The sequence below is a fragment of the Caloenas nicobarica genome, chromosome 3, assembly GCF_036013445.1.
Source record: "Caloenas nicobarica isolate bCalNic1 chromosome 3, bCalNic1.hap1, whole genome shotgun sequence".
Lineage (NCBI taxonomy): Eukaryota > Metazoa > Chordata > Aves > Columbiformes > Columbidae > Caloenas > Caloenas nicobarica.
In genome coordinates, this window is record NC_088247.1 from 7028119 (window position 1) to 7172297 (window position 144179).

The window sequence follows — 144179 nt, forward strand, 5'->3', positions numbered from 1 at the left end:
AGAACAGGAGGCTGAGGGGAGACCTTATCGCTGTCTATAACCACAGAATCACAGAATGTTAGTAATTGGAAGGGACCTCGAAAGATCATCTAGTCCAATCCGCCTGCCAGGGCAGGAACACCCAGGTGAGGTTACACAGGAAGGCGTCCAGGTGGGTTTGAATGTCTCCAGAGAAAGAGACTCCACAACCTCCCTGGGTTCCAGTGTTCCGTCACCCTGACTGATAAGAAGTTTCTTCTCAAATTTAAGTGGAACCTCTTGTGTTCCAGCTTGAACCCATTACCCCTTGTCTTACTGTTGGTTGTCACCGAGAAGAGCCTGGCTCCATCCTCGTGACACTCACCCTTTATATATTTATAAACATTGACGAAAGGAGGTTGTAGCATGGAGGGGGTTGGTCTCTTCTCCCAAGTAGCAAGTGATAGGATGAGAAGAAATGGCCTCAAGTTGCACCAGGGGAGGTTTAGATTGGATACTAGGAAAAAACTTATTCCTGGAAAACATTGTCAGGCATTGGAACAGGGTGCCCAGGGAAGTGATGGAGTCACCAGCCCTGGAGGTATTTAAAAGGCGTTTAGATGAGGTTCTTAGGGACATGGTTTAATGCTAGAGTTAGGTTAGATTAGGTTATGATTGGACTTGATGATCCTGAAGGTCTCTTCCAACTGAAATGATTCTATGATTCTATGATCTCACACCACAGGAAACCTGTTAGCAGCCCTGTCCAGAGCACTTCTCCATGGAGCTCCTCCTGTCCCTCCCAGGCGGCTCAGCTCTTGGCCAGCTGGGACACAGAGGCTCTCTCTGCAACTCTAGCAGATTTCCCAAAGGCTTGGATGGGAAAGGACCTTATAACCCTTCTCTTCCCAGCTCTCTTGCGAAAACCATCTTTGATCTCTTGTGTATTACCACTACAGCTCCCTTGTGATGTGGTTCTGTGAGAGGGAAGGAAACGTCCTTTGGTCCCAGCGCCCAGGTGAAGGTATGGTTCTCATGCACTTATGCTAAAAGTACACTGTGCCTTGTGCTCCCAGGGAAATGAGGACACTTCCCACTCTCTCCCTGAGGAGCACAGCTGAGCAGCTCGCAGTGAAAGTACTGCCAAGCCTCCCGGATGAACCACATGTCACTTCCCACGTCTCTGGAGTAGCAGCTCGCACGTCAAGTTAACAAGCGCTGCCAGCATGCCAGCAGCATTCACCCTTTTGGTGTTTTTCCAAACCAAATCCTGGGTGTGAGCCCCTTTGAGCTGGTGACCCACCATTACTGTAGAGCAGTGAGGGAGAGAAAACTGTGTGAGACCCAGGACAATTATAGTAGAGACCGGGAGAACATTTGGAGCAAGTTCTTGGACCCATGTTTCACATCTGGGTGCCTAAAGCCATGGGGTCTGCAGAGATTGGTACTGTGGGATCCAGGTAGGCTTGAGCATGAGGTGCAGCAGGACAAAAAGTTTGTGCTGTAATCAGAATTTCTGCTCAAAAGCAGCTTTCCCAGTAACAGCACCAGGGGCAGCCTTACACAACCGCGGCTTTCCCAGCCAGCACACTCCTTATCAGAGGGCAGGGGAAGGAAGGGAAAGGGAATTAAAACTGTTTGATATTTCTTGTATAATGGAGAGAGATCCAGAGGATGGACATTGGCCATGGGGCTTCAAAGACGTGTCTTCAGTTTTCTTCTTTACGATAAACGTCCTGTGTGACCCTTGGCAAATCATAAACTTACATTCTGTTGGAACATCTAGTTTGATTTCTTGTATGACACTGAATTATAACATGTAACCAGCTCCTCCTGTTGAGTTCAACAGCTTGTGTTTGACTAACGCACAGATTTCCCATCTGTTCTTCAGGCTCCATCCTTTTTGCTGCAACATCGCACTGAGATCTGGTACAGATGATCCCCCTAAATCCCTCAAATCCTTTTCTAGATACACTGAGTCTCCATACTATAGGCACTGCCTGTGTCCCTTGTTCCCCAGTATATCCCACTGCACTGAGCGATATTCATTCTACACTGCTGGAAGGGATGAAGACCACATTCCAACTGCTCTGTCACTGCAGTTACTGGTCATCCCACCAATCTTTCTGCAATCCCGAGCTTTTACCAGCAATGATATTTATTTTGCCCTCAAACTAGTGGCAAAGTTGAATAGTGCTTGAATTAGCAGCTCTCTCTCCAGAGCCCTCCTGGGGACCCTCTGAAGTGGTGACCATCATCCGTTCACTGGTCACCTGGATTCATGTTTGCTGCTACAATACAGTGAACATTTTTCTGGTGCCATGGGAAGGTCTCAACGAAAGCCTGGCTTTTATTTTACAAAAGAAGGGAAGGAAGCTGTTGGGAGTAAAGCCATAGAAGTATATGGAAGGTCTTGTGCTTTGGCTTAGTGTAAGACCTGGCTGTCCTCTACTCCAACTTTGCTTCTTGCACTTCTGGAAAATGTGCAGAGTGTTTCCTAAAACTGTCACGGTGGTCCCTCCATGTCTCAGCAACCGGCAATACGACAGAGGAGAGGTAAGAGGGGTGACAGTGCCACAACAGACCACGAGGCCCAATTTCCTTGATATTACCCTGGGATTTGCAAAGTTATTTTCATGCTGCATTGGAAGGAAACCTCAAACAACATTAACAGAACCAAAATCCTGCAGAGTTTTGTTTTGAAAACACAGAAATTTTTGAGGATGAATGTGGCTTCCAAGATACCTGGCAGCATTTGGATAAAATAACTGGATCCTGGTGATTTCAGGGCTGCTCAGGGCGGGGAGAGCTGCCAGGACAGACCATGGCAGATGCCTCCATTCCATACAGTAGGTACACGGAGAGTTGTTACTGAGCGCTGTGTTTTGTTGTTTTATTATAGAGAGCCTCTGAATTTGATGTCAGATTTTGAAGAAGGTCAGTGATGGAGGTCATTGAGAGAGGAAGGAGGACTAGCAGGAAAGGAAATAACCAATTCCATACCCTTCAGGGGGACTTAGCCAGGCCCACCTCGAATTATCCTGTAGCTGGCAGAGCACATAGGTGCAGACAAGGCTGGGAATGAGACTTGAATGCATGACCAAACATTTCTTTCTGATGCAGCTTTTCCATTTCATTCCTGCACTCATGGGCAGTCAGCTTGCATGGCCGTGCAGCCAGAAATCCACCCCCCACATCGCTCCCCTCGTTCCTGAGGGTCCCTCCAAGACCTGTCTTGTTCCAGCCCTCCAACACCTGTGAGCACAGACCCCGAATCCAGCTCCACACCACACACAGCCACCCCATCTCCACCCCTCCACCCATGGGCCCTCGTTGGGCACGAGCTCAGGGTATCCTGATGCTAATTTGAGGCTGGGGGCTACCACCACCAGTAAATACCGCTGGTTAAATAGGGACAGGGGAAATTGGGACAGGGGAAATAGGGACACGGGTTTTACTGCTAGAGAAGCAGCTTCATAGACTCATAGAATAGTTTGGGTTGGAAGGGACCTTCAAAGCTCCTCCAGTGCCACCCCTGCCATGAGCAGGGACATCTGCACCAGCTCAGGTTGCTCAGAGCCCCGTCCAGCCTGGCCTGGGATGTCTCCAGGGATGGGGCATCCACCACCTCTCTGGCCAGCCTGGGCCAGGGTTTCACCACCCTTACTGTAAAAAATTTCTTCTTCATGTCCAGCCTGAATCTCTCCTCTTTTAGTTTAAAACCATCACCCCTTGTCCTATTGCAACGGGCCCTGCTAAAAAGTCTTTCTGATAGGGCCCTTTCAAAGGCCCTTTGCTTCTGCATATCAGAACTTAAAATCACAGCCGTGCGTAGCTACGGCAGGACTGCTCAGTGATGAAGGAGCTGCCGTATTCCCTGCTGCCGTGAACCAGCAGGCTGATGTGAAGATGATGCTCAGGGAGGGACATGTTTTAAGGAAAGTGGAAGCTCAGTTGAGCTTTTGATTACAGAAGATTTCAGCCCTTGAGCGATAACACAGTCAGGGTCCTGAGACAAATCACCATGTCAAGGTTTTTAGATAACAGGCTGTTATCCTTTCAGGCTGCCTTGAAACACCTCTTGGGGGCTAATAAAGGTCATAATTCTAAAATGCTGGAATCCATTGCATAGCATAGTAAAGCAGGCAGTAATACATTAAAGCCTAGTCATCAAACACACCTTCCATTCAAAGACGCCTGAGCAGCTTTATCTTTTACAAGTCAGCCCAGCCTAGGATACTTCTGAGATGCCTTTGTATGCCACCCTCAGGCCTCAATACTGAGAACAAGACTCCTTCTTGTTGCCAAGAGCCGTGAAGGCATCCTTAGGCAATAAATCCTCCCAGGATTTCAGTCTCCTCCCAGGCTAGCCCTTTACATGGCATCAAGCATCTTCTTGTGCAACCTCGTGCCATCCTGCCCAGGCTGGATGAGTAATGATAAAACCTGGCAGGGAGGCCAGTTCACGCTTGCTTTTATTTTCAATTAACAAGACTAAGCCTGGGGAGAAGGACTCCAGCACAGGTTTTGTCCAGTTTAGAGCCTGCAAACGCAAGGGCAGAGCAGCAGCTTGCAGCTCAGCGTAGGGAGAAGGAGACAGGGACCAGAGAAAGAGGAGAGGAGTGACTGGAGGACATGTGGAGGGACAGCTGAGATGGACGGGAAAGAAGAACTGCTGTTATTCCCTAAGGCTCGTGTCCATTCAAGCACTGCCCCAGCCCTATGCTGTCCTGGTTTGAAGTACAAGGTTGCCAAGCCCTGCCTTATTCCTCCCAAGCAGCAAGAGATAGGACAAGAGGAAATGGCCTCAAGTTGTGCCAGGGAAGTTTTAGGAAAAAATTATTCACAGGTTGTCAGGCATTGGAACAGGCTGCCCAGGGCAGTGGTGGAGTCACCATCCCTGGAGGGGTTTAAAAGGTGCATAGACGAGGTTCTTAGAGACATGGTTTAGTGCCAGAGTTAGGTTATGGTTGGACTTTATGATCTTGAGGGTCTCTTCCAACCAAAATGATTCTATGATTCTGTGATTCCTCTTACACAGCCATATCAAATTGTGCAAGGATGTCTTCTTCCCTGTGCTTATGGATGAAGAAGTGAGGCATGAAAAGGTGGAGGACTGCAGGATGCTGACAGCCCTGGGCAGCTCCTGCAGCAGCAGGTTGCACATGGCTTGGGCAGCCCTTTCAGAGCTATGGGGCTCCTCAATAGGGAAGTTAAAGATGTGGGGGCCTTTTGAAAATTGTGTGGTAAAACCTAGAGATCTGAGCAGCCATGAAATTCCCTGGGGCTTGCTGATATAGGTGACTTGCTGAAATGATGGACTGCACTGAGGGGTCGGACCTCCCGGGACTTCTCCTGCAATCTGGTCTTTTGTGACACACGAGCTGTGCCCAATCCAGCAGTGGTGCCTGATGCTGCTCTTGTGCCACCCCACTGTGACCATGTCTCCTGCAAAAGCAGAGCAGGTGGGACAGAACGGAAGGCACCTGGTGCTTTTCCTGCTCTAGGTCACAGCTTCACACATCCACCAACCTGGCCCGTGAAGGTGGGTTGGCACTAAGATGCCTGTACTGCAGTGCAGCCCAGCCAAGGTTTCAGGCCAGACATGAGGAAGAAATTTTTTACAGTGAAGGTGGTGAAACACTGGCCCAGGTTGCCCAGAGGTGGGTGGACGCCCCATCCCTGCAGACATCCCAGGCCAGGCTGGACGGGGCTCTGAGCAACCTGAGCTGGTGCAGATGTCCCTGCTCATGGCAGGGGGGACACTGGATGAGCTTTGAATGTCCCTTCCAACCCAAACTATTCTATGATTCTAAAAGGTGTGGATGTAGGTTCTGCATGGCCAGATCTGTTTCGGGAGCTGTAGCCTCCAGTTAGGACACAGGACTGAGACAAAAAGCAGGGCAAAGACTCTGTAGATTGATGCAGCTATTTTTTAAATGCATGTGAGCTAAAGCTCTTTCCATTTCCTTTCCAAATTATGCTATGCCAGGCCTGTGAGATCCCCACTTTGAGAAGGTGACCCTGACAAATGCTGGGCTGTGTTGGGCAGGTGGGAACAAGCAAATCGTGGTTTATTCTGTGCGCTGGGCAGGCTGTGCCCACTCCCCTGAAGGAATGGCTTTCAGCCAGGAAAGCACTGTCTGTCCAAATGAGCACACTCTTGCCTTGATTCACCTGGAATTTGTCAAGGGAGCCAAACCTCAGCTTTGCTGCAAGAGAACATTTTGATTTCCATTTCGAAACATGACTTTCATTTTTTTTTCTTATAAAACTCTTCTTTGCCTTTTCTCTGACCTTGAGGTTGCCTGGTGTGATAAGGCCACATCCATATTATTAAATTTTTATCCTTTCAAGAGGTGGGTGCACCCAATTTGTGGCTGGGGATGGTCCCTGTGTCAGGTTAAGTCCTGAAACCACCTCAGGAATTGCTTGGGCAGAGCTGGGGCCAAACGTGTGCCTGGACTGTTCCACCCAGATGAGCCTGCAGCCAGCTGAGCACCGGTGTCCAGGCACTGCACTCGTACAGATGTGGCCACTCGTACAGATGTGTTCCTCTTTGGTACCAGGCACATGCAAAATATTGATGACAGTCACGTAGTATCAGTTTAAGGTGAGGTCCCAGCTGTGAAAATGCCCCTCAGAGACAGAACAACATGTGTCCCTTGGGGAGGGAAGGGCTTTGAAGGAGCTCGGTGTGGGACATGCGGTCTTTTCAGCCCAGATCTGATGACATGACCATGTCCCCCATTCAGAGGTAACCTCCTTCAAGTCAGTTCTACGTGTTTCCAGCCCCTGAGAAAAAAAAAAGAACCCTCAGTGCCTCTTCAGTACATGACAGTGTAGAAGTGGTGCCATCCACTGCCTAAGCAAGTTCAGAGACCTTTTTTAATCATACCCTGTGTGGTAAGGGAGGGGACACAAAACACGGTTACAGATGCAGTACAAGAATTTTAGAGAACAAGCCCATCTTTTTAGATATCGGGTAAAGCTGCAGCCCCTTTTGCCCAGCCTGGATGTTACTGCCTACATAATGATCTGTTTACATGATTTAAACTCCCCAGGCTCCCCAGGCTTGCCACCCATGACAAATCTTGATATCTCCATAGCAATCTGCTGCAAAGGGCTCTAGCTGGAAAGGATGCACTTTTTCCCTGGCTGTTTCAAGCCTGTGCTGTTCAAATTTCCATAAGAGTGCATTTTAAATTGGCTCGCATCCCCAACCTGAACATATTATCTATAAAATGCAATTTGTGACTGTGCAGAGTCACAGGAGAGAAATGCCGGTAAAATCGAGTTGCCACATAGGAAAAAAAAAAAGTCAAGCAGATTGGACCTCTAGAGGCTTCCAGCATCAGGCGCAGAAAAGAGATGATAAAACGCTCTGTCCTGAGTTGTATTTTCTGCAGTATATTAGATGACAGCTGCTGACTTAACCTGTTCAGTGCCTGACAGTACAGCACAGCCAACAGCTGCATCTCCACGGCAGGCAGAGACGTGATGCAGCATGTGTCCATATATGTGAGGTGGTTCGGATGCTGCGGACAGGAGGGCAGGGCTGCAACTCTGGGGCTGCAGGAGATGCTGTCCTGATGTCCTCACCCAGCTAATGTCATTGGCATTCAGCTACAGACATGAAAGCGCAGCTGAAATGGGGTGTGATCAAACAACTGTGTGCTCATGGTGAGCTAGATCATAGAATCATAGAAAGGTTTGGGTTGGAAGGGACCTTCAAAGCTCCCCCAGTGCCCCCCCTGCCATGAGCAGGGACATCTGCATCAGCTCAGGTTGCTCAGAGCCCCGTCCAGCCTGGCCTGGGATGTCTGCAGGGATGGGGCATCCACCACCTCTCTGGGCAACCTGGGACAGGCTCTCACCACCCTCAGTGTAAAAAATTTCTTCTTCATGTCTAGCCTGAATCTCCCGTTCTTTACCGTAAATCCATTTCCCTTTGTCGTATTTTGACAGGCCCTGGTAAAAGTCTGTCCTCATCTTTCTTATCGGCCCCTTTAAAGCACTGAAAGGCTGCAATAAGGTCTCCCCCGAGCCTTCTCTTCTCCAGGCTGAACAACCCCAGCTCTCTCAGCCTGTCCTCCCAGCAGAGCTGTTCCAGCCTCGGATCATTCCTGTGGCTCCTCTGGCCCCTCTCCAGCAGGTCCATGTCTGTCCTGTGCTGAGGAACCAGAGCTGGACACAGAACTGCAGGGGGGTCTCACCAGAGAGGACAGGATGGGATGGATGTCCGTCAGAAAAGAACAATGTCAGGGTGGCAAAGATGTCGGAAAGAACAAGGGTTAGACAAAACCCGGGGTTTCGCCCCCACGTTTTGGGGCACCTCAAATTTCCCCAGGCAGAAAGCAAGAACCGCAGAAGGGCACACAGCCAGGCTCTCATCCATCTTCAGCCCCAGCTGTCTCCACAGCACAATGGTTAACCAGGCAACACTACGGCTTGCAGAGCCATCTACTGACAGAGGGATGCAGGACATGGAATTATTTTTTTCCTGCTAATGTGTAGGTTTTTTTCAACTTTGTCCATGCAGTTGAGAGGTTTCTTGAAGTACACCCCGTGGACAGTATGGCCATTATAGTCTGGCTGCTGCACACAACTCAACACAGGAATTATTTTACTCTGTCGGTCTGATATGTGCTCTTTTCATTAGGAAATGTCCTTTGTCCCTGCTCATTGCAGGGGGAGTTGGACTAAATGACCTTTTAAGGTCCCTTCCAACCCAGCTATTCTATGATTCTAAGAAATGTTGAACTGTTGCCTCATCTTCAGATATGGATCTGTGGTGCAAGACAAAGAACGGAGAAATGAAAGTTATTGTGACGTATCCTTGGAAATTAGGAGACAGACCTTCCCCTCCCCAAACAGGAGCTCTGCTTGAAAGTCACGATACTGAAAAATAATACATAATGTGGACACAGGCCCATAAATCGGTCAAGGACACAACAGCATGAGGACACAACAGGCTGAGAGAGTTGGGGTGTTCAGCCTGGAGAAGAGCAGGCTCCGGGGACACCTTACTGCGGCCTTTCAGTACTTAAAAGGGGCCCATTAAGAAAGATGGGGATAGACTTTTTAGAAAGCCATGTTATGACAGGACAAGGGGTGATGGTTTTAAACTAAAGGAGCAGAGATTCAGACAAGACATGAGGAAGAAATTTTTTACAATGCGGGTGGTGAGGCACTGTCCCAGGTTGCCCAGAGAGGCGGTGGATGCCCCATCCCTGGAGACATCCCAGGCCAGGCTGGACGGGGCTCTGAGCAACCTGAGCTGGTGCAGATGTCCCTGCTCATGGCAGGGGTGGGACTGGATGAGCTTTGAAGGTCCCTTCCAACCCAAACTATTCTATGATTCTATGATTCTAAGCATCAGGAGCAAGAGGGACGAAGTGAACAGGGATGTGCTGAGGCCACAGGGCTGTGGACTCTGAGTTACCAGGAAGGCAGGGGTGCATCTGCTCCAACCAAGTTTCTTTCCATGCAGATGCCCCTTCTCAGGGCAGCTTTTTATCTGTTTTAAATGTATATAAGCCCCAGTGCTTTTGTTTTACATTAGAGTTCGTAGGGATAGCGGGCTGGACCTCTGCTGCTCTGCCTGCTCTCTGATAGCTGTAGAAACAAACCTCTTCTGCCTGACCCAAGTCTAAAAAAACAGACTGAGTGTTTATTCCATGACAATACCAACTTACTTTATTTGTGTGTGGACAGCAGGCTTTAGAATGGGTTTGATTCCCATTTTCAAAGTGCTCCAAAGCCTTTGGGGTAAAAATGCACCTTTTCTTTAAAACTATAAACCGATGCTCTGATTCCTAGGTTTGCAGAGTTGATGTTTCACAGAAAGCTGACCTTAGAGCAGTCTAGAAATATACATTTCTACCACACTAAAATGCATGAACTAAGGGGGAACTTTAGTGTTATAAATACAACTCCTTTTATTTTTCACAGGTCTTATTCCAGGCAGCTTCTCCATCTAAAATCCTTTCTGAATGAGTGCTATGTCCAAGAAACCAAGGACAAATATGGGAGACTTTTTGCCAAATGCTCCCTTCCTCAGGGGAGTTCTTGTGAGATCTTAAGTTTGGACTGGTTCTCAATGTGTTTTTTGAAATAATGTTACACCATCTTGGACAGTGACCAGACTGGGCTTTGTGGGCCAACCCTCCTGCTCGGTGTGATGGATGTGCAAAAATGGGTAAGCGTCTTGGTAATAAGGGTTGCGATCACATGGAAAGAAATTTTGGCATAAGGATAACTCAGTGCATCCAGTTTTGCTTGGAGAGTTTTCCCAATATTTACACAGAGGAAAGGATGCACAGAGAGAAACATGTCTCTCTAGAGAGCCATGCTGGCAAGTGAATTATTCAGGTGTTTCCTTAATACAGGATCTTTCATATATTAGAGTAACATCAATATTCCTACTAGAAATTTCCCATGGAAAACATCAGGTTCTGTAAAAATGCTATGGTTAATTACGGGTTGTGCACATCAGCATTAGCTATTTTTTGTGAGACAATAGCTAAAAAGGCTTCATTTCACAAGTGATGTTCTTTGTGCACTTTAGTCTTTGGTACCAGTTTATTAAATCATTCTGAAAAGGAAAAATATTTTGATCATTAAAATGAAAAAAACATACAACAAACCCACACCACAGCCTTCCTGGTTTTCATGCTTTTTTGAGACTCAGTCTTCCAATTTTCTTGACTGACTTACACCAGAACATGTATATTAGAAAGAAGATTTCAAAATGACATGAACTTGTAAAATTGAATTTCTAGAAGTGCATGTGTATGTGCAAGCATTTACACTAAAAACATGTATAATGCAAACTTTACCATTAGCTGTCAGCACCACTGGCATATGTAGATGGTGCGAATGATAGAAGTTTATTTTTCATATCATTTAATCACTAAGCCAGAGATTTGACTAGTCTGTTATCCCTTGTGGCAGGAATATTGAATATATGGCTGTAGAACAATCTATGCAGACTTCTTCCAAAATATGACACCGATACTTTGTTAAAAATTTCAAATGAATAATGAAACTAATGAAATTTCACTTTGGCATTTAGTGGGGAAAAAACAGGGCCAAGGTTTGACAGAATGTATTTTTTGAAATTACTTTCTCTCCTTTTGCAACTATGCAATAAACTCGTGATTTCAATCATGCTGCTGAAATGAATCACAATACACACCTGCCAGCATCTCCTGCCAAAACAGAGGGGGCTGAAGTGAGCATGGCTCAAAACTGGTTTAATCTGAACACCGACTGGTTTTTTTCCCTGTGCACACATAGAGTCAATTCATCCTTTATTAGTTCTGCCCTCTGCAGCACATCGTTCGTTAATTGTATAATTCTCCATGAACTTTGCCCCAATACAGAGAGCGGCTTTCTGGGAATGTAGACTCTAGTATGGCTGTTCGCCCCTCCAAATTTTACCTTTCTGTATCTGCTACAATTAGATAAGTTTTGCTTTTCTCCTCTAGCATTCTTCCCTTATAGGCTATTCCTTTTGTTTGCTGACAAGTCATTTTACTGTGAAAGAAACACATTCATTCATGGCCTTTGCCTGAAGTGCTGAGGAACGTGTAAGAATACTGATGTAATTATTTCAGAGTAAGCTTGTATGCAGGCAAACCCCAAGATTTGCTGAAATGTATGCCCTGTGCTTCATGAACATATTATACATACATGGGGCATGTAAGAAAAGAAAGCACACCTACCTTGTATAATTTAGGAAATACCTACTTTACAGAGATGGTGACTGAGTAGTTAAGAATTTAAAGACTATCCAGGTTAGAGGTGTTTCCAAGGGACTTGGCATTAGTGAGCTGAAGCTCAACAATCCCGTAAACTCCAGCTGTTGCACATCCTGTATAAGCACCCTGCAGGGATACAGCTGAGAATCATAGAATTATTTTGGTTGGAAGAGACCCTCAAGATCACCAAGTCCAACCATAACCTAACACTGGCACTAAACCGTGTCCCTAAGAACCTCATCTCCACATCTTTTAAACCCCTCCAGGGATGGTGACTCCACCACTTCCCTGGGCAGCCTGTTCCAATGCCTGACAACCCTTGCTGTGAAGAACTTTTTCCTGATATCCAGTCTAAACCTCCCCTGGTGCAACTTGAGGCCATTTCCTCTTGTCCTGTCACTTGTTACTTGGGAGAAGAGACCAACACCCCCCATGCTACAACCTCCTTTCAGGCAGTTGCAGACAGCGATCAGGTCTCCCCTCAGCTCCTGTTCTCCAGGATTGCAGCCCCAGTTCCCTCAACTGCTCCCCATCAGATTTATGTTCCAGACCCTTCACCAGCTTCGTTGCCCTTCTCTGAACTCTCCTCAGTTCCTATCAGCTTCTAGCAGAAAGGAAGAACAGTTCCATATAACACCCTTAGTCTCTGTGTGCTTAAATACCTGTACATGTAAGACCAGTTGCTAGTGTGGCTGAATAGTCCTTTTTCCTCCATGAATATGACTGTTAACACCATCAACTAGCCATAAGACAGAAAAATAGCCACATCAGTGAGCATCCTACCTCTCTATCTGAGACTGGACTGCACCTGGCTGGAGACGTTGGCTTCGTCATCCTGATCCCCACTGAGCAGCTGTAGTTAGAAAGCAAAGCTCAGCTACTCTCATGTGCCATGCTGGGCAAAAAGGAGCTAGAGAACGAAGCAGGGAATGAAGTCCAAGACTTTCCTGCCCCTTCTGCACCAGTTCTCTGTCTCAGGAGGTTTTCAGTGTCAGCCAAGGCTGGCTTGGTCAGGATGAGGTAGCAGCTATTCTTCTATGTGGTGAGTGTGAGGATGGGCTGTGTGGTGGCAATGAATGGGGACTCATGAGGTAAGTAAGCTTTGTCTGTGATGAATAGCACTCAAGGCTTGAAAGTGCTAAAATTTGAATGTTCTGGGTCGTATTTTGATTCCAAAAGGCACAGAGATTTTATTTGCATCAAATGATGGAAATCTGGCAGTTAGAGAGTGGACCGCATCTGGAATATTGTGTCCAGTTCTGGGCCCCTCAGTTCAGGAAGGACAGGGAACTGCTGGAGAGAGTCCAGCGCAGGGCAACGAAGATGCTGAAGGGAGTGGAGCATCTCCCGTGTGAGGAAAGGCTGAGGGAGCTGGGGCTCTTTAGTTCGGAGAAGAGGAGACTGAGGGGTGACCTCATCAATGTTTATAAATATGTAAAGGGTGAGTGTCACAAGGATGGAGGCAAGCTCGTCTCAGTGACAACCGATGATAGGACAAGGGGCAATGGGTTCAAACTGGAACACAAGAGGTTCCACTTAAATTTGAGAAGAAACTTCTTTACAGTGAGGGTGACAGACACTGGACCAGGCTGCCCAGGGAGGTTGTGGAGTCTCCTTCTCTGCAGACATTCAAACCCGTCTGCACACATTCCTGTGTAACCTCATCTGGGTGTTCCTGCTCCAGCAGGGGGATTGGACTGGATGAGCTTTCAAGGTCCCTTCCAATCCCTGACATTCTGTGATCCTGTGATTCTGTGACACCTCGAAAATGTTTCATGCCAGAGCTGCCAAGCAGGTGGAAAACGATTCCTGGGTAGCTGTGAATCCTGTGATGAGAGGGGAGGAACCACTTGTCTTGGCTCAGCCCACGCGGAGGTGCTACAGACTTGGGATCAGACCAGCTCAGCCAGAGCCCATATATTCATATGCAAAGACCCAGCACCACAACTTATTACTAGTTATTTTTTAACAGAGGTGGGCTTTGTTTGTTTGTTTGTTTGTTTTAGTGAAACACTTTAGTTAGAACACTTACACTTTATCTTTCTCCATATTTATCTTGTAATGATGCATCCAAAAAGAAAAGGAAGTATCAGCTGGTGTTCTTTAGCTGAAACAATAAACTTCTTGTAAAACTTCACAGGCAGTTCATATCTGATTAAAGTTGGGCAACACACCATTTTCTCTAACTTCGGACCTGCCTTTCTATTATGCTTCTCATAAAGGAAAATGTTTGTTGTGAACAATAAAAGGAAAGTCCCACTTTCCTGTGAATAGCTGTAACATCAACCCTCAGCCTTTAATATAATGGGTTCCTATTCTCTCCTTGGACTAAAGGGCAGCCTAAAGTGAAACATTCCCAAGAAGAGATGGGGAAAAAAATCCCCTAGAAACAACAAAAAAAATTCCCAAACAGCCAAACACTCAGCCTCTGTCTTGTGCCAAAGCTCTCCGCTTTGCTTTCTACTGGATTGTCTGCCAAGAAATGAAGAGATTATCCAAAATCAAGACACAGGATCTTTTCCCCTGGGCCAGAGCTTTCACGGGGAAAGAAGAGACCAAGCAAATGGAAAAAAGAAAGAACTTGTTTTGTAAAAAAGCAAGGGGAGACAGATGAGTAATATAGATGAGAAAATGTCAAAGAGATGGATGAGACATTGAGTAAAAGGGAAGGTGCAGCCATTTTTACCATCATGTAACGATCAATTAAATCATGTTCTGAATGGGGGCACTGACAGTGACTCCCTCTGTGTTTCTTCAACTCACTATATCACTTTATCTTGGTTTATTTTCTGCAAGACAGGAAGAAAGAAATCTACCTGCTTTGCTGAACTGCGAGAAATCCGTTAATGATTGAAGAGGATTTTGAAGATGGGAAGTGTGCAGCACAAAAATTGGTCATGGGTAAATACCAGGTGGCTCAGACTTTGCCCTTGGTTCACGTTAGTAGCCAAGCATCTGGGTTTTTTATGCTTTTGCTCATTAGTAAAAATATTTTAGACCAGGCTCACTTTGTGTTTTGAATCATGCTTGGAGAAATGTTACAAAAATTGCGGTCAAAACTCTGAGCTCTGTTTAAACAAAAACATTTTAAACCATATGAATGAAAAATAACAGAGAAAAACAGTATTAAGGAAATCATTGAGAACCGTCAAAATGCTGTTTCCTGGTTAGTGTGGGAAACAGGCTAACATGCAGAAAATATTGGGGTTTGGGTTTATCCAACCTTAACCAGTACAGCTGTTTAATCATACTGTTAGGTTTCAGGTATTCAGATGGAGTAAAAAAATGCTTTAAATGGTCAAAATGTTCCTCTCTCATATGCTTATTAATAATCCTGGAGCAAAGTACTATTTTCAACATTGGCAATTAACCTTGAGTCTTACATTTTCTTTCAACAACAAAGATGCCCTCACGTCCCAGGAGATGCAATATTCCTTCTCCTTTTACTGCTCTTACTTGGCATCACCCTGCTGACTTTGCACACATTGAAAATAGTCAGTGATTTTACTGTGCGAGAGAGAAAAGCTCAAGTCTTATTTTATTTGAGGCTCAGGACAACATCTTCACCTCCCTGGATGTAAGGAGGAGTTTCATCAGGAGTTCAAAGGGAACAGGACTAGTTGCCCCCTAGAACAAGAATATAGAAGTGATATCATTGCAAAAATCTGTGGTATTTTGCTTAAATGGTATTTGCTTACTGTTATCTAACAGACAAAAGCTAAGCTGCTGCGCTATGTGACAAGTCCTGTATCAAATGGATTTTGGCACAATGGAGATAGTGGTTGAATTCCTATGACTAGTATAATCATAGGGACAAAAATGAAGAGCAAAATAAGATACAACAAGGAAATGGAATGAAGAATAACATTAGGACATTCCCTAAAGATATGGCATATGAAAGAGTTAGTCCAACACGTGATAGGAAGGGAGAAATAATAATGGGTGAGAGGTTTAATACCTTTTTTCCTTCAGCAGTCACTCAAGAAAAAGGAATTTTATTCAAAATGTTTAAGTAGCTGGTGTAAGCAGGATGAGATGTGATCATCCTTGAGAAGGTGGTGAGGACAGATGAGGTTCCAGGCCACCAGAGAAGACCAAACATGGTGAATATTTTTGAAGAAGAAGAAAGGGAGGTAAGTAGGAACTGGCACTAATCAGTCTGACTGCATTTTCTGAAAAAGTATCAAAATTAGTGTTTTTTAAGTGCAGAAAACCTCCGATTAATAACAGTCAAGGCAGATTTGTAAAGAATCAATTTGTTCAACCATTCTGTGTATGGCACGTAGGATGTTGAAATAGTCTTTCAAGTCTAGATAGCACTGCTCAGGCTGCAGATGGAAAAAAGTGGCCTTGGTTTGGGAAAAACACTTCTGTAAAGACGTAGACAATTCATCCATTTCTAGAAACAGGTAGACAATTTTAGAAAAGAGAATGGATGGAGAAGATTGTAACAACCTTTGTATACACAAAAAGACTTCTGAAAAGAGGAAAAGAACTGTTCTTCCCATGTACTGTGAAGGGACATAAAATAATCAGCTTAAATTACAGAAATTACACTTGCACTAATGTTTTGGAGTCCCAAGTGACTGAACAGTTCCAGCTGGTATCCAGTATAATAAATTCTGTCCTTTTTCTCACTGCAAACTAGTCAAAGACCTGCTCTACAATAACTGATTTGTTTACACTAAATTCTCTCTTTGGTTGGAAGTCGATCTGGCAAAAATCGTTATGTTATACCTCAAACAGTGAGTCACTGAGCTTCCTCTTTAGGAGGACAAATGAGATCAGGGCCACAATAAAGTACAAATAATCCCTGCAGATCATGAGTTCTGATTGCTGGAGTTCCTTGCAGACAATCATTTTAAAACTTCCTTCCTCTGCACAGAGGCTCCTTCTGAATAATAAAGAGTGGTACAGAACCAGGGTAACCATACTGTACTATTGCTCCCGGTAGAAGAATATCTTCCTACAAGTTCTCCATCATCTGTGGAAAAGATCTTTTCTTTGCACCTGTGCACAAGAAGGTAGATGGCAGAAATAAGCGTAAAGTAGCAGTTTGGTAATCTAAAGAACTTGGTTTGCTTTCCACAGTACATTCCTAAGAGAGATCTGGAGAGGCTGGTGGTGGCAACTGATGCTTTAGGAGCAGAACTCACAATGCTCAGATTGTCTGTGTGCGAAATTTGGGAAGTTTCCAGATCCGTTCCAGGATGGTAACCCCCATCAGGACTCTCACAATGAAGATAAGAGCTACCTGAAGGACTCTCTTTGCTATTTACCAAATGGTGGCTTTGTGGATTGACATAAAAAACCAGCAGGCAGTTCCCAATGACTCTCCAGCCCCAAATAAAGACCTTCCAGTCAGAAAAAGCCTTTTGGTTTCATGCCGTGTACGTTTATGGGCATGTAAGGTCCTTATATTAACAGAGGTGGTGGAGGAGTCTCTGTCAAGATGATCTAGTTAATTACCCAGTTTTCCTGAAAATAAGACCTGCCCCAAAAATAAGCCCTAGCATGATTTTTCAGGATTTTTGAGGATGCTGAAAATATAAGCCCTACTCCAAAAATAAGCCGTAGTTACAGTTCATAAAAAAGTCGATTTAAATTAGTGTCCAGGCAGCTATCCATGTAAAAAAAGGCATCTTTTGGAGCAAAAATTAAGGCATACAAAAGTCGGGCATTGTGTTTGGCTGCGTTTGGGTAATGCAACACTGGAGTGTATGTTATACAGCCAGAGAGAATCAACCCTGCCAAGGGTTGCCTAATTTCTAAATTCTAAGTAGCTCTTGGCCAAAAATTAGGTCCACAGAGGTTTAATCCAGACAAGTGTTTACTGTAAAACATGTGCATAATCCTGGGATTCACATGTACCAGGTTCCCACTGAAAACGCTAAAAGCTCAGAAGGAGGCTGTGTACTTCAGATGTCCTCCTCGGTGCTAGTGAGGCTCTTCGGTTTTTAAACATCATCATTTTAACTGAGGTCCTGGTAGTCAATTTTAGATTGTGCCGCTGAACAGAAATGTGCCATTCTGACGCGGCAAGCGTGCAGTGTAGATATGGGGCAATTTACTGCTATGGCCTGTTGCCATATCATAATATTATTATCCCTTGCGAGGGAAACAATGTAGATTTATGATCTGCTTGAGTTCTTTGTTTTCGTTATTTTTTCCTGCCGGGTTATTTATAGTGCAAAATTGTTCCAAATTATGTCGAGAACAGGAGAAGCTGAAGTAAAACCATGATCGGAAATGCTGCTGTGTATGAGGGATGTGTCTGTAGTCAACAAGAGCCAGTGGTATGTTATATTGCATAAACCTTAAGAAATCTCTAGAAAGCAATGTGCTACCTCTGTTATCTTCAGACAGTCCCCAGTCCAACCCCCTGCACCGTGAAAAAGCAGCTCCGCTGTTTGTCAGTGTTAGCAGCTGCAGGATCAGATGCTTTGAAGTGAAACAGCCACTTTCAAGAAAAAACATGTCTCTGTTTAAGGACATGAGCTTGTAGACACAGTCCCTCTTCCACTGCTTTTGAAGAATACACAATATTCAAACCCTTAAATCACTTGCAGGCTTGCGTCCTCTGTTCAAGACATTTTACGTCTCCCTGGGCTATTTGCTTTCGGAGACAGAACAATAGTGTTTCTCAGAAATTAATTAACAAATTCACAACCTCTTGTGGGTGGCTTGGGAAACAGCAGCATGGATGAATGCTCCGCTAATATGGTTTAATGTTGAGCTGTCAGAGGTACAGGTACCTGACAGTTCTTGAAACCTAATTACGGAGCACAACTTTTTCTGTTGCCTTTTGCCTGCTCCAGAGAGACAGCTGTGTTTCCTTCCCTTTAATGAAACAGTGCTGTAATAATAGCTTGCAAATATTTTATCTCTGGAAGCAATTATTAGTTTGTTTTAAAAGCTGAGCTAACGCCGGGGACGTTTATTCTCCAAGAAGACACTCTGTATTTGAGCTATCGAATTTCTCGTTACTATTTTTAAACCAGTGTTGTGCAGTTGTGAATGCAAGTTGCTTCATTTGCTAGCGAAAACACCCTAATTTGTTAATGAATTAACAAAAGGGGAGCTAAGGGAGAGGTTTCAAGAGCAAAAAAAAAAAAAAAGTGTTGGGAAATCACCTCGATTCCGAATTGAATTAGAAGTGTGTGATGTTGCCAGAAATTCCCCAAGACCTAATGAGCTGTGTAATGGTCACAGCCCCCTTGCTCCCCTCCCACTCGTCTCCATCCCTCGCTCCACAGCCAGGAGCTTTTGTCTCCTGTGGGACAACGATGGCAGGACCAGGCTGGGACACAGTGGCCTCCACTGGCACTTCCTAATCCTTGCCATAGCGCTGTAAATCTTAATCAAAACTGAGCTGTACAGACTAGGGCCGATCTCACTTAGTCTGCTTTCGTGAGTGGCCTCAGCAGGATTTTGTCCTCGTTGCCCCAGGCTCTTATGGCAGTGATTGCTCATTTGGTGGAGGTCACCATTGTAAGTGGCTGCTGGCAGGAGTCTGAGCCGCAGGCAGAGTCAAATTCAAGGGAAGTTGTTCTTTTCTGAATATGAGAGAGCTGAGAAACATGCAAGCTGGACAAGGTAAGTTATTTCCATTTTTTTTTCCAGGCTGCATTTATTTTTCCTTCCTTTCCTGGAGAAACATGGAGTCAAATTCCTTCTGTAGCACTTATGAAACGTGGGTAGTGTGTCACGCATCTTGCGTTCATGGCTATATGCACAAGAAGTAATACCACGCCTTTGAGAAGTGGCAGGATGCTGTCTTATATCCACAATGGGTGATATTGTTCGAATTTTGTGAAGTTGTATCTCCTTCCCCCTCAAAAATATTCTGCTGTTACTTTACACGGTGACACTGTTAAATCCGTGCACCAGCCCGTGTGGGGTTTCTCTCTCTTTCATTAACCCTCTGCAGGTGATCCAGTCCCCTGAGGGGGATGCAGGACCAGAGGAGGCTTCAGGCCAGCAGGGTGTGGGACATGTTAGAGCCACCTCCACTCTGCCACCAACATTGTACATTCAGAGTCAGGCTGGATGTGGCTTTGAGCACCCTGATCTAGTTGAAGGTGTCCCTGCTCAATGCAGGTGGGTTGGACTAGATGAGCTTTGAAGGCCCCTTCCAACCCAAACCATTCTATGGTTCTACATCAGCCCCGCACAGCCCTTTCTCTCCATCTTTCCTTTGCTCCTTCCCCTGCCTTGGACCCCCACTGATCCCTTCTTGCACCATTGTCTGATTTGGCATTTTGGTAAAGAGAGGAGAAAGGACAGCAGGTGGAAAATGGGAGTGCAGCTCCCCTCCAGCCCCTGGGCCTGCCTGGAGCAGAAAGCCAGCACAAAAAATACAGCCCTGGTTCTGTTTTCTTCCTCTGCTCTTGGGATCCCACCACACAACGAAAGTACAAGACTGCTTCGTTGCTCCAAAAAGCTCTGTAACAATATAAAGCCAGTTTTCGCACAGTCAAAGTCAATGAGAGGTCTTCCCGCTAAATTCAAAGGCAGCAGGACCCAGTCTGTGAGAATAAAATGGGAGCTGCAACATCAAAGGCAGGCAAAGAAGGAGCCCAGCATGAGTTCATGGGATTGTTTACTAAGTAACATGCTCTCCACATTTTTTATACCTTTTGCTTGGGTCTCATTTTCCTTTGAACTCCCAAACAACATGAACATTTAGGCCAAAACCCATTCCCACTAAAATAAGTGGACGTTTTCTTACTAACTACGACACAGATTAGATCCATTCTTTAATCTCATGTTTTCCTCTTGAACACTACAATCAACAGTTTTATGCTTGGTTGGATATAAAATCAACCCAGGCAGATTAGGCTTATTTCAGAATGTTGCGTGTTCTAAACTACCTAGTTTTGCTGGGAATACGCCAGGGCCTTCTCATCCATAAAGGTGAACATAGCCCAGATCTAAATGGGAAAACTGCACAGGTACTTTACTGTGAAAACATTGGGTGAGGTGGGAGCGTGCACCATTTTAATAGATACTGAAGAGAGGCTACGGTGAGAGGCACTTTTGCCCTGGGACAGAAGTGTCTGAGAGAGTTTGGGTTGTTCAGCCTGGAGAAGGCTCCAGGGAGACCTTATTGTGGCCTTTCAGTACTTAAAAGGGGCCGATAGGAAAGATGGGGACAGACCTGTGAGCAGGGCCTGTTGTGATAGGACAAGGGGTGATGGTTTTAAACTAGAAGAGGGGAGATTCAGGCCAGACGTGAGGAAGAAATGGTTGCTCCTGAGGGTGGTGAGACCCTGTCCCAGGTTGGCCAGAGAGGTGGTGGATGCCCCATCCCTGGAGACATCCCAGGCCAGGCTGGACGGGGCTCTGAGCAACCTGAGCTGGTGCAGATGTCCCTGCTCATGGCAGGAGTGGCACTGGGTGAGCTTTGGAGGTCCCTTCCAACCCAAACCTTCCTATGATTCTATGTTTCTATGAAAACAACGGCACGACATGCTGGTAAATCTGATGAAGCATCTTCACAAGAAAAATTTGCTCAAGAAAACATTTTAAAGATCTGGAAAAACAACAAAAACATCCTTGACAACGTGAATCACTCATAGTCACTATTCCAGTTACTCTCTGGCTGTTACTCTCTGCCTCAGTCCTCTCCTATCAGCAGTGTTTTCTTTGAGCACACGTATAGCGTATGGTAACAGCCAGAGCTCTTCTGTCTTGTAAAAGAAAGATCTCAAAAGGAATGGGAGCCTGGTGAATAGGTCCCCGTGACACTGGAAGGGAGACAGACGCATTATGTAATTTACAGGAAGTGCTTTTGGCAGCTTTGTGACTATGGTTTCTATAAATATCTGTTGTAGAAAAACACTGGGGCACAGAGGAAGCTTTGTCAGAATAACGATGATACACCCTGTGGTAGGGAAATAGTGTTACTAGACTTTGCAAGAACTACAATGAGGCTGTTGGTTTTATTTTGAAGGAGAAACCTACAGCCTCCAGACCTTACCTGGCTAAACTCCTCTGCTTTTCCAAAAACTGCCTGTGGCTGGATCCCTCGTTTCATTAAATCCTGTCGGTTCTCTACCGGGACTGAACTAGCACTGTTTTCTTGTACTTCTTGGAATAAAGTTTGGTACCAGGCAGACTTGTAGCCCCATGTAATTTCCTACAATTTGGACTCGAAGGTTTTTGGGGACAGGTGTTGCTTTCACAGTGCTTATTGCAGCTGCAGCCTTTTTCCAGCAGCCAAGTAAATAACAGAAGTTCTATCAGCCTTTCTGCAATACTTCTGGAAGGCCCTGGTTGGCAGACATAAGGCCTGGCTTTAATTATCTCTGAAGGTCTGTTGTGAAGGTTGGTTTGAGCCCCAGCCCAGACACCTGGGAGAATTTCCTTTCCCATCACAATAATGAATCACAGTGTTTAAAATTCTAGTAGTTTATTAAAGGTGGGGAAGAAAAGATAAGCAGAATAGCTTGTAATGAGTCAAACAATAAACAAAGTAAAACGATTCGAAGTCTTCCTCTACAATTTCATTGCAAGCGAACTGCAGGCTGGTTTGCATCTCCAGTACTAACACCCCACTGGCTGCCTGTGAGCTCCATCTGTCCTCCCAGGATACAAAAAGCTCATGCCTGAAGTCAGAACAAACCAGCAAACCTGAGCTGCTCCTCCCTTTGGATCCTCTAGAAAGCTGTCCGTCCCTTTTTGACCATTATTCTTCCTCTTCTTCAGTGACTTCTACCACAAGACCAACTTTCCCCAAAGGATCCTTTTAACTATAGGGGTTTTTTGTTTGGTTTTTTGGTTTTTTTTAGTTAGGTTTCGTTAGGTTAGTTTAGGTTTTTTTTAGTTAGTTTTAGGTTTTTTACTTCACTTTCATACCCTAAAGCTACAATCTGTGTGAAAGATCAGATAGACCAGTCACTCCAGGCCCCTTCTGGCTTGGCTGATTAGCTCAGGTTTTTTTTGTGATACAGTGACTGTGTAACTTCCTCCGCTTTCACATGCCCGTTTTGTGTGTTTGTTTTGTTTTTCTTTGTTGTTTGTTTGGTTTTTTAATCAGATATGCTGTAAATATGAAAAACTTACATGAAAATGCAGCATCTTTCAGATGCCTGCCTCAAACATGCCTGTTAATCCATTTCCACAGATCCCTTCCCTGCTACCAGACTCCAGCTGTTGGTTCCCTCCTTCCAGGTTCCATCCTTTCAGAGCTTTCTGGATGGGGTTATCCTTCTCCTTTAGACCTCAACCATCAGGCTTGAGACTGAGAGCCTTAGGTCAGGTCTATCTGCTACGAAGCCTATGTCTGAGGTAAGTTTCTTCTTGAATACTTTTTCTCATTCGCTGGAAAAGACATTTATTTGCCTGGCCTGTGTTTGCTGTATTAGCTACAACTCCTTATCAGCCTTCTCCTCCCTCTGACCTCAGGTTCTGGACTTTTCATTTTGTCTCATGTTTACCTCTGTGCCTGGAGCTCCTTTGCCTTCCCAGGCCATGGAGTTCCTATTCTTCTGCTCTGGTGTTGCCCTTCTGCTGCTTTGATCAAACTGGGCTCCGATATCCGGGCTATCTGAAATCAGCTATGGAAGTTAGTATATGAAAAACAGGTGATTTATAAAATAACCAGCCAAAAATAGAAGCAACTAAAATGTATTTGTGACTGTTATAACCTCTTTGGGAAATGAGTGAGTTTTTAAGGCAACAGGTATACAGTTAGTGCTCCAAAAACAAGTACTATTTAAAGCCTACCTACAAAGAAGATTATCAGCATCCCCTACAAATATGCAAGATACACAGAACAAAGCTGTGGATTAAATACCATCTCTTTTGCAAATGGTTTCACATAATTTAATAAAATGGATACACAGTTTAAACAAAAATAGCATATGTGGAGGTGAGGAGGAGGAGAAAAAGTGTTACGGGCCAAGGAAGAATATCTTCATTTAAAAAACCCCAAATACACATGAAAGGTGACAAATTAGAGGAACAGGAGATGGGGGGCTGCATAGGCAGTGCTGTTGTGCTTATTAAAATAAGTAAATTGAAGGAAGAAGGATCTTCTGTTCTAAATCAAGAAGTTACCATATAAAAATGACATCATGGCTTTTGGTTTTTTTCTACCTCACTTCCTGCACACACAGCCTGGGAGCACGGCAGAATGGGATTACCCCATCATACGCATCATCATTTCTAATGGAAGTTACAATGCTGTTATCACATAGAACTATGGCACTTATCCTACTACAGCCTTCTCCAAGGACCTTGTAGAGCAAAACTCCAGAGCTTCCTTCAATTAGACACACTCTGCGTCTGTTTGCTGTCTTTGGTAAAGGTGAAATTCAACCCTGTGCATATTTTATGTGCCTTGTAATAATACCCACTCTTTCACCGCAGAAGAGGCATTCTGTTGTCCTCCTATGACACTTCTTCGATTGCAGCTGGAAGATGTGTCGCTGGGACCTCCCTTTGTTTCCTCATTATGAACTAGACACTAGTGACAGATGCTGGATTGGTGGTCCCCACAGAAACAGATACTCCAGGCCCCCAGCTTGCACAAGTGGTGATAGTTCAAGCATCTGGCTTCTGTATGGCACCTGTCGCTTTGCTGTGAGACCACACAGGTCAATCAGCAGCTGTCAAATAGCACTGTTCAAACAACTCTTCTGGGCTGGGGTGGTAACTCACCTGGTTAATGCCATGGGAGCACAGCCAGAGCCGTGACAAGATTTCAGTTCTTTATTTCAGTCTTTTTGTTCTTTTAGGGAAGGAGAGAGATTTGTATTCCTTATTACCGCAGGCCTGTGTCTCTACCTGCCCCTTTAGGGTTGCCCTTCTCAGAGTCTGAGGACTGTCCTTCCTGAAAATGAGAGAAACAGGATGAAAGTGGGACCATGATAACTCATTGGAAACAGCAGAGCTGCTTATCATAAAATCATAGAAGAGTTCGGGTTGGAAGGGACCTTCAAAGCTCATCCAGTGCCCCCCCTGCCATGAGCAGGGACATCTTCACCCAGCTTAGGTTGCTCAGAGCCCCGTCCAGCCTGGCCTGGGATGTCTCCAGGGATGGGGCATCCACCACCTCTCTGGGCAACCTGTTCAACTCCACTTGCTGTGATCCTTATACTGACTACTGTCACCAGTACTCAGGTTTGGTGATGCTAAGCTTGCTCTGACATCTGTGTGCTATACTGCAACCACTCCTGAATATTCGGATGTCAAAGGCAAAATGGTAAATGTGAAGTCCATGCCATATAGATATTGTATCAGCCTATAAATGTACATAGGTGCCTATGCCCTTTTCTTCTCATGGAATAGTAAGAACTTGACCCTTGTGCACAGAACTTCTCAAAAATAAACATGTATGTATATACATACAGCACATGCATGCATACACACAAACGTATATTATATATATGTGTGTGTGTATACATGCACTTGGGAAGTAATGTAATCCAGTCCTTTTTCCTGCTAATAAAGCAAATCACATAATAATAATCCCTTACATAAAATGAGCAAGATTCATCCTGAGAAATGAGACTGAGAGAGCTGGGTCTGTTCAGCCTGGAGAAGAGAAGCTGAGAGGGGATCTCATCAATGTTTATAAATATCTCAAGGTGGGTGTCAAGAGGATGGACCAGACTCTGTTCAGTGGTGCCCAACAACAGGACGAGGGGCAACGGGCACAGACTGAAGCACAGGAGGTTCCATCTGAACATGAGGAAAAACTTCTTTCCTTTGAGGTGCCAGAGCCCTGGACCAGGCCACCCAGAGAGGCTGTGGAGTCTCCTTCTCTGGAGACATTCAAACCCGCCTGGACATATTCCTGTGTGATCTGCTCTGGTGAACCTGCTGTAGCAGGTGGGTTGGACTGGGTGATCTCCAGAGGTCCCTTCCAACTCCAACCGTTCTGTGATTCTGTGATTCTGTGATGTCACTTCTCTCCAAACTCCTGTGTGAATGTTGTTCCAGAATATCATGGCTGTGCTCTACAGTAATATTTCCTTTCTAATTTCTAGTCTAAGCACATCCACCACCATATTGTGTCCATTGATTCTGAGCAGTGCTGCTTGTAAACTTTAGCCAGTTCTTCTCCCTCAGATCTGCCCACGGATGTATTTACAGAGAGAATCCCTGCCTTCTTAGTCTTTCCTTTGTGAGACTAAACAACCTCTTTTAGACTGCTCACACCAGTATAGTTCAAAAGACCCTTTTCTGTACCTATTCCAAGCTGAATTTACTATTCTTGAATGTGGTCTTTGCATTCATTTCCATTCGTAGGTCTTACTAGTTAAATGATGGCATCAGCATTTCCCTATATAATGGAAACACCTCTCCTGATAAACTGAAGAACCATAGTAGTCATTTTTTGTGGCTGCAACGTGTTAGTGGGTACAGCCAATTACTACTCTGATTTTTCTTCTCAACTTTTAGCCTTTCATACAAGTAACTTCTCACCATTAGCTTAAATGCAGGACCAGCGCAGGACTTGCACTTTGAACTTCCGTCTTCCACACCAAGAGGCTTAAAAATAGCGGGAGCATTTAGTGGATTAGGCCAGTATTTTCTTACTTTCCACTTCAAGGCTTCCTCTTTAAGGAGCCTTGTCTAGGTCTTGTCGCCCTTTTGGGCATATGAAGCGATTTCCAGCAACACGAACTAAATCTAACTCTAGATTGTCCAAAATGCACTGTTGATTTTGTTTGCAAGGAATACATTTTAATAGCAGCATGTAAAGGCAAACATAATACAGAGATGCTGCAAGGGGAGTATGTATCCATCTTCTGTAATGATGGCGTTCGCTTTATCAAACTTCAGTCATCGAAGTCTAAGTTAGTTGTGTGGTTTCCCTCTACAACCACCAGAAAGATGCTGGCACCTCTCCAGGGTTCGTATCACCCATGTCTTAGGCACTTATTTTGGGATCTGATGAACTGTTTCCTATCAGTGCCTGCTTCTTCCTTTCCACAGATTGTCAAATGAATCCGCACCAGCAGAGCAGCTGAAGCGTGCAGTTAAAAACAGGTGAAATGACCCTCTCCTCATTGTTCATCTTAAAATTCAAAAGAATATTCCAGTCAGTGACTGAAATGGCTGGGTACCTAAGTACACCATGCTGCAGTTCCCTAAAAATTACAGGTGGACATAAGCACTTCTGAACATTACAACAAAGGTGGATTTCATACATGGGTGCTCCTGTGTCCCTTGTGACCACGAGCTCTAGAATAACTAAATGTTCCAGTATGACACAGGAGTGGGGCTCATCAGCAAGAATGGAAGATGCTGAGGTTTTGGCACTTTGATTTTTCATGCACTGAGAAGAAAATGGACCATGGAGCCATCAGCTGGGGTGTCAGAGAACTGCTCAAAAGGACTAAACTCCCTAAATCTGCTCATTACCAACATGTCATGAGACAAATACAAACACTGAAAGAAAAACATAGGATTTTTGAAACTTTTTTTTTTTTCAGAAACAAGTGCTTTCCAGAATGTTTATTGCAAGAATTGCTGTAATTTTAAATTGGAACAAGAATGAGCTTGGGAATTCTGATTTCCCACTAGAGAGCTCTGATTAATTGGTGTAGAAAATGGCTGAGATGGGAAATTACCTCCGACCAATCCTATTTTACCATCTGTCCTTATATCAAACCGATCCTGTTTTCTAAGAGCTCACTCTGAGAAAAATACGGTCATTTAGCAGACCGGTGTGTTTAAAAAAAACTATTGTTTTCGCTCTTGTTTGTGACAAAAGGTCATGAAGAGACACTGGGAGTTCCTGAGTCCAGCAGGAGCTCTGGAACAATTATAAACTGGAATTTCTATAAAGGAAGGAATTTGATGTGAAGGGCCAAGTCATAAGGATTAATTAGATTCAAGAAGGGATGCTGACTTTCAAGTAGTCTGGGCTGGAAGTAACACAGACGGAGAAGTGAAAAAGAATAGAAAACACTGTGTCTGCAAACTGGTCTCTCAGTGGGTGTTTTTGGGAGGGTGCCAGCTAAAGGATTCAACTTTTGGTAGCAAAAGTATGAATTATATATGCTCATATCTGTGGTTAACCAGCTCACATATTGGCTGATCAGTTAGATGTTGCTTCCTTAGAAAAGTACTCGGGTTTGTGAGTATATTTTGTTATACACTTTTGGTGCCGCAAATACCATTGCTGGAGCACATTCCCCTTTTCTGTCACACATCCCCCTCTGCACTTACGGTGGGCAAATGCAAGTCCAAATAATGCAACAAACTATTCCATATAATCCATTTCTTTGTGGTGTTTTTCTCTGCACACAAAAAGGCTACAATTCTTTGCGCCTTAATCGGGAAAAGCAGAAATTATCTCAGTTCACTGTCCCACCTAAAATGGGAAGCGAAAAAAACATTTTACTTGTCAAGATATAAATCCAACCTTCTGTTTGTCTCTTTAACTCCATTGTCTCTGAAAGCAGAACAGGAGCTGCTTTTCCTCCTTCAGGTTGAGACGTTACAGTGGAAATACAGAGTCAAAATTTCCACTTGTAGCCAGAGAGTGAAACAGAAAACTCATCTTCTGCTGTTTTTGTGGGCATACGAATAATCCCCAGCACTTTAACTTCTTAGGAGGGAAAATATAAAGCAATCAGGTGCTTCTGAAGAGCTCAGTCTGTTGTTAGGCTGAGCTTGTCTCTGGAAAACCTGATGTGCTTTGTTGGCTGGAGGCATCAATGCCCTGAGGGAGGGGATATACAAGCCTGCAGGAATGTAGATAAATATCTGAGTTCTTACTCTGCGTGACAACAACAAAAAAAATAATCAGTGAAAGTCTCCAAAGCTCTGCCAAGGGGCCCTTCTTCACCGTCACAAGTGCCTTAGTAAGAGGAGAGCTAACCCTTCTAATTGAAAATATTTATTAGATGCAACCACAATTCTGATTAACAAACAAAATTGATAGAGTTTGGTTTGTCTGGGGAGTGGGAAGGGAGAAATGTGTGTCCTGTCTTGATCTGGGCAACGTTTTCTCTGCAGTAATGCCTAATGGTTTTGTCAGTTGTAACTTACTTGACAACTTTCAGAACCGAAAAAGCAGGTAACCAACTTTTTTTGTAGAATTTAAGTAGCTTGCTGGAAATAGTTATACCCGTTACACAAGCATCTACTGATTATAGCAACACATCCTCCAGTTCAGTTAGTATAAGTGAAGGTGAAGGTGTCTAATTGTCAGGGGAAGAGTATTTTATTACAGAATTTTCTAAACAGTGGGTATTTGGTCAACCCTGGTGATTCCACAGATGTACAGACTGCCCCTTGGGAATGCTGTTTATAAACTGAGACGCAGCTGAACAGCACTCACAAAAAGGCTACCACTTTCAAGCAAATTAATGACAATGTTCCATTGTTTGAGAATGAAGAGAGAAGAGGCATTGTGTTAAGCTTAAAGCACGAAGCGATAGACACGTATGTTTGTACTCCTTTGTCTTGATCTCTCTACCAAAGACTGTGGTATTGATGAAAATCCACTACTTTTGCATTGTCAGCTTAGAAAAATCAGTATAGGAAAACGCAAACACACCGGTAACACCACATCCCTTTCTCCAAAAGGCTCCGGAGAGTCCCCTACAGCAGATCACTATACAAAATATTGTATCTTCATGGCCTGGAGCTTGCAGAGTGTGGCTTTGCTATACTACCATTAAAAAAACAAACATACACACACACACACAACAAAGCCACAAAAAATCCCCAAAACAATAAACCTCAAAATACTTCCCTCAGTGCAAGTTATATGTGCAGAGTTTCTGCACTGGAACAGTCTTTTTGGTGATAAACTGGTTGGATTTGGAATTTTCAAAATTACAGTTGAACATAGTTTAATTGCAAGTCCAAACTGCTCTGATGAGTTAGCAATTCCTTGCTTTGAAAGTTCCCTGCTGGCTTTGGAAGCTGAACTCACTGAGCAAAACCATCAGATGAGCAGTAGAAATAGCACAAGAGCGGAGAGACAGAAACAGCAGCTGGGTGTCAGAGTGACACTTTCCAATGACGGCTGCAGTGACTCAGCTGCTGTTGGCACCACACTGAGAGCACAAAGGGACAGTTCAGGTATCAATTACGGCCATTTGAACACAACAGCACTCCCAGTTGACACCATCGTCTTACCTGTGGCATAGAAATGCGTCCTAATGTATCAGAAAGGTTTGGGTTGGAAGGGACCTTCAAAGCTCATCCAGTGCCACTCCTGCCATGAGCAGGGACATCTGCACCAGCTCAGGTTGCTCAGAGCCCCGTCCAGCCTGGCCTGGGATGTCTCCAGGGATGGTTCATCCACCGCCTCTCTGGGCAACCTGGCCAGTGTTTCACCACCCTCAGTGTAAAAATGTCTTCCTCATGTCTGGCCTGAATCTTCTCTCTTTTAGTTTAAAAACATCACCCCTTGTTCTGTCATAACACATCCTTCTAAAAGGTCTGTCCCCATCTTTCCTATAGGCCCCTTTTAAGTACGGAAAGGCCGCAATAAGTTCTCCCAGGAGCCTTCTCTTCTCCAGGCTGAACACCCCCAGCTCTTTCAGCCTGTCCTCATAAAAGAAATGTGCATGTATTACAGTGTTAAATGTGTTCATGATGGGTAACAAATGTTTTAATAAAACTTGCTACTTTTTGAGCAAACTTTAGATCACTGCAATTAGGACTACACTGTGGTTATTGATGGAGCAAGGGAAAAATTACATTGCTAAAAATGTACATGTTCTGTGAAGCCGCCTCTGCAGAGAAAAGGCTTCTTATCCCCCCACTTGAAGCACGAGCAAGAACTGTTACAAAAACAAGCAGTTTTTCAGTTACTTTTATTTTGGTAAGACAAAAAAGGCTGAAAGCCACAGCTGTTGATTTATTCAGATGCCGAAGGAAACCATTAGCCCATTGGACCCTGAAGATGAGATTTTGTTGTGCTAGATGTTAAGATAAGGAAATCCCAGTCAGTGGCTGCCAAAGGGCCTTAACACAGATGCAAAATGCCAAACGTACCTAAAAGGGAATGAGGAAGGTGGTTGCTTATTAGAGAAAAAGTAAATTTGCCAGTGAAAAGCAGTTTGCTTTTTTTTTGCTTCTTTTTGTTACAAGTGCAGGGTGATGTACTACAACCAAACTGCCGAGATGAAAACTCTCCTGTATTTCAATCAGAGTATCTTTGAAACTACACGTATGGTTACACATATGGTTATACCGTTAATGACTACACGTCCACACAAAATGGATTTTATCAGCACCATGCAGACAGAGCTTCTCCACAAACTCCCTGCTGTTTGCAGCTTTGTTTTAATTAGTTGTAATAGCCCAGAATAAATGAATTGTATCCTCAGAAGTGATGTCAAACAAAAAACATAATAGCTGCCATCAGAATAACTACTCTTTCAGATTACTGTTATAATGGCCACACGGCAGAAACATGATTAATTGCTGGCTATACTTAGCCTGAATTTTAGATATCATACAACCCCCTCTCCTCCAATTATTTTATTTCAAGATTCAACACTTACAAGTCCTTTATTTCATACCTGTGCAGCAGAAGCGACATTTCCAAGACTTAATTCAGGATTAAAAAAAATATTTAGTACTGGGCAAGCTACAAGGACATCTACAAGAATGTTTTAATCAACACTGGATCTTATTTGAGCGAAATATTTTTATACAACAAAATAAGGCCACAAAACTGAAACTTATTCTGATTCCCTGTCTCGGACTCAGCCAAGGAAAATGGAGTAAAGCATAAGAGTTTTTGCCATGAAGCAAAGGAATGAGAGGAAAAAAAATGTACTTGCTAGTCATGGCTAGAACTGGTTATGGAGAAGAGAACGGGACTGACTGAAGAAGTTGATAATCATGGAGGAGAGAGGTCAAGAGTGGTTAAATTTGGAACAAAAGACAGAGGAATTTGTTTCCGCTGACTGATGTTCCTCAACCTTTTCAACTAAGAACTTAACCAATAAACAACAAACCTTTTGTGTGACGTCCACAGCAATTTCCAGTTAAACATAAATAAAATTAAGATAAACTTTCAGTGTCCATGTTATTTCATTCATTTTGGTTGCTTGCTTGTTCGAGGTGTAAGAATGCAAGTGTAGATGGTTTACAAAGCCATTTTCCATTATTTTGCAGACCAGCTCCTGAGTTCTTATAGATCATCACTGATCCATAGTCCATAGTTTGAAAAATACGGCACTAGCTTACGATTCTTTTGATAGCCTGAAAACCGGCACCCCAAATTTCTTAATATCACAGTATTTCATTCTCCTTTAGCAATAATCTGCAAGAAAGGCTACAACTAGTTGCTCCTTACCTGGGTGGATGGAGTTGTGCAGTAGTTGGAAAGGGTCCAGCCTTTCTAAGAGCTGTTAAGATGCCGTACACTGGAGTGTCTGTAAGGGGGTAGGAAGAAAAGAAAGAAAAAAATTGGTTTTGCTTCTTAAAATAATGCACCCCCTCAACAGCTAAAAGAAATAATAGGATTGAATGTTAGTGTGAAAGCTTAATTTGTCCCCTCCTTGAAAATCTACATCTTAGTACAATTTTTATTTACAAAACTACTGCTCTGTGGTGTGGTTTTATTCATTTGTTTGTCTGTTTTTAAGAGTCCGGACTCATTCTGTGGAATATGTAGACTCACCCTCCACTGAGTATGCAGTGAAGGGAAAAATACTGTGCATGCTGAATGAATATTTTCCCACAGTTTGTGTTTTTTAATTGAAATATATCTGCTGCATCTTCAAACCAGCAGAGGGAGTTTTCTCATCTAAATAATTTTTTAAATTCTGAAACACAAACCTATGTGGGTTTTTTTTCCAGTAATGTTATGCTACCTAGTAGGAAGTGCTACTGAAAATAAAAGGTGCAATTTTACAATTAAGGCTGTTTAACTCCTTAGTGCTAGAGGCTGTATGGTTCCAGTCAATTTTTATGGGTATTATTGTGCAAGAAATTGCTGTCGTGAGAAATGCAAAAGTGTATTAAAAGCATGAAAAATTAAGTCAGCTGGAATGTTTAGGAGCATAATATTTGCTTAAAGGGGAATGTAGAATTATTGCAGTACATGTGCTACTCAAATGTGCGTGAAACCATAACTTGGTAACAGCTGACATAGGATTTTTGTTTGAAAAAAAAGACAGTTCCTTTATTTTTTTCGCTCTAGGGAGAAGTTTTGCAAGTTCCACATTTAGGTTTCTTTATTTGGAAGTAATGGAGTAATTTTAAGATTACCACAGTGGCAAAAAAGTTCAAGTGAAATGTTCACTGTAGTGCTGTGCTACTAGGAAAAGAGTCTATCATTATCCATAGGTTTTCTTGTGAGAGAAAAAAAAGCGTCTCCGGTGGTGACAAATAGTATCATTTTTATTTTATGTTATAAACCTACATACTAGGCTCTATACAATGATCTCTCTTGTAAAATAAAATTATAGCAGTTACTGATGTTAACAGTGAATATTCTGTTGATCTGTGCAAGATATCTCTCTCAAAAGCAAGTAACAAATTCAGATATTCCACTAAGCTCAATCATAAAACACTTAAAAAGCTAATCTTTCATTTTTAAAAGTTTTGTTGAACAAATTCCACCTTGGGAGAAAATAATCACAGCTATTTTGGGGATCTGAAAACACTCTCCCAAAAATATGCACTTTTATCAGAATATTGGTAATCTACATTCTGCGTGAATTGAAAAAAATGATTGAATAAAAAGCAAGATCCATTGTTCCCTGTATCTCAATATAACAGCAAGGCTATATTTCCAAAGGACTGCATAAACACCAATCATTGCATAATATCCAAGTGAAAATGGCTAAGTAAATGTTTCCAGCTTTTATTACGGTGGGAAGTGAGGAAGTAACTCATTGTAGGTTGTTTAGAAGGTAATTATTGGTAAACAAGCATTTATATCAGACATCGAGCATACAGAAAAGAAACGAAGTAGTCACATGGCTTAATGGTTGAGCCATAATAGTTAATAGCCTAGCACAGATGTCTTTTCCTTATTTGTATTTTAATTGCCAATTCATACCAGAATGCTAAATATGGGTCCCTGTGCTGCTGTGAGTTACACATGAGCGGACTCTTGCAGTTTGCTTCTTCGCTTCATGTCAGCAGGAGTATCCACCCAGGGCTGAACCAAAGGTAGCAATGATGCTTAAATAAATTGGAACGAGCTTTTGCCCTAGCTCAGAGCAGCTTCCTGAAAGAAGGTTACATGGAGCTCCTTGAACGCTGTGTAAAAGCACGCACTATGAGTATTTTAGTTCTCACCTCTTGCATGTGCATACTTAACCTTGTGGCAGGGCTTAAAAAGGAAAAAAAAACCACTACATCAGATCAAATTTATAATTCTTCTAATCCATCACCCTTTTTTTAGCATGTAGCTCTTCAGAGGAAGTGGAAAAAAACTACAGAGAAGACAGCTGAGGATAATTCATCCTCATGGAAGTTATTTTCTGAATTTCTGTTGGGAGTGGCTTCAAACTCTAAGGAGGATGTTTCTTTTCTGTCCCAAATCTCCTCTTGCTATTAACCATAATCTGGGGCAGGGAGAGGCTGTATTTTTATAAAAAACCAGTTATTGTCTAAAGGAGAGTATCATGCGACCATTTATCAGAGTTAAACGCTATATCTGCTTCAAGGAAATTCTCACTATCACTTGCACATTTCCAGTTCTGCTGTCAGAAGAAACAGAAGCACAGTTTGCCTCAAAGTACAGCAAAGGAGATAAAATATTATACAATATGGTATGTGCTTGTTTACACCCTCAGGCTTCACATTTTGTCTTCAGTACTCATCTGACTTATTTTTCTGTTTATATTCCATGAGAAAGATGCTAAGCAAAAGCTGACTCCTGGAAATACTTGACATTCTTCTTAGGCTAATTTTGTCCTGAGCTTGGCTGAGATGCCTCATTTTAAACCACTCATAAAAGGATGTCTGCAGCAGGGAAGACAGAATATTTTCATTTCGGAGAGCCCTGCTGTGTTATATTCCTTGATTTTCATCAAAACCAGACCATGTTTACTTTTTACTTGTCCTTTTGGCCTCGGGGATGCTGGTTTTTTCTTTAAATTGGTTTAGTTCTAAGTAGTCGTTTTCACTCGTTCCTGAGTTTCCCACAAAAACCTAAACAGCCTGATATAGCTTTGAAAACTCTCCTCTTTTTTTAAGTAAAACAAAACCAAACCAAACCAACCCAACAAAAAATACCTCTACCCTATAAACTCTCCAAAAGCAATGCACAAGCCCACAAACATGCACAGGACACTGAGGGGACAGGCCAGTTTTCCACCCCTGGTCTCCCTAAACACACACGCGTCACCTTCCTTGAGCCAGGACGGAAAAGGCCCAGAATCCTGATGTTTGGGACAACGCAGCCAGAACTGACCTCAAATCTCAAGACTTGCTAAAAAAGGCCTTTCCCAAAAGGATGCTAGGGAGTTTTGGGGTAAGGGCTGCTGGGGGAGGAGGTGGGGAAGCGCCGGGGTGCTGGGGGCAGCCCCAAGGGTTTCGCTGAGGGGCTGTGGAGCCGTGGGGCAGCTCCTTCCCAGGCTGAGCGCAGGGTGCCCGCCCGGGGCGGGAAGGGGAAGGCGGCAGCGCCGGCGTGAGGTGTGGGGTTGGTCTCCTCAGGAGGGCCCGAGGAGAAACGACCAGGGCCTGGAGCACAAGTGTGATGGGGAGCGGCTGAGGGACCTGGGGCTGTTCAGCCTGGAGAACAGGAGCTGAGGGGAGACCTGATCGCTGTCTGCAACTGCCTGAAAGGGGGTTGGAGCACGGAGGGGGTTGGTCTCTTCTCCCATGTAACAAGCATTAGGACGAGAGGAAACGGCCTCAAGTTACACCAGGGAAGGTTTACTTTGGATATTAGGAAAAACCTATCCCTGGAAAGGGTTGTTGGGCATTGCAACAGGCTGTCCAGGGAAGCAGCGGAGTCACCATCCCTGCAGGGGTTTAAAAGGCGCACAGACGAGGTTATTGGGACACGGTGGAGCGCCAGTGTGAGGTCAGTGGTTGGACTTGATGATCTTGAGTGTCTGTTCCAACCCGGACTGTTCTGAGATTTTGTGACTGTATGACTGCGAGGCGGACACGGCCGAACACCCGCCTGCGAAAGAGGGAAACAGCGACGGGACCCGAAGCGGCGCCGCTGCCGCCCGCCCCGCCCGCCACCACCTGGGCGCGCCGGGCCGCGGCCCCGCGGGGCCGGGAGGGCGCTGTGACGTCATCCCGCCTGGCAACGGCGTGGGGGCGGTGGCGCGCGGCTCTCGCGGGATTTGGCGACCCCCGCCGCGGGCGGGGCGGGGCGGGGCCGCCGGTGCCGGAGCCTGAGGCGCGGCGGCGGGTGAGCGGCGGGACGGGTCCGCGGTTCCCTCCGCCCCGGGCCGCCGGCGGCTCGGAGCAGCCCCTTTCACGCCTCCGGAGTGGCGCGGATGGAGCCACCGTGCCCGGCTTGAGCGCGTCGGCGGGATCCGGAGCCGCTCCGCCGAGCCCGGGCGGGCGGGCGCAGCATGGGTGAGCGCGGCGGGGGGCGGCGGGACCGGCTCCTCGTCCCCTGCGCCGCCCTTTGTCTGAGGGGGAGGGCGCGGCCGTGGGGTCCCGGGAAGCGTCGCCGCTTCAGGGCAGACCCCGATTTCCCTGGGGAAGGAGCGTTGCTGGTCCCCGGTGCCTTCGCACAAGGCGGGGGCCGGAGGAGCCGCCCGGGCTGGGCGGGAGCCGGCAGGTGCTGCGGGTGGTGGGGTCAGCGCTGCCTCCTCGGCGGGGCTGGGGGCGGCCGGGGCCGCTCCGTCCTGCCCGGGCTGGCCCGGGGGGCAGCGGCGGGGCCCGCGGCGGGGGCAGCGCCGGCGGATACGTGGTTTTCGGTGGGGAGAGCGCGGTTTGCAGCCGTGTGGTGAGCACTGATCCCGGAGGGAGCCCGGCTGCAGTGGCTGCGTGAAGAGCAAAAGTTATCCCGATTTAATCCAGCCCTTCGGGCTTTTCCTCGGCTTCAGTTTGAGCTGTGCCTTCACCCGTTGCTCCGCCGAGGTGTTGACTTGGAGGAAAAAACCCGAAAAAACCCCCAAAACCCAAGCATACAACCACTCAAAGTATTCCTGTTTTCATAATGTGCCAGTTCAGGTTTACGCTCGAAACAGTCAGTTGTGCTGAGTCTAATTTTTAATGTAAGAGCATCTGCATAGGGAAGTGTGAAAACGTGGCTTAAACCCCACTCTTCAGAGCTTTCCTTCCTTATTCAGAGTTCCCCCACTGGGGTCCGAAGGGTCCCTTGACCATTTTGTCCGTCTGGGTTATCTCCACTCATATCGCACCCCTGCTCCTCTGTCCTGTGTAACAGCAGCTGCTTCGTGTGCTTCTGGACGGGGCTGTGCAGGGGTGCAGGTTCCAGTGGCTTTCGAGTGTCTGTGTCCTTCCAGTGCTGTGTTCAGGTGTGATTTAAGCTTTTTAAGTGGAAGCATACCTGTATTTTGCATAGCTTTGCTTCCTCCCTCCTTGTGCATAAAAAGAAGGGGAGAGGTGACCAAACGTGTGCTTAGCGAAGTGATAAATGTTCCTCCCGACTTGTGTTCCTTCTGATTATAAATATATGATTTCAGTGTTTTAATCTTAAGGAAAGTTGCCTTACATGGTCAAAGCACACTTAAAGTCTGAAAATATAAAGTGAAATTGATGTGCTAGGTTCTGATACAAACCAAACTCTAAAGAACTGACTTTTTGAGGTTTCTTCTGATTGTTCAGAATACGTAAGAATTATTGTTTCTTTCTGGGCTGCAAGTGACAAGGTTATTGCAGTGGCCTGTGATGGTAGTTCCTGGAGCGTCAAGGTTTAGTATGCAAATTAAACAGTTTAGACTCAGACTGTGTAATGCTGAAATGTGAAATACCTGAGGGTTTAGATATGGTAGGTCTGAGTTATTAAAATTGTTAGTATGCAGTTAGGGATACTGCATAAGACTTAGTAAAGAACTGAGTCCAGTTTATGACTAATAATTACTATATGATATTGTTTTATGTATGTTTTCCTTACCTTTCCTTTTCTTAAGTGTGGCTTCTTTCTCTGGCTCTTCTGATTGCAGTGGTGAGCATATTATTGTTTCTTCAGAGGCGACTGAATTGAGTGGGTGCATACACTCAGTGGCAAATATTGTTATTGCATGGGTTGCTATAACCATAACAGTTTGTGTGCGTGGGCAGTTATAGAACTGCTTCTGCCAGAATGCTGCCAAACCTCTATTAATGATTGCAGAGTGATCCCAGGGCCTTTTAAATAGATTTCTATGAAGGTGTGGTCCTTTATTCAGATTTTCAAGTGTTACTCTCTTGTGATTGAAAGTGGGGAGGAATGGACAGTAAAACATGTCTAAAAAAAAAAAACGTAACTGTAGTTTGCACTGTGCTCACTGTATTTAGTGATGGCCTCATGCTTACCTTGAGAAGTCATTATTTGACTGTTTTATTAATGACGTCATGGTAGAGCTGGCTCTTGATAAGAGATTGTTTGTCTTTTATGTCAGCTTAGGAAGGAGGTTTTATGTGTATGAGGTGGCTTGAGGGGGCCGTTGAGGCATCTGCTTGACAAATTAGGTCAAGGATTTTGGAGATTTATGGAGAACTAAGAATGGGACAATGTGACTCTGGAGGAACCAAACAAGAAGGGCAGAAATACTAAATGCCTCGGAACAGGTTATTTTATGCTCTTGTAGTAGCTGCAAATTAATGTTGCAAAAGGATGTGTCATTCACACGCTTGAAAGATGGGGAGGAGGATGTTGTCAGAGGTGACAAACACTAGACTGTATAAAGTAACATCCTTAAGCTCTGTCATTATAATTCTTTGACTTCTCTACTAGATTCATCCTGGGGATTCCCTATGTGGCTCTACAAATAGATAGATAAAAATGTATAAAGAGGTTCTGGGGAAAAAACTTTGAGTCAGCTATCTTGTTGCTGCCTTGGGTTGAGGGAAGGTAGAGTTCCATGTGTCCATGCATTGGAACATCTGTCCAGTTTACTTCTATGGCTCAATAACAGATAGTTTTCCTAACTATAATCGAGAAATGGTTTCATTATACAACTGGCATGTTAACAAGAAGGTTTAGCTATATTTGCAGTGTTCAACTAATTTTTAAATGGGATCACAACTAAGAATGAAGTAATCCAGCAATGGTTGATAAATTGCACAGTGGTAGGCTGAAATCTGCTGGGCTTCTGTCAGTATCTTTGTAGCATTTCCCTCACGCTTTTTTATTTCTGAAAACGTGTGCAAGCTTTGATTTGTGGGTCCTATGAGTTAGTTGATTTGAATTTGTGGCATTTCATCTTTAGAAAATTTTGTAATTTTGAAATACTTTAAGAAGCCAGATATCCTCATTGCTAACAGAATGAGTACAAATATACACACATATATTTTTTCTACAGAACTATTTAGTGAGTTCATCAAACATTAAACTTGTGTGAAGCCTTTTACTTTTTCCAACTTCGTCTTGGCAACAGAAAAAAAAATCTGGAAGGCTTTTGTAAGCAGACTGAGTACTTTTAGCGTTGTCACAGGGACAGCGACAGATGGTTTCAGTAGTCACTAGTAGTATCACAACAACCAATTAAAACATCTCTTCAGAGTTTGTTCTCTAATTTTAAAAACAACCAACCAACTAGAAAACAACAAAGAGTAGGCTAGATCAAGAGTCCTTCAGCTAGTATTTTTATCAAGAAATGTGTAAGATGCAATGAACTTTATTCGCAGTAGACTAGTGGAGAATAAGATGATTTAATCAGAAGTACAAGTTATTGCAACCTGTCTGGACCAGGGTGCTCCATGAGCCTCATGCTTGTGCTAGCAATGTTGAGCAAAGTGCTTTCTTATTATAATTTTATTTTTTCTAGACAAAGCTGTAAGGGAAGATGATGGTAAGTGGACCTCTGGAAGACAGGTGCCTAAGATACTGGGAAAGCAAATTACAGTAACTGGGAAGAGCTGATGGATGCTGGGTTTGGGTCAAGGTACGGGAGAAATCCCATGAAAAGGTGCTAGAGATTCTGTCAGCTCAGCTCTTGACTTTTTGTTTTTCCAACAATGTGAGAGCTGCAGTGTTTAGAGTCTTGTCTGTGGGGCAAACAGGGAGGAGAAGGATATGGAAAGCAGCTTTGTTATGGCAAGCTCTTTATTTTTTTTATCAAAACACACGATCTGGCAATTAGTAGTTTATGGACTTGCTCAAAGGTGTTTGCAGTTTCACTGGACCTTTTTCATAGGTAGTGAAGGACCATCAGGGACTTGTACACAGGGGCTCAAAGAGGAATGTGGCTCTTGCCCTCCTGAACTACCTGGTTCAGTGAGAGTCCCTGTTTAGCACAAATGGGGGTATGTCAGGGAATTATGTCCTTTCAGCGTGAGGGTTTTATTTCCTAAAGCTGCTGCTTCCTCCACCTGACTGCTTTGTATTTTTGAGAAACAGTGGATGGTTGGTGAGTTCAGATGGAGAAGTCTCTACACCTACTTTCCTTGTGTGCCAGCTGTTCTAGGCACTGGTCATCTTCACTGGCTGGTTATTTAATTTTGAGAGCACTTTACTTTTATTGTGGAGAGCAGTTCAGGACTGTGTATCTGTTACTCAAGACTTTACGTCACGCAGGGGTTTAATTATATTTGCTGTCTTGGTTCATTTTGTTTCCTTAAGAGTTCTTAGAGTTTTTCTTTCAGCTAGGTAGGATCTTCTCTTGAAGTCTCTTCACCTTCCCTGGCCTCCCTCACTCTGCCTCTGTTGGGTTTTTTTGTCCCTTAGTGGATTTTTGCTGCATAAACACAGGAAATGCGTGGTTGGGAACACTGCGCTGTCTGGGGCCACGCGAGGCGGCTGCCCTGTCCTGCCCTGGCTGTCATCGCTCTGCTCTTCCCATCTATTTTGCTTCCTCGGAGATGCTGTCACATGTGACTGCTGGTCCGGTGTGTCCCTAACTCGGCTTCATAAAAATGATTTGTTAGGAGAGAGAAGCAATGTAAGCGCTTAAAGTGACTGGAGTGATTTTGAACAAAACTGGGTGAGTCCATCAAGTGAAATTAGTCGCTGGTGGATCTGGGGTGTAGTGAATTCTCGCAACTGGTCCTACCGGTGATTACAACCTGGGCACTTAAAACATCTCTGGTTCACTGCAGGGGGTTAGCACTTTTCTTTTGTTCCTTATAAAGCTGTGGTTTTTTGTTGTTTGTTTGTCTTTTAAACTGGCTTCCTTTATTTAGTAATGCAACTAAATTATGTTCAACTTTTTCTTCCCTGACGCTCTTCCTTTCCATGAACATTTCTTTTCTCTTCTACTCTGAATTGTGGATTTGTTAATCATCTAAAAGGTGCCGTGCTCCCTGTGAGGGTGATGCCTGTGCCTTTGCTGTCCCTTCTCTTCTTGGACGTACAGTGATGAGAAATGGTTTTACCGAACTTTGTCGCTGCGATGGTGCGAGCGTAACCCCGCTTGTGCATTGCCCTCCGCTGTCCTGTCGCACTGGTTGTCAGCAGGGCTCAAGTACTAAAACTGCCTGTTCAGTTGCCTCTTTTCTAGAGTGATCCCTGGCTATGTTAAATAAAAATGTACTGAAGAACTAATTTTGACGCGAGCCTTGCTTTGAGCAGGGTGTTTGCACAGGCGGCCTCCGTAGGCTTCTCTCACTCTAAATTGTTCTGTGTTTCTTAGCATAACCTTAATTAATTTGAATAATGTTCTGATGCCAGCACAGGTATTTACTTTCTCTGACTAATGTCAACAAGTATTTTTGGGTGGGATTGTGTCTTCTCACTCTAGCCATATGCAGAATTGACTTTCTTTGTATAAAATCGATATGAAATGTTGCTTTTTCAGAAGTCTTGAATGAAGAAAATGAAGCATTGCAGATATTTTGAAGAGTTTATCTGCATTTCCTAAAAGATTTAAGACCTACCACTGCTAGAGTTCTAAATCATACTGAAGGAGAAGTCACAGTATGTGTCTGCCTGCCAAATGAGTTAAATCTTTCCACTTTGGGGGTGATGTACACTGCAGAGAATATAATATGAAGTCATTTAGAATATTAAGTTAACTTCTCTTAAAGGAATATGTATTGCCTGTAATGTGCTCACGCTATTATGCAGGGTTGCTTTCAGTGGAATAAATTAGAGTCTAATATTTTGAATTATTAAAAAAATGAACCATTTTTCTTTAACTTTAGCAATTTGGACAGTGCTGACCTGTGATGTTACGGGAGAGGGTTGCTGACCTCCAGAGAACGAAGTGGGGATCTGTCTGCTCGTGTGCCACAGTGCCAAAGAGCTTTGTGATTGTAAACTTTGAGTTTAAGTTCAACATTCTTGCTTAAGAAACTAAAAATTAATTTTGTCACCGTTATTACTTTATCCAGATAAAGTATTATTTTAAATTATTTTAAATGGCTTAAGCTCATGCTATTTTCTTAACTGTAGCATCCTCAGCAGCCGAGTCTCAGCTGCTGTGAATAGATTTTTGTGGATTTGGGTTATTAATGCTTTTTATTTTAGTTTTAAATTAAGAAGACAGTTTTACCCGAGTTCCTGGAAACTTGCCTGACTTACCATTTAAAGGCACTTAAGTCACGAATTTCTACCTCTTGGATAAAATTACTAAGTGGCCAGTCTTAGTCAAATGTTTTTGACTGTGCTTGTATCTTGATGTTTTTAAGCTGGCGCTGAAATAAAGTTTCACCATTCACTTACCTCTGGCTAGTGAGTATTGTCCTCCTCCCTTGCTTGTACCAGCTGAATCTTCCAAAACTTTCCTGTCTTCCTGGATAAACTTTCAGCCGGGCTGGCTCTCCAGAAACTAAGTTTGTGGTTGCAAAAGGGCAAATGGAAGCAAGAGAAGGGTGGGGATGCTGCTTACAGCGGTGTCGGCTGTAGCACGTTTGCAGCATCTGTCAAAGTTGTGCCTGATAGAGCTAAAATTGGAAGACAATAATTTATTTCATTCAATTATGGATTTATTGGGAACAGAATCACAGAATGGCTGGGGTTGGAAGGGACCTCTGGAGATTGGTTTACCTTAATCTTGCTAAGGTTTGTGGGGTTTGTTTGTTTGTTTTCCCTGAGCTGCGTTTTTTCTTCAATTTTCAGGAAAAATACAAGAGCAGGACAGTAAGCAAACTTATCAAGGTGGTTCAAGTCATTTCCACTCAATGCGTCTTTGAGACTAAGGGGAGAAAAGTCTTCATCTTTGCTGACTGAAGAAATGAGACTGCCATTTTCATGAAGTTTTCACTCTCTAGTAAGGGAGAATCACATCACTTAACTCTGAAATTGTAGTTTAAATTATGAAAGGATTTGTTTTAAGGCTGCTTAGCATGTAATTTCTCTTGTCCTGAAGTGAGCCTGTGGGTGCAGTTTCCCGCTGTGCTTCAGCAGAGATAATTTCAGGCTGCTGCCAAAAAGGACCAGAGCTTTGCGATGCCTTTCGTGGTTGCGGCAAGTGGTTGTGAGTCTGCAGTGTGAGCTGATAAACTGGCTGGTGTGGAAAAAAACTCTTGTGCCAGGTTTGCCATCATGTCAGCAGGTCGAATGGCCTTACTCTGCACAGTCGTGACTGCAAAAAGGTGAATGGGGCTGTATTTCAGGAGCCAGGGAAGGGAGAGTGTTTCTCCTTTTCTGTTTTAGCCTGCAGTTACTTTGTGCTAGATCCAAGCTGAAATTTCATAAGCTTCTTCTGAGTGTCTATATTAATTGCTCTCCCTAAGTGTTCATGGTCCAGCAAACTGATTTCACAGCTTTTTCTGTTCCTGATCTTTAAAATGCTTTTTTTTGTAAACTCCTCGTCATTCTCCCCAATCCATTTTAAGCCAGCCAAGTGCCCTTTTTAAACTGTGCCTCTAATGTGCATCCTTTTTTTCCATTTGTTTAGTAACACCTTTAAAGAGAACATAGTTTCTAAACAGCTAGAACTTGTTATTGAGGGGCTTTTTGTATTTCTGTAGATTTTGGTTTCTGGTTGTCCTCATTAATGTGTATGTTTTGAGAAGGAGACTGAGCACCATATTTAAAAATATACCTCTCTCCTTCTGTATTGTGATTTTCCACAGTTGGGCTCGACTTAAATGTTCTCATCACTTAAATGCTCTTATGGAGTTGGGCTTATTTAGTATTGTCATAAATCAATAAATGCAAGATTAACTAGAATAAGCCTGCCTAAAACTTAAGGTGAATTGTACTGCTGTTGCGGTCATTTCAACATCTGAATGTTTCTGTTGGGGAAGTTATTAACTACTAGAACAAATTGCCAAGGGAAGTGCTAGATCCAGCATTTCTTGATATGATCACTTCCCTGGATGATGCCTGCATCAGTGCGTTCTTTAATCTTCCCTTTTGGCAGATTTTGTGATCATGTGTCCGTGGGATGATCTAGTCCAAGACACCGGCCAGAGTTAAATCCAGCTGGAAGGGAACCAGCGGGCTGATTTGGCAGCAGATGAACCCGGCACACCCTGGAGCAGCGAAACTGGGAGCCCAGTACAGGGGAACAGGCAGCGGAATGGGAATGAGCAGAGAGGGAGGTACAGGGTTGCTCCTTCATCCTCAGGTTGCTGGAACAGGTGTTGGAAATTGTATTCTCTGTAAATAACTGAAGAAACTATTTCTGAAAAGCAGAGGCCATCTGTTTTCCTAAGTGGTTAAGTGAAGGATATTCTTTTGTTCAGAGGTTTTAGTACAAGACTTCACAAATTTAACTGGATTTGCACACTGCCTGGGAGTGTCGGCAGTTTCAGATGGCAGTCTGAAGAGTGGCCCATGGGCTGTTTGTATGAAACCTCAGTGTTCCGAACAACGCTTCTTTTTGTCTGTGTCTGAGTTAGCGCTGTTCTGAAGCCAGGTAAAGTGAGATGCTGTTCTGAAATGGGGGCAGTGGAAGTGCTGAGGGAAGTGTCTTTTGTAGACATGTTAATCCCATAGTATCACAGCTATAGCAGATCAGGAGACAGCAGATATTTCAGAGAAGTGCAAACAGTAGAATAAAATCTTTTTATTAAGCATCAACTATTACAAACTGCTCTGTTTTGCGCTTGAAATTCAAATACGGTGCTTTGTTTGCCTGACTTAGACTACACGTGGTACCAAAAATACACCTTGTCTTTCAGCGCAGAGATGGAGAATTTGTGAATTGGAAGATGGTAGTTAATGTGAACACATTAATGTAGTTTGTTTGTGAGAAGCCCAAGTATAAGAGAATCTGCTTTTACGGCATCCCGGTATCCGTGTAAGGATATGGTGCAGGAAAGCGGGGAAATTGGAAACCATCTCGGATGAAACCCTTTGCAGCTTGAGGAGGGCTGGAAGGCATTGCTTGTAGCTGTGCATGCTACAGGGCTGTATGTGAATTCACACTGTGGTTGTTCTCAAGCAAAAGCACAACTGAGAACGCATAGAATTGTTTCCTCTAGTTTTTGTGTGTTCATTTTCTTAGTAGGTGCTTATGTTATAAGGAGAGGGTTTGCTCTTTCAGTCTTATTGCTGCATCCTTACTGAGAGTGAATCATGAAATATATATATATGGATTGTAATGTAGATGGCTTCTAATGTGTAGGTAGTAGAAGAAAACCCACCCTGGTAGATAACCAGTGCCAGGAAGCCTCTGGCGTGATGAAATAGCAGATGAAATAAAGCTGTTTGTGAAACACGAGATCCGCTGTCAGTGGAGTTAGACGCAGCCTGCCAGCTCCATGCAGCAATTCTGATTTCCCATCAAGATGGAATTGCTGGATCTTGCTGCACGCTGCTGTATCGCGCTTTTGCAGTTCTGAGCAGAGATCGGAGTGGTAAATCCTCACCTGTGTTTTTAAAAAAGCCGAGGTTATATTGCTATTTGTTTATTTATTTATTTCCTCCTCTTGATTTACTTTTTTTTTTTTTCTGTGTGTAGTTGAGTCACCAGGATTGTGTTTGGTAGTTGTGAAGTATGTGAGGACAGTCAAAAGGATTTGCTTTGATTCCGGAACCCAAACTACTACTTCAAGTGAATATGTTGAGAATGGTGGAGGTGAGGATTAGCTTTCTGTGAACGTGTGTTCGGATGCTTTATCTTCTGACCACAGCCACCAGTATCCCTTGCCCCAGACAGCTTTTCATAACCTCCCGTAATGCCTCTGCTCCCTCCCTGAATTCTTAAAATACCGATCGTTGTGTGTTACTACCAATTAGCTGTGCAAGACACAGCACATGCTGTAGCTGCTTCCAAGCTGCATATTTGGTGATCAGCCAACCATCAGGTTAAAAGAGCAGGAGTGCTGGGGGAATCCTGAAGTCTGTTTCTTGGGGAGGACTGTGATTTAGGTGCTTCAGTGCTGACTCTGCAACAAAAAAAAAATGTACAGCTCTTAGTTTTGAGACACTGCTCTTCTGGCATGTTCCAACCAAATGGGTGAACAGGGAAAGAATTATTGGGAGTGAAGCAGGAGGACAGGCTGACATGGACACTCACAGAATCATGGAATATCCTGAGTTGGAAGGGACCCACAAGGATCATCAAGTCCAAATCCTGTCCCTGCACAGGACAACCCCACAGTTCACACCGTGTGTCTGAGGACGTTGTCCAGTCTCTTCTTGAACACTGTCAGGTTGGGGCTGGGACACCTCCCTGGGGAGCCTGTTCCAGTGTCCAGCACCCTCTGGGGGAAGAACCTTTTCCTCATGTCCAACCTGACCCTCCCCTGGCACATCTTCCTGCCATTCCCTTGGGTTCTGTCACTGGTCACTAAAGAGACCTTCCTTGTGAGGAAGCTGTGGCCACCATGAGCTCTCCCCTCAGTCTCCTCTTCTCCAGGCTGAACAAACCAGGTGATTTTAGCCGCTCCTCATATGGCTTCCTCTCCAAACATGCAAGCCTGGTTTCTTACAGTGCTCAAGATTATGTTGAGGTCCCTGAAAAAACCCACAGTGAATGAAGGAGAGATGGTTGATGTGCTGCAGTGGTACTGGGGGAGTGAGCCAGCAGGAACCTCCTGTGTTTTGGGAAGACAAATGCATAATCCAGCATCTAGGAGGGAATGGCCTCGCTGTCTGCCAGGTGGCATGAGCAGGACAGGAGCTCGCAGGTCATGGGGAGCAGTTGTTCCCCACTTCCTGGCACTCGTGAGGCTGCCTCTAAAATAGCACGTCTGGTTTTGCTCCTCAAATGCAAGGGGGATGCCAACAAACGGGAGAGTAGAGCGTGTTTAAGAGTCTGGTGCATATAGTATGCAAGAAGTTGGTCTAGCCTGGAGAGAAGAGAAAGCTGTACCTTCCTTGGAGGCACGGTGAAAAAATGTAAATTGATGTCTGCAAGTTAGGACGAGGGTAATTCCTACTGAATATAATGGGGAAAATTACTATGAGAATTGAGTACAGCAAAGGTGCCCAGCGTGGCTATTTTATCTCCATCCTTTAAAGACTTTCAAAACTTAGCTGGATAGTGCCTTGAGTGACCTGGTCTGACTTTGTGGTTAGATTTGCTGTGACCAGTTTGGGGTACGCGACCTCCAGATGTCCTGTCAAACTGTATTTTTCTGTCATGGGAGGTATTGCGAGCCATGCAGGTTTAAATCACGATCTTAATAAGATATGCTTAAATCTTTCTAAATTCAAGTTACAAACGGATGTTTAAAGGACTTGATCTCCTAACTTTTAGAACATAATTGAGGTAATGAAAGCAATTTTATCTCCTCTAAAACTATCGGGTTGAGATTGTAGGGTGCCCTTGAGCATTTGTGGTTTTGACTGGCTTTTGTAAAAATCTGTTGCAGAAGAATTTCTGTGCTTTTCTATCAACAGTTCAGGTTTTTTGTATTGACTAAAATGTCCACACTAAAATCTAAATTAACTTTATCAATGCCATAATTAGTATGGAGCGTCCAGACAGCATGAAGTCGAATAGGAACACTTGTCCCTGTTTTAATGCTAAGCATATTTTGTGGTTTTTGCAATATCCCAGTCTGGGACCATTCAGACTATTGCATCATGCCTGTTTTTAAAGATGAAGGGAACACTTTGTACATGCTTCGAATGATGCTTTTAAACTTGCATTAATTTATTTCAAAGCCAGATTCTTGCCATGTTTGCAGAAAATATAAATTGTCATTTTGAATTAGAGATATCCCAAATTGTAGGGCATCCATCACAGCATTATTGCATTTTTTTAGAGTGTGAAAGGAGTTGTCTTTTGGTTTAAACCCAAAAGGCTTTCTGAGACATTCTTGTTTTTGTAACTCATGAATTCATAACCTGGAGCTATGATCACACTGTCGTTTTTGGCGAGAACAGTCCTGAAAATAATCTGCAGGAGGAGCTGAAGCTTTTGTAGTAACATGGGGTCCTTATATTGAAAGAAGGAAACTTCTATATAATTGAAATACAGTTGCGTGTGGTTTCTGTTGTTTCTTTTTTTTGGGGGGGGGGGGGGCATTGGAGAGTGGGGTGACTTTGTAAAAAGAATTCTAGCAAGCATAAGCAACAGAGTCTTCAGCTTCAAGTGTATTTTTGTGAAATAATAATTATCTATTGGAGGTTCTAAGGGAAAAACCTATAAATATGATGTTGACTCTGTGGTACTTTTACTGCTTATTTGCTGCTTCGGATTTGAACTAAATCTAAATGAGGTGTGGTATTTTTGTTCTTCAGAGCTTTTTGACATGGCTTCATTTTAGCAGCTTTTGTAATTTGGTGTTTTCTGACTCACCTTGAATGTTTTGCTGAATAGGTATTATAAAATTAACTTAAGGAATAGAGGAAGAGGTGTAAATCTATATATAGAACAGGGTTTGAGTCATGACTTAAATTGTGGTGTGCTTTTTTAAAGTACCTTCCTCTGTGTCTCTAAGATCCCTGGTTTGGTTTTCTCTGCATTTAATAGCAGTTTTTCACCTTTGCTTGTGAAGGCTTTTTCTATCTTTCCTCTCATTTCCAGGCTGGTTTCTTGCAGTGACCTGTGCTTGAACTGGAACAAACCATCACTTTCTGCTTAATGTAACTTTCCAGGTGAAACATTTGGACCTTTCTGTACTTAAGAGGTAGCATCAAATACCTGTAGGTGGTACAGATTTTACTCTAATACTTCCCATTTCGTGTCTTCTGCTGCCAAGGGAGGAGTCTGGCAATTCCAGCTCATAGAAACAAGGGGGTAAATCAAATCCGCAATTCTAACGTTTATTAAGTTTACGACTGAGTTTAAGACAAGTATTTCTGATGATATTGGAGAAGATGTGATCAGTTGCTTCTTCTAGAGTCAGCTCCATGTACCTGTGGTGAGCAATGGATCACTAAAATGCTCTTTCCCAGCTGGCTGGAAATGATGACTTATCCACGGAGTGCAGTTGTAGAATTATGGGAATGGTTTGCTTTAAGGAATGAGAATTGACAAACTTTTAGGTTTTTAAGTATGTTCTATTATACACAGTGGTAAGCATTTGAAAATTATGGGAGCCTGGAGTAGGAAAATGAGGCATGTGTGGTTTGCATCTTTAATGCTTCAGGGCAGTTTGCTGGGCAGGATTTCTGCTGTACTGTTTAATTTCCTTCACAAAGCATCTTGCTAATTGTACCAGAGCGAGCTCGAGAAGCTGCTGTTTGAGATGGTTACAGTTAGAATGCAATGAGTTTCTCATTACTTGAAACAGTTTTATTTACAGTTTTGAATTGTTTGTTTTCCTGGTTATTTCAGCCATTCTTACTGAGCTGTAAAATTAGACATAATCTTTTATTAAAAATGTGTGGCAAGTCATTTCCTGGAGAACGCACATTGACTTGCCCAATCGAAAAATGCCGAGCAGATCCAGGGCGGCTTCCAGATGGACTAGTTCTCTGCTGACAGAACCAAGGCTCCTGGCTTTTGACTGTCTCATGGGTAGACTGCTATTTTTGTTTTTATTTTCCTTTTTTAGGAAAGCTGTTGCTATAGAAGGATCGTTGCTCTAAGCAGAAAATGTTTGTGCTGGAACAGGATGATGCAGCATAGAGTGAATTACAAAAGGAGTAAGGAAAAATAGCAGACACTGCAGGGTGTACTCAATTCTCATAGTAATTTCCCCCATTATATTCAATTTTATATATATGCTTAAAATATATGCTCATTATATACATATGCTTAAAAGAAAACATATACAGAATGGCATGAAAATCTATCCGTTCCTTTGGCTTTATGTTGTTTTATTAGAAACTAATGAAAGAATCCTGATGGCTCAGGGCACTTGGCTTAAAACAAGACTTTAAGTCAGTATTTGAACATCCAAGGTCAGCATTATCTTAAACTGTGGAATGCCTCCTCTGCTCCATCCCTTCCTTGTGGCAGCAGCAGTTTGCCTGACTGCTTTGGTAGAGAGCTGGTTATCGAGGCTGGAGCTGGCACGGCTGGTGTGGCTCACCTGGGAGTAGGCACAGGTAGAAATGGCTCTGCCATGTGTCACTGGTATTTCCGAGGCCGTGTGGGAGGTGCCCGACCTCCTTTTGAGATCCTGTGAAGATGGAACATCTTCCTCGTGATGCTCGACCCTGTCAGTAGTGCTCCTGATGCAAATGTTTTGCAAGTTCTCCACGTGGAGCAGGAATGTGGTGGCTCCACATGGCTCAGCTCGGTTAAGTGTTTGTTGTTCTGCATAATGTGACTTAAACCTATTGCCTTATTGAAGGCTTTGGTGAACTGTACTGTGAAATCATAGAATCATCTTGGTTGGAAGAGACCCTCAAGATCATCAAGTCCAACTGTAACCTAACTGTGGCACTAAACCATGTCCCTAGGAACCTCATTTACGTGCCTTTTAAACCCCTCCAGGGATGGTGACTCCACCACTGCCCTGGGCAGCCTGTTCCAGTGCTTTACAACCCTTTCCATGAAGAACATTTTCCTAATATCCAATCTGAACCTCCCCTGATGTAATTTGAGGCCACTTCCTCTTGTCCTGTCCCTTCTTACTAGGAAGAAGAGACCAACCCTCTGCATGCTACAACCTCCTTTCAGGTAGTTGTAGACAGTGATAAGGTCTCCCCTCAGCCTCCTTTTCTCCAGGCTGAACAGCCCCAGTTCCCTCAGCTGCTCCTCATCACACTTGTGCTCCAGACCCCTCACCAGCTTCGTTGTCCTTCTCTGAACTCACTCCAGCACCTCAAGGTCTTTCCTGTAGTGAGGGACCCAAAACTGAACACAGTATTCAAGGTGGGGCCTCACCAGTGCCAAGTACAGTGGAAATATATATGGTCTCTGTTAGTTAAATATACTCTTTCCTTGTTTAATTTCTTAATAGCTTGGAGCCGCATCCCTACCATCAGAACTGACAGTAATCCAGTGGCCTTGCGTCATTAATGCATTACATTAAGATGTGGTTTCATGGCAGATTTTGGCTACGGGCAAAGCAGGATGTGGTGAAGGGCAAGACGAGTGGGTCCGTAGAGGGAATCTGCTGGTGTTAGGGACCTGACGTTCATATTGCGTGTTTTGGACATTTTTATATCGTCCTAGCACTAGTCTCATCCCATGGACTTAATGCCTATTAAAGATTAGCATGCATTAAGGGTGCTCCTGGGCTGCATATCTCTGATTTACTTTCGGTGAAAAGAAATTCAGATTACTTGCTGTGAGACTGCTCCGCATTGTGAACTGAAGGGTGTAATGAAGATGGTTTGGAGCTTCTCTGAGTATCATAGAATCATAGAATGTCCTGAGTTGGAGGAGACCTGCGAGGATCAAGTCCAGCTCCTGAAAAGAGCTGTACTCCTGATCTGGACACAGTCACAATGATGTAGATGTTGATCTAAGTTGGATTTGATGTTGATCCTGCTCCTCTGACCCTGCCTTGAGCAGAAAGTTGGCACTAAATAGTCTTCTCTCGGGCTGTTTTCTCTTCATGTGATTCACCAGTGGTATAAATAAGTCCTAATTTAAGTGCAGAGCAGAGGGAAAGGACCATGTGAATGCACCCAGAAGAGAGGACAGGATCACAGCATCCCTGGGTTAAATATCGTGGAAGTAAAACTTTGCAGTTTTCCAACTTTCCATTAGCGCTGTAGCTGTCTTGGGCACCAGGAGATGGAAAGAAGGAAATACTGTATGTTTCCATCTGTTCAAGATTCAGCCCCTGGGCTGCTTCTCATGCCGATGGCTGTTGGAGTGTGACAAGAAGTACCTTTTCGCACAAGACCAGTGGTCAGAGTGGATTTCCCAATAGGGGGAAATGTGAGGTACTTCCCTACCAAACCCACATCTCTGCCCCAAAAGAATCCTTTGATCTTTGGGGAACTGGTTATCATGGTCATTGTGTCAACAGGAGCGTGAATCCCGGGAGCAGATGCAGGGCGCAGAAGAAGGAGCCTGACTGCAGAGTGGTGGAGGGTCTTGGCCAGGAGGTGTTTTTCTTTGTTTTCCAAAACCTGGCACTCACCTTGTGCATTTGTCTTGCCCGGAGATCTTTGTAGGACAAAACAGTTTTGGAAGCAGGGGCTAGAATTTTAAGGGCAATGGGGAGTCCACCAGGTTTCTTTATTTGAACATACAGGTTGTCATCAGTGACTCAGGTCAGGGTAGCAGGAAATTACGTGGTGTTGAAGTGGAAAAAAACATTCTTACAACCACTACACATGTTTAAGACTTGTGGAGGTGTTTTCATTGTTCAGTATTTAAACACCTGAATTACTTTTTCAGTGTTAAGATCTGTTTTCAGTGGCCAAACATACACTATGGTATTACAATTAAAACAGCTGGAACTATTACATCTCACAAATCGTAGGAATTTTTCTGGGCGAAAGAAAGTGGAAGGAGCTTTCTCCTTCAGTCCAACACCTGATTTTGAGATAGTTGTGAAAAAAAAGTATGATAGTTAAAAGGAGATTGTCTTCTGTTGTCTTTTGTCTCTAGTGTAAGCTTGCTCTCTGCTATAAAACTAAATACCTTTGTAACTCTGTGTATGTATTCATACATAATGACAAAAATGTTAGCTTGGTTTTATCAGAGACTAAACGTTTTTTTTTTTTTGCAATAGATGTACAAGTGGAAATAATGGTACTAATAAAGTTTGTTTTGGTCATCTAGCAACTGTCTGTAATGATAAATTGGAAAAGCAAAATCAGTTTCTTGCATAACTGAAGTTCTGCTGGCAAGATGCTTCTGGAGGCCACACAACTTTCCAGGGTTCATGTTCCAATAAATGGCTTTTAATCCGAGCTGACCTAAAACCTGCTTTATGAAGCAGGGCATGCATCTCAAGCTCCTCTTGCTGCTCGATGTTGGACTCTGTCCCTCCAGGTCTGGTGCAGGTTTCAGCAAGGCTTCTTGAACAGCTTGAGAGTGATATCCAAGGATTTCAGTTATCCCCTGAATGATGTTTTTCGTTTTATAAGTGATTAAATGTGTTTTTTGTGGGATTTGTTTTATATCTGGTTTGTGTCTTTTTTCTGGCTACTATAGAAAGGTCACTGAATTCCGACAGTGTTGTAATATCCTAGACAAAGTACCAAGGATATGAAATTGTGCTCTTTGCTGGACAAGTGTCTGACACTTGGTTATTTCTGTTGAAGACCCAGTCATGCTAGAATTACGGTATATTTTCCACTTTTTTCTTTTGTTTATGTATATTTTGTAGGGCTCCCAGAGAGCCTTAGTTACCTATAACAGCCAACTTCAGAAAGAGTTTGAGTAGCTGAAGATGTCACAGAATCACAGAATGGCTGGGGTTGGAAGGGACCTCTGGAGATCATCCAGTCCAACCCACCTGCTAGAGCAGGTTCACCAGAGCAGATCACACAGGAATGTGTCCAGGTGGGTTTGAATGTCTCCAGAGAAGGAGACTCCACAACCTCTCTGGGCAGCCTGTTCCAGGGCTCTGGCACCTCAAAGGAAAGAAGTTTCTCCTCATGTTCAGATGGAACCTCCTGTGCTTCATTCTGTGCCCGTTGCCCCTCATCCTGTTGTTGGGCACCACTGAAAAGAGTCTGGTCCATCCTCTTGACACCCACCTTGAGATATTTATAAATATTGATGAGATCCCCTCTCAGCTTCTCTTCTCCAGGCTGAACAGATGGAGCTCTCTCAGTGTCTCCTCATAAGAAAGATGCTCCAGACCCTTCATCATTTTCATAGCCCGTCCTTTGTTTAAAAACAGTTAAGATGAATGTTTTGTGGCCATGCTTACTGGGAGGCTTGTCTTCTGCATCAACACTTGGCTGTGGTTGGCAGAACAGCTGGTTTTGTAGGTTCTGGAGAAATGGCGAGTCCACCTGTGCCAGCAGTGACCGAATGCCTTGTGCAGCAGTGTTGCTGTGTTGGCTGATGGTATGAGTTCTTTTGTCAAAGAGGCTCTTGTGAGATAGGACACTTTTTGTCTTTGCCATGGGGAGTGACTTGGTCTGTGGTTGTTGATGGGGCTGACTGGTTTTGACATGTTTGGTCTGCTTTACTGCTTCATTAGTCAGGCTGTCATCTTAACTTGAAACCAAGAGCTGAATAGGCCCCTCCCATAAAACTTGCTGTAACCCCCTTTCTACCAAACACAGACAGTATTTTTTTACTTAGTGCTGTTGATTTAATCGGTCTCCTGCCACTGAAAATGGGTCGAACCCCTCAAAAAGCACCATCTGGGCAGTTCTGCAGTTATGCTGGAAAGCTGTCATGGCTGGATGACAGAAAGCTGCCACCTAAGGTGTGTCTCTGGCTGGAATCAGTCACAGAACTATTGAGGCTGGAAGGCACCTCTGGAGATCATCTTGTCTAGCTCTCCTGCTCAGGTCAGGGTCAGCTGCAGCTGGCTGCTCAGGACCACGTCCAGTTCGATTTTGAGCATCTTCAAGGAGACTACACAGTCCCTCAGGACAAACAGTTCCAGTGTTTGATCACCTTCAAAGTGGTTGGGGGTGTGTGTGTATGTATATGTTTAAGTGGAATTTGTTTTGTTTCCATTTCTGCCCTCTGCCTCCTGTTTTTTCACTGGACATGCCCAGTCTTCTCCACACCCTCACCAATAAGATCTCACTGAGCCTTCTCTTCTGGCTGAACAGTCCCAGCTCTCTCAACCTTTCCTTGTATGGAGATACTCCAGTCTCTTAGTCATCTTCATGGCCCTTTGTTGGGCTTGCTCCAGTATGTCCGCATCTGTCTTGTATAGGGGAGTCCAGAATGGGACCAGCACTCCAGATGGGTCTCACCAGAGCAGGAAGATCACCTCCCTCCACATTCTGCCAATACACCTCCTAATGCAGGCCAGGATGCTGATGACTGCCCTTTCTTCAAGGGTGTGTAGCTGTTTCATGTCAGCTTGGTGTCCAAGCTACTTTCCAGCCAAGCAGTCCACAGCCTGCACTGGTACATGGGCTTGTTCCTCCCCAGGGGCAGAACGCGACATTTCCCTTTGAACTTCATGAGCTTCCTGTTGGCCCGTTTCCTCAGCTTGTTGAGGTCCTTCTGAGCAGCAGCTCTCCCATCTGGTCTGTCAGCCACTCCTCACCGTTTTGTATCATCCTCAGACTTGCCAGGTGTGTATTCAGTCCCGTCATCCAAGTCATTAATGAAGATACTGAATTACTCAGTGTTGACTCCTGTGGCATGCCACTGGTGACTCTTCTCCAGCTGGACTATGTGTCATTGATCACAGTGGTTTAATGTTTTGGACAGTTTTTAGTCCATTTCAGTGTACAGTCATCTGGCCTGTACTCCACCAGTTTGTGTATGAGGATATTATGGGGGACACTGTCCACTGCTTTCCTATCATCCAGTGAACTCCTCATTTCATTGCAGAAGCCTGTCAGGTTGGTCAAGTGTGATTTTTTTTCTTTTCATACATCTTTGCTGATTCCCGCTGTCACCACCCCGGTGCTTTTAGGTGGCATGGGCTCAACTACCTCCCATGCTTCATGGAACAAGAGCTTCCAGCCCCATGACTGCTACCACGGCACTGAATGTATTCCTGTGTTTCTAAATCTGTTCTATCGGTTCTTACAGTCTGTTATAATTTATTTTCTATAATACCATAATCAACCTGACTGTGACTTGACTTTTTTGTTTTGTTTCCTTCCCTCACTCCTTGGTTGGAAGCATGTGCCAGGTGATGTCTTATTTATGTTTATATGTTTATATGTTTATATTTGAATTCTTGCCAAAACATGATTGCAGCTTATTTGTTAGAGATCTAGGATAAAGCCATCTTCTTTGCACACGGTGTAGGAGGTGGTTTGTGATGGCTCATGCTGCCTGTGAAAACTCAGGAAAACGTTGTCTCCCTCTCAGGTGAGCTCTTGTCCTACAGAGTGTGCAAGAAAAGCATGGTTACCTCCCCAGTGTTCATGCTCAAGCTAGAGAAGACTATTTTTCATCCAAGACTTGGTCATTATGGACTTTTAATCTCCAGATAACTGATTTGGATTGGGTTTGAAACTGAGAAAGCTGTGTAAAAAGCAGAGGGGAGGTAAGATAAGTATTTCATACAGTCATTTTGGTTGGAAAAGACCTTTAAGATCATCGAGTCCAACCATTAACCTCATGCTGTCAACTACTCTTTCTGGTTAGTTTGTGTTGCTGGAGTGTTCTGCTGCACTATCAGTTGAGACTTTCTGTTTTTTGGCAGTTTTGGGCAGTTTTTATTACTGCAGTCCAACTTATTGCTGACTGATTGTAGTATTGTGTCTGTTCTTGTGTAAATCTTTTAGGTGAGAGTTTGAAGCCTTCAGAAGTATAATTCAGAAACATTCGGAACTACTTCAAGCATTCAGAAGTATAATTTGCAGGCTGACATGATTCGTAATTATTGTTACTATAAGGAGTTGTGATTCCTTAAAAACATCTTCTGTCACCACTGAACATTGTTTTTGCTTGGGTATATATTATACTTGAAGACCTTTCAGGGGTTTATTTAGTCTGGAGTGTTTTGGCCGTAGAATTGTTTTTTGGCTATCACACCGCAGTCCTAATTACCTGGAGGTTTGTCTAGTGCTACTTGCTAATGTTGAAAAGCAAAACTGATAAATAAGTATTCCTCTTGAGGACCAAATAGTAGAGAGATGTTTAGGTTCTTGCTGTTTCTGTGTTACCACATGAAAAAAATATATGGGATGAAACCATCTTGACATTCCCCATGACCTCTCTCACTTTTCAGGTGAGAGAAGAGAGTTTAGGTCTGTTTTGTATATGTATCCATGAGAATGAGAATGGTGTTGAGTGTCCTGACAAATACAAGAGGAAATTCAGCACCTAAATCTCAAAAATAACAAGCTGATATCCATTTGCTGCTATTTATTTTTGCAACACAGACTCATGGATGATGACCGGGAAGGTCTCAAGATCCTCCTTTGGTTGTTGGCCTGACTGTTTTACAGCCTGGAGAGGTGACCAAAGTGAACACGCTGTGCATTTCAAGCACAAATATAGAAATGTTCCCCTAAGGAAATAAAGAGGCTTTCTAAATAATTAGTTCATGTTGACACAGCGTGGCTGTGAGTACCTACTACTTCTGTGGAAAAAGGACCAGGTGGTTGGCAGTTGGAGCTGTACCCTGCGATGCTGTTAGAACATTTACCACGACCGATGCTGTGTTCTGATCCATTTTCAATGTTTGACTTCCTAAAACTGTCCTGTAGTGTGTATGGTGAAATATAATACCTGCTGCTGTGCTTAAAACCAGAGTTTATCGTGAGAGAAATCTGCAACATGGATATTTAATACATTTTTATGCATTTGTAGGTTTCCGTAACGGTTGGGTTGAGTTGGTTGGAAGATGACACTTTTATTTCCAGACTGTAGGTGATGAATGGCAGTTATCTTTATGATCTGTGGCTGCCAGAATTTCCGACCTTTTGGGCAACATTTCATGTCAGCCACTCCAAAAAAAATTCAGTGCAGGCGCAAGACAAAACTGCTATGCTTGCTGCAGGCAGTAATGGGGAAATCTGATGCTTTGAAGCAAGCTTAGAGAATACATTTGGCAAAAATAAATGTATACAGTACAAAAAGTGTATCTAGGAGTTCCAGGGTGTGTGTCATGAGCAGATAACTCTGGTGATGACTTCTGTTCATAACGAAGAAAACAAATTTTCTTTCTTAAAGGGAAAAAAAAAAAGGCAAACTAAGTCTTCATGTTTATATTTGACTGGCTCCTTTGTTAATGGGTGTATTTAGAAAATAGTTTGCCAGACAGATCATTTCAGCTTCTCTTGTATTTGTGGCACAATCGTGTAGTTCCCTGTTTTTGGGGGGCAAGATTTCAGAAAACACATCATTGTCAAACCCCTTATTTTACTAAGGGTTTTCCAACTTCATCTATATGCAGCAGAGGGATACGGGCTGCATTGCAACGTGCGTTCAGTGGCACTTTTGATCAAAACTGTCCACGGATCAGAATTATACATTGATTTCATGAAGCTGGAAGTTCAATACCAGGAAGAAATACTTTCTGCTGTTTGCTTCCTTAATTTGTGAATTAACAGTTGGATGTTATTATGCACTGATAGAATAAGGAGTAACCTGGGGAAAACCTTTTACAGCCGTTCAGAATTTCTGTCATTTAACCCTGTTGTGCTCTTGTCTTTGTGCATGTTGGTTGTGATCTGCAGAGGAGAGGGAGGTTTTGGTGAGAACAGTGTTAAATTTGGTAGCGCCTGGGTGTCCTGGCTAGATTTGAGTGAGTGGGTAAGTTGATTGCTGCAGATTTGTGGAAATCTCTGGTATAAACAATTTATTGATGAACAAATGAGTTTTTATTGCTAAACAAACCTTAAGCTGTCAGTAAGCAGCTCTCATGGATCTTGTGCAACAGACAAGTATATAAATACATTGCTGCGCTCCTCTGAGTAAATTTAATTATATCAAAATTAAAGCTTGCTTGCTTATTCTTCATCATACAAAACCAGATGAATCTGAGGGAAGGTGCCTTTTACATGTCTGTGCAAATTAAGTTCTTATATTGTCAATTGTATACCTTCTGGCCATATTACGTTTCTTGGATTGAACCTGCTAAAATACTGTGCATGCAGCAAGCAGGTTTTTTGCAGATGTAGTAGCAGATGCAAGTATGAGAATTAACAAAGTGTTGTGTGTACATACCATATGTGCACAATTTGAACCTTTTTCCCTCCTTGTCCCCCAAATGAGTAACAAACGCTTCCCCTCTGGGCAGTGATTCATAATTGGTAGATCTTGGGCTGGGACTTGGCAGGGCAGTGGAAAAAACAAACAATAAAAAAACCCAACCCAAACCAAAAACCAATAAACCAACACTGCCAGCAATCCCTTCCACCACATCTGCACAAAAACCTACTCACCACCACCAAAATATGATCTAGCATCATATTCCTGAATTTACTTTATTCTAATAGGTGACTGTCCAGTTTTTTCCCCCCTCTCCAAAATGGTTGGGAACACTACAGTTCACAAATGAGTGGTGTGAGGGAATCACTTGTCATTAGATCTGTCTTTTTGTACATGCGTGGCTCTGAAGTTGCATTCATTATGTGTTTGGTTTTTTTTTGTAGTGGACTATATTGTGGAATATGACTATGACGCAGTGCATGATGATGAGTTGACGATCAGAGTTGGGGAAATCATCAGGAATGTGAGAAAACTGGAAGAAGAAGGATGGTTAGAAGGGGAGCTGAATGGCAAAAGGGGCATGTTCCCGGACAACTTTGTGAAGGTGAGTTTTCTGCATTGACTTGGTTTGGCTGTGATCATACAGCAGGCTAGTTATTATTGAAATGGTTAGACTACACGTCAGTTGTATTTGTAACAAGAGTATTTTTTTAAGTTGGAAGACCTTTTAGATTATTACATTATCTTGTTATGCTTTCAAAGGCCTTTTTTTGAGTGAGTTGTGCTGTCTCTTCTTATTCACTTCAGCATTTCTTTGCTCTGTAACCCTTGTGCTGTGTGTTGTGTCTCCGTCCTACTCATACAGTGCACTCGCAGTTGTCGGTAGCCATGGTGACCTGCTTTAGTGAGGTGAACTGATCAAAAAACCAAAACCACAAAAAACCCTCCAAACCTACCCCTAGAGAAGGCATCAGATCTTGGGAGAGTTGGGAAGAGGAGTCAACTCAGCTGTAATGAAAACCTGCGTCCTTGGGCTGTGGTTGTGTGGGCGCTTCAGCCTGGATGAAGCTCCTTTGTTTGAAGGAGCAATTCTGCCCTACCCTGGACTCCCGGCTGCTGCCACTGCTTCTTCTATGGCCATGCAAAGGAACAGGGCAGGGAAGCATAGAGTCATAGAATGGTTTGTGTTGGAAGGGACCTTCAAAGCTCATCCAGTCCACCCCTGCCATGAGCAGGGACATCTGCACCAGCTCAGGTTGCTCAGAGCCCCGTCCAGCCTGGCCTGGGATGTCTCCAGGGATGGGGCATCCACCACCTCTCTGGGCAACCTGGGCCAGTGTTTCACCACCCTCCGTGTCAAAAGTTTCTTCCTCACGTCTAACCTGAATCTCCCCTCTTTTAGTTTAAAACCGTTACCCCTTGTCCAGCTAAAAGGTAACTGTGAAATCAGGTTGGCTTTCAGCTTGTTTGGTTTGACTGGGCTCCCCATTTGTCAGCAGCGAATAAGTGAGATGGGAAGGGTGTGAGGCAAGTTCTCCACTGGGCTGCAGCACTGTCGGGTCTTTGGATTAGTCATCATCTCCCTAGACTTGATCCCCTTCTCTGGGATCTCTGTCTCGCTCAGGCCTGTGCGACTGACTTGTGGTAGTTGTCTTCTGCTGTGAGCTATTGCTTCTCACACCTTTTATTTAACCTTGTGTGTTTATTCTGTGTATGTGTCCTGTTTTAATTGAGGTTCTTGTTTGCACCTTACACGTTTTTCTTGTTTTCTCTGCAAATTTTCTAAATATAATGATGGGTATGCACCTAATTATTAATTACTTGAATTCTGCAAAGCGGCTCGCTGTGCTATTCCATGTGTAACTTCTCAAATTCAGAGCCTGCTGAGCTGCAGATATTTTCCCATCTAAACTACGCAAATGTTAGAGAGATGTTATACTTTGCTTGTTTATGCTTTCTAACCTTTTTAGTAACTTCCAAGGATTCCTTAGGATAACTACCATAATCAAAGTGAATTGAGATATTCCTGTCTCTTTTGAAATAAAATTAAGTTTTGCAAAACAGAATTATCTAATGTATCTTAATGTAGTATTTTCATATCATTAAAGCTAAGGGGAAATTTGTCCAGTGCTATAAGCATTTCTTTACACTTGCTTATGCTAAATTTGCCAATTTTTCTGTTTATCTAATGAAAACCCAAACTTAGTAATTTTTTATTTACTGCAGAGGGATTTAAGAGTCTACCTTTTAAAACTGTGGGTAATACAGTTATTTTCAGAGAGGGTCTTTTACTAAGGAAAAGTTTGTATGAATGCCTTTCACTTAGGTCTAATAATTTTCAGTTGTTTGTAGTTCAGTTCAAAATCTATTTTGGGGTGTGAGTCCTATATAAATAGTAACTTAATTTCACCTTAGGTGATGTTTTAATGATTACTGTGTTGATGATGCACTTAACTGGCATTCAAGTGACATATAGGAAGAAAACATCAGACACGGCTCTTCTCTGGTTCTTGTGTCATCAAGACCATCTTTCTGCTGAGCAGCAAAGTGGGGTTGGATGTAGCTTGTTTCCATGTTAAATGCTAAATTTGTTGGGTGTTTTCTTGCCCTTCTGCAGCTGTGGCTTTTCTAAACTTCATTTTAAATTGTTTTAATCCGGAAAAATCTTTTTGCATCTCAGCCCCAGGTGTTTTAGCTATACAGCTATTCAGTATGTGTATGGCATGGTTGCATATCCTGAATTACAGGGGACAGTCAGTTTTCCAGAGGGTGTAGTGATCTGGAGAAGTGAAAAGCAAGCTATGTAGAAGGAAGTTATCTCTTTGGTTTCATGACAACAGGATATATCTTGCCTTATTGATGCTGGAGTGGAACACAGTTATGAGGCTGATCTTGGGAACTTTTACAATGGTATGATAGGCTGGAAGACTCGTTCAGTGATGAGAAAGTATTAATTGTTAGGGAAGTGAAAATCATGGTTTTCTTCATGGCCAATGTGATTGTAGTTTCTTCTTAGAAGTTAATTTACAGTTAGTGATAGTTTGAGAGACTATTTCTGGGAAAGCTGTTGCAGAAATGTGGTGTTTTTCTGCCTCCGTCCCCTCTCCCCTTCCAGCTGTTCTCATTTCCTCCTGCAGTAGGTTGTTGATAGTGCAGGGTCTCTGAAATTCTGCTGTGACTACCTGAAAGGAGGTTGTAGCATGGAGGGTGTTGGTTTCTTCTCCCACGTAACAAGTAATAAGATGAGAGGAAATGGCCTGAAGTTGTGCCAGGGAAGGTTCGGATTGGATATTAAGAAAAATTTATTCATGAAAAAGGTTGCAAAGCATTGGAACAAACTGCCCAGGGAAGTGGTGGAGTCACCATCCCTGGAGGGGTTTAAAAGACACATAGATGAGCTTCTTAGGGACGTGGTTTAGTGCCAGAGTTACGTTATGGTTGGACTTTATGATCTTAAGGGTGTCTTCCAACCAAAATGATTCTATGATTCTGTGACCGGAGTGCTGCAAATACCAAACCTCAACAGCTAAGCTCAAATGCTCCAGCTTGGCCTGGTGCAATGTGAACACCGGCGAGGTGTGGGTGAACTGCAGGAGGGAGGTGGAAACAAGCTGAAGCAGGGCTGTACTTTGGCCTTGTGAACAAGGAAGATCCCTTGAGAAGTGGATTTACTGATTTGCTGCCTCGGCCAGTAGCTCGGTGAGGTGGTGGTGGCGGCCTGTGTGTCCTCTGGGCTTCCTATGGGAAGGCTGCCCAGAGAGGTTGTGGAGTCTCCTTCTCTGGAGACATTCAAACCCGCCTGGACACATTCCTGTGCGATCTGCTCTGGTGAACCTGCTGTAGCGGGTGGGTTGGACTGGATGATTTCCAGGGGTCCCTTCCAACCCCAGCCAGTCTGTGATTGTGTGTCTTACTGCTCTGAGCAGGAGGCTCCTTATGGCTCCTGCAAGGGGGTGTAGGGTTGAGAGTAGAGAAGTGCGGCAAGTTGATTGGGAGGGGTAATGACAAGAAGGATGCTGAAGAGGGACAGATACTGTCAAGTTCTTTTGACCCACATGAAAGGGAAAGGAGGCTGAAGGTCTGAAGGATACGGTGAGGAGGAAACAGCTGGAAGGACATGGTACTGGAGGGAACTCAGGTGCATGGGATGGACCTCTCAGGTCAGGTCAGTAGAAATGTGATGAGAGTCAATTCATATGGGCAGGGCCAAGGATTGCTCTGGTTTACACATTTGGATGTGAGATTCTGGGCCTGTACTTGAATATTTATTCCTTCCTGAAAGGTTCTTCTTATTCTCCTGTTGCGAATATAATTTCGTGTGTTATGTGGAGGTCTGGTCTGAACTCATTATATGGAGAAATTTGTCTGGTGGTTTGTTAAGAATTGAACTGAGGCAAGGGTATAATCTGTCCATGCAGAATTTGGATGGCAAATTTATAATCTGTGCTGCTCTGAAAAGGATTAGCATTTGAAGCTGAAAATGCATGTGTTATCCACTAGATTTGGTTAGCCTCTTGATGTATAAAATATTTTAAAAGATAATAAATATATGACAGATTAAACTTGGTGAAGATGGACTTGTTTTCCAAATATTAGATGTTTATAGAGAAGAGAAATGAGTTCTTTTTAGAAGAAGCCCTTTGTTTTAATAAGACAACTGCAGGAGAACTGGGGAGGAGGTGCTAATTCCAGCTAATTGTTTTTTGCCCATTTTGTTAGTTTGTCTCTGCTTCATCCCATCCCAGGGCAGGAAAAGAGCGTGTTGCTTTGGTGGCACCTGCAAACTCTCCTTGGTTGCCAGGCTGCTGTTTTTTGCCCATATGAAGGACAACCAGAATATGGATGGGAGGATTATGGCTGTGTGCTGCCTGAACGTGTTGAGTGCCCCAGATTCAGACTGTATTTTTGCTGCTAAAGCACATCAATCCCCTTCTGTTCCCTCCTTCTGGGCTCTGTTAATACGTAGAATTTACTGACATTTTACACCGCTCCTCATACTTTGACTTTTACGTGCTTTGACAAATGCATCTTTTCTGTTTGAAGTGTGACCAAGTGCTGTCAACTTCATTTCGAGTTGTTAAAGTCGTGCAGGAAACAGCTTTGTGATCATGTCTCCATTTATTTTTTTTTTCTCCTCAAGTCTTCGAAATATTGTGAAATAGTGTTATGTAGTGGTAGTGGGTTTATGTTTTGTGTAGTAGTAGCGATTGGGTCTTTGCTGTCAGAAGTTCAGCAAAGGAATCTGACATTGTGTTTTCAAATGGGTTAATCCGTTGTATGGACAAGTAGGTGAGCTATGCACTAAACTTTGAAATACTCATATGCAGAAGGGACTGTATGGAAGCTTCCTGTGATTACTGATGGGATGCTGATGCTTGGTATTTTATAGTATCTTTTGGTGACTTTTTGGTTGGGTTTTTTTAGCTTCTACCCCAACTGTTTGCCCATTCCTGGTGACATCCTGAAGAAGGATCGTGCTTGGTGCTGCCTTGTTCCTCGTGCCAGCTGCGACCAGGCATTTTCCATGGACTCATCACTTGTCAGGTTGACCAACAGTCTGAGATGATCTGTGCCAAAAGGTGCAGTTCTTGGTGCTTTCACCTGCTTTGGTTTGAATTAAAAGAAAGAGAACAGGTAGACTCAGTTAAGGGGAGCCCCATGAAGCCTCCAAAACATCCTCAGACACTCGTGTGACAGTGTCACTGCGTTGAATGGAGAGCGGGAGGTGTTGTAGAGGTTGGGAGGGAAGTCGGCGGGTCGGATGTCCAAAGGAATCTTGAAACCAGAGCTCAGGGGTGGCGGAGAAGCTTGCGGTGAATGTGTAGTTGAAAACAAATCGGTAAAAAAAGTACAAGCAATTAAACTGCCCACTTGTGAAGCTAATGTCACTTATTTCACTTTTCAGTGATAGGTCTTTTTAAAGACTTTCTGCCTGTATTGCAGTGTTGGATTTTGCAGTGAATAGATTTCCAATTTTATTAACAAAACCTGTTTTGAAATGCCCATTCGAACTGTGTGCAGATACAATCCCACTAAAAGTGTAATATTTGAATTAGATTTCTTGTTCCTGACATTGTTATTGCCATTTTTCTCCCTCTTCCTGTATGGGCAATTTAAAATAAACAACTTCATAAATTCCTGAAAGGAATTAGCCCGTGGAAACCCAGCAGACTTTTATTGTTTTCTTTGAGAGTGGCTTTTCCTTTCTAAAATTCATCACGGTGCGAAACGTGCGCACAGTCATTCATCTCCAGCGTGGGTCAGAGCAGTGCGGTAATGCTGTTAGATTGAATACATAAAGATTTTGGGGATGTTAAGGTGTGTGAGATGTGGAAAGCTTTTTATTTTTGAGTTGGTTTTTTTTCGTTCATTTGTATTTTGTTGTTTGTGGCTTTATTGTCTTTCCAGCCAACAAATAGTCCATAAGCTGGAAGTGATGATTTGGCATTCATCCTTCTGCTCATTTTTGAAGTTTTTTGTCCGTACCTAGCTGAGAAGGTTTTTAAGAACTTAAGTTCCTTGTTTTATTTCGTTTATTGCTGTCTTAGTTACGTAACTAGCTCTATTGTAATATATCTTTTCACGGTAGTAAAACCAGTTTGATTGTAAGTGCAAGGCAGTAACTCGCAGGAGGGAGGAGCAGCGAGTAGATTAATTAGTACCTTTCATCAGTTAAGGTAGAAAAAGTTTTGCCGGTAGGCACGGGGGACATTCTGGTGAGCAAGCTGGACTCTTCTACAAGCGTGTTTGGGATTGTCACCACCTCGGCCACCGCTCGGCAGGGGTCAAGTCTGCGATAGAGTTGGGCCAGAGAAAAGGTTTTGCCTGCGCAGGTGTGTGCGGCCGCCCCTGCTTAGCGCCGAGCCTGGATCTTTCTCAGGTTAACACATGAACTTTGCTCGCTGTGACATTTTTTCTTCCTCCTCCTAAATAAAAAAAAAAAAAAAAAAAAGCAAAACTGCAACACAGGGTGTGTTCGAGCGAATATGTCCTTGGAAGCGGTAAGCTTGCTTTATTTTCCATATGTTCTTAATATCAAATATATTGTGAGGAGACTTCGTGTTTTGGGGTCATGAACGTCAACAGCAGCACAAATTTTAAAGTTGTGATTGCAATATAATTTTTAGATTGTATTTAATATATAGTGTGAGTTCTTGGCCTTACAGTTGTTTTTGTAATAAAATTATGTGGATTTGGTTTAGCTTATCTATCCTTCTGTAGCATACAGAGAAGCCTAAGAACTGTGGACAACTATGGTGCAGTATGAAGAACTTCTTTTAAAAAGGGTGATTTTTTTTTTCTTTTTTTTTTTTTTTTTTGGGTTACTTTCATGTTCAACTTCCTGGTCCATGTGTTTTTCCATGCAAAACCAAACCCAAGTCCCTTTCCTTCCTTTAAAAGCCCCCTAGACCAAAAAGTGAGAGTATTAGCACAGCTGACCTACCTTCCTAAGACTGTGTCTCTGCTGCCCAGTTGCCGTGTTCTTGCTGCTGCTGTGAACTGGTGAAAAACTCCTTCAAGTGCAGCGTCTTCTGTAATTCCTTGTCAAAAATAGAAATTGGCCTCGCCCAGAACTTTAAATGGGAATCCTGGAGTCGGGAGGGATCGCGGGCTTCTCTTCTGGGTCGTTCCTTAACCTAAACACAATTAGGTAGTATAACATTAATTTAAAAAACCAGCAGATTAATAACTGTAAGCTTTAAAATGATGTATATAGGATAAGCCATGTGCATTTAGTTTGAAGTAATAAGGGTGTCTTTATGGAACGGAATAAAACACATACCTATTTCGACAATTGTGGGGTTTGTTTCTCTGCTGGGTTTTACACCAGACACCTGTTCTGTCCGAATTCTTTACATCCAAGTAAGGCTTGGAGAAAATTAGATACCCAGTAATTTATCCATCCCATCAGTCAAATGATTTTGCGGTTTATACAGCTGCTGATACGATGGTGCTGTCTGTTGTTCCTGCTGATTTTTTTTCTTCTGGCTTTTGGAGGAAATGGTGCCACGGGAGTGTATGTTATCAGGGGTGCCATGTGGGTTTGCCCAAGCTGCTCCTGTTAATCGCATGCATCAGCATGTCTGGGATTTGCGAGAGTGGGGATAATTACTCCTGTGCTTGTGGAGTGAGAGCCGGATCTCTACTGACCAGCCATTTTGGCCTGAATAAACAAGGAAACAGGTTTATTTCAACCGGAACGTCAGGATAAATGGTTTGGCTGAGCCTTGCTTATGATGGGGAAACCATTGTTTCTAAAAATAAGATTAAAACCAACCAAATAAAAAAACCCCAACCAAACAAACAAAATACCCAAACAACAAACAACCAAAAAAACCCCCCAAAAACCAGTAGGAAACATTGGCAGATACAGCCAGTGGCCCTGATATATAGGCATATAGTCATATATAAGAGGTTTTGCTGGAATTCAGAGCTCATCATGCATTATTCATATTCTTGTGATTTTATTTTATTTTATTTTATTCTCTCAGTCGAATCACTAGATTGACTGTTCGCGTTTGTATCAGTTGGGCCCTGACCCTGTGAATTCCCTCTGTAAACTGACTGTATCTGACATGAAGGGGGAAAAAGCAAAGTCTTGAGGTTGGTTTGAGTTTGTGGATGGTCCGAGACTTTGCACCACAGAGTTGCTGTTGCGGACGCAGCCTGTGTGCCAGGTTGTGTTTTTGTTCAATCACTGTGTCTACACTCGGATTTTATTGCCCTATTGTTGTTGCTTGGGGATGTGTTAATTATTTCATATTCCAAGGCAGTACAGGTATGTTGATTGTAAAGATATGGCATGAGAAAGTTATGTGGCTATATGAATTATTTTTCTTGATGGGCTATTAGGTCTGAAAGGTCACAGATGCTTTCCTCAAAAGTTTTAAGTGCAGAAGATTTGGTGAAATGGTGTGGCCCTTCCCTGTTCTGGATGAGCACACGTGGTTTAAAATGTTTTTTAAAAAAAAAATCACATGTCAAAAAGTTTTCAGTTGGCATTTGAAAATTGTTTCAGTGTAAGAGTAAAAATCTGTAGCATTGTGAAGTCTTCCGTGGCTGAATGTGAACACAGAAGAAAACACTCGTGCTTCTTTTACTATTTAGTATTTAAAATATATATTCTGTATTCCGAAATACTGTGGTGTCAAGACCATGGGAGAAACGGAAAGAGCTGAATTTTGCCTCAGTGGCAGTACCGATGTAGGAGAAAACTTGAGGTACTGTTCTGAAGAACGGCAGGATAAAATGTGATTAATGACTTGTGTGAGTCCTGCTTAGTATGCTAGTTATTCTCACTGATTGGAGTTATCCAGGATTCTTGATCGTACACGTGCTTCTTACTTTTTTAAGTGGCTTATCGGCTTGTGATGTTATTCTGTCTGGAAGCGCTGCTCAGTTTGGGCATAATGGTTTGTTGCCTAAGTGAGTCTGAAAGGAGCCACAGGTATATACAGGTAGTTATTCCTTTAACCACATGAAACAGCCTGCTCTTTTGCCCTTTGTTATTTAGTTTTACACTTGATTGGTGTGTAATTTTATAACTTCCTCTACCGTTCTCTGACTGGAAGCAAGCGGGGTGCTTTGCATCAGACGGCATTTGCCATCGTTACCATCAAGTAACGTCAAGTCCACAAAGCATTGCCAGCATCTTGGTCAGCAGTAACTGGCTGGACACATGCAGAAAATTTACTTCTAAGTTTGGACCTATACCGTGTACAAAAATCTAAAATACAGGCATAAATACATACTCTGGAATTAACATATATAATACTAAAAAGGTCAGTTTTGCAGGCAATGTAATATGTCATGTTTGTTACATCCTGGGAGGCTCTGGGCGTGCATTCCCGCCCTGTATTTTTAGTACTTTACAGTATGTCTACTAAATCAATGTGTGTGTACACCCAACACAGTTAATATTAAATCTCTTCTCTGACTTTTTTTTTTTAAATGTGGTTGAATGAAGTAATCTGCTTGTGAACTTTTAAACTTGTGTGAGGTGAGCTCATCAGGCCTGTTGTCTTGTAATGTTTATACCTCTTGTGAATATTTTTTTTTTTTGATGGTTGTCATTTTGGAAGGGGGAAGTGAACTCTCCTCTACTGCAGTATTTTCAGTACTAAATTTATTTTTGTATGTTTTCCGTCCTTAAACACTAAATTCTACCTAATATTGTGAGCTGATCTCAAAATTAGATGTTGTCACTGTTTTCCAGGCTTAAGAAGCTTTCTGAATACTTTTCACTTCTTAAAAATATTATTTCTATCTATGTATGTGAGTTTGTTAGCACTGAACTTAATGTGATAAGCTTTTAAACGGTTAGAAACTGATGATGACGGCAGCTACCCTGTCACCTGGCCATTTTCAGTTGAAAAATGTTAATGTGCAAATCTTTGATAAAACTTAACCTTTAAACCTCTTTTAATCTCCATGGCGATTTTGAGATATATATTTTTAGCCCTTATTTGGCAAATGTCTTAAGCATTTTCTGTCTTAGGCAAGAGTTGTGATGAGATGTAGATGTGGAAATGTTGTAACTTTAACCTTTGTGCAGAGGTGGCCGTGAGTGAAGTGCTGGAAGTTTTACAGGGAATGGAGAGAGATGGGTGCTCTGGAAAAGGGAGACAGGGAAGAAGAAATCCGAGTACATGAGTAGGTGCAGGAAGCCAGGATGATAGCAAGAAGGAGCAAGGGATGTTCTGAGTTAAACGTCAAAGTGGATGTGTAGAGGTTAATGGCTCACACATTTCTCTGGACCAGCAATCCCAGAATTAGTAGGTCGAGAGAGGTTCTGCTTCCCCTCTACTCTGCCCTGGTGAGACCTCATCTGGAATATTGTGTCCAGTTCTGGGCCCCTCAGTTCAGGAAGGACAGGGAACTGCTGGAGAGAGTCCAGCGCAGGGCCACAAAGATGCTGAAGGGAGTGGAGCATCTCCCGTGTGAGGAAAGGCTGAGGGAGCTGGGTCTCCTTAGCTTGGAGAAGAGGAGACTGAGGGGTGACCTCATCAATGTTTATAAATATATAAAGGGTGGGTGTCATGAGGATGGAGCCAGGCTCTTCTCGGTGACAACCAGTGATAGGACAAGGGGTAATGGGTTCAAGCTGGAACACAAGAGGTTCCACTTAAATTTGAGAAGAAACTTCTTCTTAGTGAGGGTGACGGAACACTGGAACAGGCTGCCCAGGGAGGTTGTGGAGTCTCCTTCTCTGGAGACATTCAAAACCCACCTGGACGCCTTCCTGTGTAACCTCACCTAGGTGTTCCTGCTCTGGCAGGGGGATTGGACTGGATGATCTTTTGAGGTCCCTTCCAATCCCTGACATTCCGTGATTCTGTGAACCAGAACTTCCAGGTCCTTTGCGGAGCTGCTTTCCAGCAGGTCCATCCCCAGCCTGTGCTGATGCCTGGAGATGTTCCTCCCCAGTGCAGGACCCTGCGCTTGCCCTTGTTGAACTTCATCAGGTTCTTCTCTGCCCAGCCCTCCAGCCTGACCAGGTCTCGCTGGATGGCAGCACAGCCTTTTGGGCTTCTTAGAAGCACTCTAGCTAGGAGAAGGGGAATAAATGTGTCTTGTGCCTTCTCTTGCGTGGGAAGTTTGATAAAACACCATGTGCTGCAGGAGCCGGGTCTGTGTCTCACCCTCTGCCATGTGCGATTCTTTGTTTCATTGATCTAAAGTACTGTTTTGAGGCTGGTGGTTGTCAGGACATTAACTGTTAGTCTATAAAACAATTACAAGAAATATAATTAAATTTTCATAGGTATAAGCAAGTAGAATGGAAGAGAAATGCAATTAACATTTTAAGATGTTTTTATCTGGCTGTGAATGTGGTGGCACCATAAAATAAGATTTAGGTATTATTTTTAGAAGTATTTTAAGAGTAACTTTTTTTCTTAATGAAATAATTGCGAAACATTGGTGTAAGCATACGTGCTTCCTTTAGTTACTCTTGTTAATTTTGGATTCTCTGCTCCACTGTTGGTCAGCCTGGTGATCTGACCACTGTGCTTTCCTGCATCTGGGCTTTGGTCCATGTTGAAGGCAGATGGAAAGAGTCCTTTTAACTTCGGCAAAAGCTTCTTAGGATGCTAAGATATTACACAATTTTAGGTCTTTTATATTTTGCAAATACTAGCAAGACCTCAGATTAGAATCTGTTCTGACACTGTTGGCACAAACTTTATAGGTATCTAGTTCTCCACAATAAACATTAATTATTTGTATATTTCTAAAAATAAAACATATACATGTGAAATAATAACATATATATAATCTGTATCAAGATCTGAAATTCCAAGCCTGCTTCTGCATTCCTTCTGTAGAGAGGAATTTTCCATATTTAGGAATGTCCAGTTGTTTGCCTGTTGTTCACCTTCAAATATTAAATTTATTCAATGGCTCAAGGTTTAGTCTGTAAGTCTGAAGTGACTCAGTAATTTTTTTTATGCTTCCAAGAGATCCTGCTTATTATTCCATGTGTTAAGTATTATGAGACAGAAGTGATACCTTGTTTGATTGATGCCTTTCTTCCTAGCAGGGAGGCAGTATGATTATCTCATCTGTGTTTAGCATAGATTATAACAGATATAAAAATATTGTTGACTGGTTAAACTTCATGCTGAATGACGTGATGTGGGTGTTATTTAATAGAAGGAAACGCTGGGGTTCTGTGTGCAAACTGGAGACACGTGAGCCTGGCTTGAGTCACTTCTGTAAGTAATTATATCTTATTCTTGGGTGAAAACGTTGGAGATTGCGATTTGAATTTGCAGCAGGCACAGATATTAATAATTCAACTTTCTGAAAATATTTTTCCAACCATTTGTGAAGCTGCTATGCACAGAGCGGCCACAGATGTCTTCTAGCATTGCTTGGTGGTGGAGATGTTTATCTACCAGGACTCTGCATCCTTGCACACTGTAATGTTTGAAGCATGTGAAAACTCCAGCTGTAAATGGATAGCTCTGTATAGAACTCTCTTATAAGAAGCTTTTGGGGGAATTTCCAAAGCCATGCTCAGGAGATAATGGCATTTGAGCAAGTGTTGTGCTGTGTTAAGGAACTGCAGCAGGAGCTGCTCCCCCAGCAGCGTGTCTGTAGCTCCTGTGAAAGCTGCTGGGGATTTGCATCAGCTGGAAACTTATGTCTAACCTTAGTCTTGAACAGAAATGCCTTTGACTGGGATATGCAGAAGTCAGAATATGGAGCAATTTCAGTTTTGGAAGAAGCAAAGATGAGGAGAGTGATGCTGCCTTACTGTTGCTTCAGCCTGATCGTGGGTCAGCACCTGAAAAATTAAGCCAGTGATTTACTGTTTAATAGTCCCTACTTCAGCCATAAATTAGGCCAAAAAACCAACCAACCAAAAAGAAAAAATCAACCCATGGCACATGTTAAAGTGCCCAGGAGGTAATTTGTCTTGCAAAACAAAGGTTATCAAGTTTGTCCATTCTTCAGATGGGAACTACTTTCATCTTCAAAGTGATTTGTCTCTGTTTTCAAGAATAACATTAAATCCTCTGGGGAGTTGGGGGTGGTTTGTAACCTCTCCCAGCCGAGCTCTTCTGGTGGGAGGTGGAACCTGCTGCGACCTGAATGCTCCAGGGAAAGAGCTCAGGAGCTTCTCAGCTATTTTGGCTCATAAATTGACTTGCTCTGTCCCTTTAGTTCGTGGCAAGTGTGGCAAAGGAATGGGGCAGATTAGGAATACCAAATTTTAATCTTTCTTTCTTTGCCTTTACTAAGTATTTCACCTCTCTGGGTGCATGCATTGAGGATAAGAAAATATGTTTTCTATTCAAGAAGGAGACACTGGCAAAATGAAAGAATGTGGGATATCTTACATTTAAGAGACTGGAGATGTTAAAGCTGCCGTTCCTGCCTGTCTGCTGCTGTAACTAAGACTGTACATAAGAGGTAATGGCTGCTTAAATAATTAGCTATGTGAAATGTTTGTGTTCCAGGAACCATGATATTTCATTCAACTTCAACAGATTGTGGCTCGCAGTATCTCCTCTGTATGCAGCCATACAGATTTTTAGATATCTTTATATAGTCACACATATATGTATGTGTTATTTTTCAGTGATGGGGTTTTGCAGGCTGTGAGAAGAGACAAACTTTTATAATGTATTGCCTGTAGAATTATCATAGAATAGTTTGGGTTGGAAGGGACCTTCAAAGCTCCTCCAGTGCCACCCTTGCCATGAGCAGGGACATCTTCACCCAGCTCAGGTTGCTCAGAGCCCCGTCCAGCCTGGCCTGGGATGTCTCCAGGGATGGGGCATCCACCACCTCTCTGGGCAACCTGGGCCAGTGTTACACCACCCTCAGTGTAAAAAATTTCTTCCTCATGTCTGGCCTGAATCTCCCCTCTTTTAGTTTAAAACCATCACCCTTAGTCCTATTGTAACTGGCCCTGCTAAAAAGTCTGTCCCCATCTTTTCTTATCGGCCCCTTTTAAATCTGGAAAGGCTGCAATAAGGTCTCCCTGGAGCCTTCTCTTCTCCAGGCTGAACAACCCCAGCTCTCTCAGCCTGTCCTCCCAGCAGAGCTGTTCCAGCCTCGGATCATTCCTGTGGCTCCTCTGGCCCCTCTCCAGCAGGTTCATGTGTGTCCTGTGCTGAGGGCTCCAGAGCTGGACACAGAACTGCAGGGGGGGTCTCACCAGAGCAGAGCAGAGGGGCAGAATCACTTCCCTCCACCTGCTGGACACGCTGCTGGTGATGCAGCCCAGGATACAAATGTCCTTCTGGGCTGCAAGCGCCCATTGCCGGCTCATGTCCAATATTTCATCCTCCAGCACCCCCAAGTATAGAAAGAGATGGGCAGTTGAAGTCTTAATATTAATGCTTGGCGAATCTAGCTAAGGATTTAGGTTCGCTGGGTAATGAACTTCTCTGTGCCTCATAATTCAGGAATAGACTTCATATTTATAACCATCAGTTCCTCATGTCCTTTTGGATGGTCTGACCTGCTTTTTCTGTCTCTGGTGCCCCACTAATTTTAGTGCCCTTTGCTCCTGGTGAGGGAAGCGGAGCGGATCCTGCTGTCCCCCCGGGAGCGATGCTTGGGCAAGCGGCTGATGGTGGGAAGGCGTCTTGCTTCCTCGCTTAAAGTAGGTCAGGACCGCTTGCTAATTTGTTTTTTTAATGGGCTTCATGAGGCTATAGATGAATTTAGACATGTTAGATTTTTGTCTCTGTGTAAAGAAGAATAATTCTTGTTTCATGCATTTCTGTAGCTAAATGATGTTGAGATTTTAATATATAAACATATACATTTCACTGAGGAACTGTTAAACAGGTGCAATCAAAACAAAAGCCCCTTAAGATCACCCCAGTCTATTTTTGCTGTTGAGTTAGATTTATACGCATTTTTGTGTATCAGCATGTAGTGACTTCAGCAAATTTTAAGTGTTACGAACTATGTGTTTAGTGGGGATTATGAAAACCTCAGACCTTTATAACTAGTGCTGTAGTTTGCAACAAAAAGAGAGGGTGGTTACTTCCCTGTTGAGGATGTTTTATGCCAAGAGACAGTCTGTATTGACCTTCTACTGCCAAGTCACAAATGCATAAAATCTGTGTTGCTAATGGAAACGCTGACAAGCCTTGAGCTGCTGCGGACTGGCATAATAAAAATATTAAAATCTCCAGCTGCAGTTAATGTCAGATTTTCATTTCGCTTTTTCTGGCGGGCAGCTGGTGGTGGCCTCATCTCAAAACAAGCTGAAGTGCCCTGGAAGCTTTTTTTTGCGATTGTCGCAGCACAGGCTCTCTCTGTTAGTTTGGGTATAGAAAAAGAAAAAAAAAGAAAAATGCCCTACTTGTTGTGAAGCCAACAAATGGGAGTCTTGGGCATGTTAGCTTGCCTATAGTGGTACCTGGGAGATGAGACCTGTGGGCAGAGTCATTTTCCAACCACTGAAATTCAGGCCAGCTGTTGTGGCAGAGATGTAAGAATTACAGACTCTTATTAGCATTATTAATAGGGCATGTATTAAAATTTGTATCGATTAGCATCGATTTTCAGAGATCCAAACCGATACATGTCTTGTTTAGAAGTGACTGCCTTTGTAAACCCTTAGTGTGTCTTAAGGTCAGAGAGTCATCGTGATGATGCTCAGGATGAAGTTGCTGTCAGTGGCGATGGGTATAAATGTCAGGGGATCCTTACGTGTGCTTATAAAAATGGATCTTAGAGCAGTTTCCTGCTGACAGGACTGATGTGAAATGCAGGTTTGTGGTGTAGTAGACCACATGTGGGTGTGGAGACCAGGGTTTCCTGCCTTTACTTCAACTTCATTTGGTTTTTATGTGGTTTTTTAATGCCCTGAGGAAGGATAATTAATGCTGCAGTTCCTCTTTAACAAGAAGAAAAAAAAATATTGCTTACTTTACAAGGAAACCCTGAAGGGTAGTAGGTTAAACCTAGTTTTGACAAAGAACTACAGAAGAAGGGGTTAGTAAGCAGTGCATGGATAAGCCAACAACTGCTTTTTGCATATTTATCACTAGCTGATGTAGCAGTAGACTCCTGTGTGGTTGTTTTCCTTCCCCATGTTGCAAAGCAGCTTCACGTGGTGCTACGGTCACGGTGTGCGCTCTGAGACGTGAAGTAAAATGTCACTGTTGACTGAGTCAAGCGCAGCTGGTATCAGTCCATTACCCATGTCTGTTCATTCCAGATCTGACCCATGTGCAGCTCCCTACTCCTGTTTTTATCCTGTAGCCACCCTGATCTTTTCCTTGCATCCTCTCTCCTTTGGTATGGCTTAGATTAGGACAGTTATTCCTAACTGCAAAGTGAAGTATTCAGCTTTCGCATCTTAGCTGTATTAGGAAGATAACGGTGTTAACAGTCTCTCCCAGTGTCCGATCATTCTGGTTTCTGTTGCTGAAATTCTTGATCAATAAATCTTCAGCCTTTGAATCTGACTGGAAGATTTTCTTCATGTAATGATCACATAATTATTTCAGATTTTAATTTTTAATCTAATTCCACTACGCTTTCTCTTAAAATTTGCCATTGCTTGTCTCGTGTTAGACTTTTGACTATATCCTACCTGCCACCACTTCAGTTGCTGACTCAAGCCTGGCGTTGCTCAAGCATTCGTCCTTTCCTTTTTTGGGTCTTTGGTCTTTTGTTGTGGTCACTGCTTTGTCTCAACTCATTTCCTGTTGTTTGTAACCTATCAATTACTTTACCTTTGATTAATAGTGTAATGGTGTTTACTTCAAATTATTGGTCAAGGTGATGCTTACCCTAGAGCCTGTTCTAGCATTTGGAAGTGATTTTGTGTGTGGGTGTGTGGTTTTCTTTTTGTGTGTGTGTGATTTGTTGTGGTGTGTTGTGGGGTTTCTTTTGTTTGGTTGGTTTTTTATTTATTTGTTGTTTTTTTTTTTTTTTTTAATTTGGTGTGGGTTTTTTTTTTTTTAATTAGAAACATGTCATGGTTTTGACCAGTCTGCCTTTGTATGTCTTCCTTATTTTGCCTTTGCATCTCTGCTTTTCACAAAATTATTGCAGCAGCCACTTCTGAAGTCTTGTGCGAAGTGCAAAGCCTGGAGCTGACTCCTCACCGGACAGTGTTATAATTGATAATCCGATTAACTTGGGAAGCATTAGTTCCTGGAGCTGGAAGCTTTTGGAGGCTGTATAAAATACATAGCAAAAGACTATAATTTTAAAAAAACAAGGAAAGATTCACTCTAGGCAAGCTTTCAAGTGTTTTTTTCTTTTGAGCAGAATGGCTGTGTCAGTAAGGGAGCTAGAAGGGTGTTTTGGAGGTGGCAACCTTTTCACCGGTAGCCCAATTTAATTCCTTATGCTTTGTCAGACTTGCAAGTAACTGCCCAAAAAACAACTCTAAATTGAGAATAGCAAAGTTTTTTGAAATGTGAAATGTCTACTCAAACAGGGGTAGACATGATGCTGTGTTATTCTGGAGCTCTGTTTGTTTGTTTGTTTAATTTTGAAGATGGGATCTCAGCAGAGCTCAGATCGCCAGGGCAGAAGTCTCTGCACATGAGGGAAAGTAACAGCAGAATCTACTCGCTTGTTTTCTGAGAAGCTTCTTCACGTAATGTAGATGAGGGGGAGGAAAAATTGTGCTGTCTGTAGGCTTGCTTATTCTACTTGCTCTGCTCTTTTGGGAAATTGGGAGATGCTTTGGACTGTTTGGCTTGAGGATTTTGTAGTAGGTTTGAAAGCAGCAGTGGCTTTGCAGACCTGCTGAGTTTTCCAGCTGGGCAGGTGGAGTAAATAACCTTCGTTTTCATGTTCCAGAAAGCACCAGATATGTTCTGGTGAATAAGTTTCTCATATTCTTGGTATTTCATTAGTGCATGGGTTTTGTTGTCTTAAAACTCATGTTTAAAACCTCACATGACATTAGTAAGTGTGTATATGTATATATATATGCATTGCCAATATCGTTTTCAAAGATTATTAAATATTCTGTTGCAGCTACAGCTGCAATGACTAGTGGAGTTGTTAACCAGGGGCTACTGATGGTGGATGCAAGAATTGTTCTGAAGTGGATCATGAAAAGCTGCAAAGTACTTACGGGTAGTTGTAATGCTGAGGTGATGGGAAAGCTGTTAGGCTTTGAGGGTCTTGCTGAGCACACAGAAGGATGAGATCCAGTGGATCTAACACACTTGGGTTTTCAGAAAATCTTTGAAGTTTTTCATCAAATGATTGAAGGAATGAAATTGCTCTGAGACTGGAGGAAAAAATTCTTTTATGGATAGAAAGCTGCTTAAAGAATAAGAAGCAAAGGACTTAATTGGTGACTTGTCAGGAGAGAGGAGAGTCAGCGGTGGGATCTCCCAGGAGCTGCTGGTGGTGTCAGCTTTGTTCAGCATCTCCAGAGAGCGGATTTAACTCCCATTTTGTGAGTACCGTTAAGCTTTTCAGTATTCCAATGCCATGCTGATGGCAAGGAGCTGAGCAGGCAGAAAAGCTGGCAGAGGAGCTTGGAGGTACGTAAGTGCCAAGTAATGTGTAGAAGAAAAGGTAATCCATACCATGCCTACATGGAACTGCCAGTTGCGAGTTGAGCGTCAGCTCCTGAATATCTGGTTTTGTCACGTTCAGTTTTCAGAAATCCTCATCTCTGGGTGCTGTGACAGCCCAAAACATTGGCAGGATACTTTCTCCCAAGTAGCAAGTGATAGGACAAGAGGAAATGGCCTCAAGTTGCACCAGGGAAGGTTCGGGTTGGATATTAGGAAAAAATTCTTCATGGAAAGACTTGTCAGCATTGGAACAGGCTGCCCAGGGACGTGGTGGAGTCACCATCCCTGGAGGGGTTTAAAAGGCGCATAGACGAGGTTCTTCGGACATGGTTTAGTGCCAGAGTTAGGTTATGTTTGGACTGGATGACCTTGAGGATCTCTTTCAACTGAAATGATTCTATCATTCTATGTGTCATCAGATCTGTTGGGACCAGGGTGGGGGCAGGTGGTTAGAGGGTTAAGGGGATGGAGCAGCTGCCTGGTGAGATGGGGACTGGCGAGGCTGGGACTCTTCAGTTGAGAGCATAAAGCCAAGGGGGGAAATAATCAAGGTTTGCGCAGCCGTGGTGGGGAGCACGCACTGGGACTAGTAGGGTGTTGGCTTAAAGTGGATGAGAGAGAGGAACTTCTGTACGTATCAGAGAGTGAATATCTGGTGTGCGTCCCCAAGGAAGTTCTGGAAGGAGACAGCACCCTGGATGCAGAAAGGAATTAGACAGCTTCATCCGCAGACATGAGAGGGAGAAGGGATGTGTCTCCCTAATGAAATGCTCATGGGCGCCCTGGGAGTGTGGGAGGATCTGGGTTGCAGGCTGCATCTCTAAAGAGCACCTGGGATTGCGCCTGCTGGGAACTGTGTTCTGCCCTAGATGGGCCATTGATCTGACTTAATGGGTTTCTTCTTGTGCAAAGTGATGATTTCCTTCTTTCAGAGTATTTATTCTCCCCTGGAGTCTCATTTAAGGAGCTGATGCAGTAGAGGAACTGCTGAGTACATGGCCTTTTCCATCAAGAACTGATGCTGTCTTGTTTATAGGCTTCTTAGTCTTGTTTGGCATGTTCAATTCCAGTGCTAGCACCTTAATTTAGAAAGACAGGAAGGTAGGAGACAGTTATCAGAAAAATGATGTCTCTGTTACTTCCATCTTCCACCGTTCCCCACACTTCCTCCCACTTCATTTCTTGTATCTCACTTTCTTTTCCACTTTTTTCCACTCATCTTTCAGCACGATGATTAAATCTTATCTGTAAACAATCCTTGAGCTTTCCAAGGCAGAGGTGATAACCTAATACAGCTTTATATACTAAAATATTTTATTTAGTGCCCTACCCTATAGGTCTGTTATCAAAGTAATACTCAATTACTATTAATTAAGAGCTGTGATTTACAAGTTGTAATATGGAATTTCTGGGCTCAAAGCTGCTTTTCTTAAGGTTGGACTAGATGGCTGAAGTACTGCCCCTATTCCTGAATTTTGTCAGCACATCAGCTTACCTGTTTGCTAACATGATTGTACGGAAGTGTCAAGCTTATTAAAGCCTGTAGTATGTTTTGGTGCAGGATGCTGTGATTTTTGAGTATAATACATCATTACACACCAAGTGGTAAGTACCTGAAATCTGTTAGTGCCTGTCTAAAAACACTGACCTCTTGGGTAATTTAAATAGCCTCTCAGTCTTTTCAATCTCTTGTTTCAGGAGGTAAAGAAGGATATAGAGCCCAAGGATGATGCCGTACCACTCAGGAAGGAGAAATCTGGAAACGTAGCCAGTCTCGTGCAGCGCATGAGCACCTATGGGCTTCCAGCAGGAGGATTTCAGCCTCATCCCCCATGCAAAAGCTTCAAGAAGAGTATGTAGTTTTTCCGATTTCATCAATTGCGTAAGCTGCTTACATGCATTTTTTTTAGTAAACATGCATTATTTAATGTCTGACTTAGTTTTAAGGTTGTATGGAAAACTAGAGACATAGGAGAAAAAGCTTTGATTCTAAGCCAAGTTCTGCTCCTGGATGTATGGGCAGGAAGCTTATATGTATTTTTAACGGCAGCAATAGGGATGAATTTTCCTGGGAACAGGATTTAGACCCCTTCCAAATTCCGGAGAGCCGTTCTGTAACTTCACATGAGCTCTACTATATTGTCATGTATCTGAATGAGAACTGCAGGCCTGTTCATAACAATCAAAAGTCTTCCTGTGGTCATTTATTGTAAACATGTAAGATTTGCTTCAAATTCAGGGCTTTGTGATGAAGAAAGATGTTCTAGTTCAGGTTCCTCTTGTTTGATAGGCTTGCTTATAGTGTGAAATAAGGTGGAATTGGTGGCATCTAAGAAAAAATAGTCATCTTCCTTTGATTGTAACTGTAGCCCCCAGGATAGTCAGGAGAGCAGACTTGGTGCCTTCGTATCCATGGTTTATATGTTTTAATGCCAGTATTTAAATTAAGAGAACTAAAACCTAGAGCAGAAAACTTAGTGTTCCCTGCATCCAAAAAGTGGTCTTGTGATTTTTATTTGGACACCCCAGTCTTACAAGAGGCATCACTGCAAATTACTCTGGCTTCTATTCTCTTATAAGACCTTGCAGGCATCTATGATTCAAGCTTGCTTTTTTAAAAGAAGGCATTTAGAACTTACTGTTTCTGGTGTGTTTATGCTTTGATTTTTTTTGCCCAGAAAAGAAGAAAAGCCACTAGTTTTCTTTTAAAGCCCTGAAATGGGGCCACCAGATTTACAAATTTGCTGAAAACTTCTTCCAGGCAACTGAGGATGTTAACTTTAAAATCACTTTTTAGTGAATTTGATCTGTATATGTGTCTTGGCAACAGCACATATGTGCCAGCTAGATATTTGCATCTGCAGGCTTTTGAAAATCTAGTCTGAAAGATTAACCCTGTTCCTAAATTAGTGCAACCAGGCTCTGAAAGGGAATCAACATGATCCTTACGGGTCCTTCCAGCTCAAGGTTTTCTATGATTCTGTGATTCTGTGAACATGATCTGATGCAAGTTTGGGTGTCAGCTACTCATTCTGGTCTCCCTAACCCCAAGATGATCCGTATTCAGTATGTCTTGTCCTCACGCTGGTGGCCGTGACCAGGGTAGTAGGTGCAACTTGGTCTCAACTCTTCAGTGCCCTGGCTTGTCTCATTCTCCTACTCTGTTTCCCTGAAAATAAGACCTACCCCAAAAACAACCCCTAGCATGATTTTTCAGGATTTTTGAGGATGCTCAAAATATAAGCCCTACTCCAAAAATAAGCCCTAGTTACAGTTCAATACAGTCAATTTAAGCAGTGCCCAGGCAGCTATACATGTACAAAAATAAGCATCTTTTGGAGCAAAAATTGTATAAGACCCTGTCTTATTTTTGAGGAAACAGGGTAGAAGTAAATGGTGTTCAGGCACCTTCCTTTAAGCCCACACAACTGTTTACTTGGCGCGATGACAATCTCTGCGTTTCCATTTTACTTGCTGTTCCCTTTTTCCTGGAAGGCTGTTTACACAGCGCCTGCAGATCCTGTTTGTTCCGTGCCTGGGCGATTCGCTCACTCCCTTCAAAACCTTTCCAGTGCTTAATCATCTTTCCGTTTCTGGTTCCTAACCTGGTAAAATGAGGCTAACAATGTTAAAAACAAAGTTGAGCTGCTCTAATAGCAAATTTCCAATGCGCAGTGAGGTAGGTTGTCTCTGCGAGGTGCCTCGTGCTGTTCTCTTGTGGAATTCAGGTATTTTATACCAGGTAGGTTGTAAGCTGCAGGCAGTATTCCTATCAGTTAGACAGCTGCCTTTATTCAGGAAAAGGAAAATACAGGACGTGTACTAAATTATGGCAACAAAGGGCTAAATTTGGGTTACCCTGTACAAAAACAAAACCTGAAACTAGGCAATTTGTTTTGGAAAGGGACAGAATTACCTGGGGGCTGGGAGCCCAGTGGTTCTGCTGCACCATGTGAAGCTGGAGTGTTGTTTTCTGAGCAGGTTGGTTGGCTTCCTGCATTAATCCAGGGATTTCCAAAACTGGAAGGCAGTACTTCCTAAACTGGGTACACACTGGAAGCAGAGCTTAAGTGACAGACAATTCTGGATGTGAAATGCATCTGTGGGTTTTTCTCCCCCTCTTCCCCATTTAGATAGAATTACAATATAAGAAGGGATGCTGAGATCAGATTTATACTAAATGGCCATGACTTTTTAATTTGTCTTTTTTTTTTCCTATCAGTTAATCTCCTACAAAGGAGGAGCCCTGAAAGCGCTATAGGAGGTAGTAAAGGCCAGTGAACAGTTTATTGTAATTACTGTTAGCCTAACAGTCCCTCTTGGCCGATGTATGAGTTTCAGTGGAGTTAGAAGACGAGAGTACTGAGTGGGCAATTACATATTATTAGAAATAACCCACTGAGCTTCACGTTTTTGCCTTATTTGTTTCCTGCCCCTTTTAAGCTCTTTAGAGCACAGGCAGGACACCAGCATGTAGAAAATTCTTGATTTGTTGAGCACTCTCTCAGAAATTTTAGATGCTGAATATTACTCAGCTACTTGCGTATTTTGTACAGAGGACACCGGGTGTGTTTGTCTTCTAAACGTCCAACTTTGGACTTTCAATGCTGCTCTTATGAAAACAAGGATCAATCTTGGAGGCATCTTCTGTGTTTGAAATGTTTTTACCCAGCTAATCCTAATTGCCGAAGCTTGACCATGGAAGGAGTGCAAAGTATAAGAGAGAGCATGGAAATTACACAGCTCCTATGAGCTTAAGCTTTGCAAGTTCAAGCTTTTAATTCATATTTTCACCTAAACTCATGTTTGGCGTGGCCTTTTCGGGAAGCAAAAAAGCCTAAACTCTCCAGGTTCAGCAGCAGCATCACTCCAGGTTATGTGCAGAGTAATTGGGCAATTGTAAGTTTACACCACTGTGGCTCGAGGGGTTGTTGGAAGCCACGTCAATGCTCTTCCCTCTCGGGATGTCATTTTGTCTTTTTAATGCCTGCAAAGCTTTAATGATACCCGGCAAACATCTAAAGACTGCACTTTATATTAATTTTGCCATTGTCAGGCACTGCTAATTGAAATTTTGTTTCATTTCTTGACTCCACACTGAGAAAAGGGAGTTTTTTTTTGCATTCACAGATAAAAGTAAGTTTGGATTTTGAAATATGAGCCGAGGTAATGTCGGCATTACCTCAGACCTGTAGTTAGCAAGGTCTTTGTTAGAGGGCAGAAAGGCCACTTGCACTTCAGTGTTGTGCAGAACAAAACATTTGTTATTCCTTTCAGCGTTCCTTAAGGAGGCTTAAACTTGCACATTTTCTTCCAAGCAAGTGCTAACACCGCAACTGGCAGCGGTTGTCATTCTTGCAGATTTTGGTCAGGAAATAGCTTGAAAATTATTGTGCTGGGGATTTACCTGACTTGCTTGTGTCAACATGTTTTTTATGGCGGCGTGTTGGTAACTGGCAGTGTAGTGCGTATTTGTTTGCAATCAGCAGTCTGTGAAGCTCAATGGTTTTCAAGCTTTAAGATATAGAGCCAGCCTAAAGTGACCCAAGCAAACTGGAAAACCAGCAGCAAACACTGCGTAGCTTTTGGGGCTGATTTATGGGTGTTCTGGTCACGTTTTATCCTCAGGAGACGAGTGGAGTAGTTCTTCTTTGCAAGCCTTCTTACTTTTGCCATTTCCTTTGAATCAGAGTCCAAGAAGCGTCAGTGCAAAGTGCTCTTTGAATACGTCCCGCAGAACGAGGATGAGCTGGAACTCAAGCTGGGGGATGTGATCGACATTACTGAAGAGGTGAGCTGTTCTACAGAGCTGATCGTCTCTTTGCATGGCCAAAAGTCAACGTGTTTTTTTAGCTGATTATTTGAATTACAAGGGTGTTGGAAAAACAGCGTGGGAAGTGTTTTTGAAGCTAAAGCTAATGGTTTAGGAGTTCTTTCTCTCAGGATCTAATCCTAAATCAATGAATGCTAGACGCTTAGGGGAAGTGTATGATCACTGCAGCAATAAATCGTGATCTTTTAAACAGATTTCCTTCTTCAAAACACTTTTACAGTTCTTTGACCCTGTCTATGTGATCATTGTTTCGAGGATGCTTATGCTAAAACTGACCAGTTGCCTTTAAGTTGACAGTTGGTTTAGGTAAAAAGTGTTATTTGACCTGATTTTCCAGTTTCATGCTTTCTTGTGAACTTATTGAAGCTTTGAACTAATAGTAACAGTATTCAACACAGAATCCTGTACCCATAGTACAATATACGTCAACCCACTTGCACAAAAATACAGAGCATACAAAAGCACTCAAAAACATGTTATTATTTCTATTGGTTTCTTTTTCCACCGCGTAAGAAATACAGTTTAAAATGTCTCATGTTCAGACTTTGGTGGCAACGGCCATATGTATTTTGAGTGTAGGGTTGTGGAGGGGTGGATTTTCTTATCTTTTCCTACCTACCTGCTTCCTTGGTATCTATTCCATTCAATAGCAACTTGTGTTGTGGGAGGATTGAGTATGTGGGAAGAACATCTCTTGCAAGAGTGAAGTCTGCCAGAAAAACTGCAGAAAAGAGCAGAGCGATCATGGAAAGAACCTTTTCAGAACTAGGTGGAAGTCTGCACGGCATGGTCTGACCTTCACTGGTGCCATCTCTTCTTACCACCTCCCTGATGGCTGGAGGAAGGAGAAAATTGAACCTTTCTTGCCATCTTTGTGTCTGGTGATGCTTTTAAAGTTGCTTTGTGAGGATGTGTTTTCACATGCATGACCTCTTTTGAAGAGAGTACTCACTCTCTGGGATCCCGACAGCTGCCAGGAAGGACTTTTCCATTCTCCTAGCAAGGAAAAAGTTACGCTTTTAGATGCATTTGCACCCATGACTTGTAGAATTTGTTCTTTTTGAATAGGCAGAGCAAGTGACTTGTCAAACCTGCTCGCTAAAATCACACTTTCATAAATACCATTTTGTGGGAGTGTTTTTAAGAGATAACCTCACTAGTTTAATTTGTGGATAGTGCCAGTATGCAGCAGTCGTGACTTCGAATGGTCCAACATAACATGCTTGTGCAGTAAACTGTTGTGAAGAACTGTCATTTCGGGTCACACATGTCAACATCTGGAATTACTTTGAGAGAGGCGTTCGGTGTGATGTATCACAGATGACCAAGTAGCCAAACAAAACAACAAGATCAAAGCATTTCCTCATCTGGTTCCTTAAGGAAACATGGATTTTATTTTATTTTATTCCTTTAATTTTTCTTGGTCAGTCCCCATGGTTTTTTCCTAATGATTTGACAATGCATATTTGTAGTACCCAGCCTTCGCTCCTTCTGAGAAAAACTGTCAGTCACATTTTTAGGCAAATGCTACCAGGTAGAAAAATATTGCAGCAAACTACTAGCACAGAGCTGTTTGTGCGCTGGTTTTGTGATGGTCTAGACTAGACCTGACAGATGTAGGCTAGGTCTATTTCACAAAGCTGATGGACCAGAAATGTGAGCAATGGTAGAAAATACCATCCATTGTTTGTGCAATATGCTAGAGTAAGTTGTCTTAGGAAACTTGTTTTCACTGCTGTGAGACCATCTTCACTTCCATTTATATATAAAGGTTGATATTTATACATATGCAGATCACTCATAACCGTTACTTCAAGGAAAGATCATTTGATCACCCTTTTCATGGGGAAAATAAGGTAAAATCAGCTGTACAAGGGGATCAGTTCTACCAGTTACCTGAGAATAATTCAGTATTTAGCCCTTGCAATTGTTTTCATAAATTGAGTAGTTACAGCTGACACTACTGATTGTAAAATCAAAGGTGGAGGCAAATGGGTTCAGAAATTAAATGTCCAGTCTTGAAGAGATTAGGCTACAAGGATCAGAAATAGGTTTTAGGACGGAAAGCTCTGGTACTTTGTGCTGGTTACATTTGCAGGGTTTTTTGTTTACAGAACTCTTGGGTTTTGCATGCAAAATACAAAGTGCACGTGATAACTGTCATTGCTGTAAAACTTCTGCTGCTTCTTAATATCTTCCCCCCACATCAGATGCAGCACTAAATAGCAGATTTATTTTTGTGGTATTATATCTGTAGTATTTGCATACTGTGTTATCAAGCATAATCGAAATTCACATGAACCCCATTAATGGAGTGTTTATTCCAAAAAATAATAATCAGATTGGCAAAGCTCCTTGTTTCAGCCTTTTTTTCTGCCCTTTGTTTCAAAGTCTGAGTTTTCATCATTTTATAGAAATAAGTTGATGGAATTGCCACTCAGAAAAACTGATGTGTGTACCAGAGCTGTAACTCCCTCTTGTGGAAATTGTATCATGTGGTAAGATTGAAATGGAAAATGAGAGTTGTGAAATTGTCATCTCTGTTGCTTGTGCCCAGAGATGCTCAGATGGTCTCCATCAAAGCATTTAGAACTTTTTTACCTGTTTTTTAATGTCGATTAAAGATTGCTTTTCCGGTAATATAGTTTGTATATAGTCAGGTTTTTTAAAGACAGTGTGATGAGGAGGCTGAACCAAATACACTCGATACATTTTTGGTTCACTGACTGTGAACTGGCATCGCTTTGCCTTGCAAGTCTGTAAAGTACTTTGCTGACCTTATTTCTTGGCAGAAGAATAAATGGATGCTCGAGTCTCTTTCTGTATCATACGCATTAAAAGTCCCTTTCTCATGGCTCTTGGGTGAGTCAAGGCGTTTGAATTTTAGTTATTTGTAATATATTGTGTAAAGCATGAGGTGCCGGAACCTGGGCAGCACTTGTCAGTAATCTGTGCTTAAAATTTATTTCAGAGGACCAGGCTCTGAATTTGAACCATGCACAGCAAAGCTATATTTGAGCACCGGGCTGTCTTCAAAAAGAACAACGCTCTTTTCAGTGCCTGCCTGTCCCCGTAGCTGCCAGGTTTTCTGTGTGTTCTGCTTGCCTGGAGCTGGGCTGGCGTTTTGAAACTGTGCCTGTGTGTCAGGCGTAGTGACCTATAAAACAGGGCTAAAAAAAGATAATGTAAATAACTGCTTTCCCCCCCCCGACTCTGCTTTTCTTGCTTATCTAAAAGCAGCTTGCCAACCCTGAAAGGGAGCAATTGAAATGAAGTATTTTGAAAATTTTTCTGAATTAAAATAGTGCTTATTAGGCAAATACATTTGATTTATTGAAGACACTTTGAAAACTGTTCCTAAATTTTAAGAGCACGATTCTTATTCAGTCTTCCAGGATGGTTTTACAGCATCACCTACTGATGCCCCAGTTTTGCTTGTTCTGCTTTGGCCTGTAGGATATTCCTGATATACGTTCCATTAAATTTTGGAGTATTGCAATATAAATGACACACCAGGTATCCAAGCACATAACTGAGTATTAGAGCTATTATGTTTCCTAATTCCTGAACAGGTTTATTTCCAGTACAAAAATCAGTTTTGTGAAAGCAAACCCAACAGAATTTGGCATCCAACAGGCTTTCGTCCTTAGAGCTGCTGTGTGCCACCATGAAATCCTCGTACGTCTTGGCTGCCTTTGTCATCTGGCCATCTCGGATGGGAAAGTATCTGTGTCTTCTGACACACTAGAGCTGGGCTTCGTTTTCCATTACTCTGTGGTTTCCTTAAGGACTTTTCTCTCTTCTACCCAACATCATCTGTAGAAATCGTATCTTTGAAGCTTAGGTCTTTTTGATCAAAATTGGTTGAAGCTGTTAAATGGATACGATGCCAGTGGGAGTGGGACTGGTGGAAACTGGAGAAGACAGATGGACAGCAAGACTACATACACATTTCCTTAGAAAGCCAGGCTAAAATTTACATCTTTATTTCATAAACAGTTTAATATTTTCTTCTTCCATTAGGTGTGTAATGCCTGTTATTCTCTTATCTTAAGAAAGTTGATTAACATTTTGCTGGTCTTCTGAATTAATTGGCATAGGGCTGGTCTCATGTTTCAGGATCGTTGCTCTAGTGGTAGAAGTGACAGTAAATTATTTTCTTGCTCTTTTTGTCTGCTGTTTCTACATCTTGGTAGGTCTCTTGGAAGAGAAATCATGGTCATTTGAACTTTCCCAAAGTTGCTCGTACAGTTTTATAAGAGAATTATAGATGGTATGATAGGCATTTCCTTTTGCTTTATTGTTAATGTGCAAAATATTTCTATACAGGTAGAAGAAGGCTGGTGGAGTGGAATACTAAATGGGAAGTCAGGGTTGTTTCCTTCAAACTTTGTGAAAGAATTGGAACTGACAGAGGATGGGGAAACACAGGACACTCTGGATGACACAGGTGCTCTTCTGTTTGTTGTAAACCCTTAGCAAAATAATTTTAAATCCTGGGCAAAATTTGGAGTATTATGGTTGTAGTACTACACAAGCTGTGAAGAATTCCAGCTTCTGAAGAACACTAAGTATTTAATTTCATTCCAGAAAATACTGATGCTAAGTATGAAGATAACCTGTCTTGCTACCAGTACACTGCCAATAAAATTAAAGTGAAGGTCTTGATCTTGCAAATGTGTATTCTGAATTTTATCACTAGGAATGTTATGTTCAGAGTTCTGTTTAATAGCTGTTTTTTCAGTCTTATTCTCACAGACGTGAGTTCTCCAACACAGAAAACTTAAATGTTTAACCATGTCAGTTGAGAATTAAAACTTGAATTAAAACATCATAGTGATCCTCAACGTAAATACTGCTGGAACGCGAGTGTGCTTTGGGAACAGCATCTTAAAGCAAGTTAATTGATGCTTAGAGGTGGCTGTGTAATATTCAAGGGAAAAAGTGATTTTTTTTAAAAAAATATCTTTTTTTCTTGTAGTAATGTGCACCTTCATTTATAATATGTCCTGTATTAATTATTTCTAACAAGGGTTTGCTCAGACATAGGAAAAAAAGTCTGACCTGGCTATATATAATTGCAGTATTATACGACAAGAGTTACTTGGTTTGCACAGTCCCAAATAGCTCAGTCTCCTTGGAGGTCAAGTTCACTGAGTTTAGTGGGGTCTAGTGGGGTGAATTGACAAATGGGTATGTGTTGGTCTTAATTCCTGAATATTGAGACCTGTGGGACTGAACAGTAATTTGAAGTGATTGTATTTTCCGTCAGTAACTAACAAGTTATGATTTTCAGCCCCCAAGGGGTTGTATTTAAAGCTCAGTTCTTTCACAGTCAGTTTCTCAAGGATCTGCCAGTTCTCTCCTCACTCCTGGGTAACAGTAAATGCCTCATTCACTGAGCTACAGTCTTCTAAATGTGAAACCTGGACTTTTCTCATCAACAAAACGTCTAGCTCTCTATATCTATGTATACCTACATATATCTATATCTATCTAGACGACTATAACTAAACAGAGTTAACTCGGTTGAGAAAAGGTGAGAAACTGATATCAAGAGGCTGCGTAACTTAACAGTATTATCAAAACCCCTTAAATTTATGGTTGAGGGAAGAGGATTTAATCTTTATTGCAATTCTCAGACGTGCATACTCTGGAAAGAACTTAAAGGCTAAAAGATGTGGAGGCTATTTTGGATTTGGTTTCTAAAAGCTGTGTGTTTTCAAATTGCTATCTCCTAGAATTCTGCACATGGAAGTAGTTTGCCCCTGAATACAAGCTCATAGGTTTTAACAGATGTAACAATAACTTAAAAATGAAAAAAAAAAAAAAAAAAAAAAGTTTTATAAGCTCCTAACACCTAAATTAAGTTCTTCTGAGCTAAATGTTAAGGAGGGAAATAAATGTTGTCCCTTAAAACTGAAAGATTCAAAGAATCATAAAGACTTATCTGCCAGTGATTATTCTTAAACAGCTATAGCTCATGTACATGCTTCACTCATTTAAAATAGGTTTTAAGCTGTTCTTTATAGGGCAAGGGGTAATGGCTTTAAACTGTGAGACTAGATTTAGTTTAGATATAAGGAAGAAATTATTCACCACGAGGGTGGTGAGACACAGAACAGGCTGCCCAGAGAAGCTGTGGATGCCCCATCTCTGGAAGTGTTCAAGGCCAGGTTGGATGGGGTTTGAGCAACCTGGTCTAGTGGAAGACGAGATGTCCCTGCCCATGGCAGGGGTTGGACTAGATGACCTTTAAGGTCCCTTCCAACCCAAACCATTCTATGAGTCTCGATAGTATGTTTCGAGCAATAGGAAAAATTCACTTTGGTGCCTCGTGAGGCATCACTGTATTACTGAAACCTTTTTTTCCTGTTGAAACATGGTAGAACTCATTATTGTCCTTTACTGATTATCGCTTTCAGCAGCTATAGCTGTGTAATGACAGGCTTTTAAATGTTGGCCTAAAAACACATTTTCAGAGAATGTATAAACAATGTTTCATAAAACTGATGGAAAATACAACATTGTTGACAGACTGTAGAGCCTGAGTGACAATTGAAATAGCAAGAAATGTTAGTGACGTAATTACTTAGTTGCCAGAGTGTCCAATGCAATCTTGGTGTCAGTTCGTATGGCGTTATGCTAAGTATACAACTAGAACAGATGAGAGGTATTACAGCTACAATAACATTCCTAGAAAAGCTCTTTAGCAAGAGCAGTCCACAAAGCTATGTTACTCTTTTGTTTTCTCAGAAGAGCAAATAGTTTCCGGTATTAACCTTTATTATTATTATTATTTTTTTAAATTTACTTTCAGAGTCTGTTTTCAGTGGTCCTACCTCACCTGTGACATCTTCAGGAAATGGGGGTGAACCTGCATCTGGACCAGCACAGCCAAAGAAAATCCGAGGTATTGGCTTCGGAGATATCTTTAAAGAAGGCTCAGTGAAACTTAAGACAAGATCATCCAGTACGGAATCAGAAGATAAAAAGCAAGATAAGGTTTGTAGCCGTTCCTATTGTTATTTTTGGGTTTCATGTAAAAAATAATTTAAAAGATGTGGAATCTGAAGGCTTTGTCCAGGCTTTGTTCCTCGAAGTAGGAGTCTGTGAGTTCACTGCATCCTCGTGTGAATGCTGTTAGACTGGAGTTTCAGAACATAGCTTTCAGTTTGCTTTCTTGTCATGAGATTCATCATTCAAAAGCGTGTTTCCCTACTTTCCACCTTGTAACTTGGGAGTATAAAGAGACTATCTAAAATAAGTTAAATAAACATGAAGTCTGCTCAGTGTTGAATTGTGTTATTTGACTGGGTATAAACGCTAAAATATGTTGGCACTCTGTTTTGTTGGCTTGTCTGAGGAGTTGTTGTGGGCTGTTTCTCAGCAAGAGGGAAGATAAGTGAGAAAACATTCTTGCATAGGTTAAAGACAATGAAATAAACAGCTGAGTTTAGCGCTTAATATTCCATTTACCTTGTTGCCAAACTCATGCCGAAGGTGAACAGACTTAGAGAACAGCACGGAGAGCCTTAGGGAGATGATTCTCGTGAAGGCCTTGCAAAAATGGATTATTTGGATTTGTGCTCAGTTCGCTTTGGAGTTAGATGCAGGGATGCTGGAAGGGCATTCGCAGTCTTTAAGCCAGTGAAGGAAAAAGCTGTCGTCAGGAAACTCTGGAGCAGAGAGGGCTTTTTTTTTTCCCGTGGGGAATTCAGAGACTGTTCATCACAGGAAGGCTGAGCACTAATGTATTATATATGAAATGCTCAGGGGTTTAGATGCTCCTGCAGGAGATGGTGAGAGAGGTTTCAGCTGGTCCCAGCGTCCAGCCTGGGCTCAGGCTATTTATACCCTGTCTGCCTAAACTTCCTCTCACGCTTCTAATTGCATCTCATTTTAGAAGGGGGAAATGTAGAGAATTATTTCCACGTTGGACTTGCTTAATCTCATAGGTGGATTATTTTAGTGCTTCCTTCATGCAGCGTTCTGGAGCGAGTTAAATTGCATACGTACTCCAAGAACATCCCGAGTGACCGTGGCTTCCTTTATGGTATGTCAGAGGTACCAAAGCCCAGCCCAGGGGCATCATCTGGTTTTAAGGAGAATAAATCTAGTTTCTTTGACAGTAGGAAGTCTGCGAAGTTTAGCTGTAAATGAAAATGAACAGAGTAACTAAAGGCAATGGGATTTTTCGCATCAGTGATGCTATTAGGGCTGCTCAGGTAAGTACTGGCTGTAAGATCATATTCTATATTTGTAGCTCACAGGGCTGTGAAGAAGTAGATGGAACTGAAGCTAAGTATTCCTGGCAGCTCAGTAAGTATCCTGGAGAGAGAAAACCATAAATTTTATATATATAGATATATATATATATATAGATATATATAGATAGATATAGAGAGAGATATATGAATAATTATTTTGGTTAGCTGTTAATCCTGAAACTTGTTACCAGTTGCAATGCCTCTGTGGTTTTTTGGTTCAGGAGAAAACTCATCTGTTCTGGTTCTGTTCTCTGTGAATCGCTAAGAGTGAAGGGAAGCTGCGATGAGCTTTCATGTGCTCTTACATTTGTCTGAGTAGTTAAGAACTGATTGTCTCTTTAGCTGAGGTGATGTATGGCTACTGTATATTCCTGATTTATTCCACTGCAAAGTGTGCATGCAGGTTACTTTCTGCAGAGCTGTTAAATGGAGGCAATTTTCACAGTAATGGAGCAGTAATGCTTGGAACTGCGCAGATACAATAGTGAAAGTATATCTGGAAATGTCCTGAGACTGACTTTGAGTTTGAAAGCTGTGCTGTGTCTTTAATTGATAGACAAAATTCTAATTGCAGTGGCCATAATGAAGTAACTACTGTAAGTACTTAATGGGAAGGCTCATTGAGTCTCTTGGAGATGGTCATTCGCATCATCTCAGCTAATGAAAACCTGAGGACGTTCTGTAGCCTAACAAAAAATAAAACTTCTAATGAGGTTTGTTTTGTTTTATTAACGAAGATCTCTTTTGTTCATACAGCCATCACCTAACCATCCCCCTGGAACAAAGCTAATTCATCTTCCCAGTACAACAAAAACTGAAAACTCATCAGAAGCAGTAAAATCAGAAGCTGAAAGTAAACCAAAAGGTAAGGCTGATGGAAATACATACCTATTCCTTGGTAGTCCTCTGCAGAGAAGTATTTAGTTGTCAATTTTTTTTGTGTTAACATCTTAAACTTTTCTTCACACTGGGTTTTTGTGTAATGTTCTGTACCTTTGAGGAGTTATGCAAATCCAAAAGAGTTTGAAGGAGTGTTTGCTTGCATTTCTGTGGAAAATGAATCAAAAACATTTGTAGGGTTGTCTCCCAGAACAAAATATGGCTAAGATATGAAGTTTTATTGCAGCAGCCCCTTTCTATTAATATGCTATTCATGACACGCTCAAACTGTCTTATTTCTGCCCAGTTTTTTGTGTTCAGCTGGGATGCTGGAAAACCATTGCTCGGAAACAGTCCTCTGACCCAGTTGCTGTCCTCAGGATATAGAAGTGACTGTTTAGGCTCAGGATTTACTGTGGAGTTGCCGGTGTGCTGTCATAACTGTACATTAAATTTCTTGCATCAGAAAGTTGGTGTTTATGTTTTGTTGAAGTCCGTTCACTAGATAGTCCAGTTCCGCTGTGGTTCTGTTTATAAGAACTTTTTTATTTTTCTTTTTGTTTATTATCTCTGAGAATTTATGACTTCATTTAACTACCAAGTTGCGTAGTTTTCTCTAGAAGAGATATTTTTAAGCCACCCCAAAACATCTTATGGGAGCGCCAGCCCATATAAAAATTAACTGCAATTATGTCATATGTAGACAGCTCATTTTGCCTGGTTCCAAGGCGGACGTTTCTCCGACTTCTGTATTGCAGTTTCAAGTATATTTTTGTTTTGTATGGAAATATGTTATTTTGGTGTCAGTGGGTTGTTTTACAGGGAATGGATAATTTGCAGAAATAAGAAAACTGCAACAAACAATTGACTTCTTGCCTGTGTTTAGGAGTTGTGTAATTTAGCACAACAGGATACTTAAAATTGCAGATTTGTTATTCAGAGCCCTAGTTTATCTGTATTTATAGTAGTATATAGGGCATCCTATATAGATCCATACAATTTTAGCCATATTTTGACTTTATGGAGCTGGATAGCTATAAATAGCTTTTAAAACCATGTTTACAGACAGCTGATGAGTGTCAAGAAGTGTTTGATATAATGGCATAGAAATTGGGCTAATCCAGTAGTCATGCTGAGTTTCTGCTCCCCAGAGAAACAAATGCATCAGAGAGGAACTCAAATATGGTAGTTATAGATGCTATAGGAGCACATCAGTAGATAATACCTACAGACACCATTTAAAAACATCTTGCAGCCTTTGGAAGAAAGCTTGGTTTTCTTCCTTAGTGTTTTAATTTTGATACAGGCCATGTTATAGTTCACGTATATCATCCTCAGTTTTGAGAGAGCGAGTTTAAAATAAACTGTGTTCAATATGACAGCAAATAAACAGAGATCTCTAAAATGTTTAGACTAGCGTGGCTTATTTTGCTGTGGCTCTGCTATTTCTGGGAAGCTTGTTTTGGCCTCTGGTGCAAGTATGTAAAAATGTTTTGTTTAAAGAATAAAATAATTACACTTTGACCTCTCTTTGCCCCCACTATGTTAGACTACAACATCTGTGATTTCTGCTACTGTATTATGAGTCTCGAGTCTTTGGAAAAGATTCAATTTTAAACTACCTTTTATTAAAAATATTTACTGAAGTTCAGACTTACTGTTTTGTAGATACCATCTTAGATTTAAGTGCTGGAAAATTAAACCGGACTCTTCCTTCCATCTTAACTAGTGGCAGAATATCAGGCTCACAAAATACGATGCTGCAGTGGAAAATTGTACATGTTCTTAAGTTTTGTGGCTGGATTTCTGGGGTGATGCTGAGTGCTGGGGTCGCACATTTGGGGAGCTCGGTGGTATGGAAAGCTCCTGGTCTCTAGCCTCCTGGAGGAGGGTGAAACCTTCCATTTCTGGCCCAGTTTTCTGTCTGTTATGGGACTTGGTGTATGTGAGGAGGGGAAAGGAAGGATTGTGTAGTTCATCGGTACTGGCCAAATCCCCTGGTAGTAAGGAAATGCATGTATTTTTGCACAGGATGTATAGAAATATGATACACTTGTGTTACACTTATTCATGAAAATCCCCAAATTTGATAGATATTTTTAGTTAGTGCACCTGTTGATTTTTCTCTCCTCTTCCCTTTCCCTTGAGGTTTTTTTTTTTTTTTTTGGACTTAAACATTCATCTCCCTGACACAGTTCTTATGTTTCTGTAATTCTTCACAAAACATAACATAGTCAGTCTATAGTTGAACATTTTTTGATCACTAGATAAGGCAGTAAAATAACATGAGTTCTCGTACTTATGATTACTCATGTGGCTACATATCTACATATATCTCTATAGATATCTCTATATATATCTCTTAAGGTTGGCATACTTGTGCATTTTAACATAGTCATTGTCACTGACCAAGGTAGGTTTTTGATTTAAGAATAGAATTTGTGCAGTTTTTAACTATTAAAGATTTCTATCTTGTTTAAACAAAATACAACAACAAAAAGATTCAACTGCAACTCATTCATTTTGTTACCATCCAGCAAAAGGCGGTCATTAAGACTTGCAGATAAATCCTAACTGTGATTTGATGTTGTGCTGCTCTCACTGGGGCTGATCCAACTGCTCACTTGTGCGTGTTGTCAGTGCCAAATACCCAATAGGTTATGGCAGCAAATTAGAGTCTTTTTTGTTTGCTTCCTCCTCCTTATTCTGTCAGATACAGAAATCCAGCCTTTTTATCTGCTAATTAATTTAAGTTGTGCTGGGGTTAAAAAAAAAAAAAAAAGGTGCAAAAATTGTTTTGCAGTTAAGATTCTGTATTGATGTATTTTGGCTTTTCTTATGTTGTTTTTATTCTAGTGTGGGAAAGGAAGGAAAACAAATCCTCCTGCTTTTTCACCTGAGATCATTATCACAATTTTAAATGGATTAATTATCGAACTGTACCAAATGGAAAGAAAGAAATTATTCTTTTTGCTTTTTGAAGGAGAGGCTGTGGCTGTCTGACCTGATCACTCAGATGAGCTCTGGTTTCAGGTGCTTAGCCAAGGAATTCCTTTGCTTGGGTTACTTGATTTCACTGCAAAATTTCAGCAAATGTGCTGCTTTGGTATTTGAAGTTTCTGTAATTGTATGTGTTAATAAAGGATGTCCCTTTGAAACAGTTGCGTGTATTTGATTAGGATTGCATATTTGAAATTTAGATCAATTTTGAGAAAATACATAAACTCTCAATAAAAAGCTTGAAATTAATTTTGTCTAAAGTAGCTCAAAATTGAATATATAATGCTATGGGGAGAGTTAGGCTGTTACGATTTTATCTGAGTCGGCTTCTCTCTTCTCCCTCTGAAGTCACAGTACCTGAAAAAAATGGAAAAAAAAAATGTTTTAGAGCTTAAACTACTGACTTCACAAAGATTTATTGCTATCACTCTGTAAATATATAATCTTATTTTTCTTGTGGTATGAATGACACAGTGAACATTTGTAAAGCAGTCTCAGATGGCTGGTCTAGAAAGAAAGTAGGATTAGAGTGACAATTTCTGAGCTCTCCTTTCATGGAATTATTTACGTTAATACCCATAGTATGCAAGTGTGTGGTAATTGTGCTGCTTTGTTTCAGTGAAGGAATATTGCAGGACAATATTTTCCTATGAAGGCTCAAATGATGAACTCAGCTTTAAAGAAGGTGAAATCATTCAAATAATCAGTAAGGTAAGATGTTCGCTCTGCTTTAACCAAGTATACATAACTTTTGTGGGTTTTGTACAGGTAGGTGATGTGTAAAATGTGAAAGCAGGAGACTCTCTTGGAATAGATATTCCCATAGACTGATTTTTTGCTTGTGAGGGTCAACTCTTTGCCCTGCACTTGGTAGAGATATAGATGTCCTTAAAGATCATTCCAGAGTGGGAAATTATCTTAGATTCCTCAAAGGCCATCAGATCAGTATGTACCCAGTGCCAAATGTCTTTGCAGTGAGGAAACTGGAAAAGCTTTGCAAATATCCCTTTTACCTTCAGCACTTACACTTCTTCTCTGGTGATATATCAGGCTGACCTACGGGTGATGGTTGGAAAGTATTATTCTGTCAAAAGGTGAGAAATTAAGATCTGTACTTACTGATTTTGATGTAGGTATTGTGGAGAAAACTGGGAAAATGTTTCAGTAGGAGAATGAAGTCCAGGTGTTAGAGACACTTGGTGTTTCAAAATAACCACACAGAAGTTAATGATACTGTCTGGCTATTCATAGAAACATGATTATTTAATTGAATGTTCCTATTTGTGTTGAATATTGAAAACACTTCTTTGAAAGGTCATCTTGTTGCAGAGAGGGTTTTAAACAAGAAATCAACCTCCCCATATTTAAGCTCCCTGCAGTACCCTGCAGCCTTTGTTCATTTATATGCGACTATATTAAAGAATGATGACTTCCCTAAAAAAAATGGAAAGTTTCTTTTTTTGTGTTCAGCTTTCACACAGTTGCAGAAGAAAAGTAACACTTTTCTTTAGGAGGATTTTAAGTTTGTGGAAAAGATGGCCATTTTCTTAACAAGAAAATTGATATTATCTGTATTATTGATTGTGATCACAGTGGAAAAGAGCAGTTATGGAAGGCGCTTTTTAAAATGCCACAGCCCTTGCCACAGAGGATTATCTTCACTGAATCTCTTGCCCTTTTTAATCCAATTTACCCAAGCCATATGCTGGTCCAAACTGGAGCGAAGAAGAGTTATCCAGAGCAGAACTCCCCTTCCAAAAAAACATCTTTTGAAGTCTGAGTATATTGATGTAACTGTCAGGTGGTGACTCAGGCCGGGGTTTTGATCTCTCCGAGTGTTAAGATATTTTTCTTTTAGAACATGCACTTTGTGTAAATCTTGTCCACTTATTTTCTGTTTGTTCTCCATGTGATAATTTCCCATGGAGTTGTCTCTGACTTTATGTCCAAAGGAAATTTAGCAATAGATGCCTTATTCCATTCTTCACTGCACACTGTTCAGAAATTGGACTCTACGGTACTTAATTGAAAGGGTGACAGAGGGAGAAATGAAAGAAAACGTTAGCAAACTTTTACTTTCAGTGCTAATCACCTTTTCAGGTCTTTTTTCCTTCTCGTTCCTCCTTTAGTTCAATATGAGGTGGGATTTTTTTTAAGTAATTTTATATTTTATTTCCCCCCCTTCTCTTTTACTTGTTCAGTGTCTCAGCTGAACCGAATGCTGAGTTGTCTTTGTGTACGGAACTTTGGGATGAACTATTTGTGCTGCAAACAGCGGCACATATCGACAGGAATCCACTTGGACTTATGTGGGGGTGTGACATGTACAGTATTTGGGACCTAAGGCCCAGGGGAAAACTATTTATGTTGCTAAAATACTCTAAAAACTTCATACTTAATGTTACAGACAAACCGAGCCCTTGATCCAGTAAGATCCTGTAATGGATTTCTGTGCCATTGAATTAATTCTCTATAATTTTTTTTCTTATGTCTTAATGCGGTTATTTTTTCCTCAATAGGATGTATCCTCTGGCTGTTTCACCCTTTGCAGACCAGTGGACCTGGTCAATCACATCAGAATCACTTAAGTAGAATTGTGTGTTACTGCAGTGACACTTGACGTATTTACCAAAAAAGTTGCTGGTCAAGGAAGTTTAGAATATTGGATATTGTGCATTGGGTTATAGCTGGTTTATGTACTTTCCTTCCCCTTGCAGCTCTTATCCTTACACCCTTATCTTACATATGATGTAATGTTATTTCGTATCTTGCTTTTTAGAAAACAAATAAAGTGACCAAACCTGTAGCTGTTTTCCCTTGCTAAGGTGGCTAAAGTGTTCCTCTTACAAATGTGGTGTTTCAGACAAACAACTATTTTATGTTATGGATAAAAGCAAAAATCTTATTCCTGTAACTGTATCTGTTCTGGGGAAGAAGTCAGTATTGATTGAAATGTCCTGTTATTTGTTTTAGGACACTGGAGAGCCAGGCTGGTGGAAAGGAGAACTCAATGGTAAAGAAGGAGTCTTCCCAGATAATTTTGCTGTTCAAATACAAGAGTCTGATAAAGACTTCCCTGTAAGTTCTTAAGCGTATTGTGTAGTATCACAAAAAAGTATCGACGGAAATGCAATGAATAAGAGACTCCACAGCATATTATGCTGCTTAAAATATTAACACAATCGTGGCATTTTTTTACTTTATCTTGAATTAGCTCTAACAAAGAAGAATGATTTAAAAGTTAATATTTGTGTTAAACTACTTAAAAATTAAACTGAGACATGCTTTTCTAGATTAACTCTAATTAATAAGGGTGACTAGGTCATATAGGATATACTTCTGATAACATGGGTTGTGTGTAACTGAGTACTAAGTTAGACCCTTACTGCTTTGAAAGGGATAAGCAGTCAGTCTCTTCCATCTGTAGTTCTTTAAGTAACGATAATTGCAAAATGTTGAAAGACCCTGTGGAAGCACCTGGGATTTTTCCATGTTAAGACTTGCCAGTAGGTTGCAGTGTGTGGAGGATAATCTTTGGGTGGGATCTAGAAATATTTTTTTTTTCCCCACCATCTCATGTGTGAACTTATAGAATATACGTTTTTGTGTGGTACTCCTTGATCTTGTCATTTTTGTTCTTTGGCTTTTTTGGTTGAGATTAGTGTGATATTTTGGTTCTGACAAGTTTGCCTAGCAAAGATGGTTGTGTTAATTCACGAACGTACGTCAGTCATCCACGGACGGGACGGATTCAGGTGCAGATCAGGACGTCTAAATGTTGACACCCGTGTCTCAGCAGAACAGCATTTCAGAGTTTCACAGTAATTTAGTGCCGTTTCGTCTGGAAATGGAGATTGCTAGATATGACCTGGCAGATTTTGTTATTCATTTAGCATTTAACCACAGTTGCTTTACATACCCAGCAAGTTTAATTACTCCAAGTCATCATTTTCTTTTCATATTTATTCTCAGCTTTACAAGAATGGTGTAGACGCTGTAACAAATGTCTGACTTGGTTTGAGGGGTGGGTGGGTAGTACCACTGTTTCACAATACAGAATTGCTCCCTTGAGAGAGACAAAAAAATTATTCTTTTACCATAAACAGTGTTTCCTATATTCAGACCTTGCTTTGATCTTCTATTCTGCTTTGTGTAGTGTGTCTCAGTACAGGGATTCACCTTGTACTGAGCAGCTTTGAAGCTCAAGGCATTGAGTGGCTGATAATTGTAATCAGCTATTTGATATCGACTTAAGAAAAACACAAATCAGAGTCATATAACTGTAAGTGATGCTGAACTCTCAGTGTTACGGTTTTTGATGCAGGCAGCAGTGCTGCACAGCTGGATAATGTATTTACATTCTCAGAAACGAAAGAAAATACGGTCTTGTTACTTAAGTCCTGTAGCTTTTTCCTTCTCTGAACCTAGACAAAGAAATTTAATACGGGCTTTCATGCTTGCTTAATTAGATTTCATTTGCCAGAACAAAATCTTCCTGCATTAAGAACTTACGCAATAGCGATAGTAGCACAGAAGTGAAATCCATCCATAGCAACTGTTTCAAAAATACTCACTACAAGGAATTTGTGGAGGGGCTGTACAACTTCAGCAACGCTTGCATAAAGAACAGGGGTTTTCATAGGCTTTTGTGATGAATTTATCAGTGTGTTTTTCCTGAGTACAGCCACAAAGATGCCTCTTCTAGAGTATTTTAATGAACCAGATTCTGGGGATGAAGTGGCTCGAGGTGTCCGTCCTGAGAGGTGCCAGCCCCGCTTCAACAGGACAGAGATTCAAATTCAATTTTATCAGTTATAAGGAAAGTGATAAGTGACTGCATTTTAAAATAGAATTATTTTCAGTCTACAAACTGTGGCACCATAACACTTCATAAATTTTTTAATGGCTTAGAGTAGTTTGGGCACCTTTCCCCACTTAAATATATAGTAATAAAGAAGCTCAAAATAATGTTTTTCATGCAACCGCAGTGTTTGTTGCAAACGCTGATAACTCTTATTTTTGTCTTACGATATTGTAATTTAAAAGTCAATCAAAATAGTTCGGCTGATATTTAGCTTACAATTTTTTTTTTCAGGGAAAGTGACCATTTTACGTCCAAAAATTTACCTGATTACTCCTTTAAACTTGCATTGTACTAACGCAAATAGAAGTTTACATATTGAAATTAAAATGGGTGCAATTGGAACAAATCTTTGGACTAGAAAAGATAAAATTCTTAATTTTTAGCTCTTTGTACCTCTGCTTATGCACGTTGCTGGAGCACTGATCTGAGATTTGAAGAAACCTGCATTTTGTTCCTGGTTTTGCACCTGGTTGTCTGGGAGATATCAGAGGAATTACTGGAATTCTCTGTCTTTCTTGTCTGTGAGTTGATTGCCTCCTTTGTGAAATGCTTTGACATCGGCTAGTAAACAGGCTAGACATTGCAAAATATATAAACCAAAACACAAATAAGTCTGTCTTCGATGGAGAATATCTCTTTACTTATTAGACTTTTTTCATTTTGCAGAAGCCAAAGAAACCTCCACCTCCCGTTAAAACTCCAGGTAGGTAGTATACGTGGTACTTATATGAGGAAATATTGAATTTCAGAAGCAGTGCATGACTTCAAAAGAAAATTCAGAAGTAGCTTTGTATTTCCTGGCAAAGCAGCTACTTGTCGTCACAGTTTGAGGTTACATTTATGCTTTATTTATTTTGCTGCTGCTATATATTTCCCCAAATTATTATGGAGCCCACTTTGGGAATGTTATAATCCAGGCCTACAATTTGCTGGACTCAAACGAGTGTTTAAAAATGGTATTGTGCTCCTTGTAAAGGAGAAAATATAAACACAAATTGGTGTATGTCATATTTTTAGACTAAGATAATTAAAGCTCTTTGAGAAATGTCTATGGGTTTTTTTTCACTTTTCAGCTCCAAAGCCTGAATTGCCAACTGGAGAGAAGAAATTCCCTTCTTTGAGGCCTGAAGAAAAAGGTGAGACCAGTTTTCTTCACAGTGAATTTCAGACTATGCTCTTGTAAATGAGTTATAGTTTTGAGCTTGGCTGTTCTGTGCAATAGGTGTGTGTTTGACAGACATCATTACAGATTCTCTTGATACCATCTACTCTAATTCTTGTGTCTGTGATGTTATGGAAGTGTGTTTGGAGTGATTAGGACAACTACACTTTTACAAAATGTGTATTTCTTGTTTATTACATGAAATTCTGAAACACGGTTATCTCACTGCATAATAACAGAGTTGCTACTTAATTCATTTAACTGTAGTTCTGTGATAGTAACTGCAGTTTTGAACAGTAAGTTGTTAGAAATGAAAACATTTGTTGCTGCTTCGGAATGTTTTGGCCAAAATCAGTCTCTAATGGAAAAAAAAGCAAAGAAATACACAGAACAGTTACAACACTCCTTATACAGATGTTAACTGTCACGATGCTCAGAAATTGAGATTTCTTGTCCTGTTAACTCTTGCTATCTGCAATGTTTTCCAGTTCCACAGAATTTGCAGATGTTTACCACTTTTTTCCTCAAATTTAAAGGACACCTGTTTCTCTGAAGTAAAGCTACGGTTATCACCCAAACACGTTTCTAAACCGCTTGTTTTCCATATTTGAAAAACTTGCCAAGTCGAACTGTTTAACTGTTTTGACTGTGTTGAAAGTCAGAAGCTTAAACAAACATGCTGGTTGGGTCTTAAAGAAGAAATTCTGGTATTACTGACAAAAGCATATTACAAAACCAACCTCTGTTCTGTGAATACTGAACTGTGGCTGACCATGGCTAAGCAACATTTCAACAAGTGAGCCTGGTCGATGGGTTCCTCGTTTTCCCTGGGTGGTTTTTATAATCCATATATTAAATAGAGCGTGTTTTCGGGTGTTTCATGTGGAGAATATGTGTTAAAATCAGCTGTGTCATCTCTACATGCAAGCAAACAAGTTATTTTTATCTGTTGGAACGGTATCTTCAGCTGTATGATTTTTAGAAAGTTTGATCACTCGGCTCTTTAGAAGTTAAATTAAACTGAAGTAAGTTTAAATTTAGACTGGTTCTGTTTGTACTATGGTGTTAACCTTCGCATAATTGAGTTCAACTGTTTGCGGAGAAATATAGGAAGAAGAATATTGAGCGACAATATTCAAAATGCTTAGGAACATGAAAGCGTCTGAAAAATTAAGTAAGGTAGAGAACTGTTCTTTACTGTGGTGCAGGAAATGATGGAGGGAAATTTTGTCTTGTATCCAGTTGAAGGTCAGGTCTTCAAAGTTACTTACTCAGACAGCAGTAGTGTTTTACTGAAAGAAATTCCCATTTATCAGTTCAGTTTTACTTGTGGAAAAAGAACAGTGTTGATACAGTGATTAAAGCCATTAAGTATGAAATTATACTGTAATTAGTTTTAAAAAAAAATTGAGCAGCTCTAATCACACAGTATCAAACCATGTAAGTATTTATGCCTATTAGGAGACATAATAAGTGTGACTTTAATTGCGATCAAAAATTCAAAGCAGTACTCCTATAAGTATTTCTGTATTTATAGTGAAGGACACTTAGTGATATTGTGTAGGAATTTTTGTCCTGTGCAGATGTATTCAGATTAGTATTTGTATTTCTGTTACTAAACTGCTCATTTTTAGCCAACCCTGATCTTTTTCATTGCGGAGCAAAAGCTGAAAAAGCAGCTTGCCATTTTGTCCAAGAGAATTGTCCAATTTCTGTGCTCATGGTGAATCTTGACCTTTGATATTAACTTTTTCTACTTAATTGCAGTTGAGTTTTATATTCAGATTTTGAGTGGGAGTAGTTGAAGGGACGAATGACAGATGATGATTCAGGAATGCGACTCGATGACAGCATTTTTTTCTGCCCTGTTTATGAACTCACTTATTCTTGAAAACAAAAAGCGTAATTCTCCACTCTCCACTTGTGCTCAGCATAGATAAAATAAAGCGAGCTGATCTTTGGTAATACTGACTGCTGTTAGGCATTTAAAATTTAAATCTCGCATATATATCAGTGGGCAGAAGCAGCTTAGTCCTGTTGACGGGCTGTTTTTACGCAGGACAGTCAGCACCACCGTGTGGCAAAAACTTTCCTCTACTTTCAGTATCTTATTTTTTTAACTCAATACTAAGAGAGACTGGAAGGAGATACAAACCACTTAAAGTTGGTTTTATTGGTGTTCATATCTCCTCCTAAGGTTCAGACATCCCAAAGCAGGAAGACAGTTCTGTCCTGGATAATGCTTTTTTTTCTGAAGAATCTCTATGATCTGTTTAATTCCAAGTATTTCTGTGGAAAAAAAAAAAAAAAAAAGGTGTTTTCCCATTTTAGGACTGGAGAGCTGACATTCAACTGCTGCAGGACTTGTCCAAAGGGAGTCAGTTGTAGAACTGTAGAATAGTTTGGGTTGGAAGGGACCTTCAAAGCTCCTCCAGTGCCCCCCCTGCCATGAGCAGGGACATCTGCACCAGCTCAGGTTGCTCAGAGCCCCGTCCAGCCTGGCCTGGGATGTCTCCAGGGATGGGGCATCCACCACCTCTCTGGGCAACCTGGGACAGGCTCTCACCACCCTTGTTGTAAAAAGAATTTCTTCCTCATGTCTGGCCTGAATGTCCTCTCCTTCAGTTTAAAACCATCACCCCTTGTCCTGTCACAACAGGCCCTGCTAAAAGGTCTGTCCCCATCTTTCCTATAGGCCCCTTTTAAGTAGTGAAATGCTGCAATAAGGTCTCCCCGGAGCCTTCTCTTCTCCAGGCTGAACAGCCCCAGTTCTTAATTGCTAGTCGTATACCTGGCAATTAAGCCACTTGGCTGGGATGGAGCTGAACCAAATTTTGAACCCTACCCCCAAACCGATAGCATCTGTAAACATTTTATGTTAGACCAATGCTTGGTTAAAAGCAAAGTTGTAGGAGGAGAGAATGGGGGGAAACCAAAGCTGAGGATCAGTCTCTCCATCCCAGTTTATTGATTTACTGCCTGAACTGTAAAGGACTGTAACCTAACAATGATCTTTAAATCCTCAGTGCTTTATGCATGCCCGACTGAGCTGTATTGTAGTTGTACAAGGAAAAGTAGGTGTGCTCTGGATATCCCACAGAGTCTGATTAGGGAACGTAGGTTGAAGACTATTCAACTAGGATTTGTGAAGCAGCTTGACTTTTTCAGTAACTTTTCAGCTTCCCTGGACAATACTCAATTAGGTCGTGCAGTCATCGAACAATAAATTTAACTTTTTTTTGTTTGATTACCCAGGCTTAATTTGTATCTTGAGTTTGTAGGAAGATAAGACTCTATCTAAAATAAATTCAGTTATTCAGATAAATATTCATTTTCCCCCCCCTTTTTCCCCTGGATAAATTATGCTGTTTGTGTGTGTGGAAGAAGTATAGTTGTGACAAAAGAAAAAAAAACAACCCTGCTTTCTTAAGAGGAGATAAGGTGATTTCCTAGAAAAGGGAAAGCAGTAGCAGCAGTACAGAGAGATTCTTGGTTCTTAGCTGTTATACACAGTGCAATAATATGAATCCATGATTTCTTACTATTGTTTCGTGTCAGTAGAAGGACATTTTGCATACTCCAACGTAACGTTTTTTTTAAGTTTGGTAAGTAGTTTGTGTGTTTTGATAAGTTATCACTTATGCACTTGCATATCTATTTTTCTCTTTTATCTGATCTTCAGAGAAAGTATTTCTGACAGCAGTTGCTTTCTAATGGATTAGCACTGTAAGAATTCTAGACAACGTGGGTTTGTAAAATGTTACTGTGAATTATTTTGTCAGATGAAAAAGGAGCTTTGGATCAGAAGCCTTTGAAGCCACAGGCTCCTCAAGTACCACCCAAGAAGCCTATTCCTCCAAGCAAGACAAACAGCTTATTGAGAGCGGGGATTCTGCACCCTAAACGTCCAGAGAAACCTGTTTTGCCATCATCTGCATCCAAGTCAGTATAACTTAAATCATATACACCAAGTATATTTTATTTGGTTTGTTGTTCTGTTTTCCTTCATGGATGAGGTGGGAGGAAACGTGTCTTTTAAGGGTGAAAAGGGTGCAAGGATCAGTTTTGTCCTACACCTACCAGTGTCTTGGTACTCCAAATATTCAACAATATGAATTTATAACTTTCAAATTCTTTAAGAGATTGAATCCATCTTGGAGTAAATATTACAACATAACTAACCATGCAGCAGATGAAGTTGGGAATTATTCTTGTGTTGGAAAAAACCCTGAAGATTTGAGCTGCATCAACATTCAGGGTTCCAGCACTTTATATGGAGTAAGACAGATGGAAAGGAAGAGCTGAGCACAGTTAGTACCTGTGCCAAAGGTTCTCAGTGTAGCTCATGTGCTCTTCTGGGGGTGAAAACACTTATTACAGAACCACATCCAGTCTCTATAATCTGTCTTGAGTATTCTCAGTTGAGTAACTGGACAAATAGGGAAGGTAATAGCAAATAATTGCTCATTTTTTCTTTTAGATTCATTTTTAATTTTTTTCACACTAAGACTAATTTGCATTGATACAATGCCCCACATGCAGTTTCCTTTTCTGCCTCCATCAAAATATTTGTTAGATCCTTACCCAAAACTGTAAATAAACTACTGATGGATAACTGTCCCTTTGGGATGTTTATTTGATTTGAAAGAACCCTGAGAAAGTAAGGTCATGATGGACTTGACCTTGTATAAATACAGGAGCGGAATTGCCCCTATCTCAATTTAGAAAATAATTATGAATATAAAGGGTTACACATGTGCAGTAAATAGAGGTCTGTAGTAAACTGTGGTCCTTTAATAATTGAAAACTTTAGATCTTGGGGATATTTAAGTATGTTTAAATATCTGAAAGTTTAGCATTGCTCTAGAAAGATGAGGCTGCTCTCTCTTCCTCTACTGCAATAAAACTTTCAAATAAAGGATTTGGGAGATGAGTTAATGACAGGGACACAATGAAGCTGACAGCTGGTCCATTTATGTACTTTATTTTTATGCTGTGGCATAAATGATGGCAAGAATTGTAAAAGACGGTGTCATCCATTCTATTTTTGTTGGTTTGGTTGGGAGGTTATTTTTTTTGTCCCTGGATGATGTGACCAGACATGCGAAGAGTGCATGGTAGAATAAAGACCATATATACAACATACTTTCTTCTGTACCCAGAAAGAAATATCTTGTTCTTGGCAGTGTTTTTCTTTATAAGAAGATTTTGACGCCAGGGAGTCTGAGTATATTTCTGAATATTTCAAGAGATATTACTCAGGTGCTATTCAGCTCTCTTGTTTTCTGTTGCACTGAAGTGTAATATTATAGATTTAAGTGCCAAAATGTGCCTTGAAGTAGAAGTTTTGGATTTTTTTTCCAAGGGGATTATACATATTTGACATCTCTGCAAGAGCTGGAACAGAAGGATTGTCTTTTCTAGGACTGGAATTGCTCTCCAAAATACTTGATTTTAAGTATGTCTTGTCATCTTTTTTTCTTAATACAGATCTAATGGGGAGGTTGTTTCTCTTCGACCGAAATCTGAATTTGAGCCAGTAGCAAAACCAAAGTTAGACTCTGAACCATTACCACTTAGACCAAAATCAGTAGAGGTAGATTCACTTGTGGTAAAGAGCTCTAAAGAATCAGGTAAGAAAAGAATAAAACATCCTTTTGGGTCTTTCTGTTTGGATTGCAGTGTTTTACGGAGTTAGAATAAGCTTTTTAAGTGATTTACTCAAAATGCCACAGTGCAATTATTCCTGTTCAGGAGGAAAAAAATCTTCATTTTTGTAGAACTGCTGGAGGTAAGAGTCAGCACGCGATGAGCAGATGTCAGGAGGCTGTTTGGAGGCAGCTGATGAGCTCGGTGTTGTAACAAATGATAGGAAGGGAGGAATGTAGGTAATGGTTTGTTCTTCTAACTCGAAAGCATGTTTTTTTGCTGTGACACTTATCTTGCCTTTTTTTTTTTTTAAATCGTTCACTGACCGGTTCTGTTTGTTCTGCTCTTGCATTTCAGATAACTTTTGCTTTTCTAGCTAACCTGCGTATTTTTAGTAGTGCCTTTACCTTAAATTTGGGCCAGCGTGGTATATCACTTGAATTTCATGCATATGGCTTTGCTCAATGTGCCTTGAGCCAAACCTGGCACCTCTTTAAATCTCAAGTTGTCAAGTAAAAACCTTGATATTGGTTAAAGCAACCACATTGATCAGGCTCTCTGAGCTATTATATAGGTGACTTTTGTCCTTTACTGACAGCGCAGCTGATTCCTGTCCTCAACTCTCCATTATTTTTATCATATGACCGAACACTGCAGAAAAAACTTCAGTGAATTGTACCTGCAGTGTTTGCCTTGTGTATATCAAATGCAACCTTTCATCTCAGAAAAGGTTTTAGTAATAATACATTTTGAAATAGTATAACTTAATTTTTTTTTAGGCTAATTAGGATATTCAAGTTGTAGACTAGTTGGTCCTAAAGTGTAATAAGATAAAAATAATGCATTAAAAGCTGAAGCAGTTGATGAATAGAAAAGAGTACTCCTGACTTTTCTGTTAAGCATTTTAAAAGTGCTTCTAAGCTTAAATGCTCTGTATGAGGACAGGTTAGTTCATGCATGTTTTTAATACAGAAGTTATATTTTTATGAGCCACAGAAAGCTGGACTTCAGCAGGTATTAAAATATCCTGGAAATATTATGAATATTTTCAGTGTTACCCTAAAGTATTTATAAGTTATTTTTTTGTTAATTCCCCAGTAAAATCTATACATGTGCTGTGATGTGCCTTGTTTTGAAGATTTTGAATTGGCAGTTTAACTCTTGTCTCTATTTAAAGTTGAGTTTGAATGAGAGTATGGGAGAAACACTTGCAGGCCAAATTAGGCTGAGTTGAAACAGCAATGCACAACCTAGCGTTACAAATGCGAGCCTCGTCCTACTAACCACATGTTTATCTCTAGGATTGTGCTAGATGTGTTACAGTATAGTGTAATGTCATTTATCCCCAATTGCAATTATCTTGGCATCTTTGATAACCAGAATGGCAACATACCCTGTTTCCCCAAAAATAAGATGGGGTCTTATATGAATTTTTGCTCCAAAACTTTTTACTTTTTTACATGTATAGCTGCCTGGACACTATTTAAGTTGCTTTTTTTAATGAACCATAACTAGGGCTTATTTTTGCAATAGGCTTCTATTTTGAGCATCCTCAAAAATCCTGAAAAATCATGCTAGGCCATATTTTCAGGGTAGGTCATATTTTCGGGGAAACAGGGTAGTAGCTGTGATATCAGATAATCGTATATATACAAAACCTAATTTTATATATTTTTGGGGAAAAAAAATGTATTCTGATTTGCTAGCATGAGATTTTACAGGCTCATGGACAAATTGGGGATTTTAATCCCTAGATGGGGCAGGGACAAAGGTGCGTAACAAAGAAGTGGGGAGGTGTGTTCGGTGGTCCTGGTTTGGTGCAGAGCAAGCGGCGGAGGCTCTGTCAGTCTGCGTGAGGATGCAGCTCTTGAAGGAAAGCTTCAAAAATCCTCTGTTACGTGAAATTACCCTTGTTTAAAATGAACCGCGTAAGTCACAAGTAGTTTTGCTGCTCTTGTGAAAAGAGACTAATCCAAACTCCTGCCATTAAAATTCATGAATCTCATGTTTATGTCTATGTATAAGTTGTGCTGCTAAAGACATACTATGTGCAGCAGCTAAGACTATATAAAAACCCAAAGATGTTAGGTCTTTATATGAAGTTTAAGAGTGTTTAATCTTATGAGAACTAGAATAGATACTAAAACATGGGAGAAAATGTATAGCTGGGGTTGACAACTGCATTGCCAGAGTGTCTTTTTTTTTTTTTTTTTTCTTTTTTTCTTTTTTCCTCTTCCCCTCTCTCCCCCTTTAGATTGAGATCCTGAAGTGAATGAATTTTTAGAAAACCAGTTTCTTTAAGTACAGGTCTGATTTTATTTTGCAACTTAGTTTGGCTGTGATGTGCAGTGTAGGTTGAGCCACTCTCAATTTATCCCAAGGAGAAGCTGTAAATATTCTTTATCAATAGGAAAAAACAACCCACCCCATAACAAAATTAGACCCCCAGCCATCAGATAAGGACAAATACTCAAAAACATTCAGAAACATTGATCATGTGGAAGTACCTCCTCTTGAAGATTTATTTGAAAAATTGCATAAATGTTTCTCTGTTCAATTAGAATTAAAGTATTGTAAAAGACTAAAGCTGTAATACTAGCATGCTGAACATGTAAAGCGATTCTGTTTCTTCTACAAATGTTTCTTTTTCCTGCTTTGTAAAATAATTTTTTTGTTCAGAATCTTTTTCTAGACATTCCTCTCCTTGACTTTTCTTTCCAGATTTTGTTTCCTATCCTGTTTGCCATGTTTCCCTTCTTACGTGTCAGGAAATTACCCTACCCTTCTCCATTTTGGTAAGATAACAATCTATAAGGAAATCCAAATGCTTTATGCCATACACATAGCCTCTTCTTAACGTCATAAGCGTAATTTTCAGTTGCAGTTATTGATACTAAAATTTTTGGGTTTCAATTTAATATGCTTTTTTTGTTTGTTTGAATGCCTGTTTTCCTTAGCTGTTAAACAAGAAATTATTTTAAGTATACTTTTAAATCCGGAACTTGTAGAGGTTAAAAAAAAAAAAAAAAGGAAAAACTTCACAGTCCAGGTATTGATTAGCCCAACCCAGTGTTTATAGTGAAATGTGTTCAATATCTGTAGGACTTCTGGTGTATTTAGGTTGAATGGCTTTATCTTTCTGTAGCACAAATTAGCCAAAGATTGCATAGTTGCTTATTTAGTATTATGAGTCTTGTAAAACAGTATTTGTGAAAGTCATGTATTAGGCACATGCTTAATTGTAGCAAATACCTAACTATTGCTCAACTGCAAATTTAAATATTCTAAAGCTTATATCAGTCCCGTAAATTTTTGGGGTGCGATCTCAGGAAGATGAGTAACAGGAAAAAGGGCTGCCATCTGCTCTTACTCTGCAGATTAATGTGAACTCTTGTCTTCTAAAATATTGGATACATTTCACTTCTGTCTTGGATTTCTAAACCCCAGCCACATGAGATGTCGGAACTGTAATTTCTGTAGACACCCTTTCAGCTTTGCTTCTTTTTGTGAAGGCTTTTTAAGACAAACTGCTGTGAATACACTTGAAGCGTTCACAGATTGTAACAAAATGTCTCACCTAATTGTGTGTATTAAAGCTCCGAAGAGTTCTGCGATGCATGGATCCATGTTAAGCTTGCAGAAGAGACACTTCTAATAGTCTATCCTAAGTAACTGTTTAAGCTTAGCCCATCTTTATAGAGAGAAAAGTGCTCTCGCTCTGCCTTAAAATATTTTTTGACTTATCCCCAGATGTATAATATTGCCCTTTTGGCACTATGATGGAATTTCCTTTAACTTGTAGGCCGTCTGTAAAAAAGTTAATTGTAAATTACTTTATTGATTGAAATGGGTGTAAATTGTGAACTTTCAGTGGGTTTCATCAGGATCTCTATTGGTTTCAGTGGGGTCGAACTTTCTCCTAAAATAACCAAGAATGCCGTTTGAAAAGAAAAACAAACAAAACCCCCAAACCCACAACAACACCAAAACCACCACCACCAAAACCACAAACCCTAATTCTTGCCAGTCTGTGTTTCAATTTCTTCCCTATACAAAAGCAACAAAATGGAAAGGTAGAAAGGAGGCTGCAAGTACGGTCAGAATTCCCTCTGACTGTAATGTGCTGGTAATATTGTAATGCTGAGCAATTGTCTCAGGTGGAGCATTTTCTTTAGAAGCTCTTACAAAGAGGAAAAAAATCCCAGGCATTAGTGTTACCCCACCATCTATATTAAAATCACATCCAATTCAAGACTGTAGCAGTCTTCATCTTCAAGCTTTGTCAAATACTGTGTTGTGTTGTTTTGTTTTTCAGAAGTACACATTTTTCTTAATATGTGTTTAATATTCTTAGTATGCCTTATTGTCGTGGTTTAGCCCCAGCCAGAAACTAGGAGCACAGCAACCACTCACTCACCATCTCCGCTCCCCAATTGGGATGGGGGAGATAATCGAAAAGGGAGAAACTCATGGGTTGAGATAATAGTTTAATAAGACAGCAAAAAGGGAAAAATAATAATAACATACTATTATTACTACTAACTAGATGGATAGATATAAAGTGATTGATGCACAAGGCAATTGCTCATGAAGTCCAGTCTCGTGCAGCTGATCCCAGAGGAGCAGAGACCTGGACAGCAGTTCGTGCTCGAACACGATAATGCGGAACAGCCAGTCCTGGCAAAGAGAGCGCCCCGGTCCTGAGCAGCTGATCCCAGCAAGAGAGCAAAAAACCACGAAAGACTAAAAAGGCCAGAACAGCAAAAGGCCAAAAACAAACAAAGTAGTGAACCAAACAACTGGAAAAGCCGGATTGAGATTTATACGGAGCATGACACTAATGGTAGGGAATGTTTCATTGACCAGCCTGGGTGGCAATCTAGGTGCTGTCCCACTGTTCCCCCTCCCAGCTGCTCCCTGCAGCTGGACAGCTGAAAAAGTCCTTGATCTCCTTGGCAACAGCCAAAACATCCACGAGTTCTCACTTTCTTTTCATACCAACTCCAAAACACAGCTTAGCGACTGGAAAGAAGAGCATGGGAAGTTCAGTGTTATCACATTATTAATGTACTAAATCCAAAACAGAAGACCGTGCTAGCTACTAAAAAGAAAAGATTCTAACTACTATGAAGGAAACTAACTTGATCCCAGCTAAACCAGCACACTGATGTTTGCTTTATTCATGAAAACAGAGCTGGCATTACATTCTTAATAGGAACTCAGTTTACAATTTTTATTTAAATTTAGTGCCAAATGATTTTTTTATTTCTGCAGAATGACAAAAGAAGGATTGTTTAAAGGCAAAAATACTGGGATGGAGGAAAAAAAATACATATTTTTTTTTCCTGCCTTCTTGTTACTTTTTTGATAATACCTAACGAACGTAAATTCTGATTTACATTTTGGCATGGGTTAGTGCTCTGGGATTACTGACAATTGAGTGAAGAACATGAAGATACACCCCTTAGTCACTGTTGCTTGACTTCTAGTAAGTTAAATATTTTATTGGCACAGACTACAACAGGAATACCTTCATAGTTAGTTATTTATCTCTCATCCTTTTCTCCATCAGCTGCTTGCCATTTATCACTGTTCTGTTTCTTCCTACTTTGTTTTTCTTCCCTGCTTTTTTACACCGCAAATGTTATCACATGTTTACAAAACACTGTCATTACATTCTCTTTAATAGAATTAAAAAGCAGCAAACCTGATTGCTAACAGATGGTGTTAGAAGAGCTTGCATTTCAACAAGGCAACAGGTGAAGCAGGTGAAGAAGTAGGCAAGTTCAGGGATGTCCAAAGGATGTTAATATTTTAAGGACTTCAAGGATAATTTTGCAGAGTAGAAGACATAAAAATCAGTTAAAACGGTGCAAAAATTAATTCCTATAGGTATAAATTAGACTAAGTCATCCAAACACTGAAGTGTCATGAATGGTCTTAAGTGTCATGAATGGTGTTGGCTCAGTGTCCTTAGGGTGTTTGGTATTTTTTATTTTTTATCTGACCTCTAGCTGTAGCTTCAAAATTAATGAAAAAATAAGGAAAGTGTCATAGCTTCTGCTTGATAAATCATAATGTCATGTAAAAATCAGGGATTGCAAAAAAGACCCCAATGCCATCCTCCTCCTTCCACCCCCCCAAAAGAAACAAACAAAAACACAACAAAAAAGTCCCCCAAAAAGAACTAAAACCCAACCCTCAAACCTTGAATGTTACTTTTGATGCCCACAGAAAATGCTGTGTGGTATTTTAATTAAACATATTGAGTCTCTAGAATGAGTCTAATGAATTTGTGTTCTAAAATTGTACATAATATCCAAAATCTTACATCAGTGCTTAAATCAAAAAACTTACCTCATTGCACATCTGTTCACAGGTAAGTATTATTGGTATTTTTGTGGAGAAATTGTTAAGTCCAGTTGGTAACATGATGAACTGCTTATGTTATTAGATTAGATATGTTCTGTTCTTTCTATTGTTGTGTTTGGTTTTTTTTTTTCCCTGAAGTTGCCTCATCCTGTAGGGTGTAAGGAATTTCTACTGATCTAAGAGAGTTTACCTAGAGCTGTGAGCATAAAGAGACTAATCAGCAGAGAGATCTGTATGATTTTGTAAAGTACAAGAAAAGAGTTTTGAAATGTTTTTTACGGACTTTATGAAGTCATATATTTTCTTTAGGCAAATAAATGCATATCAAAAAAATACCATACATAGAAATATTTGCAGTTAATGTCTTGTTAACTTACTTTAGTGATCCTGTGGACATTACCACGCTGCTTTTATTTTTCTCTTGGTCACTCAACTTGGATTTTCATGCTTTTCCTGCAAGTTTAGTGACAAGAAAACGTGCTCTCCTAAATATTTGGATATGACACCTCTCAAAAAACCAGTCAGAAATGTATTTTTCTCCAGAGACAGATCCATATTATGCAGCACATTTTCTGTTGAGAACTTGAATTTAAATGCTAGTTGAATCACCTCTTCTTTAAGAAGTGAAATGTGGTTTCCCAGATGTGCCAAAGTCGTGTAGTTGTTTCACATAGCTCGTGTGTTGTATATACTGAAAATCTTTGAAACAGTAAGAATTTTTTTTTTTTTTTGGTCTTAAAGAAGTGATAAAAAAGAAAGCAGTAAAACCTACTGGTCTTGATGGTGGTCTGTGTTTTCATCTTTTTCTAGATCTGTTAAGCTTTGATGACGTAATAGCTACCTCATATAATCTATCGCACCCTACCGCAAACCGACCCAAGATGCCTGGTAGGAGGCTGCCTTCACGTTTCAATAGCAGCAGTCCTGTGAGTACACTGGGTGTGTTTTCCTTGTAGTGAATTAAGAACTAACTTCCCAGGAAACAGGGTTGAACTGGGAAAGTCTAATTAACCATTTACATGAGAGGGAAATGCAGAATGCCACAGAGGTTCAGTTCTTTTAGACCTTGTCTAGAGGAATATCCATTCCCAGGAGGGAAGTGTACGTAAGAGAGACAATGTGACTGCATTGTAGCCGAAAGATTATTTCTGTACTCTGGGGTATTACTGCAGTAAGTGCTTACCTCTTGTAGCATCACTGATGGCGAAATAGGTGTTGTCGTAGAATCATAGAGTAGTTTGGGTTGGCAGGCACCTTCAAAGCTCATCCAGTGCCACTCCTGCCACGAGCAGGGACATCTTCACCCAGCTCAGGTTGCTCAGAGCCCCGTCCAGCCTGGCCTGGGATGTCTCCAGGGATGGGGCATCCACCACCTCTCTGGGCAACCTGGGTCAGTGTTTCACTACCTTCACTGTAAAAAATTTCTTCCTCACGTCTGGCCTGAATCTCCCCTCTTTTAGTTTAAAACCATCACCCTTTGTCCTGGCCCTGCTAAAAGTCTGTCCTTATCTTTCTTATTGGCCCCTTTTAAATAAGGAAAGGCCACAATAAGTTCTCTCCAGAGCCTTCCCTTCTCCAGGCTGAACACCCCAACTCTCTCAGCCTGTCCTCCCAGCAGAGCTGTTCCAGCCTCGGATCATTCCTGTGGCTCCTCTGGCCCCTCTCCAGCAGGTCCATGTCTGTCCTGTGCTGAGGGCTCCAGAGCTGGACGCAGAACTGCAGGGGGGGTCTCACCAGGGCGGAGCAGAGGGACAGAATCACCTCCCTCCACTTTCTGGACACGCTGCTGGTGATGCAGCCCAAGAAACAATTGCCCTTCTGGGCTGCAAGCGCACAGTGCCGGCTCATGTCCAATCTTTCATCCTCCAGCATCCCCAAGTCTTTCTCTTCAGGGCTGCTCTCAATCCCTTCATCCTCAGCCTGGATTGATACTGGACCGGGGGTTGCCCCGACCCAGCAACTTGGCCTCGTTGAACCTCATGAGGTTCACATGGGCCCATTTCTGGAGCTTGCCCAGGTCCCTCTGGATCACATCCCATCCCTCAGGTGGATTGACTGCACCACTCAGCTTGGTGTCATCCACAAACTTGCTGAGGGTGCACTCAATCCCACTGTCTGAGACACAGACATATGTGCACACACACAAGTCAGAAAGTGCCTTTAGCGCCTTACGAGCCTAACAATGTACAGTCTGTGGCCACAACAAATTTGTAATTTAATATTGCTTTAATGCAGGACTTGTTATCTCATGTGCTAAGACGTGAGATTCTCAGACCAGGAGAACCAGGTGGTGCAGAGTCCTTGAGATCTATTTCTGTCATTGGATGGTGTATAGTTCAGTCATACCCGTTACCATCTGCAGTTGCTGCCTGTTAACATTGCTGTTCTACAGAAGCACCTACGGGCTCCCAAAAACATCAAGGATTTGTTAAGTACTGCAGAGATGCTTGAAAATCCTTCCCAAGGTTCCTATGCTTGGTTTAAATTCAGATTATTTAAATTAAGATAAATTCACAGTATTGTGAGGAAGGAAAGTTCTGACTGGCAGGAAAAGAAAACCATGGTGGTCTAGCAGTTTTAAGTTTGAGTTGTTTGTGTTTTTTCTTTTTTTTCCCCTTTTTTTATCTATTGCATCTTTAGAAACATGACAGTTCTTTTTTATTTACTTTTTTTTAAATTCTGAAAACCTTTTCATTTTTTATGAATGGTTTACCAGGCAAGTCAAAATGTGAGTCCAGAAAAAAATTTGAAGGTGCAGAAAGAAGAAGAAAGTGCCAAACCAAAGCAAGTTGAAACAAAAAAGGTATGATACCAAGGAGCTAGAGAAGTACCAGGCAGCTGGGTGATCTCTTCGTCTTGGTCATATGTTCCTCTTGCTCATGTTTCCTCTTTAGATTGATGCAACCACCTAAGTACAAATGATTGTATTTAAATGCAAATGAGCCATGTCATTTGGTGTAGAGTTCAGATTAGAAATTTTAGTATAAAGTTCATCAGTTCTCATGAGAACTGTTGTGTCAGGTAGTGTGAAGCTGTGGTATCATTTGACAAATAAGCTTCATGTCTGCTCAGCCTTCAGTCCTCCTGACAGACAGAACAACTGAGCAGATCAGAAAGATGCACAAAGTATTTTTTGTAATGAGCCAATGGGCTCCAATAAATCACCTTTTTTTTTTTTAAGTGTAGAGAACTGCAGCGTGAGCACTTTTTTTAGTGACTACGGGAACCTCAGCAAAAGGCTTAATAAAGAGCTGTGTAAAATAACTATCTCGTATACTACAATTTTCCGTTTGAACTGAACATTGTTTTTTACCTTTTGGGTGGAAAATGAAGGAAATCTGTGTACATGTAGCGCCCATACCAGTACAACATGTATGCTCTAAGTGGTCAGTTCATAAAGATTTTAATTTCTTAGCTTTCTACTGGTGTATTTTTTCAGCCATCTTCATTCAGTCCACCAGTTCCATCTTCATCTCAGAGACCAAGTTCTGTTATCCTCAACTTTTTTCCTGGAGACATCCAGCTTAAAGGAGAAACGGATGATGAAAAAATTTCTGTGGAAGAGCTCAGGACTCAGATTAATGATTTGATGAGTTTAGTAGACGCGCTGAAGAAAGAACATGGGTAAATATTTTCTGTCTCAAACTTCAAAGGGATATATAGGCATCTTCCAAATGTATTTAATGCTAAACTTCTTAAAAAAAAACCCTATTCTATATTAGTATATTAATATTAATCAGAACTTGTTTATTTAGAAGTTGATCCAACTAGATGTTTTATATATGTACAAATTTGATGTCAGATTATTTTTTGAATTTGTACTTTTTGTAAATACCAATGTGTGGGAAAATTACGTTTTCTATTTTTTTTTAGTTTTACAGCACAGACATTCATTTTGGTACTATTTAAATGATGACTAGTGCCAGCCAAAATGGCTTTTAGAGTGCACTCTTGAAAGGTTATAAAGCATCAAGATCAGTTGGTCTCCCAAGCAAACTAATAAATTATGAGTTCTGGAGATTAATGAACTAGTTCTTCAGCAACTTGATGATAATTCTTAGCACTTTCTTGCCTGAAAAAAAAAGTTTTAGAAACTTTCTATTATAAAGAATTTCTCTTCTATATCTAGAAATTGCAAGGTTATTTTGGTTAAAATTCAACTCTCCAAGTAAATTAACAGAACAAATTTTTAAGTAGCCTACTTAAAATTGTGATTATAAGTTAGAGGTAGTTGAGTAGTAATAAGCAAGAAGTGTTGAGAGTTGGTAGAAGCTTGTGCTCCCCCAGATTTGAGTACCAGTTCACCATTTGGCATGTACTTGTGTGTGTTTTATTTATAAGATGTAGCATCAGACAGTTATTATGTGAATTCCTCTTGTAAAATTCAGACTAGGTAGGCCTGTGCTTCCTATTCTCAGTAATGTGATTTTTTTTTTTTTTTTTTTTTTTTTTTTTTTTGCCCCTCTAACTTGTATTTCTCTTACCTACTACTAGGAGAGAACTGGAAAAACTAAAGAAGGATTTGGAAGAAGAGAAGCTGTTGCGAAGTAATCTGGAGGTAATATTAGCAATTAATGGAGAGAGAAGTATGTATTTGGAATTTGTTGCCACAGGAAAGTCTTAACAAACCTGCTCAGCCTCTGATTTATTGCTGCGTTACTGTGTGGTTGAGTGAATGCCTCACGAGGCTGTTGGATGTATGTAGAAGATTCACAGTTCGTCTTAGCTCAGCTTTCTTTATCTGGAAAATTATTTTTAGCAATACGTTTGGGTGTTGGGATGTGAGTTCAGTTTAGTGTTCCTAGATTCTGTTCTTTCCTAGAGATGTGTCCAACTGGACACGTTCCAAGAGAGACGAGATTAATACTTCGCTTTTGTAAGACTTGAAGAACAAATTTACTTTACTTTTTGCCTTGTTTTTTCTTTTGATTACATAAACTTTCCTAAATTTTTGATACTGTTTAAATATTGAGTGGATAATTTACAGAGGGAACAGAATGCATCTGAAAAATTGCCCTATGAACGGATGCCACTCCTCTCAATTTATTAATGAAGGAGGCTGCCTGCATTACAATATGGTTCCATTCCGTAGTTAATAGGATGAGTTCATTGTAGAAAATCATTTCAGACTGGCACAAAAGGGTGTTTTATTTGTGAAACAGTATTTCTTACTGACTACAAAGCTACTTTTGAAACTTGAAAAGAACTTCTCAAGTCCTTTTTTTTTTAATGTGTCTCTAAAGCAATCAGTGAAGCTGCCTGAAATATGCACTGGGGATGAAGAGGAGGTAACTTCATGTATCCTCTAAGTCCATTTCAAGAAATATAAATTAATTATGACACGATATATTGCGTGAAGGCTGCTTTAGGAAATTAGGCTGGTGTGATGATGCAGCGTTACGTGGAGACATGTCAAGTGATTCCACAACCCAACTTTAACTGCTTTATTCACAGTGGTTTATCCAATTTGATGTACCAGGACTATAGGCACATTTTTAATGATTTTAAATTCTTGTTTGATTAGCAATATAATAGTTTAAAATCAGATATAAATACTGGGCTGTTAAATGCTTCTGTGTTATGATTTTATTTACTAAAGTGTCTTTGAAATATAAAGGTTATAATTTTGTTGAAAGATCTGAAGACTTCAGATAGTTGCTACTTTAATACTGACTCTCTTTTCAAAATGTCCATTTTTCAGCTTGAAATAGAAAAATTGAAGAAAACAGTGATGTCTGCATGAGACAACTGTGGACTTAATGTTTTTAACTCACCAGGAATTCAAAGCTGAACACAAGGAGAACTGACTCTTATTTCATAATAATGGATGCTAGTGTTCTACAGTTTTAAAGAAAAAAATATAATAAAGAAAAGGAATATAGTCTTTTATTCAGAGAGATAAGAAAACAAAAAAGAATAATGGTGTAATTTTTTTGCCAATATAAAAGAGGCCTTATTTCTTACTGTGCTGGAATTGCAGACCTTATTTTTTGGTTTGCTTGAAAATACTACTGAATCTGTATAGAAAGATGAGGGAATTCTTAATAGATTTTTATTGAAAACCTGTAGCTTAATTTTTAAAGAGATCTATACTATAAATAGGATGATCTATCTTTACAACTAATCTGTAAAATAGTCTATTGGGGGCATGGAATTACCGGTATTGTAATTGTAGTCACTACTTTTCCTCTACACGCAAAAGGGAATATATGATATTTGTATGATTTTGGCTGTCTTACCCAGCGTTATGCTGTTGTGCCTGTCTGCAGTGAGAATGTTAATAATAAGCTGTTTATAAGTTGAGTCATGAGATAGGAATTTGTTAATGCAATGAAGCAAGTGAAACTCCTGTGCATTGTAGTGAGAAGGAATGACCCGGTCTGATTAGCAGAATATTTTGTCACTTGCACTATTGGATTAAAAAGGGATTTAGGACTGAATCATGAAGTGATGATGAAATTAACTTTTAAAACTACAAAATGCAAGAAATACGGAAACAAGGCTAGAATCCAGTCTTAATCTGTTGTGCCTAAAATATTACAGCATACAGCATGAAGAAATAAACCTTAAATCACACCGTCTGTGCTTCTGTGTATCTAAACCCAAGTCATCGGTCTTTCGGGTGGTTAAAAATGCATCTTGATCTGTTTTTACAATAGTCAGGTTTTGTTTATAATATGTCTCCAAATAAATCCCTTTGGAACTTTGATACTCTCAAAAGGTCTCAATATTTATCTCTTTATGCCACAAACTTTCTCAGTATATTGTGTACCTCTAAATTTAATAACACCTGTGTGATTGGAACAATCGCTTTGACAGCATTGTGCTGTTGTCCAAGATGGCATCTTTCACATTTTATGGAAAACAGTTGAAATCTTGTGGATTGTCATTATCTTTAACCCCTAAGCTCAACACAGCACACCAAAATAATATACCAATAATGTGCAAAGTGATGAGAAACAATGATATTTATTGCTATATTTGTTTGATTAAAGAATTAAAAAACATACAAGTTCAGAAAGCCAGTCAGATGCGTTACTTCTGTTAGTAACCACCTTGTCTCCTTTTGGTCTACTAGAATTGAAGTGACGAAAACATATCACATAGTTCATCAGCTTCACCAGTAAGAGAAGTAATTAAGTTTCTATTCATGGGAATAGTCATAAATATAGAAATCATTTAGTATGTGACTCGAGCAAGTGACATGGCAGTGTTACTTCTTGAGAGTAGACTACTTTTATCACAGTTGATGCATCATAAAATACATCAGAAAGTCAGCTGGAGGATGTTTGCAGTTACTGACTTAAATAGTTCATAAAACTTGATTGATATACTATGCGGGTATTAGGTGATATTTACTAGTCACATTGCTAATAAGCTGATTCGAGATAAATTCTTTTGACTTTGAAATGACTAAATGGATCACAAATGAAGACTTGAGCCAGATCTTTACACTGAGGAATAACGTGCGGCAGTAACGGTTCTCGACAGACACTAAACTCTTCCTTAGAATTTGTACCTCTAGGTCAGATGACAAAAAGCGAGAATTGACCCTAGTGGAATAGCCAGTTTTGTTATACGGGCTCGTCACTGTGATTAGAGCATGAAACAATTCTCAGAATGGATCGCTCGACAGAAATTGTGTCCGTAGCAGACAAACAGAACGAGACAATCAGTTAAAACCACGAGTAAAAAGTGTTCATTATTTAACGTCCTTTGTTTCGCTATAGCAATAAATTATCCAAGTGCAATGACTTGATTTAATAAAACCCTCCTATAAAAGTTGCTGCTATGAGTGTTTTAGCCATAAGGAAGTTGCCCTGATGTCTGTCTTGTCTTCAGTGAGTATTATGGGCTGGAGTGGAGGGAGGAGGGTGATGGTTTTGAAGACATTCCACAGTACAAGTTCCTAAAAGCAGTATGCTTGACTGACTTGTTTGCCGGTGCTGTAAAATGATGCATGCTATCCAAATTCTGCAAATAAAATAAGTTTAAAAACCCATTGAAACGTCTTCTCGGCTCTGTTCAGGAACGTTTTGTATGCCATTAAATTCTTTGCAGCAAGAGTTTGGGGGGGCAGGGTGGGAGGAAAGTGCATTATTATTTACATAACCCCCCTTGAGGCTTTCAGATTTTAATTTACTCACTGGGATGCTCTGGGTCCTGACTGTCAGGATAACTTAGGATCCAAACAGTTGGAAAACTTAATGTTTTTCTTTGCAAGTGTGGCAGGGAGTCTTAACTTCTCAGTATCTCTGTTGGTCCATATTCAACTGACCTTGCTGTGCATCTTCAGAGCCATTTTTTAGATCCCTGTTGCCACTCAGAAATGTGGATAAATGCATGTTTGAATCACTTTTTAATTATATAGTGAAGAACTAAAGACTGAGAGTATGACATGTTTAAAAGGGGTGTGGATGAGGGAAAAATCAAAGGACAGAACAACAAAAGCACATTTTTAAACAGCAGCGTTTTTATTCAGTCTTCATAACATCCTCCATATAGCTGTTGTTGGCATATAAGGTACAATTTTTGGAAAAAAAAAAAAAAAAAAAAGAAAAAAAGAAAAAAAGTCTTCTTTTTAATTTATTTAAACAATCACCATGAAGGCAACATATTTCATTAATGTTGCGTTAGGGGAATTAAGTTTCTGATGAAAAGATGTAATCTATTGCAAGGTTTGACTTTGAGTTGTGTAGCAAAGTGTCTGTTGAACTTTTAAATAAATACTTTGTATGCATGGAAGTCATAAGTCAGAAGTGTCAACTCTTTCCAAAGGAAATGATAGTAACAGGTTCTTACAGCTTCCTTACTTCTGGCTGCTGTTAAAGTTCTCCGAGATGTTCCTAATTACTGACTGTTTGCTTTCTCAGAGCAGTGTCAAAGCTGCTGCTCATCTCTCTTGGGTAACCGGATTGAGAAAGAGCTAAAAAGACAAACCACTCCCTTCTGGGTGCCCAGGCACATCCCTCGCAGCTTGAAGAATGCAATCAGCTTCTGCCAATTTGTAAAGTGTGAGAATGATGCTCCTGGGTTCAGGGTTTGGAATATTCTCCTTGCTCGATGGAGGTTGTGGTTTGAGTATCTCCCTAAGCCCCAGGAGGTGAGATTACACCTCTTCCTTCTGCGAGAAGCGTGTGCTTGTGTCTGAGTGGTGAAGCCTTTGTGTCCTTCAGAACAACATTGCTTAGGTTAGAGTCATAGAATCATTTTGGTTGGAAGAGACCCTCACGATCATCGAGTCCACCCATAACCTAACTGTGGTGCTAAACAGTGTCCCTAAGAACCTCATCTCAGTGTCTTTTAAACCGCTCGGGGATCGTGACTCAACCACTTCCCTGGGCAGCCTGTTCCACTGCTTCACAACCCTTTTCGTGAAGAAATGTTTCCTAATATCCAATCCGAACCTTCCCTGGTGCAATTTGAGGCTGTTCCTCTCATCACTTGCTACTTGGGGGAGGAGACCAACCCCCTCCATGCTCCAACCTCCTTTCAGGCAGTTGCAGACAGCGATCAGGTCTCCCCTCAGCCTCCTTTTCTCCAGGCTGAACAGCCCCAGGTCCCTCAACCACTCCCCATCACACTTGTGCTCCAGGCCCCTCACCAGCTTCGTTGCCCTTCTCTGAACTCGCTCCAGCACCTCAAGGTCTTTCTTGTCATGGAGGGGCCAAAACTGAACCCAGGATTCAAGGTGGGGCTTCACCAGTGCCCAGCGCAGGGGGACGGTCACTGCCCTGGTCCTGCTGGCCACGCTATTTCTGATGCACACCAGGATGCTGTTGGCATTTTGGCTACCTGGGTACATCATGTTGTGGTTGAGGAGGTGTTTGAGAATCACGGGGTGTTTGGTCTTGCTATCATACCAGAGGTTTGGGGGGGGTGTGCGTGTGTAGAAGCAGCTCCTGGTGCCTTGGGGAAAAAAGTCTTTTTGTGTCTGTACCTTGACATGATCTGATCTTTGCCCCTTTTCTTCTGACTTAGAGTTTCCAAGGTGCCACCTTTTAATTCATCTCTACTGGATACCGTATGAAGAGAAAGTCATTTAACCTGAGGTAGGTTGTGTTGGCTGAGTCTAATTGTGCTTGGCTTAATTCCTACTTGATACCAGCGTGAGATGCAAGGTTGGCTGTATCAAAACAGACCAGTAGATCATACCCACCTCATGGCTGGGGACTGACTGAAGTTGTGGTAGCAAACTAAAGGGCGTTACTTCAGGAAACCCTATAAGCTGATGACAAACACATTGCAGGACTATGGGAAAAGAATAGTGACTAAAGCTCTTCCCAAGCAGCTCTGAGTAGAAAGAGTGTTAGGAATTGCTGTTCTGTTATGATAAACTACTCGTTGCAAGTTGCTGGCTGTTGGAAATCTGGCTATTGGAGGTGAGTCAATATTAGGAGAGCCAACATTGAGCATGGCACAAGGCCCAGCAGACATCTCACCCCTTTTGATGGGTGCAGCCCATAAAGATTATTACTTTCACGTTGAACTTTTGAGCTGTGCAGATACTGTCAGTAGTGTCATCTTTGATTTATGAAGGGCAATGCATTAACTTGGCCAGATTTTGATATTTTTTTCTCTCTCTTTCTTTTTTTTTCTCCTTTGGTCTTTAGAAGATCTGTTAAAAACAGAGCAGAAGATGCCTCCTCCACCAGGGGGAAGGGTACAAACCACGCAGGTGTGATTCATCCCTGTGGACTCACGGCAAAGGCGGCAACCTGGCGGTTTTGTGGGTGCGTTCGTAACCTGTTTTGTCATTTTGCAGTGCAACACCTTCAACGTCATCTTCGGGTTCCTCAGCGTTAATCCAGTCGGACAAGAAAAGAAACATCCTCATGCCCAAGGTTATTTCTTCATGGAAAAACTGAATGTGTCGGAGCGCCCAAGCAACGCTGGGGGAGACCGTGGGACTGGAGCACGCTGGCAGCAGAGGGATGGTCGGACACTCGCCTGTGCTATCTTGAGCACCTCTGCCTGTGTTAGTTTTGCTCACAGCAGATCCCAGACTTCTGAAAACAGTAAGTACTATCACACTTTTTTCCCAGAACTGCCTGAAAATTATCAGTGGTCTGTGAACTTGGTTCATTTGCAAACTCAAATGCACTTAACTGCTTAGGCTGCATTTATTTGGCAAGTATTTCCTCAGTTTTATATTCTCCTTACATCTGTGGAAATAATTAGTTAGTTACCTTACTTATCCTCTGATCTTTTTGCTCATAGTTTTCTAATTGGTCTCTAATCAGAGTGTTGTTGCTTTTAAGGAAATATGATATTTTCTTAGAGCTAAAGTTACTCTAAAGATCACTTTCAGAACTTGCTTTACTTAAATTTGCATTTTCCAAGTGTGATCCGTTTAAAAATACAACTAATACCATTCTATATAATTAAGAGCTTTAACTTTTATGCTCAGAGGACTGTGTTAAAGACTAAAGTCTCCTACTGCACACTTTTCAACTTGCTAGGTAGCAATGGCAAGTGCATTCTGGTGGTTTACTGGGTTTTAAGCTAGCCATGTGGCCATTCAAGCTCTAAAAATAATAGGTAGGGTTCTGTCACAGGTTACTTTTTTAAGAGGTTCTTTTCTCTCTTGTAACCACCATCTAGCCACTCACTTCTCACTCTTTCCCTCTTGTTGAGGGTTTTTCCCCCCGAGGTGCTGTGACCAAATGAAATGAGCTGGAGAAGGAGGGTCAGCAGCTGGTGACAATCTCCTGCGTTGGGTGGGAGATACCTGAGCGTACAGAATTCTCCTCTTTCTAGTAAAGTCCCTTCCAGGTGAGAGGGTTTTGACGACTCAGCTGCTCGTATACCTGTGCCCTGATGGAGCAGAAACATCTGGAAAATAGGAGTAACATGTCTAAAATTTCTTAAAAATGACTCAAAGTTAATAGCCTAGTGCTCCTGCCATTGCCTTTCCAAAGTGAATGAATCCCAGCAAGGATGGGTGCATGGAGGGGCAAGGTGTTCTTCATCCAGGGGATGATTTGCAAAGTGTTCAGTTTCTAATTGTGCTGTCTTGGATTAACAGCTCAGTTTCTCTTTTTTCGACCTTTCTGCAAAAAAAAAGTTCATTACCTGAGTTCAGACCAGGAGATCACTGTCTGATACTCTGCATCCACACTGTGTGTTCCTATTAATGGCAATAGACAGTTTATGATTAGATATATATTGTCTCTGTCTAAAGTACCGTAACTGGATGCCTTGATGGGACAAGAATACCTGTATATGCTTCCACATGGCCTTATGTCAGTATATCCATGTTTTTCCCCTAAAGTGACAGTGACTTGCTGCCGTATTACTTGTTTTGCTCTAAGTTTCTGTTGCTGCATTGTAGTTACCTTGACAAGTTCTTGCAGTGGTGAGACAGGGTGGTTTCCATGATGAGTCAAGCAAAGCAACTGAGCGAGATCAGTGCTCAGCTGGCAACGTGGGCCAGTATCTCGGTGAGCCTTAGATACCTGGAGCCGTCCCAGATTTCTACCTCCCTTAAAGGTAACAGCCCTGGGTGGGGTTACATCAGTGATTAAATACAACACGAATATGAATTCATTAATGATGAAACATAATGAGCTCAATGATTCCCAGCTGTGAAGTGGAATTAGGGCTATGAGCCTACAATAAACATCTAACGACTGCAGAAGTCGGAAAAGAATTCAGTACAATCCTTTGTCTCGAACCTGTAGGTGTTTCCCAGCCACCTCCTGCTCGTCAGCAATATTGATCCAGGTCTTTTGATTCACTCCTTTTTATCTATTTATTTCCTTAGAAGAGTTAATGATTACTATCTTTAAACTCAGAAAATGTTTTTACTAATATCAGTTGAGTTCCAGAGGCTGTCATGAGGTTCTCCTTTAGACCTAACTTAGAAATTCAGTGCATCAATCTAAGTCTTCATGATCTTTTCATAACTAAGTAATAAACCTGTGGATCTCAAAATACAGTGAGGTGAACAAATGCCACAGATGAAAGGGGGGAGCCAGTTGTGTGCCTGGCCCTTGGATGCCATCAGATGGTGAGAACTTGGGGTGTCCTGGGTAGGAAAACACCTCTCTGCTCCATCAGTGCAGGACCCTTTCTGTTTCAGCATCCTCTGTCCTGATTAGTACGTATCAGGGAGAAATCTGAGTGTTTTCTATCAAACCATGGTGATTCGACGAGCCTTCCATGTGCAGCTTATGAAAACCAGCCGTCGTCCTGCCTTGTCACCTTGCATCCATTTTATGGATTTTATTATTTTTAGTACATGGGTTAATCTCCTTATACATCCAGTGGTGGAAGATCAGTGTTTCAATTCTTTTGAATCCACAGCAGCTGTTGCTTTTGCCTTGGACATATATGGCATCTAATAATCAGATTTGAGGTAACAGATTATTTTCTCCTCATTCCCTTTACTGCATTATTTTCCTCCAGCAAATATGCCTGTAACAAGTTGCACCCCAGGATATTAAGCTTTTATCAAGGTCCATGGGAAACTTCATGGAGGCAGCAGAGGCCCAAATCCTTCTGCAAAGCAAATAACACTTCGGTCTGGTCCTTTTTTCTCAGATTTGGATATCCGAGCCCCAGGGGCCCAAGTTTCCTACCTCACATGGCAGATCTCATCAGGAACTGCCCAAGGAGAGAGAGTATCAGCATTGAACCCAGTGGAGATGAGGCTGCCTTAAATCACTCCAAAAGGCACCCGCAGGCTGAACTGCTTTCATAAACTCTCCACCTTGCAGTTTACAATAAATTATTAATGCAGTAACAGTGTTAAACAGTTTTTTAAATTATTATTTTAAAGAAAATGTTCACAAATAATTCTCATTAATAAAGTTAATAAATGATAAATGTCTGAAAATCACCTTGCAAACCCAGTAAGGACAGTCTTTGGAATAGGTTTAGCTGCTCTCTTACTAGGATCTGGACTAAGTTCACAGGTGAAAACAGATATGTCTAAACTTCATTAACATCTTGTTCTTCCAGGAGGAAAGCAGCAAATGTGAGGTGATGGAGGTGAGGGTAGCCCACTGCCTCGTCCTTTGGGCTCTGCACTTCTTCCCAGCCAAGCCACACACAGCTCTCAGGGTAAGTTTCACTAGACCAGGTTGCTTGAAGTCCCATGCAACCTGGCCTTGAACACTTCCAGGGATGAGACATCCCCAGCTTCTCTGGGCAACCTCTTCCAGTGCCTCACCACCCTCATGGTAAAACATTTCTTTATTATGTCTAATCGAAACCTACCCTTTTTCAGTTTGAAACCATTGCGCCTTGTCCTATCACTACAGGAGAGAATACTTTGAAGTATTCAATAAGTTGAATATGCCAAGCAACCTCCAGCACAACTCTTGGGGCGTTAGACATCTCCTGTTCGGCCTGTTCTGCCCAGCAATAACTCTGATTTCCAAGGCATCGTGTAGCCAAGCTCTGCTTCCAGACTGAAAGGTTTGGCTGGTTGTAGATGATAGACCATTGACCAAGCATTAAAAACCAGGTCTGATCAGCCGTTCTAATTGCATCTGGTTGTAGGACATGCCGTCCCAGCAAGTGGTCCTGCCTGCAGAAGCCTGGTACGCCTGCCTGGGGGTTGCTTCCCAGTTGGGGAGGAGCAAGGTGGCTAATTCTGTACAGTGTAATTCTGTACAGCTACAGCTCTATCTTATGGCATAAGTCATGTAGATCATATAGTCTCACCAACAAGTCACGTATTCTCATCAACATGAGAAATACTGGAGAGCTTAAGCCTAATACAGGGTTTTTGACTGAGGAATAAGTGCTGGAGGCAGGTGTGATCCTGTCACTTCAGTTGAAGGATGCAACCAAAGGCTTAATATAGAGACACAAACTGTGAGTAGAGAGTTCTCAATTGATCTGCACAAGCAAGGGGCCATCAGCTCTGCATTCTGGACCTTGAGAAGACTGCTGGACCTCGAAGGGACTATTTTGCCCTTGAAATCACTTTTCTAGTTTGTGCCAAGGAGTCGTCTTTTACTTGTTTATTTTAACATTCAACCTACATTCCACTTTTCCTTATTTTTCAGGTTCTCAGTAAGGAATCAAAGAGTGGTAATCAGCAAGGTACAGTGAATATCTATGTGTCTTTTTAATTTAATGAAATGCTATCAGTTATTGATACTTTGCTCCTGCGATACTCACCTCATGGACCACAGTATGCCGTCTTACGTCTTGTAATAGTATCTGCTTGACTTGTTTTCCAGATGAGTGTATAAATCTAATTCCCTGCAAAGATAACGGAGCTATTTGTATTCAGCCTTGTTCTCCCTCCTTCCATGGGGAGACAAGTTTTGTCTGCGAAGACAGAAAGTGGAAAATGTTCGCAGATGCCTGCGCAAGCCTGGATGTTCAGTCCCTTTTTCAGGTGAGGTAACTGTTATGTTACTTTGACCTACACTCATCATTTCTTGCAAAGCCAACCCCTTCCTCCATACCTTTTAAATCTTGAGCAAAGGGAAGAAGGTGGGATCATAAAATACAGATTAATTTGGTAAAAGGCTTTGACTTCATCTTAAATCAAGTGACGGGAAATGACTTTGGGAAATTCCTGTATGGAAACATAATTTAGAAATGAAATTGCCTTGTTCACTTGGTTAACGTCCTTCATGTGGATTTAAACAAAGACAAAGATACATTATTGTGAACCTGAGGAAGGAGCAACACAAATACCTGTAACAATCAGATGATTCATTGTAAATTCTCCTCCAGCTACAAAATAAAGAACCTTATTCAAGTCATTTCAAGAATAAAGCACTGTATGTAGCTGTAGCCCCTTCATTCACGTGTGTTTTACAAGCAAGATGTTCTTCTCAGGTGAGCTTTGATCCTGGACTTCAGGCCATCTGGCACATTCATTGCACACCCCAGCACTGTGCCTCTTGCCTGATTGTAACTGTAGCTTCATTTTAATTAATTTTCTCAAATTTATTTTCCTTTCTCCAGAGGATTTTTGCACATGAACTGGTTCCAAGCTCTGGAGGACATGTTAGTGTTGCTGGAGGACACCTTCCTTTTGTTGGGGGTGGAAAGCCAGTGCTTGGGAAGCCTGGAAATGGAGCAAAATATTTTGGTGCTGATGACCACGAGAGCAGTAACTGCCAAGCTGATTTTTCATGCATCATCCCAGATATCCTGTCTTCACCAGCCATTCCAGGAAACATTGCAGATATAGTGGAATTGCTGAAGAAGATTTCCCTGCTGTTATCAGAGAATGTCAATAGGGGAAAAATGCAGGTATGTACTTTTACGGGATTCAAGAGGTGTTTCTGAGCTTGCCGGAGCATCCATACAGTGTTTTGTCCTTATAGCCACTATGCAATGAAGTGGTGACTGCAAGTCACATGGAGATCACCTGGAAAGAGTGTCCAGAGAGGGCCAGGTTTTGCCAGAGACACTGTTTGACCTGCTTATGTATAGTGAAAATACTCTGTGGAATTTACTTTCTTTAAAAGCAAAAGTTTTCAGGAACTGCAATTGTAGACATAGGAGAGCAGTAGAAGGAAGGATTAATCTTTAAAGTGTGGCACCGTAGGGAAGGCAGCCTTGGAGAAGCTGACCCACAGCTGCGTTGGTATGTGTTGCACAATGGAAACTGAAATCTTTCCCTGATGAACTCAGAAATCAGAGATGCAGGGGAAGAAATGTAGGGAGGGTGATGTAGGCAAACCCGTTTAGTGGGTCAGCGCCTGGAACAGAACTTAAATGTCTTGATTTTTGCCTTGTATTTGCTTCTCCAAGCGCCTTTTGAACTATGATATGAAGAGGGCAGGACAATTCTGACAGTAACCGTGCTAGTGAGGTATTCGGGTTTGACCAGCATGGATCATGGGAACCTGTTCATTGTCAAAGAAGAATACTCCCTTCATAAAATTCACTTTTAAATGGGCCTTTCTAGAGGCTCTGCCAGTAGAATAACAGTTGGTTTCTTTTAACATAAAAAATAACGTATTTTTTTCTTGTTTGTTTCAGAGTTACAGCAGGATAGCAAACCATATTCTGAACAGCTCCATCGTTTCCAACTGGGCTTTTGTAAGGGACAGAAATGCTGGTTCAATATTACTGGATTCGGTGAATGCATTTGCTGGGAAACTTCTTCTAAGGAATGGATCAGAAAGTATACAGGAACACTTCATCTCTACAAAAGGCTACAGCATCCATAAAAATACCTCAGGGAAGAGCTTTGATTTTTCTATGGAGTTCAACAGAACAGCCAATATCACTGGGCACCTGGTCATTCCAGAAGAAGAGCTTTTGAAATTACCCAAGACTTCCAAAGCCATCAGCATTGCATTTCCAACGCTTGGAGCCATTATAGAAACCAGCCGGTTGGACCCTGGTTTTGTGAACGGAATGGTCTTATCGGTGTCTCTGCCGGAAGAGCTCCGGCGTATTTTGCTCATTTTCGAAAAGGTGAACAAACTGGAGAACATCAAGGCTCAGTGTGTTGGGTGGCACTCTACCGAAAGGAGATGGGATACCAGGGCGTGCACAATGAAGTCGGACAACACCAGCAGTGTCGTTTGCATCTGCAAGCATCACCGCCGGACATACAAATCCTTCTCCATTTTGATGTCCCCCACCGTGCTGCGAAACGCAGTGCTGGATTACATTACACGCATAGGGTTGGGTCTTTCCATCTTCAGCTTGGCTCTCTGCCTCACCATCGAGGCTGTCGTCTGGCAGCATGTCACAAAAACTGAAATAACCTACATGCGCCATTTTTGTTTGGTCAACATTGCTACGTCGCTTCTCATTGCTGATGTTTTGTTCATCTTGGCAGCTATTGTGCACAATACAGCCCTAAACTACCAGTTATGTGTAGCAGCCACTTTTTTCCTGCACTTTTTCTATCTTGCCTTGTTTTTTTGGATGTTTACCCTGGGCCTTTTGATTCTCTATGGATTATTATTAGTTTTTTTTAAGATAACAAGACCTGTATTCATAGCTACAGCATTCTCTATTGGATATGGATGTCCCTTGGTCGTATCTATCCTCACTGTTGCTATTACTGAACCAAAAAATGGGTATTTAAGGAGCGGAGCCTGCTGGCTGAATTGGTATGAGACAAAAGCCCTTTTGGCCTTTGTTGTACCCGCTCTGAGCATCATTGTTGTGAACGTGGTGGTCGTAGGGGTGGTTGTGGCGAAGACTGGGAGATCCTCTGTTGGAGAAGGCTGCAAGTCACAAGATTTGAGCAACATGATCCGAATTAGCAAAAACGTTGCCCTTCTGACACCTCTTCTTGGTCTCACCTGGGGGTTTGGATTAGCAACTATTGTCGACAGTCGCTCTCTGCCATTCCACATTACGTTCGCGCTACTGAACGCCTTCCAGGTAAAAATGGCGAGACTGGGAATAGCATGTGCTCAAACTTTGAGCCCTGGCAACCGCAGCAGATCAAAGAGGGGCTGGCAGCATGCGTTGTGCATGACAAACGGGATCTAAGCTTTCCTTTCAGCTCAACTGTTTCACATGGTACATGCACTAGGCATCCTGCATTGGCATTGCAGATGGGTACGGGAACAAACTAGTCGGTGTAAAGTGTGGCTTTTTAGCAGGGTCTGTTAGATGGGACAAGGGGTGATGGTTTTAAACTAAAGGAGGCCAGACATGAGGAAGAAATTTTTTACAATGGCTGTGGTAAAACACCGACCCAGGTTGCCCAGGGAGATGGTGGATGCCCCATCCCTGGAGACATCCCAGGCCAGGTTGGACGGGGCTCTGAGCAACCTGAGCTGGTGAAGATGTCCCTGCTCATGGCAGGGGTGGCACTGGGGGAGCTTTGAAGGTCCTTCCAACCCAAACTATTCTATGATTGAATTTGTGTTAAACATAAAATATGATGTCTAATGTCCAGTAACTGCAAAGATGTTATCACTTAACAAGTACACAGAAAATTCTCGCTTGCCATTGACGATGGTTTTGTTTAACTCATCAGCATAAACATCCAATGTTGCCTGACATCCTGTTGTATACCCAGGCTGCCTAAGCTCTTCTTGGCTAATACAGTTACTGAGTGGGTTGAGAAAGTCCTGGTATGTAACCCATCAGCCCAGTTAATAATGAGGATTAGCATCTGTTATAGACTCATTCCTGACATGCCCAGGGAGCCCATGTGACCTGGGTGGGTAGACTCATTTTGCACATTATTGTCTTCTGAGTTATAGGTCCTGAGATCTGTTACAATGATAAAAACATTATTTTATCTGTCCTTAAGGAAATAGCATCTAGATACATTTGAGAAACATCATGTGGTTATTCTGGTTTTGTTAACTATTTTTGCAATTTTTTAGGGATTCTTCATCCTGTTGTTTGGGACACTTCTGGACAGAAAGGTACTAGGATCACTTCAGCACTTATTCTGGATTATATTAACATCTTCTACACTTGGAGAAGCTGTTCCCCTTAATTTTTTTTTTTTTCTTTGATCTACAGACGAGAGAAGCCTTAAGAGAGAACTGTCTTTCATCAAAGCGAAAGTGTAGTCTAGCAAAGGTGAGGATTATTTTTTTCCCCTTTAATGGCTTAATTTAAAATTTATACCAACTTACGCACCTTCTTATTTGTACATGGAGAGAGTGGAACTATGCAGTAAATCATACCTAGTTTAACATTTTTCTATGGCAAGTGTTTGCTGAAGGGTATACAGGTATTTCGAAGTATGTTGAGGCTATCAAGCTTCTAAATATTAGAAGTAGCAAACCATAGATTTTTGTGAACCTACTGCTGCAGTTACAGAAAGAAAAATGGTATTTTAATCTACTCTCTTCACCTGTAGGTATCAAAGCCCATCAGACAGAGAATGCCCATGACTTTTTTTCCCATCTGCAAAACAGATCTACTTTAAGGTTACTGCCTAAGTAAGGAACAGAATTAGGAGTCCAAAATCCCGATGTAATGACCTGTTTGTCGCCTTCACAAAAACATGGATCTGTATGACAGCAGAGCTGCTCTAGGATATCAGAGGATTGTTCTAATTCCAGCTGGATGTCAGCTCAGGATGGAAATCACTCAGACCCCAGTCAGTATGTTTGGTGATAATATTGTGTACCTATAAGAGCTTGAGTGTTTTTGAATATCAGGGCAAATCGTTAAAAGGAAATGTTTAAACCTTAAGGAAACAACTGTGTTTGAGTTACTTCCTAGGAAAATGCTGGCAGAATTGACACGTTGATGTTGAGTTAGTGTTTCCTACCTCTGCTGGAAAAACTTAATCTATTTTTAGATTTCTTTTGGTACCAAGGCTTTAGTGGTTTCACAATGTATTTATGGAAGGGAATTTCCTTTATCTGTCTCACAAGAGTCGTCTGCAGTGCTCCTGCTATCCACCAAAAGAAACTGTCAGTTCAGTTTGGACTTTGGAAAAATAAAACTATTTCCTCGCTTTTCTACAGTCTATTTACTAATCAGTCCTGCCGCTAGTATTGAAAGCTGCATAGTGTCTTTTAGTGTCAATGTGTCCAAATGCACTTGGTTTATGAGGAAAAAATAAAGGGGTTATGGAAACTATACCTCCTTTCTGCTGTTAGCATTGCCTGGTGCGCTTTGGGTCACTTGCAACTTCTGCTTCCTCAGCATCCTTCCTCTCCAATTCGGTCTTCAGTTGCATCCAGCACTGCTGTTATGTGCTAAGTTTAAATACAATGCAGAAGGTCCACTCTTAAAACCAAACAAACCCCCTTCCACAACAAAACAACCCAAAAAACCCATAAAAATAAAAAATTAGTAACAAGACCAACCTCAAAACTTGTGCTGAAATTAACTATTTCCTACATGATAGAGGAAAAAGAGAAGGGAAGTATTTGAGATTGTTCCATATTTAATAAATGGAGATTATAGTTTCCACTTTTACAGATCTGCGATCCAAATAACATAAAGGTACAAAAGATCAGGCTATAGGTCAGGACTGAAAGTTTAAAAGTTAAAATGCTCTCAAGTCACAACCAACATAATATTCTGGAGACAACAGCTGGAAATATCACTAATGCCACAAGTCAGTAACATTTACTAAGAGTATTAAGTGATCTCATTGGGCACGGCTTGATGTGGAAACCATGGCTGCCTGTGCCTAAGGACTTAGGTCAATGTTGTCAGTCACCTGGGTGGAAGAAACCACATGTAGAAGTTTACCATTGCATAACAGAGAGGGTGAAAATGTTAGTCATCCACTTTTGTAAACTTGGGTGTACACATGGAACTCAGCTCATGAGAGCTAGAAAAGTTTGTCACACCTGAAACGACTGTTTAAAAAAAAAAATATCTTATTTCAGAAAGCTTCAGAATGGGACTTTGTATCTGGGGGTTTAATGGTGAGTACATAAAACATCTAGAATGGTTTTGCAGACTCTTGCTTCAGGTCGCCTGGTTTCTTCAGACACACAAGAGTCTTTCTTCTGGTTCAGATTTTAAGATGACTGTCTGGTAGTGTTTCTTGCAGAAGAACACTGAGTCACCTCTTGTTTGAAATGGAACCTCCACCTACATGGATGATATATCTAATCTGACCTGCTGATTTATTTTCTCCTAGTCCTAGCAGTGGACAGTTGCCTTCAGTGGATCTGACCAGTGATAGGAAAAAGAGCACTTCTTGCGCAGAAATCCTGGTTTGAGACAAGCTGAAGTGGGTGAGCAGCTCAGAGCATGGACGGCAACGTCTTGGAGCATGACCATGGGAAGCATCGTGAAAACCAGAAGAGAAAAGGCCTTGAACCTGCTGTCGGGATCAGGAAACCAACAGTGTTACTGCAGCTCTTGGAGGAAACATGCTGATATGTGAAAGTTGTTTCTTACCTTGTGAAAACTACTGTGAGGACAGTTTGTCCTTGTTTGCCATTTCAGCACTTCAGTTTCTTTTTTTTTTTTTTTCTCATGTCAGTGCAATAATGAACAGTACAGCATGTGGGGCTGTTCTAAAATTATTTAATTTTTAATGTGATATACAAATGTTGAGCATTATCTAGCTGGTTTTGGCTATCTTTGTTCAAAAGCAATTCTATCAGGTGGCACTATATTAATAATTTTCATCTGTCCTCCCAGACAGATGGGCAATGTAACTCTATTTCTGGATTTCATCTCTATCTCAATACTTGTTCACCCCACCTCAGTACTCGTCTGTCAGAGGAATTGTACAAAGCCCTTGTTTGGTCTGTCTGGACAGAATTTTCATTCTTTTTCCAATTCTGCAAGATGATGACAGAGATAAACAAGAAAAAGCACTCTGCAAATAATTAGCTTCCCTCTTTAGATATGGGAAGGCAAGCTTTGCATATGCTTCAGAGTTGAATCAAGAGGATGGAGATCTCCTGTGTCCCATGCAATGTGCTAACCTAGGAAACAGTTCATCCATGTGAGATGGTGTATCTGGGTTCATTAGAAAAACAGTCCTTGGTCTGAGAAACCCTTTCTAATGAAAGCTTTGATAAAAATGTTATTGTCTCTTGTCAGGACAAATCGATGCTTTCAAATGGAAATAAAGTTGAAATTTTATCACTGTTTCTAATAGGTGGTCATTACCTCCCTCTACCAAAAGGGGTAGATAAATGTCCTTTAAAATGAGCTGGAATTACTGTAGTCAGAATTCGCTCATCCCCCTGTGGCTTCACATACATTTCTTCACCCTGAGGGTGGTGAGACACGGGAACAGGCTGCCCAGAGGAGTTGTGGATACCCCATAATTGGAGATGTTCAAAGCCAGGTTGGATGGGGTTGGAAGCAGATGATCTTTAAGGTCCCTTCCAACATAAACCATTTTAGGATTCTACCATTCTATGAAAATATAGAAGGTTTTATGAAAATAATACTGTTTAATGTCATCTGCACTCCTTTATTGAAGAGGGATAAAAATACCCTGGCAGATGAACTGCAGGATGTGGGGCATGTGATATGTACCATGGAAAAACCCACAACCAGATGTCTCAGGAGAAGCTGGGGCTCTGGAGGGTACAGCTCTGCCCTGGGCCATCACACAGTTCTTGTCCCCAGGACTCTGTTGTTGCCTTATGTTTTCCTCTCCTGTCTTCTTTTCTCATAGGCTGTAGTCTTGTTACAAGAGGCTTCCCCTGCTTCTTTCATACAATGCATTTGCACATTGGAGAGCTTTGAGCAAATAAAGATAAAATTGGGTTTGTGTGCTGCTGTAACATAAATTTAAAAAGACCATTACCCCAAAGTCTGCTTCTTAGTGTCAAGCAGCATCTTCTGTGCTTAAGCTTCTCTCTCTTCTTGAAGTGCTTAGAGGGTTTTTTCTTTCCCTCCCTTTCTGCCCCTTAATATAATAAGTTACATGTATCTTGGAATTGTCTCTGTTAAACCTATTTAGCATCAGTAGCATCTCCTCCAAGTCCCTGCATGGACTTTTTGAATGTGGTATCAGAGCTACTTACCTCTTATGTATGATGGTTTTATTTCATTGTGGTGGTATTGTACACCCGATTTTTGAATCAGCTACTGTATAGTTCAAAGGCTGACGCAAGATGTGTAGAGTCGGGTGAGGGTGTTGGTCACTGCTCAGCATGTATCCTTTGCAGCCACGAACCCTTGTACAGGTACCGCTGTAATCTCTGAAGGAAGGAGACCACATTGTGCAGTTTGCAGCACAGAGAAAACAACTGCTTTGCACCTGAATTTGCTGCAATGTATTTAAAAAGACCTTTGTTTCCCACCACTCTTTGGGGCCACATTTAATTTGGCTGGTATTTTTTGTTTGTTTCATTTACTGTTAACAGTGCAATTTTATTAATGAAATATACATTGCAATGCTACGGGCTTGGGGAAGAGTGGCTGGAAAGCTGCCCAGCAGAAAAGGACCTGGGTGTGTTGATCAGCAGCAGCTGAACATGAGCCAGTGTGTGCTCAGGTAGTCAAAAAGGCCACCAGCATCCTGGCTTGTATCAGGAATTAGTGTGGCCAGCAGGATCAGGGCAGTGATCGTTCCACTGTACTGGGCACTGGTGAGGCCGCACCTCAAATACTGTGTTCATTTTTGGAACCCTCACTACAGGAAAGACCTTGAGGTGCTGGAGCGAGTTCAGAGAAGGACAATGAAGCTGGTGAGGGGTCTGGAGCACAAGTGTGATGGGGAGCAGCTGAGGGATCTGGGGCTGTTCAGCCTGGAGAAAAGGAGGCTGAGGGGAGACCTGATCGCTGTCTGCAACTGCCTGAAAGGAGGTTGGAGCACGGAGGGGGTTGGTCTCTTCTCCCAAGTAGCAAGTGATAGGACAAGAAGAAATGGCCTCAGGGGAGGTTTAGATCAGATATTAGGAAAAAATTCTTCACGGAAAGGGTTGTCAGGCGTTGGAACAGGCTGCCCAGGGAAGTGGTGGAGTCGCCATCCCTGGATATATTTAAAAGACGTGTAGATGTGCTGCTTAGGGACATGGTTTAGAGGTGGACTTGGCAGTGTTAGGTTAATGGTTGGACTTGTTGATCTTAAAGGTCTTTTCCAACCTAAACGATTCTATGATTCAATGAAATGTTGGGATTTTTTTATAACATCTGAAAATCTAAGAAAACTTGCCTCAGCCTGGCACTTAATCTTTCTCTCACATATGCACACAAGTGTGTGTGAAAACACGGTCCATTACAAGTGTGGATTTATAGACAGTATCAGATGAGGCTTCCCACATCATATGCACCTTCTCCAAAATCCCAGGAATTTCAGCAGGAGTCTTGCCCAGGCAATAGCACTGCAGAAGGAATCTGTTTCATCTACAGTTTGCTGAGAAAAGTGTCTAAGTGATTTATGAAAGGGTATTTGAAGTACTATGCTTTTTTTTTAAGAAGCTGACATACAGATGACATACAGCAGTGAGTTTACCTCATGTTTTATGGTCGTGTACCTATCTAAAAATAACTGAGGGTTTACAGAGATCCAGTTAATGGTACAGGAGGAGGATGAGCACTGAAGTTTTATTTTTAATATCCCAAAATTAAAGTGACCAAGAGCATTTCATGAATAAATGTTTTTGAGGGGTGAAAGTTGTAGCTGTCCTCTATGGGTTGTGAAATGGTATTTCTTAAAATGCTGTGGGCTGATGGCCAAGTTCTAATTGTAGCTGGGGCAGGGAGAGGTGGAAAATCACTAGAGTTGGAATTCTGCCAGTTTCCCAAATTATTGGTGTAGCAACAGCTTATTAATGTCAATGTTGATTTGGTCAGATAGGCACCTTGATGTGCAGGAACCTGTTTTGGAGCTGTTTTACCCTGCCTGTCAAGTGCTCAGACTTGAAAACCCCAAGTGTTCTTCACCAAGTGCCACAATTAGTGGGACAACCCTTTTTTTCTTTTTTTTTTTTTTTTTTTTTTTCCGTAGACTTACAGCATTGGTTGCATGGCCAATCACAGAGAGATGTCAGAGCTCCTTGGCCAGGCAGGTAAATAGAATTTTCTTTTGTCAAGGTTGACACCTTAAACAAGTTATTGGGTAGAACATTAATTTACCTCAAATACCTCAAGTTTTATGTTGCCTTTCCAGATCCAGGCAATTTCCCCCCTCTTCTTCTATCTAACACAGGCATCTCCTTCACGGCTGGTGAATCAAAAGAGAGGAAGGTGCCAAATGAGCAGAGTCTTGGCAGGCTGTTAACAAGGCTGCTGGGGCTGCCACATAAAATGTGCTTGTGGTAGATGCTCAGCACTGCTAGCTCCAGGCACGCTTCCAGCGTCCTGTCTGCAGCTCCAAGAACCGGTGGATGCTTGACCTGTGGCCTTCCACAAAGACATGGCATGACTCTGGGTCTGGCTCGCTGGTTTGCCTCGCTGAGAAGTGTCATGGTACCCTGAGGTCAGTCTGCTTGGCGTTAGGTGTGAACAGTACACCTTGCTAGGCAAGCAGGGTTTGTATGGCAATGTCCTTCCTAACATTAAATCTCATTTCACGGTATTGTGGGGGAAGCACAGTTTTGGACACCCAGCACTTTTTCACCTCTGGCCCCACAGTGAAGATGCACCTAAAATATTTTGTGGGTGTTTTCCCAGGAGAGAGCCCCTTGGGAGCACTGCCTCCTTCCCTGGCTCTACTTTCAATGGTTTTGTTTACGCTAATAGTAGTATATGAGTGTATTTTTAGCACATCTGTGAATGTGATTAGGAAAAAATTATAAACCCAACAGTATTCCCCTTCCCTGTGCCCAGGTCAGATGTCCCATTTGTGTCCTGTACACAGGGTGATGCTAATGACTTAGTTTACGATTTCTAACATGTTCTGCACTATAAACTAGATTTGGTTTTTTTAGTTTTCATTCTGCCAAGGGGGACATAATCAATATCAAATGCTATTGGGGTTATATATTATTTTAACTTTTTTTGTTATCTTTTGATGTAATCAAATATTTCCATAGTTTTGCTCTGCACACTCTAGTTAGAGCTGTTTTTCTTGAATGGCTTCCATCCTGGTGTAGCAGACAGAACTTTCTAGTGGTGTAAAATTTGTAAACTTGTTTACATGTAATCTACATTTCAGGACAAACTTGGTTGGACACCATGTTTCTTCATGGCCCTCAGGTTCCCATTGTATCTCAAACCCAGCCTGACTTTAGTGGCACCTTGGGGCTAGTTCAAGCTCTGGGAGAAGGTACGTGCCTCTTCTGATTTTATGAAATTCGTTCATCTGTCACTAATTACTGCAACCATGTGCTAAGGTCATTCTTTTTCACAACTGCAAAAAGTCATCTTAGATCAATTTATTTACTTAACCGCAGCCAGTAAAGGGAATTGCACTTTTATTTTCTCAGCAGTGCTAAACTTGAAAAGCCCAGTGCTCTCTTGCTTGCTTGAACATCAGTGTTTCATTATACCTCTTCAACCCACATGAAGGATGTACATGTACCCTTTGGGTACTTTTGTTTCAGGTTGATACCAGTAATAAATCATCTGTTTGGGCTGTTTGAAGATGAAGTGTTGAACAACGGATTGATTAGAAAGATCACTCTCACCCTTGGGGAGTGCAAGTCAAGTTTTATAATTTACTTCTTATTCATGCTGCAGCGTCTGTGGTCAGGGAACAGGGACACTATTGCAATTACTGGGCTATTGGAAGATAGAGCTATGTTTAGCTTGAATTCGTCTGGCTTTAAATACCCTTCCTTAAGAAGGTTAAGTTAGTAGTAGAGCAAGTGTTTTGAGAAGCAGTGAGTTTTCCTTCCTGTGGTGTTTCTAAACCAGGCTTTCAGTAAATACTAGTAATTGGGATCTGTACAAGAGTGTGAAAGCAGTTTTCCAGCCTGTGAAATGGTCCTTTCAGCCCTTAACACTCGATAACTACCCCAGGCCCTTCTTTCCATTGCAGTATTGTTATCAGTAGCTAAATGTGGATTTCTAGTGTTATAGGTGGCCATCCTGAGGCGGAGCTCTCTGCTTTGACTGGCTCTGATGGCAATTGTAAGGAAAATGAAGGGGACATAATTGCATTGGCGACAACCATTTAAACAAACTCTGATATTGATTAGCAGTATCTTTGGGCCCCATTCTCGCTGTTAGAATGTTTTTCTTCCAGAAATACTCCATTGATGCCCGTAGTTAATCCTGACTTCTTGTGGTATGAGAGAGGAGAACCGCATTTAGGGTACCACTCGCCTGTTTAAATCCCATCAGATCTGTTACACTGCTGTGTGTCTGTCTGAGCAATTGCTATTTCCACAGTAAAGACTTCATTTTTTCCAGATAATGACAGTTACTCATGCAATTTCTGCTGTGGTGTATCTGAAAATGTCCCACATTGCTGAGGTGGTTTGCCTGGGACCTCTTAGACAACCTGGATTGCTTAGCTTCTGCATTTTTACAAAATTTTATCTTAATCTCAGCTGGCTGCAGAGAGTCCAAGGTATTCATCCAGCCAGCTGGAGAGGTGCAGCAGAAATCCTCTTTATCTCCTCTACTGCAAGTAGAGGGGCTGCTGGGCATAGCAGGAATAGGGAAGTAGAACAGAGGATTTTGGCCTTTTTATCAATAAGCTGTGTCAGGATCTGCCACGAGATCTATTGAAGACAAGACATGAAGCTTGACTTTGAAGCGTGCTGATTAGTAGTAAAATTCGCACTGACGTCAGAAACAAACTACCAAGCCGTAAGTGTCTTGAAGATGTCTGCTTTTGGGAAAAGGTTCACTGATATACATTTTTTAAGCTTCTTTTTATTTATTTATTTATTTATTTATTTATTTATTTAGGTGAAAAGAAACTGTTGAGATTAATAAGAGCCTTTTCCTCTCAGATGTGACCAAACCACCTTTCAACCTTCTTTCGCGCAAGCTAGATAGATTGACTTGTCTTTTTCCTTTCAGAAAAGGAGTAGTTGTGGTATTGAATTTGTATTGATTTCCATTTCTGCTAGCAGACAGAAGAATTAATTTAGCACACAAATGCATCCTTCAGGTTACGAGCTGTGTTAAACTAACTGGAATTTGATTCTTCTTCCTATAATGAATGTGTGTGAAAACCCACAAGAAATAAAAAAGGAGAGTCGAGACAAAATTTTTGGTTAATGAGCCTTAAGCTGCAAATACAGGAATGAAATTTATAAAAATTAGTGGCTGACATCTGAAACAGATACAAGACAACTCAATCGTGTTGTTAGCAAAGAAAAAAGCTAAAAACCCGAAGGTTTTTTTACTAGCTCATGGGAGGCTTCACGTTTCAGCAACTAGCCCTTCAAACCCAATCTGGGACCTTCTGTGATAGCCAGACTGTAGCTGGACACAAGGTTTTGGCGGTCAGGCTGCTTCAAAAGAGCATGTGTTGTTCTGCAACTCCCTGTTGGGTTGTGCAGCCCCCAGTACAGGACAGACATGGACCTGTTCGAGAGGGTCTAGAGGAGCCACAAAAATTATCTGAGGTCTGGAACAGCTCTGCTGGGAGGACAGGCTGAGAGAGTTGGGGTTGTTCAGCCTGGAGAAGAGAAGGCTCCGGGGAGACCTTATTGAGGCCTTTCAGTGCTTAAAAGGGGCCAATAAGAAAGATGGGGACAGACTTTTTAGCAGAGCCTGTTACAACAGGACAAGAGGTGATGTTTTTAAACTAAAAGAGCGGAGATTCAGGCCAGACATGAGGAAGAAATTTTTGACGCTGAGGGTGGTGAAACCCTGGCCCAGGTTGGCCAGAGAGGTGGTGGATGCCCCAATCCTGGAGACATCCCAGGCCAGGCTGGACGGGGCTCTGAGCAACCTGAGCTGGTGCAGATGTCCCTGCTCATGGCAGGGGTGGCACTGGATGAGCTTTGAAGGTTTTCAACCCAAACTATTCTATGATTCTATGATTCTGTATTGTGTAGTGAGGATCATCTTGGGTTGTGCAGCCCTAACTTGCTCCAGACCCATTTCACGGTGAGATTCACAGAGGCTGCAATGGTGCAAAGTGATGGGAAGTCCACTAGCTAGTACCACCATGGAGACCTTTGCATAGGGGAGCTTTGTCACAAGTTGTTTGGGATGTCTGAGGGCTCGATGTGGGGTGATGAGAGATAGCAGATGCCTGAAACCAAAAGTAAAGGGTGATGCAAAAGGTGATGAGATGTCCAAAGGTTTCTCTCCCCTAATCTGGTTCTCTGCAGTTGTTCAGCAGCAGCAGAAGTCAGCCTCTGTGTAGGACACTTAAGTATTAATTGTTTATGAGGAATAGGCATCCAAAATGGCATACTCTGGATGAGCGCATGACTCCTTTTTTTCTAAAGAAATGCTTCCCTTTTTGCTGGTCGCAATCCTTAATTACTTCAATTACAGAGCTGTATGAAGAGCTGATGTGTGTTCCTGCTCACTGGAGCTACTACAAGGTTCTCAAAAATAAACGTGTTTTATGGAAATGGAAGTTTAGAGCCAGAGGGGAGAAAGGAGGTGGGCTGAGTGAGGAACACTGTTGTTGCTTCCAGCTCTTTTATGAATTCTAGTTTGCAGGGAGGTGAGAAATGTAAAGGAAAGCTGTGTAAGCCAAATGAGCATGACTTTCAGCTGAAATATGCCTCAATATCATTGATCTCATGAGGGAATAGTTGTCTCTCTCCAGAGATTAGCTAAACTGTTGTCAGTCAGTCCTAATTTTTCCCAGTGTGTAAATTCTCTCGGGGAACCTCAAGAAGTAAGCAGGACATAAGCCTGAATCTTCCTTTTCTAAAATCAGTATGGATGATTGCATTCAAGAATAGCTTCAAGGCTGGTGTCCTCTGTGGAGGAGGTGTGTGGGGTCTAAGTGTGTAATTTAACACTGGATGTATAGGACATGAGCACCACTCTGAAGCAGAAATGCTCACAGGTAGAGCTGCTGAAATCTCGGTGTCTGCTCTTTGGAGAAAATAAAAGATGTTTGCCATGGGGAAGGTGGACTACTGATTTGCAAGCCCAGTCTTGCTGTGTAGCTCCCTGGGCAGGATGCAGTCCTTCAGAAAGAAAGCAAAATGTTGATTGATTGTGTGGCTGGACACATCAGGCTGAGTGTAATCA

The 144179-nt window shown here is 41.6% G+C and overlaps 2 protein-coding genes across 3 annotated transcripts; both read left to right on the forward strand.

The window, feature by feature from the left end:
* The first annotated feature begins 36023 nt into the window (after positions 1–36023).
* Positions 36024–120338, forward strand: CD2AP (CD2 associated protein). 2 transcript variants are annotated; one of them, XM_065632718.1, is made up of 18 exons: positions 36024–36209; positions 59149–59309; positions 79432–79585; positions 83424–83524; positions 87896–88016; positions 90387–90571; positions 92593–92701; positions 96335–96426; positions 98689–98793; positions 101246–101282; positions 101653–101715; positions 105524–105683; positions 107232–107374; positions 114573–114688; positions 116479–116565; positions 117202–117386; positions 118257–118320; positions 119464–120338. In XM_065632718.1, exons 1-18 carry the CDS (start codon positions 36206–36208, stop codon positions 119503–119505), a joined length of 1929 nt encoding a protein of 642 aa, XP_065488790.1. In that variant the 5' UTR covers positions 36024–36205; the 3' UTR covers positions 119506–120338. The 2 variants fall into 2 exon arrangements, with proteins under 2 accessions (XP_065488790.1, XP_065488793.1); XM_065632721.1 differs by lacking the exon at positions 116479–116565.
* A 4356-nt stretch (positions 120339–124694) lies between these two features.
* Positions 124695–136241, forward strand: ADGRF4 (adhesion G protein-coupled receptor F4). The gene is made up of 9 exons (XM_065632050.1): positions 124695–124780; positions 127728–127829; positions 128783–128819; positions 128960–129120; positions 129699–129989; positions 130725–132089; positions 133049–133090; positions 133191–133250; positions 135283–136241. Exons 2-9 carry the CDS (start codon positions 127752–127754, stop codon positions 135286–135288), a joined length of 2040 nt encoding a protein of 679 aa, XP_065488122.1. The 5' UTR covers positions 124695–124780; positions 127728–127751; the 3' UTR covers positions 135289–136241.
* The last annotated feature ends 7938 nt before the right edge of the window (positions 136242–144179 follow it).

Coding starts and splice junctions, on each gene's coding strand:
- ADGRF4 (XM_065632050.1), top strand. CDS start 127,752: ATGGAGGTGAGGGTAGCCCACTGCCTCGTCCTTTGGGCTCTGCACTTC. Junction 128,820..128,959: donor AAAGAGTGGTAATCAGCAAG/GTACAGTGAATA, acceptor CTTGTTTTCCAG/ATGAGTGTATAAATCTAATT. Junction 129,990..130,724: donor TCAATAGGGGAAAAATGCAG/GTATGTACTTTT, acceptor TGTTTGTTTCAG/AGTTACAGCAGGATAGCAAA.
- CD2AP (XM_065632718.1), top strand. Junction 79,586..83,423: donor ATGCAAAAGCTTCAAGAAGA/GTATGTAGTTTT, acceptor CCTTTGAATCAG/AGTCCAAGAAGCGTCAGTGC. Junction 90,572..92,592: donor AAGATAAAAAGCAAGATAAG/GTTTGTAGCCGT, acceptor TTGTTCATACAG/CCATCACCTAACCATCCCCC.